The sequence below is a fragment of the Akebia trifoliata genome, chromosome 4 (assembly GCF_017979445.1).
Source record: "Akebia trifoliata isolate Shusen 1 chromosome 4, ASM1797944v1, whole genome shotgun sequence".
Classification (NCBI taxonomy): Eukaryota; Viridiplantae; Streptophyta; class Magnoliopsida; order Ranunculales; family Lardizabalaceae; genus Akebia; species Akebia trifoliata.
The window spans coordinates 9,573,401-9,716,595 of NC_141378.1; the positions used below are offsets into that span (position 1 = coordinate 9,573,401).

The 143,195-nt window shown below is 34.2% G+C and overlaps 12 protein-coding genes and 1 non-coding gene across 26 annotated transcripts; 6 read left to right on the top strand and 7 right to left on the bottom strand.

Annotated features, from left to right (window-relative positions):
• The first annotated feature begins 1,153 nt into the window (after positions 1-1,153).
• LOC147403632 (peroxidase 49-like) lies at positions 1,154-4,917 on the top strand. The gene is made up of 4 exons (XM_086439278.1): positions 1,154-1,498; positions 1,802-1,993; positions 3,006-3,171; positions 4,301-4,917. The coding sequence occupies exons 1-4, from the start codon at positions 1,265-1,267 to the stop codon at positions 4,714-4,716; spliced, it is 1,008 nt and encodes a 335-aa protein (XP_086295404.1). The 5' UTR covers positions 1,154-1,264; the 3' UTR covers positions 4,717-4,917.
• A 5,384-nt stretch (positions 4,918-10,301) lies between these two features.
• SAE2 (SUMO-activating enzyme 2) lies at positions 10,302-22,802 on the bottom strand. The gene is made up of 11 exons (XM_086439279.1): positions 22,560-22,802; positions 22,383-22,472; positions 19,665-19,748; positions 19,362-19,580; positions 16,332-16,433; positions 14,277-14,732; positions 13,844-14,073; positions 12,649-12,742; positions 12,354-12,536; positions 12,122-12,219; positions 10,302-11,084 (listed from the first exon to the last, which is right to left on the bottom strand). Exons 1-11 carry the CDS (start codon positions 22,590-22,592, stop codon positions 10,715-10,717), a joined length of 1,959 nt encoding a protein of 652 aa, XP_086295405.1. The 5' UTR covers positions 22,593-22,802; the 3' UTR covers positions 10,302-10,714.
• Positions 22,803-25,480: 2,678 nt separating this feature from the next.
• Positions 25,481-39,769, bottom strand: LOC147403634 (GTP-binding protein, HflX). Its single transcript, XM_086439280.1, has 13 exons — positions 39,361-39,769; positions 35,672-35,814; positions 34,324-34,440; positions 31,447-31,561; positions 31,229-31,366; positions 29,842-29,937; positions 29,033-29,146; positions 28,675-28,743; positions 28,447-28,517; positions 28,234-28,327; positions 27,007-27,135; positions 26,815-26,904; positions 25,481-25,757 (listed from the first exon to the last, which is right to left on the bottom strand). The coding sequence occupies exons 1-13, from the start codon at positions 39,742-39,744 to the stop codon at positions 25,665-25,667; spliced, it is 1,653 nt and encodes a 550-aa protein (XP_086295406.1). The 5' UTR covers positions 39,745-39,769; the 3' UTR covers positions 25,481-25,664.
• A 1,564-nt stretch (positions 39,770-41,333) lies between these two features.
• Positions 41,334-53,819, top strand: CHR34 (chromatin remodeling 34). Of its 7 annotated transcripts, none has more exons than XR_015177543.1 (9): positions 41,334-41,448; positions 41,602-41,705; positions 43,294-44,189; positions 44,934-45,152; positions 45,458-45,622; positions 47,458-49,238; positions 49,331-49,380; positions 50,356-50,426; positions 50,630-53,819. XR_015177543.1 is itself a non-coding variant. In XM_086439285.1 (8 exons), the coding sequence occupies exons 2-7, from the start codon at positions 41,678-41,680 to the stop codon at positions 49,332-49,334; spliced, it is 3,093 nt and encodes a 1,030-aa protein (XP_086295411.1). In that variant the 5' UTR covers positions 41,334-41,448; positions 41,602-41,677; the 3' UTR covers positions 49,335-49,380; positions 50,733-53,819. The 7 variants fall into 7 exon arrangements, 4 of the variants coding, with proteins under 4 accessions (XP_086295411.1, XP_086295410.1, XP_086295407.1 ...); XR_015177541.1 differs by having other exon boundaries at positions 50,638-53,819; XR_015177542.1 differs by having other exon boundaries at positions 50,733-53,819.
• LOC147403636 (BEL1-like homeodomain protein 11) lies at positions 51,998-53,722 on the bottom strand. The gene is made up of 4 exons (XM_086439286.1): positions 52,994-53,722; positions 52,540-52,919; positions 52,403-52,463; positions 51,998-52,322 (listed from the first exon to the last, which is right to left on the bottom strand). The coding sequence occupies exons 1-4, from the start codon at positions 53,720-53,722 to the stop codon at positions 52,167-52,169; spliced, it is 1,326 nt and encodes a 441-aa protein (XP_086295412.1). The 3' UTR covers positions 51,998-52,166.
• An 8,273-nt stretch (positions 53,820-62,092) lies between the features above and the next one.
• On the bottom strand, positions 62,093-66,612 carry LOC147403637 (putative ubiquitin-conjugating enzyme E2 18). The gene is made up of 6 exons (XM_086439287.1): positions 66,495-66,612; positions 66,254-66,357; positions 66,035-66,137; positions 65,874-65,937; positions 62,892-62,980; positions 62,093-62,464 (listed from the first exon to the last, which is right to left on the bottom strand). Exons 1-6 carry the CDS (start codon positions 66,522-66,524, stop codon positions 62,369-62,371), a joined length of 486 nt encoding a protein of 161 aa, XP_086295413.1. The 5' UTR covers positions 66,525-66,612; the 3' UTR covers positions 62,093-62,368.
• Positions 66,613-72,263: 5,651 nt separating this feature from the next.
• LOC147403638 (Methylthiotransferase) lies at positions 72,264-76,852 on the top strand. Its single transcript, XM_086439288.1, has 3 exons — positions 72,264-72,568; positions 73,827-74,884; positions 75,992-76,852. Exons 1-3 carry the CDS (start codon positions 72,312-72,314, stop codon positions 76,498-76,500), a joined length of 1,824 nt encoding a protein of 607 aa, XP_086295414.1. The 5' UTR covers positions 72,264-72,311; the 3' UTR covers positions 76,501-76,852.
• A 1,574-nt stretch (positions 76,853-78,426) lies between these two features.
• Positions 78,427-78,730, bottom strand: LOC147403639 (signal recognition particle RNA). Its single transcript, XR_015178167.1, has one exon.
• A 1,998-nt stretch (positions 78,731-80,728) lies between these two features.
• On the top strand, positions 80,729-84,917 carry LOC147403640 (chromatin remodeling protein EBS-like). Of its 2 annotated transcripts, none has more exons than XM_086439292.1 (5): positions 80,729-80,874; positions 80,963-81,305; positions 82,033-82,101; positions 83,151-83,283; positions 84,594-84,917. In XM_086439292.1, exons 1-5 carry the CDS (start codon positions 80,802-80,804, stop codon positions 84,618-84,620), a joined length of 645 nt encoding a protein of 214 aa, XP_086295418.1. In that variant the 5' UTR covers positions 80,729-80,801; the 3' UTR covers positions 84,621-84,917. The 2 variants fall into 2 exon arrangements, with proteins under 2 accessions (XP_086295418.1, XP_086295417.1); XM_086439291.1 differs by lacking the exon at positions 84,594-84,917 and adding an exon at positions 84,398-84,587.
• Positions 84,918-86,136: 1,219 nt separating this feature from the next.
• Positions 86,137-92,868, bottom strand: XBCP3 (xylem bark cysteine peptidase 3). Its single transcript, XM_086439289.1, has 5 exons — positions 92,232-92,868; positions 90,341-90,576; positions 89,967-90,104; positions 88,485-88,910; positions 86,137-86,409 (listed from the first exon to the last, which is right to left on the bottom strand). Exons 1-5 carry the CDS (start codon positions 92,644-92,646, stop codon positions 86,308-86,310), a joined length of 1,317 nt encoding a protein of 438 aa, XP_086295415.1. The 5' UTR covers positions 92,647-92,868; the 3' UTR covers positions 86,137-86,307.
• An 11,235-nt stretch (positions 92,869-104,103) lies between these two features.
• LOC147403642 (LisH and RanBPM domains containing protein) lies at positions 104,104-116,395 on the top strand. Of its 6 annotated transcripts, XR_015177544.1 has the most exons (10): positions 104,106-104,273; positions 106,662-106,803; positions 108,570-108,717; positions 108,801-108,876; positions 109,003-109,165; positions 109,267-109,358; positions 111,276-111,330; positions 111,979-112,046; positions 115,443-115,517; positions 116,264-116,395. XR_015177544.1 is itself a non-coding variant. In XM_086439299.1 (8 exons), the coding sequence occupies exons 1-7, from the start codon at positions 104,238-104,240 to the stop codon at positions 111,318-111,320; spliced, it is 702 nt and encodes a 233-aa protein (XP_086295425.1). In that variant the 5' UTR covers positions 104,106-104,237; the 3' UTR covers positions 111,321-111,330; positions 111,979-112,223. The 6 variants fall into 6 exon arrangements, 5 of the variants coding, with proteins under 5 accessions (XP_086295422.1, XP_086295425.1, XP_086295424.1 ...); XM_086439299.1 differs by lacking the exons at positions 115,443-115,517; positions 116,264-116,395 and having other exon boundaries at positions 111,979-112,223; XM_086439298.1 differs by lacking the exons at positions 111,979-112,046; positions 115,443-115,517; positions 116,264-116,395 and adding an exon at positions 111,703-111,833.
• A 60-nt stretch (positions 116,396-116,455) lies between these two features.
• On the top strand, positions 116,456-119,126 carry LOC147403643 (Papain family cysteine protease). Its single transcript, XM_086439295.1, has 4 exons — positions 116,456-116,981; positions 117,108-117,227; positions 118,196-118,442; positions 118,704-119,126. The coding sequence occupies exons 1-4, from the start codon at positions 116,523-116,525 to the stop codon at positions 118,970-118,972; spliced, it is 1,095 nt and encodes a 364-aa protein (XP_086295421.1). The 5' UTR covers positions 116,456-116,522; the 3' UTR covers positions 118,973-119,126.
• Positions 119,127-119,790: 664 nt separating this feature from the next.
• Positions 119,791-124,303, bottom strand: LOC147403644 (GPI mannosyltransferase 1-like). Of its 2 annotated transcripts, XM_086439293.1 has the most exons (4): positions 123,951-124,302; positions 122,209-122,391; positions 120,997-121,544; positions 119,791-120,218 (listed from the first exon to the last, which is right to left on the bottom strand). In XM_086439293.1, exons 1-4 carry the CDS (start codon positions 124,219-124,221, stop codon positions 119,898-119,900), a joined length of 1,323 nt encoding a protein of 440 aa, XP_086295419.1. In that variant the 5' UTR covers positions 124,222-124,302; the 3' UTR covers positions 119,791-119,897. The 2 variants fall into 2 exon arrangements, with proteins under 2 accessions (XP_086295419.1, XP_086295420.1); XM_086439294.1 differs by lacking the exon at positions 122,209-122,391 and having other exon boundaries at positions 123,951-124,303.
• Positions 124,304-143,195: the final 18,892 nt, after the last annotated feature.

Sequence of the window (143,195 nt, forward strand, 5' to 3'; positions counted from 1 at the left end):
CATAAATCTCTCAATTATTTTTTAATGAAATTATTATTATCATTATTTTATTTTGGGGTATCTTCTCCATATGCATTTTGTCAATGGAGCAGGTGCCTCTCTCTCTCTCTCTCTCTTTCTAATATAACTACTAAAACTAGGACTGTCAAATTGAATCAGATCTACATTGGGTTGAGTCAATCTGAGAAGGATTGGATTGGACTCCAAATCAATCAGGTAGGAATCAGAGAGGACCCTTATTGGATCATGTTTAATATTTGATATTTGGATTCAAATCTCATTTCGGACCCTTGTTGTATCGGATTTAATATGATCCCAATGTTAGGATTCAAATCTAATTTGATATCTAAAATATAGATAATCTTTTATATATAATAAAATTTACTTTCTCACATTTATTTGGATCTAACCCAATGGATCGAGACATGATTGATCAATTTAATCAAATTGAATCTTTATCAGAACCCAAATCCTCAACTTAGATCTAAATTATTGAATCGGAACGGAACGATTTTTGGGTCAGTCACATCTGATTATTCGACAGCCTTATTTGAGATGTACCCCTGACCTTCTCAAACTGACGATCATTTTCTTCGATGAGAGATTAAAAAGATAGAAATGCCCTCATCTTCGATTTCGTACCAAACTCTCTTGATTCCTCCCCAAATGACCCTTTTTAATCTTGGGGGTTACGCGACTTGTTCTCGATAATATTTAGTTAATTACTCGATTTTCTTTATTATTATTATTATCTTCCACATCAATGAAAAATAAATAATTAAACCCAAGATGACGTTACCAAATAAATCCAGGATTGAAGAAAATGTGCATTTGAGAAAAATGTCTACGATAAAAATGAATAATTAACAAGGATCACACAAATACATGGAAGTTTTCAGCCTAAAGATTGAAGATATGAGGGAGTTCACCATGAGAGATTGAATATGAAGATATTTTGATCATTTTATGTTGGTCTCTCATAGGAGAGCATGGTAAAGGGAAATGTCATTAGTTTGAAAACACACATGGGTATGTTAATTTTCACCAAAATGTGAGGGGGTGTGTCTAAATTCTAAATTCTAAATTCTAAAATCTCTTCTCTTTCTCGAGTCTAGACTTAAAGCTGAAGTTTCCTCTATAAATACTCAAAAACCCATGTATCATCTCTCATCAGAAACAACCTTATACAAAGTTTCTGAATCTCTTTCAGGTCTACTGTTTTTTTCCTTCTTCTTGTAGAATCCAAAACAGAGAGAAAAAAGAAATGGGTATCTCTATGATGAGGTTTCTCATGGTTCTTTCACTTCTTTGTTTTGGTCAATTATGCTTCTGTCACAAGAAGAGCAATTGTGGTGGTCAACTTGACCCACACTTTTACGTCCACACGTGTCCAAAAGCTCTCGACATAGTTAAGTCTGTTGTCTCAAAAGCTGTTGCTAAAGAAGCTCGAATGGCTGCTTCTTTGCTCAGGCTCCATTTCCATGACTGTTTTGTTCAGGTTCTTTCCTCCTTAATTCTCTCAAGGGTATTTTAGTCAATTACAATATATGATTGATATAGAGAGCCTTTATTGCCACACAAAATTTTACTCAGAGCACCCCATAATGTGTCATGTGAATTGGGGTGCTTTAAGCAAAATTTGACGATATCAAATAGTGATGCTATTAGCACACCAAATTTTACTTATAACACACCAATCCATATTCATTATTGGTGTAATAATAAAATATCTCTATTAAAATTTAAAACCATGGGCATGTATGTTCTTACTGAACTGATGAACTTATATATTGGATTGAAGGGATGTGATGGATCCATACTGTTAGACACCAGTGGAAGTATAATCAGCGAAAAGGGTTCGAACCCAAACAGGAATTCGGCTCGAGGGTTCGAAGTCGTCGACCAGATAAAATCCGAGTTGGATAAGGAATGCCCGCATACTGTCTCTTGTGCCGATGCACTGGCTCTTGCTGCGAGAGATTCTACTGTTTTGGTAAAAATCCATCCGAGTTTTTTTTTTTTTTTTTGTTGGAAGGGATATTTTACCAAAAAAGCTCTAGTATTTTTCCACAATTATGGTCTAGCCATGTTTTTGAAATATTTATCGAAAGTGTCATATATCTGTTTTGGTATTTATTTACTTAATTTACAAAAATGGATACAGCTGTGCAGTCCCTTTGGTATTTTTGAGTTATTTGATTGAATTTGCCTTTATAAACTTATGTGCAAACGCACGTGCATCATAAGGGCATACTTATAATTTAGAAAATATTATTGAAGTGGATTTTGTAATCTTGGCACTATAATTGACCAAAATGACTCTGATAAAATTAAATATAAATATAAAGATGAGGGCATTTTTGGCCTTCCAAATTTTAGTGTCAGAAAAATACCTATTCGATTTTCACTCATTATAATAGTAGAGATTTTGAAGTGAAGTTCATAGAAATGATCTTTCATTTGACGTTCATAATAAGCTCACTTTGGTATTTACAGTTATTTATTAAATTTACCTTTATAACCTTATTTTGAATTTTATAAAAATGATCTCTCTACTTGATGTTCACTAAAAGGGTATAAAAGTAACATTACAAAAGTGATGGTACATTGGTGTGCCCATTCTTTAGATAAGAGTCATGATCATATGACTTGCCATGTGGCATACTCAATTGACTCCCTATGTGACAAGTTTGAGATCATAGATCTGTACGTCTCAAGAAACACTATTGCACTTCCCCATAAAAAGTGTATCCCGAAGGAATTGATATCTTGAGGCGTATAAAGCGATTCTCGAACTTGTACACATCAGGAAGTCAATTGGGTATGCCACCTGGCAAGTCATATTATCAGGGCTCTTTGGATAAAGGGTTTAAAATATGTTTAGACTAATAGTTTCAACAAAATAATTGCCCATTTTGATAATTTAAACACCTTTTTTTTTCCTTAAAATACTTCTATAAATACATATGAATTGAACTGATTTAGTAAAAATGCTGTGTGTTTAGGCTGGTGGACCGAGTTGGGTAGTCCCACTGGGAAGAAGAGACTCCAGGGGTGCAAGCTTAAGTGGTTCTAATAACGACATTCCTGCACCAAATAACACATTCCAGACCATTCTCACTAAGTTCAAGAGACAAAAGCTAGATGTTGTTGATCTCGTTGCCCTCTCTGGTAAATTTATCTAAGTTTCTAAGCCATCTTGTGTTATTTGGATTTTTTTATTTTTTACCAGTATTCTTTAGTTTAGTTTAAGTGATCTAAAATGTTTTAAAATACAAACATTATATGAATTCTAATATTACCCTTAAATGACTAAAATGAACTTATTTACTTTGTATTGTTATCTAAATTTCTTGTAAGGACTAAGTTGTCATTTTATCTTTTTAACGGCTTGTGATTTTCTTCCATCACTAATCATTTTTTTTACTTCTCCTCCCTCCCTTTTTAAAAAATAAAGACTTGACCTTTGATCATTGACTTTGACAAAGTCTATCTTGAAATAATAAAATTACTCCCTTATTTTGTCCTCTTTTGATTTCCAACCTAACATCATCAATAGTCAGGGAGTTAGTCAAGTTTTCTTTTCAATCCAACCACTTTCACATGAAGGGTAGTTTTGTTGTCATTATATACTACTTGAATGAAATCAGAGAGTCAAGGGGTAAGTAAATTTTTTTCTCAATTTAGTGGGACAATTCAAATTTTCCTAGAGATGGAGGAGGTAAGTCAAAATAATCCTATAATCTAAGGGACAAATGGTGTAATAGGGAAAATATGAAAACGATCATGTATGAGGCCAAAATTACTGGCCCAGCCATGATTTTAAAATATTTATTCAAATATGGTATTTATTTATTTTTACCAAAATGGGTACTGCTATACTGTCACATTTGCGATTTTACATATTTTTAGCCTTCTTATGAACCCCAAGTAGAAGATCATATTTTTCTACAAAAAATTATGAAAAAGTCGGCACTATATTTTTATTATTTAGGCTTTAGAGATGGTTTCACCATGAAAATTAGGGTATAGAAGTAAATTCAGTTAAATAGGAATCTTTGTGGAAAAAATCAGTTAATTTGTATGAAAATTTTGAAAATAAAAATGAATAAAGGTAAACAATATATACCCGTTTTGGTAAAATGGATAAATACCAAAACAGGTATATAACCTTTTTGATAAATATTTCAAAAGCGTGGCTGGGACACTAATTTTGGTAAAATACTCTGGCCGTTTTGGTAAATGACCCTATTATAATTGTAATAGAACTTGAAATTTCAACTCTGATTTGGTCATCCAGGAAGCCATACAATTGGAAATGCTAGATGTACAAGCTTCAGACAAAGACTATACAATCAATCAGGAAACGGTCAACCCGATTACACACTTCAGAAAGCGTATGCCAACCAATTGCGGTCCCGATGCCCACGATCGGGTGGTGATCAAAACTTATTTTTCTTGGACTTCGTTAGCCCTACGAAATTTGATAACTCCTATTTCAAAAATATTTTAGCTTATAAGGGGCTCCTAAGTTCTGATCAAATTTTATTAACAAAGAGCGAAGCATCGATGGATTTAGTGAAAAAATATGCATCGAACAGTGAGCTTTTCTTTGAGCAATTCGCTAAATCAATGGTTAAGATGGGAAATATCTCTCCATTGACAGGTTCGAGGGGTGAGATTAGGAAGAACTGCAGGAAGATCAATACTAATTAAGCAAGATATCGGCTCATAAATCCTTTTTTTCCCCAAATTTTTCTTGTTTTTTTTTTTTTAGTCCAAGTGTTTGTTATGTTGAAGATGGTGTGCTGTAGTTGTTGTTTGTAGCTTTTGTTACATGTTTCCTATTAAATTTGTGAGAATTTTAGTATTTCAATTTATAATAATAAGATTTTAATGTTGAAATAAATTATCATTCATTTTGGGTGATTTAGATAAACCCCTTTTATATTTTTTTGCTAAATAAATATATGAGATATCCCATAATTCCATTTGATTTATACTCGCATGATGATCATGTATCCCAATAAGGACCATCAAAATATCAAACATATCAGGTCCCACCACTAATCTTGCATGTGAAGTTGGTTTGTCAATGGATCGGGTTTGGATTGGATCGTGTCGATTTTGTATCAATCAGATAAGGATCGGATCGGATTTAGAACTAATCCAATGAGTATCAAATCGGGTTCTTAATGGGATCTCAATATTAAAACCCGAACCTACGCCATTAACAACTGGATAGGATTTGACGTATAAAATCTAAATAAACTTCATACCCATTTGACCGTTTTGCCCCCCTCACTCTCTATTTAATTTGTTTTTGCCCCCTACCCCAAGTTATTGGATAATTTAAAAACTTCTCCACCTTTTAGTAAATATTTCAGATATGCCACTTATGTTTTTATATTGACGACATGTCCACTTTAACCTTATTGTCGACACGGCCACACACACAATTTTTTTTTTTTTTTTGACTGATTTGAGATTCTTTATCAAATTGGTAAATATTTAAGATACAACTATGCTTATGGCATGCCCCTATGACCTTGCTCTTCTTTGTTAGAGTAACATAAAATGGCATAAATACCATCATTTTTAACCATAGAAAAATAGTTAAATTTTTATTAAATTTTTTCGTAAAATCAGTCATTTCCAAGTTCTTCAACCTCTATAAAAAAATTAATTTTAATTTTAATTTCATCTTGAATCCATCATTTTACACATCAATTTAATCCCCTATTAAAAAATTCTCATAATCTTCTAATTCAAAAAATCCTATTTTTTAAGATTTGAAAAATAAAGTAGATTAATATGAAAGTTGGAAATTAGAGAAAGTTTTTTATCCGAGAGGTTTAAGATGACTTGTTTTGGAAGAGAAATCGAAGGCTTTTTTATTTTAAATTGAAGTCGAGGGTAATGAAGTTATTTTACATTAGTCAATTGGAGAAGGCTTGTTTTGATGAATATTTGAGATACCTTATATTTTTAAATCGTTGACGTTACCCTTTGATTTGGGTCACTAATGAGAAATTACCCAAAGTCAATCATCTTCGATTGATGATTATATATATATATGTAAGGAACGTTCAGAAGCTCTAAAGAGAATCAAACATTGTGCCAAACATTTTTCAAATCATGGGGTAGAAGTTTCAGAATTTGCCGATTTTTTGTGAGGATGATCTCTATGATGAAACGATCATCCTCACCAAAAATCAACCCATTCCAAAACTTCTAATCCTAGTTTACAAGTTGAAAAATTGTGGACTGTCCGATTTTTGTAAATCACCTTTGATAGTGTTAGAAGTTTAAAAACTGGCTGGTTTTTGACGACGATAATCTCCTCATCATAGAGATCATCCTCACAAAAAATCAGCCTATCCCGAAACTTCTGACCCATACATTGAAAAAATGTTTGGCATAATGTTTGGCTCTCTCTAAGACCTCTGAACACCACCCATATATATATATATGTGAACACCACCCATATATATATATATATATGTATGATATAATTTATATACTTTCCATTGGGTCCTTACCAGACGAGGATATGATTGATCCATATTCGATCCAGACTTGAAGCTATTGGATTGGATTTCGGATCATATGATATGATCCATTGACAGCCCTAATGTGGAAGAAGGTATGAGTCATTAGAGATCTTACACATCCACCACAAATGAGAGAGAGACCCAAACTCAGTCACCAAAAATATAAACTTTAAGTTGAATGAACAAGAGAAAATATAGGTAAGGTTGTGGATATATCTATTTGGCCGTTAAATTCTTAATAACTGTCTCCCTTAATAAACTTATATATACGAATTAATTCTCATATTTCACTAATTTAACACCCTCTCCCTCTCTCATAGTAACACAACTGATACGGAAATCGTGTCCGATACGTACCTGAAAAAAGAAATGGATGAAGCCAAGAAATTTGATATGGGGCAACTAAGGGCCAATCTTCCTCGAAGGTAATTAAGTTCTATCATTTCTATTAATAAATTTTAAATTATGATGAAATCCAACAATTCCAGTGTCATCTCGGTAATAGATATACCCGAGCAAAATGATGCATTCATCACATCGACTTGGATGACCTTTGAGCCATTCGAAAAAAGAAATTTAAAAAAAGATTTTTTTTTTTTTTTTTTTTGAGATGCCGTTGCGAAGATTTTCTTGTTCTTCTCTTCCCTTTGATTCCCAACTTTGTGGAAAAAAAAATGATCATCTCATCCAAGATCTTAAGTCATCTTGGTATCATTTGTGAAGGAGATCGCCATAACAACATTGAAAACCATGCTATTAGTATAGTTTATAACATAAAAATAACTATTAATAAAATTTATTTAAATTGAAAGATTTTATTTCTTTCAAACCTAAACAATAAGATTGGATTTTTGAGGAGGTTCAAGACAATGGGTATTTATTAGCCGTAGGTACGAGCTAGTTTAGTTGGTAAAGTCTATAGGTGATGATATCGTAAACCATAGACCTGAGTTTGATTCCTATTAACATGGAATTACTAATTGTTGGAAAAAATCTGCATTTTTTTTTCAAATTTTTGTGACCAAGTAGGAATATTTGAGCTACAATTCAAGTGGATCCCATTAATTTTTTGAGGATGGACCACTTGGAAACTTATTCATCTCATTGAAGAGAATAGTTTCATGTTTTAAGTTGTCAAAAATTCATTATGGGTGAATGACAAATCGACTCTTAAGAACCCCTATTAGCCATGGTTTGTTGTATGTGGTTTATAAGATTATTGAGTTTATAAGAGAAACTCTTTAGTCCCACAACGAATAGAAAGAAGAAAATTGTCTAGTTCTTATATAAAACTTCTTATATCACTTAAGTGTATATGAGAGAGAGACTTGGATAAGCCCACGCACGCCCACAAGGGGCCCATGGGCTCAAGAAGGATTTGATCCATTGGTCCAAAATATCCTTAATGCGTGTGCGGGTGCAAATTTCGTCAATTTGACTTCACTTGGGTGCGCACGATGGGTCCTTTTTGAAGGGGTACACCCCTCACCATCCATTAGGACACCTCCCTTGATTTCTTTGGGTGTCTCTTAAGAGGCACACATACACATTCCTTTTCCTAAGAGACACTTTGTCTCTTAATTTTCTATAAATAGGTCATCTCGACCTCAGTTTTATTAACTACAAAAAATTTTCTCTTCTTCTTCTTTGCTGTTTAAACGTGCAAGCATTCTGTTTTTCATTTTCATTCTTTGAGAGTACAAACAGTAGCGTTCGGTTCGCTAGACGTGTAGATTGTAGTGCTGCCTCTACACGTGTGATCGTTGTATCCTGTGAGACAATTGTTCATTGATCTGTGTACACCAAGTTGCGGGAACAAAATTGTCTTAAGGACATTGTGTTCAACACAAGCCTCGGTCAAACTTCAAATTGTTCATTCTCGGATATCTACCGAATTTACACTAATTTCATTAAAAATAGACGTACTAATAAATAAATAAACAATGAGCATTTGTTCTAGATAGGGCGACAACTTGGGTGGGCTGGCCTGAGCTCAACCCGATTGATGGATGGGTGAGTCCAGGCTGAGTTATGTAGAGTCGGAATTGAATCTAGGTTAGAATAACTCAACTTAACCTTAGTTTGGGCTCAAGGTTGGGGCTGAGACTTATAATAATATATAAAATATTTAAAATTATTTATTTATTTTTATTTATTTTAAAAATACTTTAAGTTATTTATTGTTAAAGATATAAAATTTCTTTGTTAATTAAAACAAAATTAGAATCCACCAAAAACTACCCAACTCAGGCTATAACCTGAGCTTAACCTGAATTCAGAACTTCTAAACTCCGGTTGAACTTTGGTCAATGAGCTTAGGCGAATCAAGTTGAGCTCTACCACTTGAGTTGAGCCTGGGTCTACCCTCCAACTTGCCCAAGTTGCAACCCTAGCTCTACAGCATTTTTTTTTAAGAAAAAAATTAAAAATTTTAATTCCCATATTTCTCTACCTTAGCCCTCTTTCTTATGCCACGGTTAGAAGACTATGTCATCAGTTTGAAAATATAATGTGTAAAATTCAACAAAACCCAAAGGAATGTCTAAATTGGCCCCTTTTTATTTTAAAATAAATTTTAACCAATGCATATAAGTTGCGAATATTTCCATTAATGGAATTTCATTCTTACAGAAAAAGAGGGTTGTCGAGGTATTACTCGGGGAAATCACAATCTTTTACATGCATGGCCAATGTCCATAGTGTCGAAGATCTGAAGAAGCCAGATGTTCCAGATGCCAAGAAGAGGAAGTATTCAGATAAGCGTGAATCTCTTGTTCCTCTCCCATGTCGAGGAGCTTCAAGCAGCACCCATTGCTCAATGCCTTACGTAGTATAGAAGAAGAGAGACAGATGATTTGTATAGATCATTTTAATTTCATTGGAAATACTTTCCAACACTAAAAGAAAATTAAAAATAAAAAGGATTGAAATATCTGGGGTGTACCACATCATCCATGTTGAAGGCATCTGAATACCAGCTTTTTTGTTTATAAATAAGATACATTTTGGATTGGAACTCTCGATTGAGTAAATTGAATTGACAACAAATTTTTCTTGATTGGAATTTTGTTCAATCCGTTCTTTTAAGGTGCCAGCCAAATCGTCCCTAATATAGGGCAATCCATGGGTGTTGATACCACAACCTGAGTTAAATAAAAAAACATTTTTTGGAGTCAAGTTTGCCTTCGAGATTCTCGCAAAAATGAGAAACAAAGAGGGGATGAGCAGCAAAAAAATCAGACTCCAGACCCGCACTTTTGCAACAATTCGAATGAGTTTAAAAAATTAAAAATAAAAAAAGCATTGGATTTTAGAATAAAAAAATGCTTCTATTTAGTTAATGAAAAAATGTATATTTTTCCTTGGATTATCGTCTCTTCACTCTTTACAATCAAGAATAGACTGCTTTAAGCTGCTTTCACCAAAAAACCCCCACGGCTTGACACAAAAATGCATTTTACGTACATAAACACCAACCAATTGACATCGAAGCCACAATTTCTCATAGAAGTGATTCAAAGAGTGGTGATCTCTAAGAAACACTTTTGCTGCAAACAAAGTGGCATCAAATGGACTCACATTCCACAAATTTGTATGGGGTTTCAAAAAAACATATACCTGCAGCAAGGAGGTTTGAAGTGTCACTACAGAAAACCTGCACCCCTGCAAGAAATGCAGCAAAACTTTGATGGAGGAAAGAAATCCAACTATAAACAGTCCTATGTTTTAACAAGAAAGACAGTGCAGTAAGCAATAATAGAACATAAACATAAAAATAAAAACAGGAGCCAGTAAGAAGTTACAAAAATATGTTCATGTTAGTCCAAAGTTACAATAGGGATCAGAATTGAGCTTAATGGCTTATAAGGTGTGATCCACCATTACCGTTGTCTCGCTTATCCACCCTTGTCTTTAACAAAAAGTCAACTTCGACGACACCATCATTTTCGCTGATTAAAACAAAAAGGGAAAAGAAAAGGTACAAATTTTTCTTCTCTACATCTTGAGTTCCTGAAAACAATAATTAGATCTAGCTACACCATAAAATTATAAGTTAATAATCTAAGTTCACAAAGAGTTCTGAGGATTAGAGGAATCACCAAATCTCTCTATTGGTACAAAACTAAAATGGAATAACCCGCTTTGTATAAACCTTGCAGCTACTGCAACCTCGTTTTCTTCTTGTTGGTGTCCACATTCCCATCATCAAGCATAACAACCACGTCACCGTCATCATCGACTTCTTGTTTCTTGTTATTACTAGGACCAGCTGCAACACTTGAAGGCGCTGAGGTAGTCACGTTAGAAATGTCGGACAATTTTCTTTTAGACCCTCCTGGAATAATCCCGACTCCTGTTGTTACTATCTCTATCTCATCATCATCTTCGGTTTCTAGCACAGCCGATTTAGATACATTTGATGTGCTCTCTCCATTCCTAATAGCCAGATTTTTATCGTCCTCTGCTGGAGGAGGTTGTGTCCATCCAGAAAGAAGCATCTCATCAGGTTCCTTCTCATCAAATTCTTCTCTGCAAGATGGACATTTAAAGTACTCTCTGATCAAAATGAAAGGCAGAAGGAATGACAAAACAAAGGTGGCACCTCAAGGCATATTATGTATCAAACTATCTACTGCAACGAAACTTGACACAATCTCAATTACAGTTTGTACCCAAAAGCTTGCAGACCATAGATTATATGAGCAAACTCACATATACTCTCAATCAGATATCACATTTTTTTTACACATACCAGTCAGATATCACTAGAATTGAATTGATCCTTCAACAAATAATCTAAGCAGAAAGCGGAATAACCATTTTTAACTGCAGACCTATGTTAAATTCGAATTCACCACTCTAGAAGAAACCCAGTTCGTTGGGGTATGAAGAAATAATAAGTTTCTAGGTTTGCATCTAATATATATATATAGGGTCACTTTCGGGGGACATCTACAAGCGACAACTATTTTTTTACATCTCTCGGAATGACATACATTTTACAAGATCCAAAGGCATCTGGCGGTGTTGTAGAAAACATTGAAAAAATAGATCGCATCCGAATGGTTGTGTAAAAATAGTGATATAAGCTGAAAATAGAAATATAATATTATCATACATTGAAATAAGTAAATGAAACTAAATCAGACATATAGCCAAAAAGGTTTTACATCTAAAAATCATTGTCATATAAAGATTAAATGTCATATTAATCAAACTCTTACCTATCAAGTATTCACATCCCCACCCAAAAAAAAAAAAAAAGTAAATGTCCATTTGGTGATGGCTAGAAGGTAATGAAAAAGCATGAGGGACATGGTCGGCATTTGCAATGAACCCAGTCAAAATTGTGTGCACATATCTCTCTCTTTTCTCTCTCTAAATCATTGTGTGGATTGTTGGGATTGATTCATGGTTTGCAATTTGTTGTTCAATTGTGATTGTCGGGGTAAAACTTGAGGCATCGACAACACACCAGATTTTGACCCTGACAATAATGATGATGGAAACATCCGTAAATATAGATCAGGCAATCTCAGAATCTGGTAATGAACAAGGAAGAAAACCTGTGCTTGATATTAATATTGCATGTGAATTCTTGTTGAAGATCCTCAACTGTAAGCATTGTCCCACCAGTAACTGGGGAAGGAAGCTCAGCTAGCACCTGTAAACAATGTAAATGCATGTTTAGGAGTCAATCTTTAGATAACCCCCCCCCCCCCCCCCAAAAAAAAAAAAAAAATATATATATATATATATATCAAAACAACTGATACAACACAAAACCAAATATTATACCTTTTCAAGGTTTGCTGCATAATTGGCTACCATATCTTCCTCAAGATCATCACCAACCTCATAAAGAAGGGCTGGCCCATGCATAATCAATGGAAAAATCATGCCAAGCTTATTTTTAACAATTTTCTCAACAAAGTCCCTCAGCTTTGAACGGTGAGTGTTAACCTCGAGCGATAGGGGAGTCTATTTTCAATCAAATTGCGAGTGATCAGAATGCGGCATGTCATGAATCAAAACTATATGCAAAAGGAATTCCAAAAGTTCAGCATTCAGCAAGGTATATGATATTAAGTACCTCAGAACAGACATAACAAGACTTGTTAGGCTCAAACGGCTCCACTGGCATAAGAAGCATCTTTCTAGATGGGTGTTCAAGACAATATGTCATCCTATATAGGCAACCAGATCAGGTTAGTGTTCATTAAGCTGCATAAGCACAAGTGATCTATATGTCACACCAATGCAATAAGCAAAACATGTGTTCTCTAAAAGGTGGACAAACCAAACTCATTTTTAAACCAACTTGAAATAAAAAAGGGATATATATATATATAATATAGAGAGAGAGAGAGAGAGAAGTTGTTAAACGTGTCCATTCTTTGTGAATTGGAGGAACAACTTTCATTACCACACTTAGGAATACAAAATATTGTGTGATATAGTTTGGTAAAATATGGGATGTGCTTATCTCGCTCAGTTATAAAGCTTTAGCTGGTGTTTCTTAAGTTATATTTCAAACTGAGCATAGAATTTTGCACTAATAGGTGTCAACTATGGATGCACCCTATGCAACAAAGCCATGGAAGTTCTAGGAACATACCCTGACATACACAGAAACATCCCCGACAAACATCCTAAGTAGGTTATCTCAAACTTTATTTTAATGATTTCTATAAAAATAAACAAAAGGTTTGGACACTGACACTTGCTATAGGCTTGACACTAAAATTAAAAAACTCACAGCCATGCCACACTATGCATTTACAAGAACAGACATTATCTGTTAAACACAACCTCCCCATGGTCTGATACTAGACTTTAAAATAATAATAAAAAGCATAGCCACTTAAGAAAAAGACATACTATACACATGTCGGACACAAATAAATGTGTCAGTTGCCCTAATTACATGTATTTTGTCGATAGAAGGGGTCCAGTTGATATCCATGTATGCCAACCTATCTAACTCATCTAAAGAATTACTGCACCGCAAATTAGCCGTTCTCACCTAACGGCCATAGATGCCTACAATCAATCCCTCTGGTCTCAAATGCAAGAACGTTACTACAGACTGGATGACCATGCAGCCAACCGGATACTAGTGAAGGATAGTATAACCTTAGATGCCATAAATATTGGAAACAGCAGCCTCACATGATTTTTCACCTTCTCTCTGAGCATATAATATAGGCAACAGAAATAAACCACAACTACCAAAAGTAACTTGGCACAGAAACCATACATCAAGGATTAAAGGTTTTGGGACACACCTATATCGGTCTGTATCACTTTGGAGCACCTTGATTGCTTCAATAACAATCAACCCAGCAATAATAGCATTTGTAGTTGCAACAGCATGCACAATATTACCAGCAATACCTTTAGCTTCAAAGAGGCTGTGCATAGGAATGCCAAAAGAAGTTGCACGAATATTTGCAGCAGCGGTAACAAATTCTACAGCTAACTGATCATCTTTATCAAAAATCAGGTTTCCAATGTCCTGTAAACAAAATGATAAAAGAAACTTAGTGCTGATTAGGAATGCATCCTGTAATCAAAATGATAAAAGAAACTTAGTGCTGATTAGGAATGCATCCTGTAAACAAAATGATAAAAGAAACTTAGTGCTGATTGGGAATGCAAATAGTAATGAAAAGAAAGAGAACTGTATCAACTTCAGAAAAACTAAGGATCAAGCCAAACCTTCTCCCGTTTCTCGAAAAACAGTTTCAAAGCCTCCAAGAAGATTCTTGTATTTTCCACAAGGTTCCAAATATCTTGCGGATTCTTCAGACCCAGAGAAGCCATTGCAGACACTGATGATGGGTCACCAAATGCACAGTCCTCCAAATTTCCATTCTGCTGACCATGTTTGTCAGGCAGAACATCTCTGCAATATATAGGCTTTGGCTTATTTCTGTTTTTCCATGTCTCTTCATTACCTAAAGCCACTTCAATGTTATACCCAAATACATGATCAAATATTCTTTGCCTGTAGTGCTCAGGATCTTCATCCGCTCCCCGTACAAACGCATCCTCTGCATTTTCTGATGAGCTAGCAGCATCACTAGAACGTACATTTAGATCGTTTTCCTGATTCTTGTCTCCAAACAACTTTGCGAAGAGTAGGTCCTTTGACCAAACAACGCAATGAACAAACTACATAATTCAATCAATGGCGTCAATGGTAAGGACTAACGAAAGAAAAGATCTTCTATATAATTAACCATACAAAAAAGAACTAATTTGACAGACAGCACCTGACCATATACAAAAAATGAATGTTCAGTGTATGCGGTGAACATTCTCCTCTGATAGTGAAATAAGAATAAAATGTAATATCACACAGGCGTGCACAAAAACACATTAAAATAGAAAAATAGAAACAGACTAAGCTATGAGAAATTATTTAAAAAAGCAAAAAAATATATGTTTGGCTACCCAGAAACAAAATACACCCAATATTATCTCAACAATACTATGGACCCAGAGCAAATAATTGCATGCGATTGAAAAGAAAAAGCGAGCAGGGTAAATGAATGGAAAGATTTGGATAATCTGCAGATTTGAAGGAATAAGCATCATGTGAGAGAAGATAAAGAAAAATCCATGGGAAGCCCTAACTACTAAAAACATACAAATTAAGCATGTTAATGGATTGAGTCCACCATACAGTACATCTGGAACTTTATCAAACACCCATCAAGTCAGCAATGGTTCCTTGGAAGGACATAAGAAGAAATAAAGGGCAGGTAAGATACATCAGTCTGATCTGGAAATAGAGAGTTTTGAAAATGAGGTGGAAACCAATGGTGGAGAATATAAGGTTTCTAAGGAAGTTTAGGGGTAAGCTTAGCTGTTCATTTAAGGCTTTGATAGATTAGAAATCTAGGGGTAAGCTTAGCAGTTGACACTCAACACACCAGTATTCATCAAGGAGTGATTATCTTAGCGGTGGGATGGTGGTGACAAAGAGTTGATCTTTTCTTCCCCGAAAGTTTTGTTTTAGCATGGTTTCTGCAATATATATCATAAAGATGAGAAATCGTATTGAGCTTTTTAGGTGCCAACCTGCCAATTTGATAAAGTCTGTGAGAGGTAATACCCAGACCTGGGATTAAAACCCCCAACGCTTCAATTGTGTGTTGTGTGTGTATTGGTTGGGCTACCTTAGTAAAGATTATTCCATGGGAGAAGTGGTTCCACAGTACCAGTTTGGATCAAAATGCCAATGTGTTCCTAGCATTTCAGAATTTTGAAATTCATAATCTGCTTCCGACTCAGGCCTCATAATGATATGGGAAACACCCAAAGGTTCATGTATAGAAGAACATAGCCTCCAAAACACATTCCACCGACAGCACTTTGAAAGTTTGATGAAAACGGCAATTTCACCTGCTTGTGCATGAGAAAAATAAACCCAGCTTCCCTCCAATCACTCTTAACTAAATCTCGTTACGTTTCTTTCCTTTTGAACTACTTTTTTCCAAAGCCTACACTTGCGTCTATTCCAATTTTTAGTGATTTCGCATCCAAATAAGTGGCACCCGTGATCAACTAAATGTCCATAAGAACATGGAAAGATTAAAATAAAATAATATGTAAATAACATGCATGTATCCATTGGAAGGTGAAACTGTACAATCACAATCACATGCTGCCTAGTCAGAGTTACAAAGAACACAAATCCAGATGCCTCTTGGCAGAGGGAAGAACACAAGCCTGTGAATATTGTTGCTGTACTTTAACTGCAAATACCTTTGAAGGAGTACTGGTAATAGTGCAAACGGGATAACTTTTTGGAGTGGGTTTGGGCTGGCACTCATAGCATTCTGTTCTACCCTTCACATGTACAGTGACCTGCTCACCGAAAATTGGAAAAAAAAATTACCATCTGAACCAATCAGACAAATTAGCATAGCATTGATCAACGAAGAATATCATCAAGGAAATTGAAATAAAGTCATCTGATAAAGATTTTTATATTTAAGTAACAAGTATATAAAGTATGGTAGTTGGGAATCAAGAAAACCAGTGAAGAGGATACTCCCCTCTGTTCCCAGGGATTACGCATACTTGAAATTACTGGGAAGAGAAAATGGGTGGTTTGGGAGAGGGGGGGTGCAAATGAAGCAGACACAGAATTTTACTGTGGTTTGCAAGGACTTCTTATTTTATTTCCATTCTACTGTGCTAAAAGAAACTTTCCCAGGAAAATATATAGAACTAAGAATCTAATCTATTTAAACCTGGCCAAAGCCAATTGCTGGGATGCTAGACAACCATTGGAGAAATGGGTTGAGGCTGACACCTTGCCTCAAGAACCCAAAACGCCTCAAGCGCACCTTGGGAACTTTTAAACACTGCTACCACCACCTCGGCTTGTTCAAATAGTCTCATCAATAATCCATGGTAATGAAATCAGACTTAAGTGCGCACCTAGAAGCAAGATAGCTTAGATTTGGATGACACCCATGCGTGATGTAGCTCAGATCTGAGGTTAATTTTAGTGCAAAGAGTGATGCCTCAATATTTGCACCTTCCCATCCATCCTACCACGTGGCATGGCATTTGGGTAGTGACCAATTTTGAGGTGAGGAGCATGATAAGAGGGCAGTTATGAATAGTGGTGTCCCCCATCATGGCTAAGAGATCCTCACAGTAAAAAAGGGGTCAACCCCGCTTATAATGTGAATCGAATCCAAGGAATTCCGTATCTCCCATTCCAAAAAACTCTATGCAACTTGCCTCATTTGCTTACCATCTGACTTGATAGTCAGAGTCTCTTTGGTAAGTACCACACTGGTATCGAAACATCAGCATTCTACCGGAGGAGAAGCAACCAATCGATCTCATCAGAATAGACCTAACCTAAAGATCTTGTTGGCAATATGTATCTCGAGTGTAATACTAGAAAGTCACCACACTAGGTATAGAAGAAACTCTCTAACATAAACTTTATTTAAAGACCACTATTTGAAAATCTTATAGGAAAATTGGAAAATTGAAGGCTAAAATTTAACTAAAGTTGATAAAAGGACCCCCATAAAAATTAACAAGGATTATCGTCATCCATAAATCTTCAAGTTTCTCCCTTAACCCATTAATTGGTGAGTAAGCTTGGGGTTATGTGGATCCCTTCATGAAATTAAAAGATAATTACATTCTATGGCATATATAACCACTACCATAATCCTAAATTTTGCTAATGAGCTCGTCTGGATGACTAGAAGAAGAAAGAATTGAAATGGTTAATTATTACATTAAAGCGTTAAAAAGTCTGTTGTTCTATTTGTCTCGTTTGAGACGTATGTGAAAGAGCATCTTTGAGTTTGGAATCTTGATTTGGATAAAGACATTGATTTCATGATCAAACTTCTAACCAAGGGGCACCTTGAGGCTAGTTTGTATTGCAAAATCACATCGATCAACACCAATAATGATCGAAGGAAGATCAAATTCCAACACCCATTTCAGACCTTCTCCAATGACTTGAAGCTTAGGTATTATGCCTGTTTTTGGTTGACCGTAGGCAGTCCCATTGTACATCCAGTAAGACATTGCGTTTACACATATTGTTTGTTCATACCCCTTTGGGTCTTCCACTAATGCGACCAATATCTTGGGTTTATGAAGGATTTTCAATCCAACAAGTGCCTTCTATAAAAATCCTTACCATTTCATGAAAAGCCCTATTTCTATTTTCTGCAGTACATTAGCAATCCAAATCAAAAAGGTGAATATAGAAAAGGAAAAAAGAAAAAAAAAATTTGATAAGAATAAAGAACGTGCTTCAAATAAAATTACATTCCCACCTTTGAAAGATAGTCCCTCAACCAAAACACTAGTTTTCTTTCAAAGCCCTCTAATGTCAGATCCCAAATAGCATTCTAGGGTGTGCGTTTAGATGATATCATATTTGGTTGGGATTAGATGGTTTATGGGTCTTGTTAGGTCAAGCCTTTTTACTTATTTTGTATATTTTATAGGTAGCAAGGCCCTTCCTTACAAGACCTGCATTTTACCAAATTATTATCACTAATAATCTTATTTATGACGTGAACTCCAAGTCTGATCAATTGTGCTTGTTGGTATTCATCATTGTTGCTTTGGCTACCCAAGTGAATGAATAAAGTAAGTCAAAGTATGCGGAGAGGGGCTTTCCACAGTGGAACCTATCAAATAGAAGCTAATCACAGCCTTTCCAATCTTTTCCTCCTTTTTTAGAGAATGTCAATAATGAGATGATAGATATTGTCACATCTCCACTTATCAATATCAACAATAAATGTACCACCATAAATAACAAGAAGATTTCTTACACTAATTGACCACCACAGACCAGTCAATTGTACATATTCTAGTCCAATTCAAATCCCGTGACTTCTCTAAACAACGTAATAAACATCACTCAACATATAGTAATATTATTGTAATTTTGACCAAGACCCTCATAAACAAGGAGTATTTTAGGATGTTGTAGTTTATTTGACATGACTTCACTTTTTCTTTTCCTTGATAAAAAATATATCCTTTCTCATATAATAAAATAGAGGACTTGGGGCGTTCTGGGACTGGAAGAAATAAAAGACACAATCTCTAGATGGTCTGAAAGTGGGTTTTGCAAATGAAGATAATGAGGACAAGGCACATTTTCTCAAACCTTCAATTCTATGACAATAAAGGTACTGATCAAAGTAGACAAAACCTCATAACCAATAACCAACTAAGATAAATTGACAAAAACACAAGGAGTTAGATGCATAGAAACATGAAACAAAATATCACCTGCCCCAAGAAACCTGTAGTTCCACTTTCAACCAAAGGGACATCAGCTGCCAAGCAAAGGCGGTTCACATGTCGCCTCGCATCTAAATTGTCAAGGCCATTTAAAACAACATTGAATAGCTTAAAGAAGTCCACATTGAACTCAGGGTCCTTAACATTTGCATGATAAGATGTGATATTTATGTCAGGCCTAAATCTTAAGACAGCATCTCGAGCAACCTGGTCAAAATAAATAATTGAATTCAACCAAAACTTTCTTAATTCAAAGCACATAAAATAAATGGACAAGTACAACCTACTTACTTTGGCCTTAGATTCACCCACATGTGTTTGTCGGAACAAAAATTGCCTATTTAAGTTGCTCACTTCAATTGTGTCCATGTCAATCTGCAAGTGAGAGCAGGCAGATGGAAATAGACTTCAGTAAAAAAAAGGAAGAAATATAACCTCATGGTAGCATATCTAAGGTAAGCAACCACAAAACTTCTCATAACCTCAACAGAATACTGTATTCCTGTGTGATAAAAAAAGGAAGTTGCTCCAATGCATAAAGAATGGACACATCAGGTTTAACAACTATATATATCCTGTAAATGCCTTAGTTTAAAATAATTATACTAGCCCCAATGTTGGATGGAAGCTCTATGCAAAAAGACTATCCAGCTAAACTTTGATGGGTGTTTCTTGAAAACCCGAGACCAATGATTTTACAGGTGATATCATGAAGAATTTTCAAAAAATTAGAACATAAAATCATAAATTAATGCACAAAAAAGGGTATGATTTGATCTAAGGACGATTGAAAGTCGAAACAAAAACAAAGTTATCTCTTCTCTTGATTGAGCTAGGCACAAGATCTAATCTGGTCCAGCCTTCAAAGAAAACACAGTGACTTGGGGATTCCTCCTTTCTCAAAGTCTAGAGTAAACTATTGATCCTCTCTGCGGACCCTATCATTATTTATATATATAAAAAAAAAAAAAGAGAGAGTAGGTTGAAAGGTGCACTCAAGGATTTATAACCCTTTGGATTCCAACCTCTTATGCAATAGAGTTTGGTTTAATTTCTCTCCTTTCACATAGAGAAAAACCCTAAATATTGAATTCAAAAACTAATCTAATTAATTTAGACTAAAATCTATTATTTGCAGTTAAATTATTAGCAATTGAACCCCAAGATATTGAAATATATTAGAGAGTCCCATTCCATGTATCATTTTCAATTTAGTCCATCCACCATAGAATATCCTCAAAACCCCTTGGGAAATAAATATATTGTTGTCTAAACCTTCCTACGACAATTTCTTGCTAAGATTTTCGCATAAAATTATTTTGAAATATTATTATATCATATACTTATTTTTGAAGAATTTGATAAAACTCTTTCAACAAATACCATCAAACTCAAAAATTTTATCCAATTGAAACAAGAAAAAAAAATGAATTAGATATAACCTCCTTAGTAAGGTGGTGGATACCTTGTTGGACAGTTGGTCCTACTCAAGTACAATGTTTATTACCCAAAATACCTATGGTATATCCGCACTAGTGTGTCATCACTTGTTAGAGAATCAAAGTAGTTAATACATGTACATGCTAAGAACCAAACTCTTGAGGTCTAGGGTAATTTATACATGAGAGAATACATCTTCTTCCACTGAGAGTAAAGTTTTATAACTTTATTCTTTATGGATTATGATGGATGTATAATAATATATCCATATATAAGTCTAAATTTGTTTGAGACAAGGTCATCCTATCTTCTAAAGACTCAACATGTGCCAACTATTTAAATAAGATGCCTTCTCTTATTCCCAACTGTGAGTTGTGACCACACAAGGAACTGGAAAAATATTATGTACCTATTGTCCAACAATGTCACCCCAAAACCTTACTTCATCTCATAAAAACAACAAAAATACCCCACAATAATATATAATTAGGCATGAACAATGAATATTGAATATTAATTAGGATAGTTCATTAACATCGATGTAGCTTCTCGATTCATTCTCTCACGTGAGCATTTTTCCGACAAAAAAATACATAATCAATGCCATTACTTGAGCATTAGAAGCATCACATCAACACATCCCCCCTTGCTTTTCTATAATGAATCTTTGTTGTCACCACTTGCACGAGGTTCTTCTTTTGAGAAGATTATTTAAGGAGTTCAAAGGCTTTTTTTTAAGGATTTTTAGGTTTAAGGAGGATTTGATTTGTTAGGCATGAGTTTAGCTATGTATGATGTTGCTTGTGTTTTTTCTTATTTTTTTGGTAGGTTGTATTGGTTAGGTGGCTTTGTTGGCCTCCTCCATTTCCTTTTTTTTTCCTAATAAAAATAAAGCTTTACATATAAAAAAATATATATATATATATATCACAAAATTTTAGCTTTAATAATACTCCTCTTAAGTCCTGAATTGTTTTTGCATAAATTAAATTCCAAATTAAAAAAAACTTACTTCAACATCTCATAATTAGGTTAAAAGATTATAATAGGATTGCATTAATGAAAATGTTATTAGGAACCCGTTGCGGGAATCTAACACCCATGAGATTAGGTTAAGTTGATCAATTATGCAGCCGATATCAATTATTGGTCTTATAATTGATTATTGGTACCATCACCATCTTAGTATGATTTGCATTTATTGATGCATGTGACACTATCGGTACAAAAAACAAAATTTACTAAATCTATGGCAAAAATCTCTTTTAAACTAGACGGGGGTGGCAAAAATTATTGTACAGGTTTTTTCAAATTAAGCATTTTTAACACAAACATGATTCAAACTGATGTCATAACCTGATCAATTTTTGCTTAAAAAAAATTTAAAAAATATGAATTTCCCCAACCCATTGAACTCCATAAACAATAGCTCGTTCAACGGAACAACTGTAACGAGGAAATGCATAATTTCACTAATTAAACCCTAGAAAACGAGAAACAAAAAATAGCAACAAAAAAAACACCTAAAAATACAGAAAAAACGAATAAAACCCTACGAAATTAACTCACAATATGAATATCTTGGAAATCCGAGAGAGCCAAAGTCTTGAGAAGCTCGCACCCGATTCCTCCTGCTCCAACCATCAGAACTTTCGCTCTCTGCATAGTTTAAAAGAAAATTTACTGTATATTTCAATCGAACTATAAATAGAGAAGAAAGAGAGGTTGAGAAGGAGAGAGAAGTACCTTAATTGCCTGTAATTGCTGCTCGGACGCCATTAAAGCTCACAGAGAGAGATAGATGAAAACGATTGAGAATAAAACAGATAGACAAGAGAGAAAAAGGAGACTAAAATGAGGGTTTTTGTGGTTGAGAGAATCAAAAAACGAGAGGGAATCTTAAGGGTCGTAAGTGGCCGTATGCTTCGTAGAAAGGGCGCCAAAAAGGAAGAGTCGTCTCTCTTCTTCCATCTTATAGCATTTGAGAGAGAGATTGAGAGAGTTTCTGACTAGTTTATAGACTCTTTTTGCTGCACTGACGAGTTAGCGAGTCAAGAATCGGTGAGTCGTGGATAGAAGAACAAAAAACAGTGCTTGAGTAAAGTCTACGAGTTTTTTGTCAGGAGTACCGAGTTGAACCGTTCGAGTCATTGATGTGAGACTTTGACAAAGCAACATTTCCAAAGTCTAAACCATTTAAATGAATTTTAAAAATACATTTAGATATAGTAAAATATCAAACATTTTAATTTTAAATACGGTTATATTTAAATATCAATAGTTTTATACTAACTTCAATCTAGTTTTGACTACTATTAAAGCTGATTTACACATAACCCCCTTCGTTTTGGTAAATATTTGAGATACCCCTTCCATTATAGTCTCATGAGAAAATGAACTAAATGCCTCCACATGAAGTAAGACCGGATTCACTTGGTGAGGGAAGGGGGAGCGAGAATGAGGACTTAGACCGATGGTGGATGATCAATGCTATTTGTTTACGGATTACCACAACCAATATGGATTGATGAGAATCAAATGTAGAAGTCAGCTTCGGGGTGAGGATCTGAAAGAGATTCAATCCCTTCTCGATCCGACAAGAAAGACAAGAGTGAAACAAGGTTCATTGTATGCTCACTAGGCTTTATTTGTTTGATAGCGATCCGACTTGGATATTTGTCCAAACCTTTTAGGGTATATTTTGATTGAGAGTATTGGAGAGAAGAGAAGAGAAGATAAACTCAATTTCTCTTCACCTTGTTTGGATTGATTGGATAGAACTTAGGATAATTTTAAAATATCATAAAAGATATTTAGGGGTAGAGTTGGAATTATAAAATATTTTAAAAGAGTTTCTCTTCTCTTCTCTCCACTTTTGGAGAAAAAGAAAAGTCGCATTTTTTTTTTCTCTCCAATTCTTTTCTCTTCTCTCCCCCACCTAACAATCCAAACAAGAGAAATAGAGAGAAACTAATTTATTTTCTCTTCTCTCCATTTCTCTTAATCCAAATACAACGTTAGTCAAATATCCTTGTATTTTCTCTCAAAAATTATGGTAAATTGAAGGTATCAACTTAAAGTAACTTTAACGCAAATAGTCATATTGGTAAGGTATAATTGGTAGGCGTTTTATTATGCGGAGGCATTTTACTTATTCAAGGGGTTTGCACTCCAACTGTAATAATCAAAATAGCTCTCCATAAATATTTAAATATTTTTTTAATTCCACACAAAATTCATTTACAGTAAAATGGTTGTCATCATTTCTTATCGTCAAGTCAACAGGTAGAGAAAGAGAATATATCTCTCTTCTTTTACCTCTCGCTCTTTTTCTCGCCCAAAATTTTACAAGTAAAGAACCTGATAAAGAATGTGTTGTAATGGCTTCAAGAGCATTTGACTCTCCGAAGTGACAATTGGGAAAGGATGCAAAGCTCGAGTGCATTGGAATCCCGCCATAACAGCATTTTTATAGATAAAGAAATCAACTCTATGATAAATCATTTTTAGCCAATTCAACCTCATCTTCCATCAGTTGTTTTTAACCTCACCTTCCAGAAAACCCTTGATTTTTCTATTTAAAATTCAATCGTTGTACACTTTGAACATTATATCGTGTTCCTGAGGCTAGAAGAAGGTAGAAATAGATGAAATGTTTAAGGTTGAAGGTAAGGGATAAACAAAAAGGTTGAATATAAGGGCATTTGAAACAATTTTTTTTTTTTTGTCAGTCTACAATAGAAGATCCACACCAAAGGATGTGTCAACAGTTGGAAAAGTTAAAAGAGTATCTCAAATATTAATTAAAAAAATTGGGGTATGTCTAAATCACCCAAAACTGAATTAAAAGATTTTGGATCACAAATATCTAATCTGACATTAAAAATAATATTCAAATTCTTAAGAAATAGCTTATTTGTATGAAAAAATACCATAATTACGGTGCGCGCACACACACACACAAAAAGACCAAGATTTTAAAGACCACCGCAAGTCACTGTAATCAATGGATATTACTCGAACAAAAATTGATCTTAAAATCAAATGATTCATAACTTCACTTAACTCAAACTTAATTGATGATTTGATCCTAGAATCATAATGGATTCAATTGGGATTACAGATAGATTATCATAGTTAACAATTTGACAAAATCTTACTACATAAAAAATAAATATGAATATTCATGATTTTATTTTCATTTCTTCAGAAAATTTATATCGACATCCCAACTTTGTCTTCGAGAGTCTGAATTCCTTAAAATGAATTCCACCGTTTAATTGCTTGAGAATATCAAAAAGATATTTGGTTTTGATTTTCGAATGGGTGTAATCGTGAGGGAATAACAACATGTGGTGGAAAATCATTTCCCAAGGAATATGATGGGAAAATATTTTCTTTCCCAAGGTGGAAAATAGCTTTGACTAGAAAATTAAATTCCAAGGCAAATGCACAATCATACACCTGAAAATGACATTTTCCAGGGAAATCATTTACCGACCCATTTCCCATGCACAATCATACATACCCTTAATATTTTCCCATGCACAATCAAACACCTGCGCGTGTGGTCCACAGAGCACTTGACCATTTTTTTCACTAAGAGTGCATCACAGCAACTACACAAAGCTCGCAAAAAAATATATATATATATTATACGAAAAACATTTAAGGGAATTCAATATATTTTTCTTTCTTTCTTTCCTTTTTTTATTATATTATCAATATTGCTGTATGATACATTTGATACTAGAAGATTACACATACATTACTAGGTAAATACAGAGGAGTATTCAGGGAAGGACTCACAATACTTGCCACGTCAGATTCACAATCAAGGCAACTTGATGGTTATGATACACGGAGTTGCCTCATCGGTGTGAGTTGTCTTGCAAGCGGAAGTGGGACGTGTGCTCTGACCAGTGTCCCGTTCTCCACGTATTCCTACATATAACAGACATTTATTGGAAACGTTACAAGAAGTCAATTTTTAAATTCAATCAACGTAATAATTGTAGAAGTGGCTAGATGCTCTCGCAACACAGACTGAAGAAGGCAAAGCTAATATTCAGAACAATGATCAATAGATTAGAACTTCTGAAATCAAATCAGACCCTTTACATGAATTTCAATCCATTTACTGTAATAATGACATTTGTGAAATGCATTCAAGATTTTAGGAAATTTTAAACGAAGGAGATGACATGCACAAACCGGCTGGATGTCACACGGGTAATGTGATCTTCATAGAGTACATCATTGCCAGGAAGCGAGTTCTGTTTCTTTTACAATAAAATAACCTATTAAGTATTATAATATGCTAAACCTATTAAGCATAGGCATCCTTTTTGGGGTTGAGAGGGTAAAAGTGGAAAGAAAAAAAAGTTGGAAGCGTATTATTGAAAAATGGAGAAGGAGAAGAAAGACAATAAAGTTGGAGGGGTATTATTGGAAAAAGGGAGAAGTGGAAAGGTAATATATAAAGTTGAAGGGATATTCTTGAAAAAGGAAAGAAGAGGAAAGGCAATAATTTTTTCCTCAAGATATGATCTTTATAGGAGAGAAAGATAGGGGAGAGAGGGGGGACCATCTTAATGTATAGATTTGAAGAAGTTACATCATGGGAGTTCATGCTTCCAAAGCTACTCTCGATTGTTTGCTTGCTTGCATACGTGTGTGCGTGTGTCTTTTCACTTATCACAACCATGGTTTTTAAACTTGGTATTTCGTCTCGTCTCATTCAGTTCCGATACCGAGTCGTCTTGGACGAGTTTTCCGATACGTTTGAGACGTCTCGTGAGACAAATCAATAAATTGCACTGTGACTCACAAATCTCGGTCAAAAAATGACTTTGTGAGTTGGTCTCGTTCAGCTCTGATACCGAGTTAACTCAAGCAATGCGTCTCAGTCTCGGACGAGTTTAAAAACCATGTCCACAACAAATAGACAAGTGATTCATATGGATAAAAATTTTTAAGGGCCATGAATAGTAATACTCACAGTTCCCTCAACCATTCCAACCCGATGTATAGTATTTAGGAGTTCTCCTTTGTCAAATGGGATGAGCGCTTCCACCCACACCATAGAATCCTGTTTAAACAAATGCATTGAAATTTACAGGCAAGCATCCAGTCAGACTAATATAAATTAACCATTCTCGAGGAACTTACAAAATTAAAATCAACCCCATACCTTCAACTTTGCTTGAACTGCATCACAAAAATCCTGTAAACCATCACCATTCAAAGCAGATACACAAACAACATCTTCTCTTGTATTTGCTTCTGTCTTGATTTTATGAGGATCACTAGCTTTATCAACCTGCAATAAGAAGTTGCAAAAATCGTGTTTTGACCTCGGATTGATGTTGCCGGGTATTAAATTCGAGGTTAGTTTTGAAAATGGTTAACCTTATGGATCAAATTGATAATACTCAAAAGCAGAAAACAAATGCACTCAACTTGTACACTATCAAATGATGTAACAGAAACCCAGAGCACATATATGACACACAAACATGATGTTTGGATCCATATCAAAGATCAACATGGTTGGATCAGCAAAACCATCTTTCTCATCACTTTCATTTGGTCAATCATTAAATAGTATGACTGGATGGTGTTGAAAAGAAGTCTTCAGATTAGGTTACAAAATGTACAATAATGTAACTAGGTCGTTTCCTGTAGGGCTGTCAATGGATCGGATCAGGGTCGATTTGGGACTTATCCAATAAGGATTGGATTGGATCTGGGACTGATCCAATCAGGTATCAGATCAGACCTTTATTAGATCTCAGTATTAAGATCCAGATCTGATCCATTAACAATCGGATCAGGTCTAGATTGGGCCAAACCAGATTTTAGATATAAAATCTAAGTAAACTTTATATATCTCAACAAATATTTAATATAATTCATATACTTTCTAACATATGATCGGATTGGGACATGGTTGATCCAGATCTGATCCAATAAGATATCGAATCGGATCCTTATCGGAATTCAAAACATCGATCCAGACCTGAAGTTATTGGAATGGATTTCGGGCCTGATCCAATCCATTGACAGCCTAGTTTTCTGCACCACGGATCACCTAGGCTGGCTACATTGAATGGTAGGTCCCACCCACATAGAGGGGAGGGAAGACTTGTGTACCAACCGGGCATTTGGAAGAGTTTCATTATGGTCTATCGTCTACCAGACTCGTAGATTAGGTGTTCACCAGTAAAAATTGCAGAGCTGAATGACTACATAAAAAATCGCTAATGCTCATGGCAATTTTCAATGGGAAAAAGAATCGTATAGCTTTCCATGACTTTTATCCTATTAACCGATGGTGTATCACCATAAGTGCAATTTTTGGACTTGGCAAAACAAAAACAAAAACAAAACCAAACCTGTATGACCAATATAGCTGTACCTTGTTCCAGACCATCAACTTTGGAATTGATGCCACGTCCAGCTCTGAGAGAACCTTGTCAACAGCATCTATCTGTTGCTGTGCCAGTGGATGGCTGAACTTGATTATATATGTAAAACAAGATAAAAATTTATTTATAAGTGACGATAAGCTAAATAACTAATAATATTGATCAAAAGTAAATGATCCCATCATAGGTTTTTCAAATTATACCTAATGTCCACCACATGCACCAAAAGTGATGACTCGGATATTTCCTCCAGTGTTGCTCTGAAAGCAGCAACCTGTAGCAAAAACATAGCTACAAGATAGAAACACAAGATTCCAGTGGCTTCAAATGTTTTAATAGAACCTCTTGTTCGACAATGTTTGTCCTCAAAACAAGTTAGCCAATTTTTTGGAAAAGATTACGACTACTTAAGAAGTTGTGAATGAGCACACCAGTGTAGTTGGTAGCTTTTGGATGAATCCAACAGTATCTGTTAGAAGAAATTCCTTCGCATTCTTCATCTGTGGGCAAACCAGAGAATCAAACATTTCAAGACAGTGCTAACGGAATGAGAATTTACTCGTACAAATTCATTTCAATTAGTATCTGGAATTTCTGTCTATTCTAAAATTAGGTCTCCAAAAAATCATAATGATATTTAGAAAAAATCAAAATTAATTAAAAGTTTTGCATCCACACATAAGACACCCATTTCCAGTGAATCTCCTTTTTCCAATATTAATTTATGATCAAGAGAGAACTTAATAAAGCTTTAGGCAGTAAGAGATAGTATAAATATATTAAACTAACCTGTACCCTTCTAGTAGTTGGATCAAGTGTTGCAAATAATTTATCCTCAGCAAGAACATTGGCTCCAGTCAACCTATTTAGGAGTGTACTCTTTCCAGCATTTGTGTATCCAACCTGCAACATTCATAATGCGTTGAATGTTTACTAAGTAGGGCTTTACAATTTTATAAGACAGCAATAAGACCACTATGCTTTATGGAGATGAATGTTGCACAATCAAGAAATATGTCTGATTGAGCATAGCAAAGATGAGGATGGTGAGATAGGCGAATCGAAAGACTAAGAAAGGTAAAATTATAAATTTGAGCGTCCATGAAATTGGAAAGATTTAGGAGGATGTTGTCCATATAATTTGAGCTATGTGGTTAAAGTGGACGTGTTCTGGATAAGTTACTGACGTGTCCCAATCAAATTAAAAGAAAAAAAGTTTGAAGACAGAAATAGACTAAGAAACATGTTCATAGATTGCGTGTAAAGGGGATGAAGATGCTGAGATGCATGGCTAAAAAGACTAAGAAAGATAAAACTAGTAAAAGGGCCTCAGTTAGAAGGAATGTATAAGTTGAGGGTTCTAAAAGAGTGAGGAAAAATGGAAGTGGATTGAGGTAGTGAGAACAAACAAGAACACCCTGAATTAGTTGGAGACATGGCTTTGGACATAATTGAATGGAGGACCAAGTTTCGCTCAGCTGACAGCAATTTTTTGGGATAGGGCTTCAATGATGAATGTTTATTAAACTCAGATATAGTACGAATAATCATGATCTCAACATTGTTTAATGTCAAATGTCAACCATGTGCCTACTTACCAAAGAGACTACAGGGACTGGAACCGAAAAACGACAGTTGCGGTACTGTCTTCGATGCTTTCGAACTGATTCTAACTCTTTTTTCAGAACACCAATCTGTCAGGAGGGTAGTGTCGATAATTCCATGGGTAGGATCAATTCAAATTCCATATAAAGCAACAAAAGTTTGCATGCACATATATTTGACCACAATATGCAAAAATAAAAGAAAAACAATGTAATAAAACAAATCAGTATTAACGAAGTCAAGATATGTATCAGAATAGCATGCAAGAGATAATGCATGTACCCCAGTTTAAATTGGTGGAAGTTCCATAAGTGTCCACAGTTTTGACAGTTGAAAACATGATATTTCGAGAGCATTCTTTTTTTTTATAAGTAAAAGTATTTTTATTAAAGAATGGAAAGAGTCACACCAAAAAAATAGAACTACCTAGAAGATAGAGGAGTTCCTCAAAGTATAAATGACAAATGATACAGAACAACGAGCCCAAAGTTATAGTAACTTTTCATTTGAACACAAATTTTTAAATAAAAGAACTTTACTATCTTTATTAATTGTAGACCTGTCGTACAGGAAGCTTTAAACTTCAACATAATCAATTGGAACTCCTTTCATTTTAAATGTGTCTATTCCTTCTTTTCCAAAGAGCCCAACCAATAACAACAGGAAGGAGCCATCAAATCCTACTACCTCTTGAGGAGAATGTACTCATAGGCCGCCCAAGAAAACTCTGTGACCGTACTGGGCATGTTCCGTCATACAACAAAGAATGAATGAAGAAGATAAATCATGGGACAACATAACAAAGGAGATGGTGATCCACAAAGGCTCAACATAACAAAGGAGAAGCTAATATACTGTCTAGGAATGTATATGCTGGATGGAGTGAATGCTGTCTGGAGTTGACATATAGCAACTTCGCGCTTATAAAGCATAAGCTAGTGCTTATCTTAGTGATCAACATAGATTTTAAGTTTTCTTCAGTTGCAATAATATAATAGATTACGATTATATGTGATACTATTACCTTAATCATGGGCCAAGTTACATTATTGAAAATAGACAAAAGTAATTGATGTGATGAAGAGGTAGCAGAACAAAATATGATTATTTGCGTCCCATATACAAGGTCTACAAGCTATTGAGTTTTAAAATGACATATTTATGATAGGGAACTATCGACAATATCTGAGCCATCAAAAAATAAATACCATAAAAAATTTATAGTCTACAAAATGAGGAATCAACAGACCACGTGACGATGTATCTGGATCTTTTCTCACGCAATTGATGTGGAATTTCCATAGCCAAATGATCTAAACAGGGTTTCAAACTATACAAACGTTGCAGATAATTTTTTATAATCCCAAAAGTACCACTTACTTGAGTTCTCAAGATACGCTTGTCCACTTCGATTTGTTTCTCACCCATACCCTTCACCTGGCCTCCGGCTTGACGCTCTAGGTGAGTCCACATTTTTGTCAGTCGTGGCAGCTGGTATTCCATTTGTGCCAGTGCAACCTAAAAAAGATTTCATTCTAGTCAATATAAATATTACTGATAGGTAGCGTTAATATAATTCAAAAACATGATATACTCGCCTGTAAAGCTGCTTCATGTGTTGCAGCGCGTTGGTTGAAGATATCCAGAATGAGAGCGGTGCGATCACAAACTCGAATGTCGCCACCAAAAGCCTTTTCCAAATTACGTAGTTGCCTAGAAATTGATATTTATAATAATATGAAATAAAATCTAAGCTTTGAAATGTATTTTTGCATACCCTCAGCATGAGTGTCTTTTAATACGAAAAATAGAATAATAAAATGTTAAAACTTCGTATAGAATAATAAAATGATAAACTATAATAAATGAAGTTACAGAAGCCTGTTTCTGACCCCCCCCCCCCCCCCCCCAAAAAAAAAAAAAACTGTTACTGGCATAAATTTGTCTATGAAATTTTATTTTTTAATTTGTTAAATTTTTTTTACTAGTAACAAAGAACTCAAAAAAATAAAAATAAAAAATAAAGGCAATCCTATAGGAGCTATAAAACACACACCCTAACGGGATACATGGCTGTGGATAGAATTAATTGTAGGAAAAGAATACAAGCTGCCAGCCCCAAACAGTTGGGAGAAGGCAACCTTGATGACGATGACACAAAATCCAATTAGGTCTAAACCCACATATTGGGGGTGCTTAGACCTCTACTTGGTAGCATTTATGAATGTGCTGTGAATAGAAAGCATAAGAAACTCCATGAATTTGACATGATATAACCTTGAGGAACCAGAATACTTACCCAAATATGCGAATCATCATCCTCCTCATCTCAAGGTAGTGTTTGGGTCGGGAGAAAATTCAAGATGGTCTTGACCATAACATTTCGGGGTCAATTTTTTGTTCTGATATTTGCTGAAAATAGAATGTTCCACTGAAGTATTCCGGAACGGAATGAAACTTAAAACCCTGCCATGCTTGTATTAAACATGAACAATATGACAGGTTGCTAACTAGGGTCTTAACAGATGCACTTGCATGTATTTTCCCCTTGATGGAAAAGCTTTGGGATCATGGAGAGTCATGAATTTCTCGCGGAAGGAAAAGCAACTATGAATCAGCTTATCGAGAGGGGATTCTCAATGTCAAACTTTTGTTGCATATGAAGACATGATGGAGAATCAGCTGAACAATTGTTATTGCATTGTCCTTTGGCTCGTTCGGTTTGGACCCATTTACTCTCCTTGTACAGGATGGAAGGGTGCTTCCCTGCTTCAGTCCGATCGCTGTTCCAATCTTGATTATTCTGGGGAAGTGCCTTTCGAAGATCGAAGCATATTCTATGGTGTTTCCTCCCTTTGCAGTTTGTTGATGTCTTTGGAAAGAAACGAATAGTCGGATATTTGAGGATAAAGAAGGTTCTCTCCAGGAGTAAATTTTTTCTGTCCAGTCTTTGTGGGGGAAATCGTATAAGGATTCTAAGAACCCTCATAGGGTGTTGTTTTTTCTCTTTCTTGTTTCCTTTGGGTTGGTCTCCTCGACCTCTCTTTCTATTAATAAAATATTTTCTTTATCTATTTTCTTAAAAAAATGATTTTAAATCTTGACCACGGGTATATGAACATATTTTCAATTCAGAGCAAACCTGTGATCCTCACCAACCCAGAGTGAGGATTTTTTTTTTTTTTCATTTTTCCTATAAAAAAGTATAATTTTATATCCACTTACCAGAAATCCTTGATTTTTTTGTAATAGGTAAAGTGCTAGTGGTTGGCAAGGTGATGTTGGGATCAAGGAGTTTGAACCTAGGACAAGGGAACAACACTCTGCACATCCTACCAACTTAGCTAAGTTAGCACTTCCTTGAATATTAGGCACGTATTGTTCACATTTTATTCATGTATAAAAATAATTTGTTTTTTTTATAGGTATAGGATTAGTGGTTAGCAAATGAAGATGGATTCAAGGGGATTTGAACCTAGGACGTGGGAACAACACTCCACACGTCTTACCACTTAGCTAAGTTGGCACTTCAAAGTAATAATAATTTTAATGTAAAATAATTAAGTTATTCTATTAACCAAACTTTTAAACGAAGCTTAGAATAACAAATCCAAATTATATTCAAACTTTTCCTGTAGCATGCTTTTGTCATTGACCGAATTGCTAACTAGGGTTAAGACTAAAAAAGATAGAAATTTCAGTACCATATAGGGAAATGGGGAAATCAAATTTTCCATGGAGGGTTTTTTCTTTTCGCGGTACTTGGAAGGAAAGGAGCATGAAAGGTTACTTGGCCTTCAAGATACCATTATCTTAAAGGATGATTTTGTAATTTTATCAGATATATTGATAGGGTGAGGATCATTTCCGTTGATTTACTCTATATCCTTCCTTGGAATGCCATATCCATGATTTAAAATATTCTTTGTATCCTTCCTTGGAATGTCATATCTATGGTTTAAAATATTATCTCGATGTCTTGTCTTGGTCAAGAGAAAAACAAGTTTGTCTTGACCAACATATTACAAGACATACCAAGAAACCAGCCCGAGAAATTCCTCCAATATCATGTTCTGGTCACCACTGAGAGCAAGATGTCTCAGTCAAGACATTCCTTGACCATAGGAAATTTTGAACCATGGTCATATTGACCTCCAAGGTGGGCTTCTTTTATGGTCGATTTCACTGTCTTTTTAAATTCTCTATATTTTTCAAAGGAAATCTTTTAAGCAAAAGAGTAGACACGAGCATATTTGTTAAAAAAAGTTGAAAGTTTGACACCAGATAAGGAAACTAGGGAAATCAAAATTTGCAAATTTAATTTGCTTAGAGATTAGGCTTTAGATTTGGAAGTAGTACACATTAAAATGTGTTAAAGATTGTCAAGATGATGTACATTAATCTTTAAAGAACAATTGAATTCAATCCAAGGCATATTCAAGGCAAAAATAATATATAGTAATTCAGAATCTTACCCTGCTGACAGCTCATCATCAAATATCACGGTCTCAACATCAAGGGCATGAATAGCATTCTTAATTTCTGCAACCTTGCCAGATCCAATGTAGGTCCTTGGGTTTGGAGTAGCAAGCCTACACCATAAGTAATAAGTATAACTAAAAATTAATGAAGTGCCTTCACTATCGTCTAGCAGCATTTAGCTTTGAAGCTAGATGAAGAATATGTTAAAAATATTAAAAAGCACAATAATAAAAGAATTTCATGCATATGGCCCACGAAGATGTTTGAAATTCTAATATTATATGCTCATTATTGTTATTTTTTAACAAGTGATGAATTCAAAAACTCATTAGAATATATGAATATAAAGAAGTCCCACATGGATTAAAAAGAAAATGATATAATAAGTTTGCATATGTTGCCGGTTTAGGTTAAACTGTTGGGACATGTCCATGTAGCAGGAAAAGGTAAAAGCGTTAGGAACCAACACAGATGGTATTGCATTCCAGTACCCCCTGAAAAATGGGTGCAACGGATTTGGCATTTTATTTTAAATCATAAAATACAAACTCTTTGTATAATAACTAGGGTTTAAAATAACATCTTGAGCATGTCGCAATCAAGATAAAATAGAAATTGTCTTCACAAAGACAATCCTGAAACATTCAACATTTCACTCGGGCCTCAGCCGAGACTATGACATTCCCAGATAGTATGAAGCTTTCAGTCATGATGATAATAAATTAATAATTACCTAGTGTTAGACTGGAAGATATGACATATCTAGTGGTAGTATTAAAAAATATAGCCATCAATGTCACACTTCGACATTCAGATAGAAATATTCAATTGAAAATGGTAACCCCATAAAAGAAGAAAAACCATTGGGCAGGGCATGCATGCTTATGTGTGTAATGTCATAATAAAAAATTCCTGGAAATAATACATGGATGTCAGACATTATCCCCTTAACAAAAAAAATGACATTTTAAAATTTGGTCCATGTATTTCTAACAAAAGTTTAAAATTTGGTCTCAAGGCAATGTTTCAGTCAGGATAAAAATCGAGGCAATCTTGACCAAAACATTCATTCTTGTCTCAGCAGAACGCTGAGACATTCCAAAAAGGAACAAAACTTTGAAACATGCTGCTTAGTTATGACTCATAACGATGCAGAACTAAAACAAATTTTAGTTTATATAATGTTAACATCTTCTAACACCCTTCCCAAAGAAAGCTAGAACGAGAGCAAAATGTTATACAGAACCAAACTCCATTTCTCAAGTTAAGTTGCATGTCCATGTATCTGACTCAGATAGAACACCAAAACTTTTTCTTGCATAAAGTTACAAGGCCACTCACTTTTGAGACGTAGAACCGATAACCATAAGGCCAGCAGTGTCAGCTAGCTGAGCTAGCTCTTTGAGTGATTCTTCTGTACCAAAAGAATTATCTTGATCACTTTTGGAGTCAACGCCAACAAGGTATGTTCGTTCTGCAAATATCTGAGGAAAAAAGTCAAGCCCAATAATTCTTTGCCAAATAGCATGCTATCAAAACAAAACAAAACAAAAATGCGTATCGAATAAGAGCGTAAAACACATTTCTAATTTTGGGTTTGTGAGATTAACTGTGATCTTAAAGATCGGTAAAAAATTCTAGACTAGCCAATCCTAGACCCATTAGCTATGTGATGGGCATCCAATGCTATAACTTGTCAACCACATACTGAAGAAGTTAAAATTAAATTGAACTCCCTTTTTTTCCCCTTTTTGGTGAGTTGTGATGGAACTTGTGACTGCATGGTTATAGTACAAAATACCAACCGATTAAGCTACGACATTCATAGCCTCATTCGTCAGGGATTCATTTCTACTAATTGTTATCCTCAATATGTAAAATTGATGTGGAGATCATAAACCTCTCCTCTGCCATTATGCGTCCTCCCGATTGATATGTATAGACACCCCATTTTTGCCTAAGTCGAGCCCGAGAGCATTAAAACTTTCCGAGAATGGACTCAACACAGAGAATTTCATACACAACTTTAGTCAAAGGATCAAAGCGGGAATTCATCAATTGGAAGAGGCCCAACCTGGTTAAATTTAAGCCTGGCTGAACCTCAAGTTCGGCTAGGGTTAAATTTAGCTTGGCCGAACCTTAAGTTCAGTCCAGACAGTTAGAACAGTTGTTAAGTCTATGTGCATTCAAATTTTCTTAAGAAAAATGACCGCTTAACCCTCCCTCTTAGTGGCTTATTCTTCAAGAAATCCTTCCTTAATCCCCCTTCTACCCTTCCAATCTTTTGCAAAGATCATATAGCTCCCATGGCATTCAATGAAATTTGACCAATTTCCAAAGCCTATGACACTTTTGTCCACCCTAGAGAATTCTCTAGAACTTCTACCCAATGACCAACTTATCCCTAGTTGGTTAGAGATTCTCTCAAGGGAAGACCAAAGAGGCCAAAAACCTAACGTCTAATTACATGCCACTTGGTTTGGTTCCTTCACATTGACTCAAGGTCAAGGTCTTATGACCATTCTAACCTTCATCAAGAATTCTCTAGAACTTTTGGATTTTTACCATCATACCCATTAATGATCAAGATTGGTGAGACCCAACAAGAGGATAAAGACCATTAAGGTCAAGGTTAGAAGAAGTAATTGTGATCTTTCATGAATGTTTTTCCTAAAATATTTGGGTAATTAAGGTTTTGGGACAAGTTTACCCCCAAGGATCTCCCAAAATCCTATAAATGGGAGACCCTTCAAAGGCAAAAAGAGGGGCTCATTTGGTGATTAAAAATTCTGCCCAAATCTCTACCAAACCTCTCTAAGCCTTCCAATTCTCTCAAAACCTCTCTATAAATCTCTAGAAGCTCAACCCAAAAACAAGAAGAAGATAAAGGAAGAGACCCAGTTTGCCCTTGAAAAACAAGGTTGAAAAGTCTCACAAAGGGCTGCTTTCTTTTTTTTACCATATTCTTGGTTGTTGGAAACTAGATACATATTCGAATTAATGTTCCCCAGATAAGTTAAAAGAGGGGTCTTTAATTAATTTGTTAGGTTTTGTGTTTGGGTCGGATTTCGATCTTTTTTTTATTAGTCTACAATTTTGGTTGAAATCGTGAACAAATTTTATGGTCTAGGATCCCCCTTCTTATTACCCCCCTCTTTATTTTAAGCATTTTTCCTATTTGCAAGTTTAATTTCATGCTTTCTAATGTAGTTTCCTAAATCTTTAGTCTAGAGGTTTGGGGAGAGAGAGTAATCCCTCTTTGAGGTAATCTCCCCCAATAAGTCCTCAATAAGCTCCTTGAGAGCATTAGATTAGGTTGCTTTACTTTTATTTACTCTTATGCAATTTAATTTCTATAGCATAGATGATTTCAATCCCTTACAATTTCAATTCTAGAATAATTGTCTTTTATCTTGCTTTCTTTGATGGAGGTAATTTTCTCTTGATAAGTCCATCACACGCATACACTTTGCACCACCTACCTATAAATGGCTTCAAGCAAGAGTATAGGCCCCTATAAACCTATATTCAACAACCTTTAGAGCAAAAAAAAAAAAAAAACAGTTCAAAAAATGAATAAAAATTTCATGCATAAAGTTTGATTCCAACATGGTTTTGTTCAGTCCATAAACATCACCTAAGAATCAAACTAACAAATAAAGTCTCCCTGGAAAGCACATAAACTTGTTATGAAGCTTTGGGACCTTAAATGATAAAATCCACATGGATTTCATCAAAGTCCCAAGCTCACAAAAAATTCCAGCAAGCGCCTACTTCGAGTAGGGACTTGCTCATCACCTTGGTTTGTTTATTTTCCAAAACAAAAATATAGTCAATTTTCATAAAATTTTCTATCTTTAAAATACACAAAAAATGAGTTTCAGATCTCACTTTTGGTCAACTATGGTAACTGTCTTAAGATGGGAGGGGCAAGGTGCCTAACACCTTCTTTGTCCCTCAATCGAGCCTACCTTAGATTCTCTAGGTAGACCTCTCCCCCTTTACTTTTGGATATGTGAGTCACTATAAGCCAAGAAAAACAAATTGTAAAAAACTTTTTATGGTGCTCATTCATACCTTAATTGAATGGTGGCGACTCCTAAACTCGTATAAATGAGCTCAAAACCCCAAAGGTTTCGAAGCCCACGTATCTACAGCTTAACGACTCCATTGGAGATGCCGAGGGTTCAAACCAGATTTTTAGTTGATCTTTGGTGAATTTTGAAATATTTAACTTGTTGGTTTTTAGACTAACTTTGTCTTTGTTTTTATTTTGTTTTCCTTTTATTTCTTGGTGAATGATGTAATAACATTGGACTGTTTTGTTTATGTTGGGACTGATTTTTCTTTGTAAAGTTGGCACACGTTGATTTTTAAAATTGCACTTGTGCACTCTCGATCATAACCAATGCACAAATCACCCGTTCTATAAAAACTATCCAGCCCAGATGCAAATAGAGACAAAAACATCCAACTCAATCATCAACCAATGACACGCTTGCTTTGGCTTGTGTATAGGTTTGAAGATCTAAGAAACTTCAACCCATGAGATTTTTAAGGGGAGTGGTCATTTACCTCTCTCATGGGCTTCCTCTATTTCTGGAGCAAAATATACAAGGAGTTTCAAGAGATTTTTTTTTTAAGATATTCTTTTTAGATGGGATTATGTTTGTAATATTAGAGATACTTAATCATCTATGGATTAACCTCTTTCTTCATTTCTCTTTGCAAGTATTTTTCGGGTTTTATTATATGTTTGTCTTTATTTCGGTTTGATCATTTTGACCCCCTCAAGCTCTAAATATAATATTTCCACTTATCACGAAAAAAACTGGTGGATGGGAAGCACATGATGCATAAAAGCAATAATTTTCACTAAATCTTATACACATTTCTCCTATCGTTTCTATTAATCCGATGTGCAGATTCACCAACAAAGCAACCATTTTTAACACCAAGTAAGTTGTTCGTTCTAACTTAAAAAATGATTAAAAACGTGAAAGAAAATAAGTAAGAATCAAGTAACAAACCTCTCTCCCGTTACGCAATTTGAATCCACCATCGTTGCTGCTCTCATCTTCTTCTCCCTTCTTCGACTCTCTTTTCGAATAACTTTTTGGCGGAGCTGAAGTTTCTTCTTGTTCTCTGAGGTCCGAAACTCCATTACTAATTACTTGAATCTCTTCTTCTTTGGAAATTAGGTTTTGGTTTGGCTGCAACAGAACAGAATCAGGATATATTGCATCGACAACTTCGAGATCTTCTCTAAGAACTCTGATGGATTTCAGAGTTATTGTTCTTCGAGAGATCGAGATTGGTTGAATTGGGTTAGGGTTGCACGGTTGAAGTGTTCTTGGCGTTACAGTTGGATGAAGGATGAGTGAACGAAAGCTGCAGCAGCAGCTCGTCGTCATCTTGGAGAAGGATTGAAATTATTGGATAATGGAGGAAAACTGAAATGGTTTTGAAACTCGTCCGATACCGATATGACTCGGATGAGTCACTGAGGCATCTCGATCTCGAATGTCAACCGAGCGAGATGGTAAATTAATGTAGTACCTGTACATCACATAACTCGGTCCGCCACCCGAATTTATAAGAACTCGGCCGAGTGAATTGACTTTTTTGCTTTGAATGTAGCGGAAACACTTTCGTGACAATGGGAAATGTATTTTTGTAAAAAAACAAAGGGTTTGGCACATTGACACAAAGGTCATTTCAGGCATTTTGTTGGTCTCTCATGAAAGATAGAAGTCAAGGAATTGAAAACTCGGAAGGGAAATCTCAAATTCTCACCAAAACATAAAAAGAGATACCTCAAAATTACCCATGAGTCTTTCAGATTTGCAAATCTTTTAGAAAATACTTAAAGGACCCTAGTGAAACGCTTTCTTTTTAAATAGTCTATTTAATAAATTTTTCTTTTCTTAATAGTCCCCAAATCTTATCTCACATTATAATGTTTTTGAAATACTCAAACTACTATTTTCTCATATTCTTCATGTACTTTGATTTTTCAATGGGGATTGAGATCAATTTTGATGATTTTTACCCCCAAAAGACAAATGGAGAATGAATATTTTTAATTCTGAACATTGAATTTTTTATTTTTTTATTTCAAAGATATTATAACAAAAAAATGAATAATGAAGTTGAAATTCTAAATTTTTTGGAAATTTCATTATAACTTGTAATCCGAGTGTCCATTTCACAACTCTAATATATATTTTAGGTCTTTCGAGAAGATCTATTTAATATAGTAACCGAAAAAATGATCACATTTACAGTGTCGAGTTCACCACTAAGTGGTAAGCTATAATATATATATATATATATTTCAATGTTGAATTTCATTTGTAAGTTTGAGAGTTGTGTGGAAATTCTATAGTCGTTCATTTTCAAAATCTTAGATCCAGTTCAAAAGAAATTATTTTTTTTTATATTTTTTATCTGAGTTTTTTGTTAAAACTTAGAGGGCTATGGTATTGGATTTTGAGCAAAATGACCCTTAAGCTATATTTGGATTGAGAGAAATGAAAATAAAAGAAACTCACAAAGAGAATAGAAGAGAAATGTAATTTCTCTCCACCATGTTTGAACTGACAAGAGAGAATTTGGGACTACTTTAAAATTTTAAAATACCTTAGAAAGAGATCTATGGGGGTAAAGTTGGAATTATAAAATATTTTAAAAAGGTTTCTCTCATCTTCTATAAACTTTTAGAGAGAAAGAAAACTCACTTTTTTTTCTCTTTTATTCTCTCAAATTTTTTTTTTTATCTCTCAACTTAACAATCCAAACAAGAGAAATGGAGAGAAACTCATTTATTTTCTCTTCCCTTCTCTTCTCTCAAACATAGTCCTGTAAGAAAAGGTTTCACTTTATTAAATGGACCATTAAGACATCGTAAAAAACTGAAGGACTATTTAAAAAAAAAAAAACCTACATCAGAGTCCTTTTAAGTAATTTTCCAAATTTTAATTTGGGACCACCGCATAGAGATCCCACAGCTGTAAATGTGCCAAATATACATGTCACTCACCAGACACCAAGTAAAGCTCTTACCCCAAAACTTCTCTCAAACGCCGGAGTCTGAAACAACAGTTCTCAAAATTAAGGTTTTTCTTTCATTTACGTTAATTTCCAAAGTTTCTAGGGTTTAATCTTAAGTTATTTTCCATTTATTTTCGCGATTTTTTCTCAGCAATGCATGTTACGAAGATTGATTATGTTCCGGAGCTTTAATTTATCAGTTTTTCTATAATGGGCAGAATTATCAACTAGGGTTCGTTTTGGTTCCAGTGATCTCGGAAGTTCAATCAAACTTCGAAGACAAGACCTTTCGTCATGAAGTTAGAGCATTTCCGCCCCACTGGTACAAATGCATGAATTTATTTCAAAATGCTTTAGTTCTTGATTTTCTTTTGGTATATTTTCTTCTTGTTAGCAAACTTTAATTTTAAGCAATTTCCGATTAAATTTGATCTCGAGTTGTTTTACTTTGGTTTGTTTATAAGTTACGTTTTCTACAAAACCCATCTATGGATTTTTTTGATTGAAAAACGTCTAAAGTTACTTGAAATAACACTCAAAATAGCACTCGTTTGTGTGAAAATCACAGTTTATTTTCCTCGTGATGCAAGTGTCGAACACTCTAGGACAATCGATGGTTCTCTGCAAACTCGAGTGCTACTTCGAGTCACTGTAGCAAGATTCTTTTTGATTCCCAATATGGGTATACTCTTCTATGTTGATTTGGGTTCGAGTCAAGGGTACATTGATCGCCTATTGTTTGGATCTCTTAGAGTTCCTGATTCACAAAGGTGGCAATTATTCAATTTTTTGACTAATCATCTGTAGGTCTTGTAAGCAAGCTTGGTTTAAAGTTTTGTACCGTTTCAGCATGTTTTATCCTTAAACATTCTGGTTTCAGCTGAGACCAGAATGAAACATTGAATGTTTCGGTCAAGACATTTTTTTTCTTCTCTTGACCAGAAATACTGCATCAAGACGAGATTTTAAACCTTGCATGCAAGCATGGTTTGAAATCTTGTTTGATGTAATGTTTCGATCAGGAGAGAAATAAACTGTCTCAATGAGGCATTCCACAAGCATTTTGAAAACTTTCAATGTTTCGTTCTAGTCTTGGGCTCTTGGCTGACATCAAAATGTCTTGACCTAATGAGATGGTTCCGAACATTAAACCGTGCTTATAATTGGTTTCCATTGCTGGCTCCCTAGTTGTATGGGTCATATCTAGAAATGGTGAGGTGGGTTTTGATTCTATGTTGGTGACAACATCAGTTGAAGAAGTCTTAATGGCAGGAAATGCATAAAATCGTTAAAGTTAGGTAGAAAATTCGATTGTCTCATGAGCGCCACAAAATTGGGGGAATTTAGGAAGAATATAGAAATTGCATATTGTATAAGTAATATGTTTGAAGAAAGAATTGAAAACATTCACCTGAGTGACCAAATGCCTTTACAAACTGAAGGAGGTTCCTATTTTGAGTGGACATGCCCGGGCTAGTAAATTCTTTTGTTGACAAAGTTAACCATTTTAATAAAATATCCAAAGTAATTCCTCAAATGAACAAAGGAAGAACAATGGTTGAAATGAACAAAGTAAAAAAAATGACCAATACCTGCCCATAGATTTTAGTAGAAGGCATCGTTATGAAATGAAAGAACTATGGTTGGTATAGACATTCTTTTTTCTTGTAAATGAATCATCCTTCTTACGTTACTGTAATGCATATATGCTCCTTTTTTTTTTGCTTTGCTTTTTTGTTAAGCTTGAATGTTGTTTTGGGTTCATGGATCTTTTTTTCTGAAAGCAAGGATTACTTTAACTCTGCATTTTTTAATTTTCGGGGATGTGTTTTTAGTTTTCTAAGCACAAGTTTGGCGTTGCTCTTGCTGATATGGTGTGTACATGATTTTTTTGTTTGTTTGACAAACAGAGTTGTATTCCAAACGGCATAAAAGGATGAAAATATCGAATGGAGGAAAAGATATTGGTAGCATCCCTAGTAGTGTTACGAGATCACACGCTGAATCCAAATACAAGAGGGGAAAAGCTCCTCAACATATCATAGATTATTCTGATCCATTTTCTATACCCAATCTGAAGGAAGAACTTGATCGCGGTATATATGGGAGTGTAACCAAAGATATTGAAGAACTACGTGCTCGGAAGTTACAAATGCTGAATCCTTTATTTGCAATGTATCCATCACTTTCTAGTTCCCCCCTAATCTTTTCACCTCAGTCTTCTAGAGGTGGGTTAGACGCTCGTGATTTGGCGTCTCAAGGTATTGTAGATTTGGATGATGATTGTGTAGTAATCGATGCTCCTGCGGTAGGAACCTCAAATCCACTTTGCAAATTATCTCCCGAAGACATGCATGATCGTGGTGGTCAAAATATTCGACGTGTACCTGATAGTTATGTCTCCATAAGTCTTGAGAAAAAGCCTAATGCACATAGTGATCTTCAGAAGCATAACAACTTGTCAGTTGTTATTCTTGATTCAGACGAAGAAGACGGTGGAGATCAAATTGGGACCGGGCATGCTTCCAATTATAACCTTGAGGTTTCTAAATTAGAAACCTCGCCAAGACCTCAGATACAAAGCCTTTATAACCCAGGGTCGGATAGAGGAAAAGCTCTTATTACTGATACCACCACATATTTTCCTGGAGTTCCTTATAACAACCATCGAAATAATAAGCAAAGGAATGCTAATATGGTCCAGAGTACTGTTTTTGAACCAAATCAGAAGGCATCATATAAGTATCAGGAGGTTGTCTTGAAGAAAGCAGTTGTTGAAAACCCAAACCCAATTAGGGATCTCAAAGTAAGTTTTTTGTGCATTAGTAATTCATAAGTTGCATATCTAAGAATAAACACGCTTGGCTCTGTCACATTTCAAAAAGTGCAAGATTAGTTGGGGAGTATCGAAATTGTTTTTGGGAGAAAAAAACCCTTTTGATTAAGCATGCTCAGCTGTGTGGGCATTGGGTCTTGTATGTAGATTCCCCTTATTGAGTGTATTACATGTTAATTTGATTCAAAATATCATTTCTCATCTTGGAAAGATTTATCACCGAGAAAGTGCTATGATATACATATTATCCATGTTAACCTCAACACATGCTTGCCTAGTGCAGATGGCAAGACACATCCCTCCCTTTGTGGTAGGTTAAGGGTTGATATCCATTTTAGTTCTCTTTTTTCTTTTGGTGCAAGCTTTATGAAGAATTCAGGGAGATTATCTTTGAAGATTTTATATTTAGATGGGAGTATTTTTTTATTTTTTTTTCAAGTTATTTTGCATGCATTTATTTGAAAGGGTGATATGATGAATTGGTTATTCAACCTTTTGAACTTCTAGGATTTTCTATTGTAATTCATTGAGGATTCTGTTTGCCTCCCATATCCAAAAATTGATCACAATGATTTTTTATTTATCTCTATTTTTGAGATAAAAGAGTTTGCACCTGTTTCTCGTTTACCAAACAAAAATGTTATTCTATTCTTTTTTGAATATGCCTGACTTAAAAAAGCCCTGTTACAATTTGATCTTATTGTGAAAATGAAGGATGCAATCCAGGGCAGAAATGGTAGGGAGGGGAAAGTGTCAAAAGAAGAACAGAAAAGTCCCGATGCTGAAAAAACACCAATAATAAAAGAAAAAGGTGTATACGTTGGTGTGCAAGAGGACCTAATGAACGAGAAAAGCAGTCACGAAAGAGAAAGAGATGATGATGGTCTCGATGACATTTGGCGGGAAATGTCATTTGCATTAGAATGTTCGAAGGTATTTTCATTCAGTTATCATTGCAGTTGTAGACAACTCTATCGGGTCTTTCTTTTTTCATTTATTCATCAAAGTTCTCTTTTCTTTCTCAATAGAGAACCATATATTGTATCTGTAAGGTGTCATTCAAAAAAGTAGTTCTTCTTACCCAAGAATGCTCCCATGGTATTGTTGTATGTAGTAATATTTCTCTAGGTAGTAGAGTTATATTGTATGGCAGTATCTTTTAAATGAATCTTATATTAAAGCATTCTAAGTCTTGTCATGAGATGATCAGTTTGCCAATGTTATTCTGCTTCCTTCAGGATGCTGGTGCAGAGAATTCAGCTGTTGGACACAATGGAGGAGTACAAGAAGGAGAAGAATGCGATCATTCTTTTGTTCTCAAGGATGATCTGGGATATGTTTGTAGGGTCTGTGGAGTTATTGAAAGGAGCATCGAAAATATATTTGACTTCCAGTGGGTAAAGGTATGGATCTGCATTGATGTAATGAAATATCTGTTGCAATATGTGGCTGGAAGCTACATATTATTTTTTGTTTTTTATGATTGGTTTTGATCTTAGTACACTTGTTTCAAAATGTCTTGTTTATGTCTTATATAGCATTTGTATCCCAAATAATCTGACTGTCGGATCTATTTGGTACTACGTAGAACCCTAAAATATTTTACTTTTAAAAATAATATTTAAAAGATTGCAAATATAAACAAATGGGAAAGATGTTTTAACAGTAAAGTTGTCATTGATAAAGTAGTTACATAGCTGTCTGATTATCTCCTCTTTACCCCGAGATTCAGGGGTCAAGAAATTTAATACCTTGGAATACCCATAATTCTGTTATGACATCCAGGTAACAGAGGGTGTATGCAAATTTTTTATTTATTTTTTATTTTTTATATTTGTGATCAGTGCCAACCCCAAATCTATTTGTTAAGGCTTTGTTGTTTATATTTGTGATAAGTAAGGGGTATGTGCAATATGGTGCTTCTGTTGAAAATTTTATTAAAGGGGGGTATGTTATTCACTTAGCCATTTGTTAGGGTAGTTGGAAGAAAAGAAACTCCTGTATCTTCGAGAATCAGGAACAATCAATCCAGAATATCATCATTTCAATTTTGGGTCTTCTCTTTTACTGGTGTAAAATCATTAAGGAGTTTAAGGGTGTCTTTTATGAGGATGTTCCAGGTCGTTGGGTTTATAATATTGCTAAGTAATTTTATCTCGTTTGGTCTTTTGTTGTATTTTTGGTTGGTCTTCTTATCCTCCATTTCGATGAAATTTTATTATCAAACCCTTCTTTATTAAAGAGAGAAAAGATGCACTTTCATCTGTATCCTGCATCAATGGATCTAACTAAGTATATCTAGTGACCTATTTATCTTTTAAAAAGGCCTCAGTTTACTTCAATAAGTTAGTTAAGTATACAAGTATTTATTTGTTTGAATAATCTTAACAGTAGAAACCTTAATCCCACATATTCATAATAAGATAATGCCATTACATCCTAGGCGTCTCTTATGGTCGGTCAAACACCAAGAAGTCATGTGGTGAGAACAAGGCCATGGCATCCATTTTTTTTCTGATGGAGATTTGTCTGATTCATGATGTTCCTCTCGAAGCTTTGCAGATATCTTCCAACTTCTGGAAAAATAACAATCTTACAAATAGACCCCAGTTTTTAGATATCAGAATCTTGCTTTTTTTTCATGATATACAATGATTGGCCAATAACTTGGCTAATATGTCTGAATAGTGATTTTTGTGTGTGCAAAGGTATAAATATACTTATTAGTTTCATTCTGGTCCTCCATGTAAATTGGACTTCAGTTTTCTGTGTTTTAAGAATTTGTTACTAAATGATCACATTGTAATACAATCTGTTTACCTGATCCACTACCCAATATCATGTTTTGAACAACCTATTAGTTCAGAGTTGACTCAAACAATCAACTAATGCATTGTAAGATTTTGGTAACATCTTTATTATTATTATGAGAGAAGGGAGAGTAGAAGTTGTTCGACACCAAAATTAGGATTCCAAAAATGTCCCCACCTTAACATTTTAACTTAATATAATCAGGGTCATTTTAGTAAAAAACCAAGAAAATTGCAACTTGGGTTGATGAGTTTTCAAAATTACAAAAATCCCTTTAATCAATAATTTTAATTACAAATAAGCCCGTTTGATATATGTGTGTCTGCACATGCCACCTTATAGTGTCTTTTACCACCTTATAGTGTCTTTCAATAAGCTTCAGAATGGGCATTCTAATACCTTGAGGCTTATTTCTCCTTCAATCCAGGGATCGAAGACCACAAGAACTTACATGTCTGAATCTCGGAGTGCCAATGATAGATACCAAACTGAAGCAGATCAGTTTTCTGGACTTAATGTCTCCGAACATGATATAGCTGTGGCTGAAATAGCCTTGCATCCAAGGCATATGAAGCAAATGAAGCCCCATCAACTCGAGGGCTTCAATTTCTTGCTAAGAAACTTAATATCTGATAAACCGGGTGGTTGCATCCTTGCCCATGCTCCAGGATCCGGAAAGACATTCATGATTATAAGTTTTATGCAAAGTTTTCTCGCTAAATATCCCAATGCAAGACCACTAGTTGTTCTGCCAAAAGGAATCCTAAACACGTGGAAGAAAGAGTTTGAAAGATGGCAAGTTGAAGACATTCCTTTGTACGACTTCTATACTTCAAAGGCAGAAAAAAGGTCTCTACAATTGGAGGTTTTGAAACAATGGGTGGAACACAAAGGCATCCTATTTTTGGGGTATAAGCAGTTTTCTAGCATTGTTTGTAATAGTGCAAGTAACAAGATTGCGGCTGCTTGTCATGACTTACTACTGAAGGTTCCCACCATTCTTATTCTGGATGAAGGCCACACTCCTCGGAATGAGAATACAGACGTACTAGTCTCCCTTGCCAAGGTCCAGACACCTCGCAAAGTAGTACTGTCGGGAACCCTATTTCAGAATCACGTTAAAGAAGTCTTCAATATTTTGAATCTTGTGCGTCCGAAGTTTCTGAAGTTGGAGACTTCCCGAGGTGTTGTCAAGCGTGTCATGAGCAGAGTACAGATTTCAGGTGTGAGGAAACAACTAAAAACTAATGCGGATTCAATATTCTATGATTTAGTTGAAGAGACGTTACAGAATGATGAAGATTTCAAAAGGAAGGTTACGGTCATAAAAGACCTCCGTGAGATGACAAGCAAGGTTCTTCACTATTATAAAGGAGATTTCTTGGATGAACTTCCCGGACTTGTTGACTGCACGGTTCTTCTCAATCTTAGTGCCAAGCAGAAACAATTGATGGAAAAGTTAAAGAAATTGGAGAAGTTCAAGAGAAGTTCTGTTGGTAGTGCCATTTATGTGCATCCTCAGTTGAGGGAATTCTCGGAAAATGCATCTAAAAAAGATAAAGGTTGTAATGTTGAAGAAGATAAAATAGACGACTTGTTAAGCAAAATGGATGTCAAAGATGGGGTGAAGGCCAAGTTTTTTCTCAATATGTTGGGTCTGTGTGAATCTTCTGGTGAGAAGCTATTGGTTTTCAGTCATTATCTCCTCCCATTGAAATTTATGGAAAAGTTGGTAGTTAAAACCAAGGGTTGGACTCCTAATAGGGAATTTTTTGTCATTTCTGGCGATTCGAGTGCTGAGCACAGGGAATGGTCTATGGACCGTTTCAACAACTCATCTGATGCTAAGGTCTTCTTTGGTTCAATCAAGGCATGTGGCGAGGGAATCTCTCTTGTGGGAGCATCTCGTGTCTTGATTTTGGATGTTCATCTGAACCCGTCTGTCACTCGCCAAGCTATTGGTCGTGCATTCCGACCGGGACAAGTGAGAAAAGTCTACACTTACAGGTTGGTTGCTGCTGATTCCCCTGAGGAGGAAGACCACAATACTTGCTTCAGAAAGGAGTTAATTTCGAAGATGTGGTTCGAGTGGAGTGAGTTCTGTGGTCACCAACCTTTTGAAATGGAGACAGTCGAAATGAAGGACTGCGACGATGTATTCTGGGAAAGCCCTTTATTAGGCGAAGATGTGAAGGTTTTGTATAAAAGGTTAGTGGAATTCAACGTTATCCAACATGAACATACGTAAATAAAATCCTCAATCTTCTTGGACTAATCAGTGGGATCTTTCTTCTGTTCAGGTGAACTCTCTCTTTTGCACAGGATTGCTATTTTTCAAACACTTGTTGTGGTAAGTCAATCGAACTCTTTGTTTGGAGTTCATTTGGACAAAATATACTGTTGTCTATCTTGCTTTTCACCGCTATGTGATGATTCCTAGTTAGGGCTGCAACTCGTGCGGGTTGGGGATCAACCTGTACCCAACCCACACTTGACAAACACCAACCTGTGCCCATACCCAACCGATCTCGGGCATATTTATTCTCTACCCAAGCCAAACCCAAGTCGTGGGTTGGTTTGGTTGACTCATTCCTCATTAATACTAGATAATTTAGTAATAATAATAGCTTATAATAAGATAAGTGTTATGTAAAAAAATATAAAATTTACAATTATTTGTCCTAAAGAAGAAGATGATTTACTGAAGTTCGAAATGTGTATTGTGAATGAGAAAGAAACAAAGATATTTAAAATTATTTTTAAATTATAACCATATTAAGCTGAGGTTCGGGCAATCCGATGTCTATGATGCCCGAATCCAACCTGATTTCATTTGGTCAGACTTTTTTTCCGAAACCCAAGCCCGAACCCTACCTAATTGTGCCCAAACCAGACCCAAGATCAGGTTCGGGTTTGGCCCATCCAAGTTGCAGTCCTATTCCTAGTTCTATTTTATCCAGAAATTTAATTTAATATTTCCTCCTCAGGCACTTCCAGGGGTTTTGTCGGCAGGTCACTGTAGAGCACTGTATTATATGATGTATCTGTACAGCTAAATAGAACCTTTGGAAAAAAAAAAATTCTGATGTTGCGACTCCTTTTCACTTACCCCTAGTGCTTCCTTTGTGATCAAAGCTTTGTAGTGTAACTAGATGAGTTGTATTGGTGTCACCCATGCCATAAAATTCAGCAATTGCAAATACTCGCTGAGAATTAATGGCACAGTTACATATTATTTTTCGGTTAAAAAATTAGAAGTATGGCTTGTACTCAGATTCTTGTTTCTGTATATTATCTTCACTTGGAAATTGTTGGGGATGAACAGTACTCTTGAAGTTGGTCTAAGGCTGTTTGATCAGTGCCTTGGCTTCGAGTCTCAAGAATGTATAACCACAGGTACTCTTCTTCATTCACTCGTTTTGCCTCAATCATGGCTTGCTGCCTTGATTTGTCCTGTTTTCAGATCCAAATTCTGCCTAGACAACTGGAAAAGTAGTACATATTGAATTTGCGGGGTTTAAAAAAAAAAAATAAATAAATAAAAAATCTGTTGATTCACCATGCTTGTTTTAATAAATTACTGATTCTGTTTGAATTAGTTCCACAGAGGTTGCGTAATTCTAGTACTGCCTGAATCCGAACCGTTGTTAGAAGCCTTGATATGTTTTAAATCTGTGTGCCAAACCTTACCGTGATTCTCAGGAGCCATATCGCTCTTTCGCTGTATCCCCAATATGGCTGTAGTCTGTCATGGAGCAAGGGAAGTTTACACGCTACAGGCTTGGGTGATTCCAAACGTCCATGATAGGTTCCTGCGAAACAAATTTGACTGTGTAATCACAACCGTTCTATGAATCTATATCATCGTTGGTGATGATGAGAAAATATGAATTATGCTATTGTCCAGGATATGGTTCTGGTGTGGGTGCAAGAGCATCAAGTGCCTTCAAAGCATTATATATTTTGAATGCTAAGTCCATCAAATTTCGTTAGTGTTCTAATCTGATCCATGTATCAATTTAGTCCTCGTTTGAATCTGTTTTGTTAACCTACCCAGTCAACAGTTACTCTCTTGGTGCTAAACCAACAAATTATCAGGATTGAGGGACTCGTAAACAAATAAATGATCAAAATCCAATGTTTGGGATTTATGTATTCCCATGATACACATCCTTGATACTTGTCCCGAGGATAAATGGTGACCATTGGGTTTTATGTTTGTACGGTCCGGATCATTTATTTTTTCACAAGTCACTGTGTCCAGACCCAACAACAAAGCATTTCTTTTAGAATTTAAAATTTAAATTAGAAAGTAAATTCGTTTTATTTAATTAAATTGAAAAAAAAAAAAATGTTCATAGTTTAGTAATATTTTCCATTAATCCCACGTTCATTACTTGGTTGCGACTTCCAGAGGGAAGACTTGACTACTATTCAATCTATCAACCTAGGCTCGTACACCATTGTTGCCCTTGATTAGTAGTAAAAAGATTCTTACTTTTAATGGAGAACAACAACGCTTTGATTTCTAAAGAAAATTAATTACTTGTACATAAAACCTAATTGACTCGTCTGACCTTTCATTTACTTGATCAGTATTTTCAAAAATATTGCACGAGTAAATATGATGGATGATTCATATTGACTATCTTGCCTGGTAGGCTTGAGATGACTCAGCTGGGTCCTGGCAGTCTCAGATGAGATTTAAAACCAAGGGTTGCAACTTACTCGACAATCAGATGAGCGGGTTACTATTCATAGTATGTTAGCACCTTCGACACCCAGACATACCTTGCTTACGTATATTATTATTATGGGGAAATGCATTAATAGATATACGACACTAACAAGGAGTGATATAAAAGTTACTACAGGGATAACTAACTGTTTTTTTCCCAAGTGTCCTGATTGAGAGGAAAAACCAATCAGATCTTGCACATCGAGACCAGTCCCATAGAGATGATAAATCTGATGATTAAGGGATTGACTTGCTTGGATTAATTACTTGAAAGAAAAAATAAATTATGTCATACATTCTTCATGAAAAGTGGTATCCTTTTGCATTTACATTAAGAAACATGGCATCTAAGTTCTCGATAAGACTTATTGCTCTCATTTTCAATTCTCCGCTCTTTGTTACTTTCCTGCAAGATCTGAGACACTCTTACTTGTCATAGAAATGCTTTCGGATGGACTTGAATCCATACAAGACTCTTCGAACTCATCTTTATACATCTCTTCAATCATAGGCTTCCAAAGTCGTACTCGAGCATTTATGAACCAATTTGAAACCTGAAACAATCATCAAGAGTCACCATAGTTACCAAAATCAACCAAATTTCCAAGAAAAAGAGAAGGTGTTCAAAAATTACTTGGTTCTTGGTCAGGCCTGTCTGTGATGCTAATGTTAGCTTCTCAGAGTCATTGGGATATCTGAAAGAAACTCATCACAAAGAAAGATTAAAAAGTACAAAAACATGAAGTCAAATTGCAATGTAAAAGCGCTTACGGATGAAGGAAGTGTTCGAAGAGCCAAGCACGAAGAATCTCCACCGAATTCTCCGGTAGCCCTCGTGTTGGTCTCCATGTTTGACGTTGGTTTTGGATCATCCCGAGTTGTTGAAGATTCACTCGAGAATGTCTCGACTCTTGATCAAAGAGACTAAGTTGGGAAAGACCACTACGGATCCTTGGTAAATCTTTAGAAAATTGTCTCTTAGCTATATATATTTGAGTGATTATGGCGTCTCTTAAGTTGCAAAAATGTCTTGACATGGCCTGGAGTGCCAGAGCAGTATAAGACTTGGCTGCCCCCAAGCCCGCTATCACCTCAAATGACGATACCACGTCTTCCATTTGATGGTAGTATTGTTCATATCTGCTCTCAACCTAAACATTGAGAGGAATTTAATTGAATTTCATTGAGTTCGAAACAAAAAATTTGAATAGTTTGTTACACCAACCTCATCTAGTAACACAATGAGCTCTGTCATTCTAACATGAAGTTCGTCTTTCACCCCAGATGAGAACTTGTTACCGTACAACTCCGCTTGAAGTTCTGGGGAAAGTCCAAGAGCTCCACCACGTCTTCCATTACGAGTTAACCGTCCAAAAAATTTATCAGAACCCAAATCAATAGCCTTGCCGCCAACACTAACAACTTCATCAAGAAGAGATTGAGCTGGCTTTAGATATCTAGAATTCCCGACAACAGAAGCAAAAGATTCGGGTTCATATGAAGTGGAACAAGTTTGGTTCTGTGAAGTTGAAGACGAGGCATTGGTGCCTAGAAGATCCGGTTGAAAGGATCTTTGCCTGTATTGGAGTGTCGGGACTAGTACGTGAGATGGAAGGTGAGAACCGAGAGTTAGGGATAGTCTTTGGCCTTGTTGATCTGCTTCTTTTGCCGCTTCAAGAAGATTCATTAAATGTCTGCCACTACAGGTTTGGGTATCCTCGGATTCGGCTAGAACTTGATGGTGTTCTATTGATCTAGATATTTGATGCCCGAGTGATTGAATATTAGGCGGTACACTTAGTGATTGAGTGAACGGGTTCCTATGTCTTCCATCAGATTGGAAACCAGTGTAGTCATGATCTTCGAAATTGGTTTGGTTCGTAACCGTGTTTGACATAACAAATTGACGTACAACATTTTGGTTGGGGTCCATGGACAAGTCTTCAGAAACCATTGGAATCAGATGTGCTCTTCAATGTGTAATTGTATTGAGATCTTGGTGGGAAGAGTGGTAGTTTGATCAAGAGAACTAGGAAAGAAGTTGTAAGTGTCGACGAGTTCTCGTCGTTTCTACAAGTGGTACCAGAGCCAGCCTTGTGAAAAGCTTTTTGTGCTTCACGAGCACGGAGAAGTAGCTAATTGGTTTTCTATGGGAGCAATTCGGGCGTCATTAGAGTTCGTGGAGGGGCGCCGTTAGTTTCTAGAGAAATTACTATTACTTGTTTGTAGGGGGAAGGAAAAAAAAAACCCTCTAATTTCAAAGAAACAAAAGGTTTCCTATTAAGGTGAGATTTAATAGAGAGACCTATAACTTATTCTTTTTTAAGGTTTTTATTTTTTGGAAGAATAGATCTATAACTTGTTCAAACCTGCAAGAAATCAAATTTCAAATGAATATAATTGGGAATGATCAATGTTAAGATCAAGTTATGAAATAAGATAAGAGTTGAAATTACTAAAATTACAAGCATGGGCTATTGGGTGATCAGGATTAGAATCATCTAAGAAATCTAAGCTAATTTACTCCCAAAACAACTGAAATCAAGAAAAAGGTTAGCATCTGAGATGCATAGCACAAGGAATAATTACCATTAAAGCTAGATGATCTGCTTAAGCAAAGAAAGAGAAAATAGTTTAGAGGAAGACCATTTGTAAAACTTAGAATAACACTCACCCACTCAAAAAACCCACCAGAAGAACTGAAAAAAAGAGAGACCCATCTGTTAAAAACCCATTAGGAATCAAATCAAACGCACCATATACACACTTGAAAGAAAGCTACCCATGTTCAACAAACCCACCAAATTTTTTCCCACTTTTTTAGCAAATCAAATACCAGTATATGATGAGTGACATAAATTATAAGAAGTAATGTAAAACAACTACACCCAGACATCCATACACACTATTTCCTCAAACTAGTTTCACTAAGAAGTTCTAAACACTCAAACAAACATAGAAATTAAATAAAACTCAAGATATGAATTCTTGAAACAAAGCTAAACATGTTAAAAAAACCCACATATTTCCTTCGTTTGAAGCAAATAAAATAGCAATATGACTACTGACTTACCGTAGTTGATAAAAACTATCAAACAAACATAGAAATTAATTCAAACCCAAGACATGAATTTTTGAAACAAAGCTACCCATGTTTAAAAACCCACATATTTCCTTTGTTTATAGCAAATAAAATAGCAATTTGTGACTATTGACATACCTTAGTTGATATAAACCATCATACTAACATAGAAATTAAATCAAACCCAAGACATGGATTCTTGAAACAAAGCTACCCATGTTAAAAAAAAAAACCCCACAAATTTGGTTTCTTTGTAGCAAATAAAATAGCAATTTATAACTACTGACACACCTCAGTTGATAAAAACCATCAAGGCAATGCACAACTACATCAAGTTATTCACACACTATCTCTTCTCTTAAACTTGTTTCACTTTTAAGAAGTTTTAAACTCTCAAACACACATAGAAACAGATCTCTGCATAGCCCTCCAAAGAAGCAAAGCTAAGTAAAACCAAAAATGGCAGAAAAAAGATGGTCCCCTCACCTTTCCTGACAGAGAGAGAGAAGGAGAGATGAAACACAAGAAGCAATCAAACCCTTCATTTTTTAAAGTTCTTGGCAACCCAACTCAATGAGTTCTGGAATCTTTGCCTTCCTGTTGCATCATAGAGAAATGGGTTTCATCAGTATGTTAAATAGGTTTCATCTGTAAAAAGTAGAGAAAAGTGCGCTATCTTTTTCACACACTCAGTTTTAAGATTGTCTCCTTGTGGTGTCTGTACAAGAACCTAAATTGGAATATCTACCTTTTCCCACTTTTGTTTCGTAATGATACATGGATCAGTGGTGAAGACAATAAGATTACAATCTATCAAAAGAGCAAAGAGAGATTGAGAGGGGTGGTGGCCTAGTAGAGAAGATATAATAAAGACATCTTTCTCAAAAATATTGATATAGAATTTTTTTTTTGAGCTGCTATTGGCACCCAACTTTTACTTATTACATCCCAATTCAAAATAAAGAAACTAATTGAATAAATGAGAATAAGTAAAGGTTGGGGTACCAATAGAATCTCTCTCTCTCTCTCTCTCTCTCTCTCTTATACTAGATTTCTATTCTTGGAGTTTAGGATTTTACATGAGCTTATCATAATTCTAAAACAACTATTGAAATTGTTTCAACTATAATATTTTGTAATGTTAAGAATATAATTTGAATTAAAATTGGGGTATGATAAATAATTTAAGAAATTAGGGTGTAATAAGTAAAATTTGGGGTGCCAATAGCAGTTCCCCAATTCCCCCCCCCCCCCCTCTGACCACACTTACCTTGATGGAATTTAGACCACCTTATGAAACAGTTGCACAATATTGAATACTTCAACCCATTGGATTTGGGATTTTAGTTGCACAATATTGAATACTTCAACCCATTGGATTTGGGATTTTTGTTGGTGGGATAAACAGAGATTTCAGATCTCTTAGAGACCAATATATTTTTCTTAATTCCTATCATTTATATATTTTTTAATTGGTAGGCATGTTTTTAATGGGTTCTGTAACTCGATGTTGGCAGGATTTGAACTCAGATATCTAGTATCATCACCTAAATGACTTTACCAACTGAACTACATGGCATTTATTACAATTTATATTCTTGGTAATTCCTAAATATATCATTTAATCTCAGTAGTATGTTTGAATGATGTGGTTAAAAATATGAAATTTTCTTAGATATAAAATAATTTTAATAGTTAAAACAATGTTTTTATGGTAAATTGACAACATTGCAGTTGGCCTATTCCTTAATTTTACTTTGTCCAAAGTCAAGTTTTTGTTATGAGAGATTCTATTGCCACATCAACTTTTGCTAATGTAACCTCAATTTATATGTAAATCGCCAAAAAATTAGCACATATCTTAGAGTGGCGTTAGCAAAAGTTAATCTGACAATAGAAGCTCTCTTTAGTTATTAAGGGTAAAGTTACATTTACTTGTAGTGTTTTCATCCAAGGTCTGTTTTTCTACGATATCTTTATGATAAAGACATTCATAAAAAATCAAGTGAGATTTGTTTAACCTAGACCTATATAACCAAGTTTGGATTCAACAATTATTTACTTAGAGTCAATTTAATTAAATTCGAAAACAAAATGGGAAGACAATGAGCCTAAAAAAATTGACGGAGAGAAAGATAGAAAAAAAAAGTTGATTTGTTGAAAATAATTTTTGATAATTAAAATATATATATATATATATAAGAAAAATTCTTAACTCATCATCAATTATTTTTGAACAATTGATTAATCATCGATTTTTTTAAAGACCTTATTCTGAATGATTTTTTTTTTCTTTTATTTGAATTCGTATTAAAAATTGGCAAATTTTGTGACTATACCTAGACCTAAAAAATTAAAAGGATTGACAATTTCTAACCATAAAATTTAAATATTTTCACTATTTAAATTAAGGGTCCTGTTTGCACCCTACACTTTACCTTACGCTTTACCCTACGTGTTTTGTCCTACATGGGTTAGAAGTTTTGGAATAGGCTGATTTTTGGTGAGGATGATCTTTATGGTGAGGAGATCATCCTCACCAAAAATTAACTCATTCCAAAACTAACCCCATAAAAAATAGTTAACAAAAAATGGACGGTCCACGAATTTTCAACTAGTAAAAATGGGATTAGAAATTTTGGAATAGAGTCATTTTTTGGTGAAAAGAATCTTCTAACCGTAGAAATCATCCTCATCAAAAATCAGTCTATTTCAAAAATTTTAATCCATGTAGGATAAAACATGTTGGATAAAATATAAGGTAAAGCGTAGGGTGTTGAACATTTCCCTTAAATTAATTTCTAGAAATCATTATTAAATATGATGGCCCCTCAAATCCACAAGGTTACTTTAGCTTGAGCTAGGGTTAGACCCTTAAGACTTTTCATTTTAGAATGCTTTATCACTTTTTTTTGATAAAGAATATCTTTATCATAGTACACCTAAGCGTTTTGATTGGGATAATTTGATCTGATTGGTTGGATGCTTTAGTAATGATTGCCATCTTTGTTCCTTCCTGCCTGTCCAGTTGTCCCTCTCTTGTTGCAGTATTTCTGTTCTTTAATTAGGATCTTGTGGGGCCTACCTTTAGATTAAAGTGTTTCTGTGTTCTGTGAACAATCTGAGAGTACTGAGGTAACCTGAAGATTTCATCACAGATACTTGTATGAGTTGTTGATCATGTTAATTAGAACTGGGCCCACTGAATGAACCATTCCAATGTTTTTCCCCAGGCCCACACAAAAAATCAACCTGATTGGTGATTGATCATCTCCCATTTGACTTGATTGTTTTCATGTAAACTTCATGAACAGGCCCATAAGTGAATATTAAGAGGGGATCAAATATTCCAGTGGGTCCACACACCCAAAAAAAAAAAAAAAGTATTCCACGTGTCAGTACGTGGAAGTGCTAACATCATAAACTTTTCTTCAATTTGAAATAGAATTCTCCAGATGTTATCTGGGCAGGAGAGTGATCGTCTTAATTTTAAGTGGAATAATTGTTTAAGGGAAATGATAGTACAAGTACAGTTAATTTTATTTCCAGGACATTTAGGGTATAACAGGGAAATATAGTGGTTTTGTTGACTAAAGTAATGTTGTAAATTGGAAATATAAAATATATATCTGACAATATCATTGATTCTTTCTCCCTTTTTTATTTATTATTTTAAAGGACAGGTGCTCGCTTTAGTGGCGTAGGTTTAATGATAAAGGTGTGGAGATAGAGACACCTAGGTTGCCTAGGCTTTCTTTTTTCTCAGAATTGGGAGTGCTTACTTAGGTCATTCTGTACATCCTAGGGTGTATTCTTACGATGAGGGTATTTACGTCACTTTTATTAGTCTTTTAGAGAAGACCAAGTTCAAGGATTATTCTTTTATTGGATAATATCTGCTTGACGAACTCATCCTACCCGACTTATTCTTGTATCCACTTGAAATTCGGGTATAAATCGGATACAGATATCTTTAACTTAAATGGATAAAAAAATAAATATGGATAATTAGATATAGAGTTGGATACGGATATGAAAATAATTTCATCTGACCCATACTTGACCCATTGTCGACCCTAGGAAGCCTAGGAGTTTATTTCTTAACCATCCTTAAAATTAAGGCGTACACTTGCTGCCTCCACATTTCTCAAAGCGCACCCAACTAAAACAATTTAAATTAGGGTTAAGGCCCACACTTGTTACCTACCTCCACATGTTCTCAAAACAAAACACACCCCACTTTAAAAAAAAAAATTGACTAATGATAAATTGATGTGTTGAAACATATGCGGTGATGATATAGTTGATGTGGCAAGCGTACAGAATCGTAGATCTTTTTCCTCGTGTATTCTGAATAAAAAGATCTATGACTCTATGCACTTGTCACATCAACCCTGTACAGACTACATATGTGTTAGTGTGTCAATTTATCACGACTCAAAAAAATTTTGAAGTGTGAGTCGAAATAACATCGTGAGTAGAGAACTATCAATTTTTCTCAAGTCACTTAAGCATTTTTTCCAAATTAAAAGATTCATATCTTTTTTTCTTTTACCAATTGGGGTACATTTTGAGAAACTTTGAGAAAAACCATCTAGTGTAATTCTTAAGTTAATCCAAGGTTTGTGATTGTTCCAATTGGAAAATCTCGATGAGTAAGATCGAGCGGTGTTGGCCTATGATCTTCTATGGACCAGGGCCTTTTTTAATATTATCCTCTGAAAATAGATTTTACCACTCCCATATATTATAAATATAAACCACTTAATTAAGTTCTGCTTTTTAAGATTAAGATTTCAAGGGGAGAACTCTTGGGACAATTTTTAGTAAATTCTAGACCTGAGATTGGTGGTTAAAGAATCTTGTACTTTTTTTTATTTTTGTGGTCAACATATTTTAGAGCAATTAAAAATCTAAACATCTGCATGATTCGTAAATGAGTAGAATTAAACCTTTTAATTGTTTTAAAGTTTTGATTTTTTTTACGGACCTAGAAGGATGATTCATGAAGAAACACCGAGTCAGCCGATCCTGATCCTTTAGTATATTACATGTAATCACTTTCTTTTACCGTTAAATTACGAGAAAGTCAATTGAAATGATTTGGACATATACAACGAAGGCCGATAACAATCCAATTTTAAAAATATTCAAGGTGAAAATCCTAAGAAAATTCCATTAAAACCTAAATTATACATCTTTCACACCTTATTCCAAGCCAATATAACACTACTTGTCTGTCCTGGAAGAGAATTACTCCGCAATAGAGAATGTAAGCTGAGAAGGATAAATAAAGCATCCATACGACAAGCAAACACCTTATAAAGATCAATCTAGTTAAAGCTACTTCAAATTACTGGGGAATACAAACTCAAAGGTTTAAAAAGAGAGTTACTATTGCCGCATCAATTTTTACTAACGCCACATCAAATGTGTGCAAATCTTTAGTGATTTACATAGGAATTGGTGAGGCATTAGTAAAAGTTGGTGCATCAATAGCAGCTCTCTTAAAAAAAAGATCATAGAAGGTTCCGACTGTAGAATAACTCAACTCCTAAGACTTAATTCAGGATTAGAATTTACCAATTACAACAAGAGTATTGTATTCTTTGAAGCACACGGTATCCTCAAAAAGGAGTTCATAATGTTATGTTCTCTCTTCTGTGAAAAACAAGTACTATCCTGACATCTAATCTCTAATACACAACTTTAGTGATAATGCCAAATATGAGAATCAACCAAAAAAATATAAACAACTTGCACCACACACACACACAATGGCATCAGTACTTTGCATAGTCACTAAGTTGGAATTTGGGTTTACAACGGCAAGGAAAAACTTCGGAAAAAATGGTTAGAAAAAAAAAATAAATAAATAATATATATATATATATATATATAATATATATATATATATAGGGTAGCGATCAAGGGCCAACTTTTTGGCAAATTTTTTGGCAAAACATTTTTCAAAACATGAGTTAGAGATTTTGGAATGGGCTGATTTTTGGTGAGGATGATCTCTACAGTGAGTAGATCATCCTCACAAAAAATCAGACCATTCCAAAACTTCTAACCCATGTTTACAAGCTGAAAAATTGTGGACCGTCCATTTTTTGTAAACTGTTTTTGATGGGGTTAGAAGTTTTGGAATGAGCTGATTTTTGGTGATGATGATCTCCTCACCGTAGAGATCATCCTCACCAAAAATCGGCCCATTCCAAAACCTCTAACTCATGTTTTGAAAAATGTTTTGCCAAAAAGTTGGCCCTTGAACGCCCCGCATATATATATGTATATATATATATATATATATATATATATGGACAGTGTTCTGTACATTAAAAAAAAATTGTAGGCAATGTTCTAGACAAAATTTTGTTTTATATGGTTAAATTTTTTTGGAATAGGTTGATTTTTTGTGAGGATGATCTCTACACCATAAAAAGTGGTTACAAACTAATGGATAAAAAATTCACGGTCTAAGACTCTTCAAGTTAAAAACTAGGGTTAGAAATTTCAGAATGAGCTGATTTTTTGTGAGGATGATTTCCTCACTATAAAGATCATCCTCACAAAATCAGGTCATTGAGAAACTTTTAGCCCATATAGGATAAAACACTTCGTCTGGAAGTTTGTCTACAGAATCCGACCCTAGACGTTATAATTACACATTTATTCTAAGTTTTCAATATATTTTTTTAACAAAAAAAAAAAAAAGAATTAATTCAATATATATGCATGATAACATATTTTTACACATCAATATGAAAACAAGTATAACCATCAATATATCTTTTTGAGCAGAATAACTCACAATTGAAAAAATTTAAAAACCATAATATCAAGGCATTATCATAAAATCTCACACTAAACAACATTTATGAACTAAATAACAAACAACGTTGTAGAAATCAACCATAGGCCTACAAAAAAAAAATGTGGTGGTTATTTTTTTTATTTATTTGAAAAAACGTCTTTAAAACATTAAAAAAAAAAAAAAATGTTTAAGACATAAAAAATGCATTTTTTTTAAGTTAAGTTTTTTCATTGTTTTAATCATTAAAGGTACAAAACATGTTTTGCAGGAGACTTAAAAAAAAAAAAAAATGGAGGTTTTTGTTACTATGGTACTGTGAAGAACAATTTATATTCCCAAGTGTGTGTGAGAGAGAGAGAGAAAAGTGATCTTAATCAGCTAGCATTAGAAACAAGAATAAATAAGAGGAGCTCTACTTTGAGTGAGGTGCATAAAGTAATTTATTACCATAAACAACTAACCTGTTTGGTCCATTGTATATTTGCTAAAACACAAATTAATCCTTACTTTACAAATAACACTGTCCAGGAATGCAAATTTACAGAAGCCCGTCAACACTTGCTCCGAACTAAACTTCGCAGTGTGCATTGGAATGCCTTCTTTTTATCCCCTCACAAAAGGGCCAGAAATCTTTCTTTCACAGACCAATTCAAAGAAAGTTGTTTTGGCTTTTTTTTTATTTTTTTTAATAAAAAAAATTACACTTTGTCATCATGGAACCACCATCTTGTCTCTTTGGGAGATTTACCATTCTTACAGTTCTTCACGTAGCGATCGTTATCTGGAGGGCGTTGCTGCACATACAAAGTTATACAATTTAAAACCCATCTTTAAAATAAAATAAAATAAACTAAACTGCTATTGGCACCCTAACTTTTACTTGTTACATCCCAATTAAATATTATGGAAGTTTGGTTCAAGTTATTACCTCAGCATTATAACCCTTCCAAACAACTTCAGCAGTTGTTTACAACTAGGATTAGGCTCATATAAAATCCTAAATCTAACAAATAGAAGACTAAACCCAAAATAAAAACAGAGTTTCTATTGGCACCCCAACTTTTACTTATTCTTAGTCATTGACTTTTTTTAAAAATTAGGGTGTAATAAATAAAAGTTGGGGTGCCAATAGCAGCTCTCGAAACAAATTGATTTGTAAGTTTGATTTGAGAAAACAGAGCAAAGAAAAAACCCGAGAAGTTACTGGGAATGGATTTATACCTTCACAGTTGAGCTTGAAAGCATGGAGAGAATGCTGATACAGACAGAACTAACAGTCATGGCTGGGGACCACGAATCATACAAAATATCTGGTAGATCAGAAGAAACGAGCAAATGAAGCATCAGTTTGTGGAGAGAGATTATCTGGAAGCTTGAATAAATGTTTTTAAATGTCGTTGGCTAAGTTTAACTGCTTTAATATTAGAAAGAACAATATACATGGTTTCTTTGAGTGGAAAATAAGTCTCAAGTTGATGATTTGAGTTTCAAATAATCAAGCAAAGCAACTAGTAACAACCAATACTAATTGGGTAGCTGAAGCAAGAGCAGTACAGAATTTAATATATGAAACTATTGTAATATTTAATAGTAATAATTGAATAGGTTTTTCTAAAATCTCAAGTGATCTCTATACTAATAATCAAATAGGGCACCTTAGTAGAGATCTCGACTCCAACTTCGCTGTGATCAGTCCCACATGGGTAGAGTCTAGTAACTTTGCAAGTTTGGAACTGTACATATGGTGGGTTACTTTTACAATATCTTGGATTCTTGTACAACCTCAAAAATGACATGTATATGCAAGGATTGTTATTAACGTGGACCAACATACCTCAAAACTTAACTTTTACCGTGATTTTCTAGATTGCGTTAAATTGTATAGGGCAAACACTTAGCCATAGAAATGCGCACAGAATACTGGACTCATAGAACAATACCTTCCAAATAGCTATAAGTCCAAAATTATTAACTTTTTATTTTTTATAGGTAAATGCTTTGTTAGTACAAGAATATTTTTAATTGTTAATAGTTAATAGTTAGGATAAGAAGTATGGTTTCAAGGGGTCTGAACCTAGGACCTAGGAACAACCTCCAAAAGTCTTACCACTTAGCTAAGTAGCACTTCTTAAGTCCAAAATTATTCATTAACCATTCCATGAGAATGGGCCTTTAGGGGTTCAGCTTTTTCTTTTCCCCTTTTATTTGATTGGTCTTCCCATCATCAATTAAAAAAGAAACAAAACCTGCTCTCTGATTGACATGGCAGATTTTTTCCTTGGTAAAATTCATGTGTGTCACACTAATTGTATATCAAGACAGCTGGGGGAGTTACTTCATGATTGTTGAAATAACATGGTAATTATAGACGTAAGAGTGTATGCAGAATAAAAATGTATCAAATCAACCAACATCACGAGGAACAAGATGCAACATTGATTACCTTCAGTTCAGGCCTAAACAAGCTTAATTTTACCTGAACTATTTGCACCGAAACAAACGCCGCCCTAAAATGTATAGAAACCATCTGACAACCTCTTTGAATGATTTCAAGCAAACTCTATCATTGTCAAACTGGATGAGTTCCAGAAAGATTAGCCACATGGATCCAACAATTATCAACATGTATTATGAGGTTTTGGCACATTCACAAAATTTCTGCAGTCAAATACACTAAACTCTATCCTTTTGAACCAACAGGGATGAACAGTTGGATAATTTATTACAACTAAATCAGCCGCAAAACTGTCCTTAGATCTTTTATTAACATGATTGAAATATTAAAAAAATCTCCCATCTTCCCAGGGAAGAATGCCACAGTTCATCTGTAACAAGAGAACCAAGAAAGGAGAGCTTTCTCCCTTTTTCCACCCAACTCATTGGTCTTTTCAGATATCAAACTTATTTTCTCTACCAATGAAGGTATCCTCATATACATTTCAGTGTGGAATAACTGAGAAAGAACACAATATATAGATATTGATTGCATGAACCTCTCATCTTGACCCATGTTCCAAAAATGTTTCAGGTTAAGGTCTAACTTAATTCCTTCCACCTCAAAATAGTCCTTACCACGATATCAAACAGTTTTCACGCTGATAAATTTGTCACCTTTTTCACTTGTCAAATACTTTTTGATCAGTTCTTGATCATTAGATAGTGCATATATTTATAAATGGAGGGAGAGGGCCAAGAGTTTCCTTCCTATTATATTTCCCTACCCATCAAGGAAGTTTCTTCAATTAAAACTCTTAAGTTATCCTATATTACTTGGTGTAGGATTCATTAGGATTGACTTTAACTAGATATTAGCCAAGAGTTGTTTCAAAACCCAAATACCAAAAATGTGGAGGGTGTGTGAGCAACACCAAGAACAAAAAATATACTTACAGTTCTTCCATTCCACTCTATTATTGAGAATGAGTTCATATATGCTCTTCATTGTCTCCATCCATGTTCGTTCGGTCTTCCTCCTGCTCTTTTAGGACCTTCAACTTGAATAAGTCTTCTAACAAGAGCTATATTCAGCCTTCATTGAATATGTCCAAACCATCACACAAGACTTTTTCTCAGTTTATCACCTATTGGAGCTACTCCCACGTTTTCACAGATGTGTTCATTTCTAATTTTATATTTCCTAGTCTTTTCACACATCCATTTTCATCTACGCTATGCTCAATTTATTAACATGATTCTTGATTGCCTAACATTTCAACTCCATAAAGCATAGCTAGTCTTACTACCATCTTAAAATTTTCCCTTTTGCTTCAATTAGTATGTGTCTGTCACATAGCACTCTAAAAGCACAGCTCCAATTTAACTATCGATCTCTAATCCCATGGGCAACACCATCTTCCTCGATCTCTCCATCCTTATGTATACCCAATTTACACCATATACAACTTTAAATCCAAAATGAAGATACCCAAACCTCAAGACACTTCCTACCCAAAGCCATTTTGAAGAAACATATAAACAAATTGAAATCAAAACTAAGGCAGCAATGAACAGGGCAGGCTAGAAAAAAGAGTAAAATTGAGGATAACCACTTTTAAAGGAGCAAATTCATTTTATCATCACTAGAAGCACAGCCACAAAAAACTAATTAAACAAATCTGACAAGGCAGATATCTCTGTAACACGCATTATAAGAACTAAAAATAGATCATACTTAAATGGGGAAAAAAAGATTTTCCTTTTTACCTAAACATATATGGCCGTTGCTATAAATATGAGGATGAAGAGGTGCTGGAGGTACAAAAATAACCTGTCCAACAAGCACAAATTCAAATTTGGAAAACCTAATTTACCCAAAAAAAAAAAAAAATCGAGCTTTAAAAGAACGTTATAGTTTGATTGAAAACCTGTGGTGCTTCCATGGGGTAATGTTCTGGGAAATCGACTTGAAGCTGATAAGATTCGTTGGCGTAAAGAGTTCCCGAAGCTCCATTGACTTCAATAATCCACCTTTTAAAACAAAAATAAAATAAAATAAATCGAGAACATCAGCAGCTTTGAATCCTAAATAGAAAAATCGAAGAAAACGAAGTCGACTCCTTTAAAGAAAGAAAAAAAAATCTAACCTTTGAAGATTATCTGTGACTTTGAGTTTGAATCCGAATGGAGGATTAACTTGCCATTCTACTAGCTCTTTCTGTAGTCGATTGCAAGCGATCTTGCTCAGAGCCTAAACAAGAACAGATTCGACAAGAAATAAAGAAAAATTATATATAAAAACAATTGAGCAACAGATGTAAATTGTGAATTAGAGAATCAGAAAATTAGTGCAGAAGAGATAGAGATCTGAAGAGTTAGAGAGAGAACCTTGCGAGTGGAGGCGGAGGAGCTAGTCATGCTTTCTCAACGAAGCAGAAAGACCCGGAACAAAGAGGGGTTGACTGACGAGAAAACAGAGCAACCGTGCCCGATATGTGGATTTTGTCCTAATGTTTTAAAAACCGAACCATGATCCAACCAAAATTTTGCTTAATTTATCGGACCGGATCCGACCGGGGTTCCATTCAGTTGGACCGATTTCTATTTATTAAATTATATATATTTATATAATCTTAAAAAACAATGCAATTATGGAGAATTCAAAAAATTAAAATATGACATACTAATAAAGAATTTTACTTAGATTAAAAAAATAACAAACATCTACTAAACATTTGGAAATTTAATGATTAATTTTCTCTTCACTAAAATGCCCATAAAAAATATTCATAATTGTTCTTTAATTAAAATTCCTAAAACATTTCATGTAATTTACTTTAATTAAAAATCTTAATAAATATATGACTAACTTGATGCTGAAGAAAATGAATTTTGAGTTTTTAAAAAATCCAAGAAAGAGGGATTGATTTAAAAATGAAAATGGATAGATATTGAACTTCAAAAACTTAAAATTAAAAATAGGTGAAAATTAATTAATGTTTTTCTGAATTATTTTTTCAAAAAAACTTAGAATTTCTTTTTCTACAAACTCGTGGTATCGGATCGTGTTTGTGGATGCCAATATGGAGCTCTAGACCCTTAGTAAGATTTGAAATCTAACTCTTTAAAAATTTGTAGCTTAGTCCTGATCGGAAATCATGTTTGACTTGTATTTAAAGAGTCACACTCAGATTAAAGAAGTGATGCTTCGTTAAAAATGCCGGTCTCACTGATTAAACCATTATTTGATAAAGATCGATGGTTTCTACTTTCGGTTCTAGGTGGACTGGACCAAAGATTCTGATAAATCCGAACAGTCTTGGTTGGACCGTCGCTCCGGTCTAATTTTTAAACTACTCTTTTGTCCTTATTTATTTCTGGGAAATTATGTAAATGTATTCTAATATGGAGTTTTCTTTCTAAATACCCCCAATTTTTGGATGGTTACTTTTCTGTGAAAATTACTTAATTGATCCTAAAGTGTGATTTGCTTTCTAAATGCCCCAACTTTGGGGGGGGGGGGGGTGAGGGGGAATTAGCACCACTTAATAGACTTTTTCATTCTAAATTTTCCTTTAGAAATGTTTGGAAGTACTAAAATACCTTTTTTTTTCTTTTCTTTTCTTTCTTTCTTTTTAATTAGAGTGTTGATAATCTGACTTAGGCATGTGGCAACTCAATCGACTTGGGCAGTGCTTGGTAGCGATTTTCAACCTGTTTTTTTTAACTTTTGCGGCTTTAAAATGCTTTTTAAAAGGTGATTGATGTTTGATAACAAAAAGCACATCACAAATATGAGTTTTTAAATGCATATATGAAAACGGCTAAAGGGGGCTTTTCCACATTGTGTTTGCGGGAGAAGCTAACACCTTAAAATGGTTGACTTGAAATGATCGAAATGACCCTCAATGTTTTTTATAATTACACCTTATATCTTGGTTTTATTTAACCCACTTCTTCGTCAACAGAGCCCTACACAACCCTTTCCCTTACATATCCCTAATCTTCAACCCAACAGTCATTGTCGCCATTTTCATTGTCGTTGGATGCTCCAATCGACGAAAAACACTAGTACGAACTCAGATCTGCGTCGTACACTAACCTAAACTCAGATATGCTCCATAATTAAGTAAAATTCATTTTTTTTGTTTAATTTCGATGTGAATCATCTGTGCGTCATGATTAAACCACTCTATGAGCTTCAATCTGACCATCCCAAATTGTAATCTCCATTTCAACGTGAGTTTTGATAAATTTATTGTTTTAGATTTTGTACTCAATGTATTTGGGAGATAGATTAGCAATTTTTTTCAAATGATTTGAGCAAACCATAATTGTTAGTAGTTTTTAATTTGGATTTTGTGGGTTTACAATATTTTATTATTATTATTATTATTTTTATATGAAATCTAAAATTTGTTAGTAGTTGTATTTAGTTTTGTGGATGAATAAATCAAAATTTTCTAAAATTTGGTGGTTGATTATAATTGTTTGATGGAAATATGAAATTTTAATGGATTTTTGGTTGCTTGAACCTTGTGATTGTTTGTTTGATGAAAAAAAAAATGAAATCTTGTGATTTTGGCAGATTTCGAATTTAGTATAATTTTATATTTATTAGGGTATTCTGGTTATTTTTGTGTATTATTAACTTTAAGGGTATTCTGATCATTTTATCAAAATACAGTAAAATCCAACAATTGTATCAAACTATAATTATCAAATTCTAGTAAACAACACAATACTTTTACAAGAGTCTATAAAACAAACTTTTCAATATTCCAACTTTTTACAACTATTTCTGACAACTGTTTTTAGTCGTAGAATTTGAAAGCAAAAGTTGACAGCATTATCAAACGGGGCCTTACCTGACGTGACAGACTTGAGAACCATATGTGTGCTCTCTTCGGGATACAAAATCATGTATTTTCATAAAAGGTGCAATGTTGTATCCCGAGGAAAGCGTATCTATGATTTTCGAGCTTGTCACGTTAGGTAAGTCGATTGAGTATGTCATAGGCCTAAGTTAGATTATCACGACTCTTTTAATTAACATCCACTAAATCTAATTTTTATTTTTTGAGATATTTATCAAATGGAAATTACTTAATCAAGTTTGTTACCCAGCAAACCTAAAAAGGGGAGCCACATTCTTTTAAAATATTAAATGCCTATAATACCATGGATTCTTTAAAATTTAAAATTAAATATCCTATTATATCCTCTTTCCTTTTAACATCGATTATCTCTCCCAAAATCCTCATGGGCCCGCATGACCATAGTTATGATCCAACACCACAAACCTTCTAGATTTTCTGAAAATGCTCAAATTAAAATAAAACATAAAAAATAAAATAAAATTTAGGTTGATTCATGGATTTTGAAGGAAAAGATATAATAGGTATTTGATTTAAAGAACTCAAAGTATTGAAAGTATTCAATCTTTCAATGATCCCACACCAGGGTTTGTTGGGTAACAAACTAGATAACTTTGGAGTTGTAAGAATTCCAAGGGTTTTTAAAAAAATAAAATAAAAATGCAACAGGTCTGCTGTAAATCTCTCTTCTTTTTTCAAACTTCAATGAGGGCTATAGCCCCTTCTCGACCCTATTTAGCTATGCCCCTAATGGTTAATGATGAAGGGAGAGGACATACATATATATTCATATATTTAGACGTAACTTTTTATTTATTTTGATGGTATGTGACACCGAATTACAAATGGAGAATGTCATACTCATTTTTTTTATAAAGGAATTTAATTATAACTTTGGTCTAAGCATTCATTTCATTGTTAATATATATATATATATATATATATATATATATATATAGGGTAGTATTCTTTTGACAAAATCCTACACAACATTCTAGACAAAATTTTGTCTTATATGACTAAAAAGTTTAGAAATGGATTGATTTTTTGTGAGGATGATCTCTATAGTCAGTAAATCATCCTCACAAAAAATCAGCCAATTCTAAAACTTCTAACCCCATGAAAAGTGGTTACAATCTAATGGTAAAATTTGACGGTTCACAATTCTTCATCTTATAAACTAGGGTTAGAAATTTAAGAAATGACTGATTTTTTGCAAGGATGGTTTTCTCACCATAGAGATCATCCTCATAAAAAAATCGGTCCATTCCGAAATTTTTAGCCCATATAAGAGAAATACTTTGTCTAGGATATTGACAAAAGAACCGCACCCATATATGTATATAATTCTAATATTTCGTGAAGATCAATCTAGTGACGAGTCCAACTCTTGAAAAATATAGAAGAGTTGAGCTGGATGCTTGAAAATCAAACAAAATTTAGCTTAACACTTGAAAACATCAATCTCATCTCTTGGTGAAGCATCGAGCTTCCCATTGAATAGATATGCACAAAATACCTATATATATAATAATAACAAAATGGGTACTCAAATCAAAAGGTATATTCTTTCTTTTTATTCAAGTGTTTGTCTCGCTATCATCATTTGCATTACAATTATTTTATGAAGGCCTATTATTATTAGAAGCATCGATCTCCACACTTGAAAAAATAACAAAACTCGATATCAATCCTTTAAAGTAATAAGCTCGTCTTTTGGTGAAGTGCCAACCAATATGTTATGCTTGTCTCTGTTGCTATGGATAAGTAATTATTGTTTTAAAATGCATTTCTTTCAATCATGATATTTGTAGAACCCAAATTATGCTCCAAGCTTTATTAGAATACCATGGAATTGAATGAACTATTCTCCAATCTCAAGTGAAGCCGCTCAACAATCTCTCCAACGATCAAGTTAAAAAAAGAACGATAATCACATGATTAAAAGTATCTGCTAGTTTTTTTTTCCCCTCATAGCTTCATTAAATTAGTGAATCTTTATTAATAGAGTTTTCCTGATAGGATCTATCTTCCCCATCCTAGATTAATTTTCTAGAAATCCAATCTTTCTGTTTGAGTACTTATCGTGTAATCGTTTCAATTAGACATTTGATCCCTAATCACAGGTTGGTGAGGGGGGGGGGGGGATTTTTGCTCACATAAATCTAGGATCCGCAATTACATATATCCACATGTATTGAATGACATTTTTAATTTACAAATATACCCTTATTAATTACAAAACTACCCTTGTATACTTGATATGGCAAGCACTGAGGAGTCTATGAGCAAAATGACTCATCTCTAGGTGACTCGAATTGACCTCGTGCAGTTTGTGGAGTCGGATGCTTATTACTCATTATGGAAACTTACACATGGCTATACCCTATTGGTTGGGTATTTTTATCCTCCACAATATTCTCGGTAGGTTTTGTACTAAATTTACCCTCCAAATTGTTCTCAATCACTATGTTGGTTGGGACATAAAAATGGATCGTCTGAATAAGGAGTTGTGTTGTGGTTTGTTAAATCTCAGTTTGACTTCTCGTCCTATTCATAGACGGGACCTAATCTTCTCGGATGAATCATAAATTCTTACACAAGATAAATTACTTAGCTCAGTCTACAAATATTTATATATAAATAATTATAATTTTTTTAATAAACGGGGTAGATCAGAAGATGTTTAAATAGACAATAAGTATTTAAATTATATATATATTTAATTATTTTAATATAACTACAAAATCCCGATATACCTTGACTGAGATTTTCAAAAAATCGCCCCCAACCGAGTCATCTCATTTCTTAAACGAGATAGTCTGAGCCTCTAAGACACATTGATACTCGTTAATCCATATCGTTATTGAGCGACACTGAGATGACTCGGGTCTCGGACGAGATTTGAAGCCATGGATTCCTAGCTATAGTTATCAATGGATCGCATTTGAATTGGATCAGGGTCTTGGACCAATCTTAAAAGAATCAGATTGGATAATTGGCAAATCGGATTTTTTATTGGATCCCAATATTAGGATTAGTAACAATCAGATCAGGTCCAAATCGAATTTATTCCATTAGATTGATATCCGAAATATAAATAAACTTCATTTTCATTTAAACAAAATATGATATAACATACATAATTTCTCACCTTTTTATCAAATCGGTTCCTTATTGAAACCCAAATTTTCGATCCAAACCGATCAAATTTTGGATCTGATCCGACTCATTTTCAGCCCTACCATTGTCGCCCTATCCAACATTCGTAAAATACTAAAACGCTCTGTTTCGACGCTTCAACTCTCATCTCTCTCAGTCCTCTCTAATGGCTTGTTCACTTTCTTCCATTTCGTCTCTCTTCGTGAACCAACCCACATCATCCTCTCTCCTCGTCAAAATCCACAAAATCCGATTTTTAAACCCTAGTTTTCTCTCGAACAAACCCTATTTTTTCTCTTCTCCATCGCCGCCACGCAGATGGATTGCTTCTCTCAATCTGCCCAGAAACTTCTCTCAATCTCCTATCTCCAACACGATCGATGCTCCAAGTTTCCATAATTTCATCGAAACGAAAACAACAGAGTGAGTTTCTGTGTTTTTAAGATCGAAAGATTCAATGTGATATATTCTGTGATTGTGTAGTAATTTTGATTTATTAATTGTGAAATTTGACTTCTAAAATTTGTAATTTGTTAGTCGCATTATTGCATTGCGTTTGGAGTTGCAAAGTAAGATTTTTGTTTGTAGTAATTTTGTTTTAAGTAGAGGATTGTATTAAAAGACGAAAAAAAAGGAGGTCGCTAACTCCATCTATTTCACTAAATTCTTCTTCGAAAGTCGACTTCCTCTTTAGATCCACCCCACCAAATTCTTCCCTATTTTAGGTTTCAATTTTCTCCTTAAGAGCTTTTAATTCGCGTCGAAACACGAAACCAACTCTACATGATGGTGGATCACATGAGATTGAGAAGAAGGAACTTATCCATTCCGAATAGCTGTTAATTGTGCAAAGACAGCAAGGATTCTATTAACCATCTCCTCATCTACTATCTAATCATCAAAACAGTTTGGAGATTCATTTGTGTCTCTTCCATGATGTGATGATCTACCTATAAGTGTGTTTTGGATTATTAGAAGTCTGGCATTCAGATTCTTCCTCGACATGCTTTTATTGTGCAACTTGTTGGAACTTATGAAAGGAGAGTAACCTTGAGGCCATACTCCTGAAGGTTATAGCATATCTATGTGTAGTTGTGAGGGAAATCCGTTTTGATGACCTGTCTTAAATGGGAGGGCATTCTTCATCATATGCAACTTTTTTTAACCTTTGGTTTGCTTAACGAGATTTTTTTCCTGGTTAGTAGGCTTAGTGAGATGCTCAATCATTGTGGCTCTTATTCCTGTACTTGGGGTCATAAAAAATTCTATTGCCTCACCAACTTTTGCTAATGACACCCCAATTCATATGTAAATCACCAAAGAATAAGCACACCTCCTGGGGTGGCATTAGCAAAAGTTGGGGTGGCAATAGAATCTTTCTAAAAGAAGTGTTGCTTCCTATGGAGTTTGATGGGACACAAAATCAAGAGGCATCATTCACTAGATTTTTTTAAAAGTTTTCATGAATTTATCCAAGCCAAACACTTCAGAAATTGTTTTCTTTCTGCCAGTTTTATTGACTTATAAATGATCCATACTGGTGAATTCTTATTAATAATTCTTTGGAACTCGTGCTTGCAACGTTCCGGAAAAATCATTCAACTTACATTCACAGATCCTAATTTACTACGTGGTTAAGTTTATATGGATTAAAACTCTTGCCTGCAATTTTTTTTTCTAGTCCTGTATCAACTTCAGAAATTCTTCCAAGGAGTCGTATTTACCATGAGACTTATGGATGCCAAATGAATGTTAATGACATGGAGATTGTCCTATCTATCATGAAGAAAGCTGGATACAATGAACTTGTTGAGGATCCAGAGAGTGCAGAGATCATTTTTATCAACACTTGTGCCATCAGAGACAACGCAGAGCAAAGAGTGTGGCAGAGACTTAACTATTTCTGGTTTCTTAAGAGACATTGGAAGAGTAACGTTGCTATTGGAAGGTCACAGTCTTTACGTCCTCCAAAAGTAGTTGTTTTGGGTTGCATGGCCGAGAGGTTAAAAGATAAGATACTTGATGCTGATAAGATGGTTGATGTAGTATGTGGGCCTGATGCATATAGAGACTTACCACGTTTATTAGAAGAGGTTGACTATGGTCAAAAAGGGATCAACACTCTTCTTTCTCTTGAAGAAACTTATGCCGACATCAGTCCAGTTCGGATCTCGAAGAATTCAGTTACTGCATTTGTCTCCGTGATGAGGGGTTGCAATAATATGTGCTCGTTTTGTATCGTACCCTTCACTAGAGGCAGAGAACGATCACGTCCTGTGGAATCAATCGTGAGAGAGGTTGGTGAGCTTTGGAACGAGGGTGTGAAAGAAATAATGCTTCTCGGTCAGAATGTGAATAGCTATAATGATGCTTCTTCGATTGACAAAGATGTTCAACCGGGAACTGATTGGAGATTAAGTGATGGATTTTCTAGTATAAGCAAAGTGAAGAATATGGGTTTGCGCTTTTCTGATCTTTTGGATAGACTGTCCATAGAATTTCCAGAGATGCGGTTCAGATATACGTCACCACACCCTAAAGATTTCCCAGATGAGTTATTATATCTAATGCGAGATAGATACAATATCTGCAAGAGTATACATTTACCTGCACAAACAGGGAGTACAACGGTTCTTGAAAGGATGCGTCGGGGGTATACCCGTGAGGCATACTTGGATCTTGTGCAAAAGATACGAAGCATCGTTCCCGATGTTGGCATAAGCAGCGATTTTATATGTGGTAAGTGTTTGTAAAAGATCTATTTTTTCTTGATGCTCAAGTTATATTTTGCATTTTAAATGGCTTTTGTTAAAATGGGTCCAGTAGCAACCGAGAATTGCTGGGAGGTTTGTTACAATAGCCCCTTCTTTGGACCCTTTAAAAAGGTACAATTGATCATTTGGCTACAATTGTCAAATGAAATTAATTTTTGATGCAGAACATCTCCTATGTAGATGCATTGATTGGTGATGCTAAAACATACACAACTTAGAGTAGAATTTTCTAATCCTAAGGAACTTACACCCAGATTTACCAAAATGCACATCAAGATCCATTGCCTTAAAATAATCTTATGTTCTCTTGCTTATGATTGGATTGTTGGTTTGTTATTATTATTTTTTCTTCAATTGTCTAGTATTTGGGTATTTTGCAATATTATTTTGTGACTTTAATAAAACTTTGTGTGCTTCAAAAGTATTCCTAAGTGATTATCTTCAGATTGTGTTGCTTATAAGAGGAAACCCTACTGCTTTTCCCTGAAGATTCCTCTCCCATATTTTGGAATGTGTCATACGTGCTCGTCAATCCAGATTGTTCAGGTTGGATTTTAAATGGGAAAAAATTAGTCACTAACGACGTTAATGGCTGACACGGGATGATATTCCTAGGGAATCCCAAGGAAATGGATCCCTAGGAAACGGTATTGATCCCAAGGGAATCTGTATTGTTAGAAAGAACCACCAAATGACTGGAAATAAGTTTTCATCACTGGGGGCAATTATTCTCTTTAAGCAATACTTTCAAAGGCCAAGGACTTGTATCTCTTGTCAACATTAGATAGTGTGTCACATTTGTGAGTTTCTTGGCTTTATGCTATATTTAGTAGTATGATATTGATTTGTTTGAAATATGAAGCCACATTGCTTCACATCTTTACTAATATTTACAATCTTGTGGTAGATGCAACAATGGGAACACACCCTTGAGGACCACAAAGGCTTAACTTTTTACCTTAGCGATTGATTAAGTTGACTATGGATTCCGAGTCTCTCTCATTCTTGGTGAGGCTAGAACCTTAGATCCCACAATTCTTGTTCTAACATGATCTCAAATAACTTTTTACAGGTTTTTGTGGAGAAACAGAGGAGGAACATTCCGACACATTAACCCTCATAAGGGCCGTTGGTTATGACATGGCATACATGTTTGCATACAGCATGAGAGAGAAAACCCATGCCCATAGAAATTACACAGACGACGTTCCCAACGATGTCAAGCAGAGGAGGTTAACCGAGCTCATTGAGGCCTTCCGTGAGACAACAGGTCAGTGTTTCGACTCCCAAATTGGAACTATTCAACTTGTATTAGTAGAAGGACCCAACAAGAGAGCTCCCGAGACAGAGCTCATCGGAAAGAGCGATAGAGGGCATAGAGTTTCATTTGTAAAAATCCCTGTCCCACATTCGGATAATGACGAGGATGGAAAGAGGAATCCCGAGGTTGGTGATTTTGTGGAAGTTCGCATATTGAAATCGACAAGAGCATCGCTTTTTGGAGAAGCACTTTGTGTAACAAACTTGGGCTCATTTTACAACAAATTTGATGTAGCTCTTGCTTGTGGAAACAGAGCTTGAGAACTAGTTTTCATCACTTGTGAACTAGTTTTAATTGCCTGCCCTAAAATTGCCAAGTGGCGTTTTTCCGGGTCCACTGAACCGAACCCATGAATGTTTGGTCCACCTCTTGAGGAATCTACATACCTATTGAATCTCATGGGTGATTTATAGGCATGGCAATAACCTAAGAAGAGATCTTTGAAAATCCAAAAAAGTCTGTGAACTTCCAAACATGGTCTTCAAGTAAATTATGGTTGGGTTGCATTCCATCTGTTGGTCTGAGATTTTGAAGAACTAGGTCAGTTTTGTAAAATTTCGGTACATCTACTATTTTGAATATATATTTTTTACTCCTTTTTTTTATTAGTAATGGTGAAAGGCAAGGTTCTAGACAACTCAGAAGAAGGTTCCAGTCATAGCTTGCCGACAATGCATAATTGGTATTTATTACTTATTCAAACGCATAGTCGAGTAAGTTTAATGACTTTGTATTACTGATTTTCTACCATAAGGGTGAGTGATTCAAGTCTTCACCCAAGGTTTGTGTATTATTTATATCGAATAGTTTCGATCTTTTCACGTGTAGTGGGCCAAACCTTCATGATCCCTCTTGCCAGAAGATCATCGTAACTATCCAATCTGTTGCATTAGAAAACATTGTGTACATGTAGGATGTTGAGAAAGTCACCCAATGACGAGTCTACTCATGAGAGAGCCCAATGATCAGTATATGGTATGTTTTATTCTTTCATTCTTGAATACTGCCTGTTGAGAGTATTATTTGTTCTTTTATTTAAATTAGCATTTTGAATTTTATCTGTGGCTTCTCTTTCCATCCAACCAACCAACCAACCAATCAGTTGGCTCAAAACTACTTCAGCTTTTTTAGAAGAGAGCTTCTATTGCCGCACCAACTTTTACCCAATATATGTGCAAATACTATGGTGATTTACATATGAATGGGGGTGGTGTTAGCAAAAGTTGGTGTGACAATGGAATCTCTCTCTTCAAATAAGCAGTCTGTTTAGTGTTTAGTGGTTAGTAGTTAGTAGGTGAAGATAGGAACCTGGTCGTGGTATCAACACTCACGAGCTTTAATCAACTTAGCAAGCTAGCACTTTTCGAAGGGCATCTGGTTTGGCTTTAGCCCGACAAATGGAGACTGAAAAGCCATGGTGCATTAGTAGTAATTTCGTGGGGTTAGTTAGTAACTAATTAATAGGTAAAGGTGAATCCAGATTGTGGTATCAAAACTCGTCTCGACCCCTTTGGAGCGTGTTAGGTTGTTCGACTTTGGCCCCTCCTTCCCCAAACTGAATTGTTGGGGTTTGAGAAAGTCAAAGAAATAATGAACAATTGATAGATTTAAAATTTAAAATGACCCCCCACCCACTTGGTTGACCTTCACAGCCTCAATCACCCAACAAATAGTGAAATTGCCAAAATTAAACTAATGATTACTATATTGATGGGTGCGGAAATAAGGTTAATTTTGGAAAAATTCTGTAAAATAACGCTTACATTGACGATTTTGCACAATGTAACAGTATATCTCCTTTGAGCCCTGAGAGAGCAAAGGTAAACACACTAAAATGAAGACCATCTAAACCAGTCATTCCCAAGCCGCACATGCCATCATAAGGGTGATTGATGCCTATTCCATGTTGGGTATCTTATGATCCAAATCCCATTGATTAACCAACTTATAGAGTTCATATTCGGAATTGTTGCCAGCTTTTAATACTAAAAACTCTTGCAACTCCCATCTTCTAAAATAGTCTCTTAATTTCTTCTAAACGACTGAATAAACAGAAAAGAAATTCAGCCCATCTCAAATTCAATGACTTGAAATCACCGATCCGAATGATATTTTATATTACATCGAAGGACCGATGTAGATCCAATGGTGGTGATTTCATTAAAAAATAAAAAATAAATAAATAAAAAGGTGGTTGTTCAAGTGCTAGACTCTTCAGGCGTTGGTGGACCGCAGAGGTGCCATCTCGTTATCCTTTCACCGTCATGAGCGGGAAGTTTTCGCTGCTCTGTGAAACCAGCCTGACGCGATGTCCTCCGCTCTAAGAACTGTTTGACTCAAGCCTTCGCTCAAGTCAACCAGCTCAACTCACAACTTGAAACGGGCGAGTTAGAATTTACCCAAACCGGTCCTTGACAGTCAGAATCAAACCAACGTCCAACCACCTTAATGCCCCCACTCAGGTTACAAGTGAACGTAACTCCACTCGGCGATCAATAATATCCAAAATGCATTATATAAAGAACTAATAAGTTTTGCTTTTGGCCGATGTGGGACTAAATGTAGTGCTTTAAAGAGAAAAAATAATAAACCTTGATGGACAACAGAAGTTTCGCTGTGTTGATAGACTTTATTTATTTATACCTTTATGGTCTGATAGGTACGTGTAGGTAATGTAAAGCCAACTGAGTGGACCACGGACCTAATAAATATGGATTGAAAATTTTAGAGAGTTATTATTGCCACACCAATTGTGTGTAATTCTTTGGTAAATTTCATTAAGGGTGCACATTGGATCGGGTAAATTAGATAATCGAATCAATCCGAAACTTTTTGGATTAGATTGACTCAGATTTAACATGATTTGGTTCGGGAACGGGTACGGATTATAAAAAAAATCAATTGATTTAGTTTGATTCTGGATTAGGAGTATAATAGAACCGAACCAATTTTTATAATTATTATAATATATTAACTTTCTTATTTTATTTTCTAATTTTTTCATGATTTATATTTTTAATGTGTTATGCGTGATGATTTGTTTATGTTGAAATAATAAATATGTTGATGTTTTATTTATGCATGTTATGTGTTATGCGTGATAATTTATTTAATTTTAAAGTTTTAATTATTTTAATTTTACTATTGAAAATAATAAGTAAGAGAATCGAGAATCCATCCAAACCGATCATCTTTGATTTGATTTCAATTTTGTCAAAAATTCAAACCATGTGCACTTTTAATTTGCATAAGAATTGGTGTGGCAATAGCAAATTTCAAATTTTATTTTTGGTGGATTTAATGTTGAAGGAGAAGCCAAGAGTTTTTGAATGATTGTATGATCAAGGGTGAGAACTTTTGTATACATCACATTTCATTGATTAACTATACATCTAATATGGTCTGAATAGCCCGATTGGTACAATTTTGTGATATCGTACGTACCATTTGAACGGTCAAGATTCATTATTTTCCAATGTATGATTCATTAAATGGTGAGATCAAAATATGGTTGATCAAAAAATGATTCTATAGATTACCAAATGAGAGCCTTGTCACCATAGTAACAAAATTTGGATCCGGAATAAAAATTATTCCGTGAGGGCTCAATTCAATTAATTTGATAAATTTAAGAATATTTCGAAAATCGATAAATTTTAGGAAAATATACCAATGATGTTTTTAGTTTTCTTACCAACCTCCTAAAAAAAATTCCAATCTTTTTCTTGAGATTTAAACATTGAAGAAAAAGAAATTTTGAGAGTGAAAGATAAATAATCGATGTTAATATTTTGAGCTCAACGATAATTATTGATGAACTCGACACTTTTAAATCATGATTAATTATTATTGAACTCGACAATAAAAAGTGATGAGTTAGACAATAAAATTTTGAACTTAGTAATAAAAAGTGGTGAACTCCACAATAAACAGTGGTGATTTCAAAAGAAAAAAAAAATGGTGAGCTCAACGTTGTAAATATGATCCATATTTTTAATTTTTTTTATTCATATTTTTAACTTCGATACTAAAAAAATATCTCAAAATACGCAAAATGCTTGAATCATAATTTCAAAATGAACACTCAAATATAAAATTTTAGAATTTTAACTTTTTTGATTTTTTTAATTATTAAAATAACTAAGAAAAATATATCTAAATATTCAAAATTAAGAATATATCATTCTTCATTCACAATAATAATTAAAAAAAAATTTAATATGATCGTAATTGTCGTTGAAAAATCTAATTATACGAAAAAGATGAGAAAAATGGTATTTCAAGTATTTCAAAGACATTACAATGTGAGAAGAGGTCCAAGGCAGGGAATCTCACGAAAGATAAATTTAATAAATGGATTATTAAGAGACCGCCCAAAAATTTGAGATTATTTAGAAAGAAGTCCCTCTTCTAGGGTCCTTTAAGTAATTTTCTCAATAAATAATCCCAAAGAAATGATATTAAAAGAAGAAAAAAAAAATCATTTAATTTCATAACCCGCGCAACAGCGAACGAGATTACCAGAAGTCGCTCTCCATGAATTTACTTCGTTGTTAAGGTCATGGCGAAAGCTCGAAAAACAACAGAAACCCTAGACTCGTACGCCATCAAAGGGACTAACAAAACCATTAAAGGTAAGAAATCTAACCAATTTAACTACGAAAATTTCTAACTTGCGCCAGCTTTGTATCCCCTTAACCTACGCAACATCCTTCATCACAGCCTATGACTGCGTTCTCATGAGATCTCCAGACCCATCGAAACAATCATACGTAGCTAAAGTGGAGAAAATCGAATCCGACTATAGAAAAAACGTGTGGATTCGTGTACGATGGTATTATCGTCCGGAGGAATCGATTGAAGGGCGGAGATCGTTTCATGGGTCCAAAGAGGTGTTTTTGTCTGACCATTACGATTTACAGAGCGCAGATACGATCGAAGGGAAGTGTTTCGTTCACAATTTGAAGGATTATAGCAAGCTTGATCCAGTCGGTAACGATGATTACTTCTGTCGATTTGAGTATAATTCATCTACGGGAGAAGTGTTTCCTGGAAAAATTACTGTGTATGTAGAAAATTTTATCTTTTTTTGACTTTTTATCCAATTTGATGAGAATTGAAAGAATTTCTATTTAGTTTAGAGAATTAAAAGGTTTAATTGTGTTATTTTTAAAATTTTACAATTTGAGAATCAATTTGATAAATTAAGTGGAAAATGGGATTTGGGAATGAATTTGGAAGGCTGGGTGGTTAGTTGCTCTCTTAATTTATTCAAAATAAGGGGAAATGTGAATGACATTGATTGAGGGCATCAAATTGAGGATCACTTTCGATTTCTTTATCTGGGGGTTGGGTGTCAGAATGTGGGTTACTCTTTATTTTGGATGGGTGTCCAAATTCATGCCTTCTTTCTAATTTATTTATCTTTTAATTAATTTTAATGCATTCTTTATTCAAGTATGTGAGGAAATGAGGTTGAATAAGGCAATGAGTATGGGTTTTTTATTTCTTTCAATTTGATGAATTGGAAATGTTCTTTTGACTACAGGAATTTCATTCTTGAAGTGTGGTTCGTTCCTATTATAATTGTTCAGTTTTTGGTGCTTTTAGCTATTTGGATTCGAGTGTTATGTGTTATGGTTCTTGTTGTTGATTGTTCATCACTTCATAGTTCATACAGCAATATGGGTCTCTTTTTCGCTTTTGGGTGATGGGTTCTAGTGGTTTTGAACTATTTATTTCTATTTGATTTGTATGAGCCTTCTCATTTATTGGTTAGTTTCTCATGGCAGCTACTGCAAATGTGAGATGCCTTACAACCCTGACTTCTTAATGGTTCAGTGTGAGAGCTGCCGAGACTGGTAAGTTTATATGTTATTGAAAATTGCTGTTTTCCTTCCCTTTCCATTTTCACGGGTGATAGTCTTGGACTTGGTTCAGATTTATGGAGAGAAAAATCCATTCAGAACATGTTGAAGATTATAGGAGTTTTAGCCAGGATATTTTTATGGGAATAAGATGTTTAGTTCATTATTTTTAATTTAATAAATTAAAAAAATCTTTGTTTATTATTGTTTTATTACAAAATTATTTGAGATTAATAAAAGAAACCCCGAGGAGTTCCTGCCATATTAATATTTCTATATGCAAATCTTTTGAAGATTATCTTTTTTGAAAAGGTGAACCCACCTACTTCATGGGCTACTAAAGAACATGTTTTTTATGTGATCGCCATTAAAAATAAACTTTATGGGTGATTATGAAATCATTTGTCATCAAGAGGTTCCAGTTAGTCAACCATCAGAAATAGCTAAGATTCAATCTGCTTATTTTCCCTAACCCGGGACAAAAGAAATCCAATTTAGGTTGAGGGTCAAGTATTGAGCAAACTTTATTAGTGTAATTTTGTTCAGTTCACCGTATTTGACCTGAGGATACATTTTATTTGCTTGCAGACTAAAAGAATCGAAAGTAGAAGGGCAGCGTGGTTATTTGTTATAGAAGTGAAATTATTTTATTTCTACCAGACAATGTTTCACAAGTAAAACTGTTATTATTGATTCAGATTTCCAGCTTTTTTATCGTGTTTGGTTGCCTATTTCTTTGTTTCACTAATAGGAGTTATAGGTGTGTGAATGACAAAGCCTTGTCTAAAAGTTGATTTTGCCATTTTCGAATGGATAAGTGTGTTCTCTGAAAAAGTGCTCTGTGATTATGGTTCCATAACTCTATTTTAATAGAATTTTCTCTTGCACTAGGCACCCATAATGTTGTAACATTCTGAATGATACTATATTGTCATTTTTTTTTCTTTTTCTCACTGGAGTAGGCATCCAGTTTATGGATAGAGGGCTATAAATAATAGATCTTTTATACCATTATAGTAATCAGATCACTACTTCTGCTCCAGGTTTCATCCTCCTTGTATAGATATGACCATAGAGGACGCCGAAAGACTAGATCACTTCTTCTGTCACAATTGTTCCTCCCAAGATGAAATGAAGTCGCATAAAAGCACTATTTCCAGAAACTCAGAGACAAAGGTATGCCCATTCCTTTAAATGATGAAGAAATTGTACGGTTCTATTTTTCTCCTGATACTATCTTTATCTTCATTATTAATTTACTTGCATATCAAGATGTTTGGTTTGGCCTTCTTTCAAATTTAAGACATCTTGTGCATTGATTCATCAATCCGTTAATGGAATCGTTGAATAATTGAGTGGGCCTGTCTGTCACATGTTCTTTGTAACTCTTTCGAACAAAACCGGATTGGCAATCATCTTGTGAGATCACTGAACACTGTATAAGTACCTTTCCTTCTAGTTTAAATGATAAAATTTTAGTCCCCCATTGCTGTTTGTACTGATGTTCGTGTTCATGCACACATTGCCTCTTTAAAACAATTATTTTGACTTTATTTCATCCAATGATCCTTAATTTCATGCTACTTGGAATATTCGAATGAGTTCTGAGACTGAAATGTTGCATCTTTCAAATATTCCAAACAAAAGTTAAGGCCATAGCTTTATGTTAAATTAAATCCTTAGATTGGGCAATGGTGGGAATAGGTCATTCATGATACCTTTAGTATTGTCATTATCGTCCTATGGTTCTAGATCAGTTATTCCTCGAAAACCTCTGTATCTATGAACTGACATCTTTATACCCTTAATGATTTGTGAAAACGTCTTCTTTGATTTATCATCACAATTGTTGTTACCAAGGTGTTTTTAAAGGCATCGAGGGTTTATGCCTCAATGTGTGCTTCCGGGCGAGGTGCACTCAGTACACCCTGAAATGTGAGGAAACATCAGAAGCATACCCCATGGGCCAAAAGTCGTATGGCGTACACCTATTTTCAGGCTTCCACTGTTTAAATAATGTTTTCTTAAATATCTATTTATACATATTTAACTGAATTCTTAGTTTTTTTTTCTCTTTAAAATCCACATCATTTAAAATGAGGAAAACCTGTTGTGCTCTGGGCTCTTATCTCTGGGCTCCAAAGACGAACCAATGAGATGATGTAGGCAAGAAGAGCAAAATTTGGATTTTGTCTTCTTTTTTTTCCTTATATATATATTATTTGTATTTTTTTTATAGTACTTATTTTTTAATAAAAACGTGCATAACATAGAACGTGGCTCTGGACAGAGTGGAATGGTGAAACAGAATCGGTTTAGCTGAGGAGAATGATGATTTCAGAAAAATATGCATGCCAGCACTAAATTCCATGCCTTAAAGCATGGCGAGTCAGGCATCTCGCCTCATGGCTTGACGTTTGAAAACACTGGTTGTTAATATCATATATTTCTTTCTAATAAAGTGCATGTTTGATGGTGGTTTTCAGGTTGATACTAAACGCCGAAGGAGGTGATGTAAAGTAGTAGACACACACATGGACTCATTAAAATTAGTGAGGTGAATTACATGTAGAATTGTGGGCTCTCTCCAATTTATGAGGGGATCGAAACCAGTTTGCACACTTATTTATTTGGTTTGTGGGTATGCAAAGTTCCTTTTACATGACAGTTTTTTATCTGTTCCAGGTGAAAAATGTACTCTTTTGGTTTGTACATAGGTTTGGCTTCAATATGATATAGATAGTCTTTTGGCCTATCATTTAATCATCCCAACCCCTTACTTGCAATTATTGGAGTAAATTTATTTTGTATTTGCTTGCCTCTCATCTTATTTATCTCCCACTGAACTTCTGTGATGAAGTAGATCGTGGGATCGACTCAATGCTGGGTTGCGTTGGGGGTGGACTGGGCATGTCCATGCAGGTGACAGTGGAGAGCCCGATTTAGGGATGTTGTAGGTGGTTCTGTTGTATGGAGTCACTAGGAGGTTCATTCACTTAATACTTCCAATCTCGTCAGAAATGTAGTGATGCACTCAGATTTATATGAAATAAAAGCCCTAAATCCAAATTTGTGTGTAAAAGAATATCAACAACTCACCGTAATGCTTTCACCTTGCAAGATTTGAAAGAGTTTACGAGCCTGTCGGACACATTAACGCTAAAAGTTGAAAAGCTAAAAAGTTTGTTTGGATTAATTAATTTTTTTTTAAATATAAATTCTTAATTAAAAAAAAATAGTTTCTAAATGTTATTTTCTCCTTGTATCCTTTTAACTTTTTTACTTTGTATCCAAACGGAGCCTAAGTCAAATTTAAAACGAGTCTAAATTAAAATAACATCTCCAATGATGAAACAGTGGAGGTTGTTAATGGAGGAAGAATGAAAGGTGACAAGAGAATCAGGATGAAGCAAGGAGAGGAGAATCCAATCAAATGAGGAACAAAATTGGGCTCAAATGAAGAAGATGATCTTGATTATGCGGTGTAGAAGCGTTTAGTGTTAACCATTTCTTTATTTATTTTTATTTTTTGTAAAAAAATAAATATATATCATAATGTCATTTGGTAATTTAACTAAGGAAATATTTTTTTGATCCTTTTGAAAAAGTTAAAAAAAAAAAAAAAAAATTTAAAGCATCTTAGTTCAGTGCCAGTCAACCATGGCCCTTAAATATATCGATTTGTGGGTCACACATAAAATAACCTTTGATTGTTGCATTTTGGAATATGTGATTAACCTTAGCTGAGCTTATTTGAGATTAATCTTAGTTCAGTTTTTTTCATAATTAAAAAAAAAAAAAATTGTCTTTATTCTTTTATTTGAGGTTCACAATTAGGCTAGTAAAATTGCAAATGTGACTGTAAAATGGTTACCCATTTCGGTAAAAATAAATAAATATCAAAATGCATACATGGCTCTTTTGAAAAATATTTTTAAAACATGGCTGGGCCAGTAATTTTGACCTCATACATGACTGTTTTGGTAGTTTCCCCAAAAAGAAAATAAAGGAGTTATATAAGTTAGGCCATGCATGAAGGTCCCCCATTATCAAATTTGTGTAATTAAATGTCTCACAATATTTCAAACCTGATTATACAATAATCGCACGTAGAACTACAAACAGTTTTTCAATGTATAACATAGACTTATGTAATAAGAGTAAAATAAGAAAAATAAATTGCGTTACAAAACCTAGATTCTACAGATTCCAAGCCTCAAAAAGAGAATTCCAACCTCCAAGCTTCCCAAAAGAACCTCTCTTCCTTTCAAGTCCTTTCACCATTGTTGAATTCCCGGTACCCTGCAGACATGATAAACCTTGAAGTGAGGCAGGAACTATACTAAAAGGAAGCTCTAATACATTTTAGTAGAACCCATCACCAATCACATATAACCATTCGTTGCCATGCTAAGTTCAATGTAGAACCCATCACCAATCATATATAACCATTCGTTGCCATGCTAAGTTCAATGAAGACCGATTATATAGCTTTAATTTGAAAGAAATATTCAAGTTGAAGGTTGTAAAAGAGAGAGAGGAAGACCAAGATGAATATGGATGGAGACAGTGAAAGTAGTTATGAACACTCTCTTAATAATAGAAGACTTGGCTTTTGACAGAGTGAAATGGATGAATAGTATTTGGTTATCCGATCCCATATCTTTGGGATAAGGCTTTGTTGTCGTTGTTATAACAACACGCCTAGTTCAACTTATTATGAAACCCATGCACTTTCTTTCCTACCTCTTTTTTCTAAAAATAAAAATGAAAAAAATAAAAGAAATAAAAAATAAAAAATAGTGACAACTACCATTAATACCAACAATGTAAGAAGGATACGAGCATGTGTTGGTATTTGAGACATTGTGCCACGCGAGTGATCCCCAAAATATGACATGTCTTCGCAGTTTATTCCATTTCTTGAGAAATATATATTTTTAGTGTTCATATGACTGCGTGAGAAAATGAATTTCCCAAAAGAAAATGTGATTTTGTAGGACAATCATTTTTTTATGAGAATAAACAAAATTTCTATCCTCGTGAGAGGATACCCCGATCCAATCCCCTATGAAAATGATTTTCTCATCAGAGAGGGAAAAACCTTAATTCTAATGTTGTCGTGCCAATACCCCCTCCACAAAACTAAAAACAAAGTCTCTCACTAACATTTTTCTAGGTGAAATCTCTGGCAAACATTTCCAAAGGAAATCCAGTTTCTCATGATTTCCCTAAGACATTTTTTTTCTACAATCACACAAAATAAAATAGTTTAGTTCATATTAAATACACATGTAGAAAAAAAATGTATTTAGATAAGTTGATACATACTCTAAGATATACTCGAAAAAAATTTATATATGAGTGATAATTGAAACAGAAGTATCTGAATAAATTAAGAACTCCTTGGTGAAGTATGTTGTATGTCGGCATATAGAAGGTGTTCTGTACTGTAAATTCTTAGAAAGAGGAGTTCATTGTTATATGCGAAATAAAGCACGAATGATCTTCAAGAAAAAAAAGGGTAATATTTTGGGAAAAAAGGGAAATTGAAAATAGAAATATTAGCCTACATGAATAGAAAATCAAAAGGAAAGCAAACTATGTAACAAAGACATGGGCATGTGTAGCTGTACGATGTTGGTATGCAATGCAAAAAGCTCTAACACCCAGAAATTGATATGCTGACATTTCTGTGCAGTTTATTCCGTATGTTAAGAAATAAACTTCAAAAAAAATAAAAAATGGTACAGGTTAAACATACAATATATAAAAAATATATTTAGATAAGTTGATATATACCTAAATAATCTGGTTGTGAACCATCACATAAAAGGTATCCAACGCTAAAAGTCTTAGAAAATGGAGTTCGTTGTTGTATAGGACGTTTGAGTTGGATGAGTGAAAAGACTGGGAAAGATAAATTAGAAAAGAATGCATCGGAAAAAAGTGTAGGAGTATCTCCAAGGCAATAAACCAATAGATAGTCGGTTGAGAAGGTTTGGGCATGCTAAACAACAGCTGATTGCAGCACCAGCCAGAATAAATATTCAGTGGAAGGTCTTAAAAGAGCGAGAGGATGACCCAAAAGAACGTGGATGGAGACGGTGAAAGCAGATATGAACTCACACTCAATAACAAAAGATTTGGCTTTGGCCAAGAGTGGAATGGGCTCATTTAGCAAACCCCGGATCTTTGGGAGAGGCTTTGTTGTTGTTGATCATCAAGTAAAAGAGTGAGATTTAGAAAAATGAGAAATTGGAATTACCAAAGATTAGCCTACATTAGAAAATCAAGCTAATGAAGAGAAGAAAATGATGAAAAAATGATCACTAAAATAATCAGACAAAAGCTATTTAAGAGAATACAATACAGACCTTGAAGCATAGCTTATTTTTGGTATCACAAACTGGATAATCGTGTGGGCAGCAGAAACGATGGTCCTTGCAACACACAGCAGAATTGACCTCGCAACATTTCCAATGAAAACAGATTCCCAAAAGGCGCCAAGTGCAACAACAGGTTTCCCCTGCTCCGCAGTACGTAAGAAGACTGCATTTTGTGGGACTTGGTGCCGGAGGGGGGTTTGGACTAGTTTTAATTGGGTATGAAGCTAGCGTGTTTATACCACAGATCCCTAGTTGATCACCAGTGTTACGTGCCATGTGCATGTACCCATCCATTCCCCAACTCTTTCCCCATGAATTCTTCAAAATCCAGTAATCAACCCCATTTTCTGACCCATACCCAACAATCAATACTGCATGATCCAAAGATGTTGAGCATGGCCCATTGAAGATCCCCTGTCATGGAGAAACATTAAGAGAATCACTTCTAAAAGAATTGTGATTGCGATATCGATAACTTGGTGATAGTTTTCCAAGAAGTGCTTTTTGGGGTTTTGAAGTGCTTCCAGAAGCTATGGAGTATCTCGTGAAAGACAACATCAACATGGACCCTTTGGTTATTAATGTGAAAATTTTGGACATTTTGATCTTTAACTTTAAACTGTAACAACATTTCGGGGGTGTTTTGATTATTAACTCAAAAATTATGAATATTTTCGTACAAAGGAAGACTTTTTTTTCCCACAGCAGCTAGAATCCAAGGGATGGTCCACTCAACTTTCGTTTCTAACTCACCTTTGTGTTCTGGCTCCTGCAGGAATTTGAAAGCCGATTGCATATCCAATGATAATTTGATTTCTGAAAAGTACTTTTTGTTCGCGCAGGGGAGCTAAAAGTTGCTTCCCAGAAGCATTGTCAAGTGGCACCAAAGAACATCTCTAACCAGGCCCTTCAAAAAAGCTTCTTTCTTCAAATTTGAAGGGGACCCACCCACCTTTAAATCACGATTCACCCTTTTGAACAACTAATTCATTCATATAAAACAAAATGAAAAAATAAGAAGAAAAAAATTTCACATTTCCCACTTGACATTTGAGAATCCAATGGTAGGAGATGGGTTGATTTAAAAGATTTTTTTTTTCAAAAGCACACAAAAGGTATTTAAAATTTGTTGGTGGGTTGATTTACAAGTATTACCTTTATCGAAAGCATTTAAAATAAGTTGGGGAAAATTTTCAAGGACAAAAAATGGAAATGCAGAGAGAAATTAGTATACTTAGGGGAGTCTTTTAAAATCACCCCCCCCCCCCCCACCAACCCCCATATTTGATGACAAAAATAGAGATATAGAGGGGGCCTTTAAAGTTTGAAGACCAGTTGGATTTTGCAAAAGCCCCTCTAAATTTAAAGATGTGGAGACCAGTTAGAGATGCTCTAAGACCTTCATAATCACAGATTTTGGTTTACTACATGAAATTTAGTTTGTTAACGCAGTTGGTTATGAAGAATCACCTTTGAGTAAGACTGGAATGCTCTCTCACTGCCACATATGCCTACACTCACAGGTTGAGAAGCAACGGCCTGCATTATTTCTTCCTCCTTTGATGGCAAGTCAGTGTAGCCATCGATTGTTACAACGTGCCTTTTTAACTGTAAGAATACACAGAACAGAAACTTAGAAAAGCAGAACAAAAATACTAATAATAATAATAAAATGCTGATCTACTTCTATGCCAACACTGGGTGAGAAGTGATTCAAACCCCCACACTTACAAGAATCGCAGGAATAGATCTATGACTAGCAACTCATGTATTCTTAAATGGGGGAAACAAATCATAATTGTAAGACAAAGATAGCATATATGGAAAAATATTGAAGCGGGTACCTTGTTTTTGTTGCAGCTTGTTCCTTTAGCTTGATAAGGGTAATCCTTCTCAGTGTCAATTCCTTTATTGTCTACAACAAATTGAAATGCATAGTCCATGAGTCCACCTCCACACCCACTATTGTAAGTTTTGTCGCAATCTACTAACTCTTGTTCAGAGAGGCTAACGAGAGACCCTGAAACAATCTGATTTATGCCTTCAATTGCCCCCGTGGCTGAGAAAGCCCAACAAGCACCTAGAAAAGAAAAACTGGTAAAAAAAAAATTCTTCGTGAATTGCAAGGAAATGAAGTAAACAAGTAGGTATTCTATGATGTATAGGTAAAACTGAAATTTAAACATTCCTAGATGATGAAATTGTTATGAAAAACAAAGATAACAGTTTTAACTCCAACAATGTTGAGCATTTAGCATTGATAACACTTTGTTCAAATTCTTTTATGAATACTGATTTGTTACAGTTTAATGGACAAACATGGTTCATATTCCTAATTGCAAATAGTACGGGTAAGGCAACGATGATGGTGATGCTTCAGATGATGGTGATGTCCATAATGATGAAAAGAAAAGCTACCAAATGGGGTAATAATCAAAGCCCGGTCATGGAAGTAAATCGCATTAACCACGGAGTAGCTAGAGCAAACCATTTGAGTACACATGGCCCTGAAATGTCGACACTTTTGGCTGTACCGATGAAGACCCAATATCCAACCATGAAATACTTGCAGCTAAGATCAAAAGGGAAGATAGGTTGGGTCACTCAATCCCGTCTACCTTCTTTGGGAGCATCATCATCATCATCAAAACCTTTTTCTAAATAGCGGTTGAATGTTGTTCCTCCATTCAATTCTATCTGAAGTCATGTCTTTTGTTGATTATAGTTTGTTCAAATCTGTTCTCATTACATCAATACACGTTATTTTTTATTTTTCCTTTCTCTTTCGGAACCTTTAACTTGCACATTCCTTCTAACTAGGGTTATAAATGGCCTCGGTAGAAATAGTAGACACGTGGATGTCGTGAAGTCCTTCAATTGGGATCATGAATTGTTGGTTTGATAGGGTTGTCCATTTGGCCTCCATCCTTTTAGCACACATCCAATTATGAATTCTCCAATTGGGAGGAGTCAAGAGTCGTAGCGACATTGAGAGTTGTTGTGGTACTAGGAGTATGCAACAACCAACTAAACCTCTATAAAAAAAAGCTGATAACGCATGAGAAAGATATAGAACTTCTCTCTCCTCTCCTGCATCTTCTCTCTAAGCTTACTGGTATGCAATAGGATTCTATCTAGTACCCTAGGGGCAACGTCAACAAAAACAGGTTTGAGGTATTTCCAAACTCTGGCAACTAGGGACAACATGAATTGACTCTTAGTTGACTATTCCACAACAAGTACGCATCCTAACACAACATGAATGGCCATCAAAAAACACATTTTTGGATTGAAAAATAATAATAATAATAAATTACAAGGGAGAAAAGTTAGCATGTTAGAATTTTCGAGTTAAAATACCTAAAAATTCTGAAATTTGGTCTCATATAGATACTATATTAATGCCTTAATTTCGAAAGAGCTACATATTGAAAGCTTTTTGAAAACTGGTATTATCCGAATCAAACAATAACAAGCATGATTTTCCAATTTTCTAATTCAACCATTAAAAAACAAAATCTTGTTAAGAAAATAGAAAATTCTCGTATGGGTATTCAAACTTAACATCAGAGATTGTCAAGCAGGAGGAATTCAACCCATCAAACTTAAATTTAATCAAATAATTTACATATTAGGATGCATAAAAGAGAAAATTCTCATTTGGTTATTTAATTCCGATAGCAATTTGCTAAAAAAAAACAATGAAATTTAAAGAACTTAAATTCACACAGATACCACAGCTAGCTTGATCTTTCACAGGTGTGACTGCTCCTTTCTTCCTCCAATCGATCGAAGACGGAACGTCACGCAAGACACTAAACCCAGTTAGCTGCGAGTTCGATCGATCGAGGTTGGACGCAGCTAAGCTGAGACCAAATCTAGAAGACTTGAATTCATGGTGGGTAAGATCAGCAAAGGCATTGAGAGCAAGGGTATAAGTGGAATTTTCCATATTGTTGTGGTTGGTAATAAAGGCGAGGTTGTCTTCAAAGACTGAGAATCTGTAGAGCTTCTCTTCTTCTGAAGAGTAGTTCTTCCCATGTTGTTCACACCAAGAGTTGAAGAGATCAGAAGTGAAGGAAGAGAGGCAGATATGAAGATGGAGACTAAGAAGAAGAAGAAGAGTAAGAGTTGACCAAAAGAAACCCATTAGAGAGAGAGAGAGAGAGAGAGAGAGAGAGAGAGAGAGATGATTTGAGTCTGTTTTTAGTGTTGTTTGGGAAGAATTCCAGGAGTGTGGGCAAGAAAGATCCACAGATGTCGAGGCACCTAGTTTTGTTTTCGATGATTGAACGTGCGAGTCCCACGTGTTCGTTTCTTGATCGTGTACTTCTCTCTGTTTCTGAAATTTTAGACAGACCGAAGAAGAAGAAGTAGTCAAATTGGATTCGTCTGTCCATGGTTTTAAAACTCGTTTTGGCATCTCGTCTCGTCCGTGAACGAGACCGAGTCGTCTCAGACGAGTTTTCCGATAGGTTTGAGATGTCTCGTTCAACAATGAGAAAAATGAACGTTGGATTTTAAATCTCGCCCAATACATTGACTCATCCATTCATTTCATTTCGTTGTTGGGCGATACTGAGACGACTTGAGCAATAAATCTCAATCTTCGACAAGTTTTAAAAATCATTTGAGACTTGACTCAAATGATTTTAAGATGATCATAAGATATTGACTACAATTAAAGAGATCTTATCAATAAAATTTTCATTTATCTACGATCTAGTTATAGTTAACAATCCATTCTATAATTCTTCTTATTACCTCCTGTGGGAAAATAATATCACAAACAAAAGAATTGTAAAGTACGAAATAATATAAGAACAAAAAAATAAGGCTCGTTCTAAAACAAATGCAGACTTTCCACTCAAATTGGTCATTTTTGACAGTGATCGATAGAAAATATTGGAAAATACTATGATTGAGATTTGTTTGTTTTTTTCTTCTTTTTTATTCAAAGATCTAAATAATTACTCGTCCTAATTTCAATATCATTTACAAATGAGGTGAGATGAGGATCAAAGTCTATCATCATCAAATGGTAGTTGTAAATGTGAGCAATACAATATGAAGAAAAGATCTTTAATTTGAATGCTTTCAGCTAGTTTTTTTCTTTTTTTTATATTTTTATTTTAGCGGACCATACGTACCAACCATCTTAACAAATATTCGACAATTAAATCTAATTACTTTTATGTGGAAGTGTATATAAAAATTTGAAGGTGTGACCTGGAGAGCAAATCTAATCATCATTACCATCTTATTTAATTAAATCCTTGATGGTATGCTTTCAGCTAATTATTCTTAGAATAATTTATGAATTAGATACGAATTTCTTAGGTGCTAATTTTTTTCACCTTAAGACTATGAAATATGTTTTCCTAGGATTATTAGAACACATTGCAATAGAATTAAAAATGTAATTTTTCTTTTTTTTTTTTAAAGTTGAAAAGTTAAAAAATTTGTTTGACTTTATTTTAAAAAGTAAAAATATTAAATTTTTGAAAATCAAAAGGAAACAACTTTATACTTTTAAAAGTTATTTTCTTCCACTATTATTTTCTACGTTTTATATCCTAACAAGGTTTTAATATAAGATTTATCTAAAAATATACTTATTAAACATAGATACAATAACACAATAAAAAACTAAAATGAATGCTATAAATTAATTCACTTGATTGATTTTATACTCTACCATATAATACTATTTTCAATTGCACAATAAACTTTTATCATAATAAATAAATGAGAATATTTCTTTTATGAAAATACATGATTTATACATGGACATTTAGCATAAAAATTCCATAGGTTTATAGAAATGGCAAAAAAGGGTCACTTTTTTTTTATACTCAAAATAGTGTGATTTGCTATAATAATTCATGTTTTTTTTTTATAGAAATAGCATCATCTACAATTTCTTTAATAAACCTTTAAAAATAATCTTCTAAATTGTAATTTCCCCCATCTTAAAGAGAGAGAGAGGAATGCTAACGTCAAAATACTTAATAAGGATGTTAGCATTGTCTAGCATTTTTTTCCCAATAATACCCCTCTTTATTTTATCTTTTACTGAAGAGACAAGGGTGTATTGGTCTTTTACATAATAAATGCTTGTTTACATAATAAATATTAGGGAGAACGACTCTGAAGGACTCTTTTATAGAAAATATGTATTAAACAGTCCACTAATAAATAATACAAATCATTTAAGTCCTACTTAATCAAATATTAGTTTCTTAAAGATCGTTGGAAGATTTTTTTAAAGAAAAATACCTGAAATACTCTTTTAACAATTTTACAAAGTGTTTGATCTAAAAATATTGGGAGTCAAATAAAAAACTTGACCAATTTACTTAGTTATTAATATTTTTGTGAAAAATAAAAAAAATTAATATTTTATTTATTAAAACTATTCATAAATTTAATATAATTTTATTTGACTCATTTGTGTCGAGTTGCTAATTTTGAGTTGAATCAATTTGATGAACATTCAAGTCGAGTTTTAAAATTTAAAATTATTTATATATTTTAATAAATCTAATATACATAAACAATTTTATTTAGTTAATAATAAATCTATGTGATTTAAAGATAATTAGTTTTAGTAAGAGAAACAAGTTTTTTTTTTTTTGTTTTTTTAGTTGATCAATGAAAGATGACCATTGTTAAGAGGCAAGTCATTGATTATAAAACATAGGAGTAGTTCAAAACTTCTCAAATTAACATGTTTTTTCAAAAAAAAAAAAAACTTCAAAAATCATTGAAAGGGCAATTATGGTGTTTTTACTCCAAAAATCATTTTTAGACTAATATTTGATAAAATTAGGTATTAAAGAGCCCATAATTTTTTAGAGGGGGATTTTTTGGTATATATTTTAAAAAATAGGTCTTTCTAGTCGTTGTCCCTAAATATTATACGCATTTAAGTATTTTGAATCAAATATCTTTTTTTTTTTTTTTTTGTAATAAATGATTTGGCAATCAATGTCAACATAATAAACGCATTTATTAATGGCATAATAAATGTATTATTGCTTAAAAGACTAACATGAGCTTGTCCAATGCTTATTTTTTCAACAATACCCCTCCTTATTTTGTATTTTAGTGAAAAGACAAGGATATGTTAATTTTTTATACGATAAATACATTTATTATGCTATTAATAAATGCATTTATTATGTTGGCATTGATTGCCAAAGCGTTCATCGCAATAAAGACTTTTAATTAAAAATACTTAAATGCACATAACATTTATTATGTAAAAGACTAACATAACCTCGTCCTTTTCATTCAAAGACAAAACGATGAGAGGTATTATTAGAAAAAAAAAAATGTTGGACAATGGGGATGTATTGGATGTTAGCATTCCCCCATATATATATATATATGGTAAAATATGTTAAGAAGGAAGAAATTACAATTTAAAAGATTATTTTTCATAGTTTTATTAGAGAAATTATAGGTGAGGGTATTTATGTCTAAAAACATGAGTTTTTGTAGCAACTAGCTATATTTTTGGTATAAAAAAAATATGGCATAACCTATGAATTTTTCATGTTAAATGTCTTTTATGTATTGTTAGGTTAAAACAAAAATGGATTTTGTTAATAGGTGCCCTTAGGGCTAGGGTGCAACTTAGTCCGGTTCAAACCGAGAATCAAACCAATAGCTTTGGGGTGGTTTGGTTCGATCTGGAATAAGTTGCGATTTGAATCCATGGTTTTTAAACTCGGTATTTGGTCTCGTCTCGTTCACCTCTGATACCGAGTTGACTCGGACGATACGTCTCGTCTCGTCGAGTCGTCTCGTTCAACATTGAAACAATGGTTTTTAACCATTTAAAAAATCTAAAAAAATCTGAAAAATTCAGGAAAAATTCAAAATTGATTCCTATTAAAAAATGAACCTCACAAAAAAATATAAAATTAAAAAAAACTTCATAATATACCTATCAATCAAATTCTAGGTAATTAAATAAGGGTCCCGTTCAATGACTAACTTTTTGGCAAAACATTTTTCAAAACATGACCTTGAAGTTTTGGAATGGGCTAATTTTGGTGAGGATGATCTCTACGGTGGGAGATCATCATCACCCAAAATCAGCCCATTCCAAAACTTCTAACCCCATAAAAAATAATTTACAAAAAATGAACGTCCCACCACGATTTTTCAACTTGTAAACATGGGTTAGAAGTTTTGGAATGGGCTGATTTTTTGTGAGGATGATCTCCTCACTGTAAGATCATCCTCACCAAAAATCAGCCCATTCCAAAACTTCTAACTCATGTTTTGAAAAATGTTTTGCCAAAAAGTTAGTCATTGAACGCTACCCATTAAATAAAACAACATGTTTCCTAAAGATTAGTATAAATTTCTAATGAAATTTTCATCAAAAAACTTCTAAAGAAAAAATAAAAAAAATTATCAAAAATACATTTAAGTATTTATCACAACAAATTACAAATTCATTTGTAATTTTTTTTTTCGCAAAACTCGGTTGACTCGGTTAACTCGGACGAGATTTTGAAAATCTCGTTCGATACAACTCGTTTTTCTCGCGAGTTAATGTAAAATTTATAATGTCTCGGATATCTCGTTTGTCTCGGACGAGTTTTGCGAAAATATCGTCCGAAACGACTCGCATATCTCACGATACGCGGTTGTCTCATGACTCATTGTGAGTTTGTATCGTTAGGCTGCGATACCGAGTTAACTCGGGCGATACGTCTCGGTCTCGGACGAGTTTAAAAACCATGTTTGAATCCGGATTACAAAAATGGAGAACCGATCAAATTTGGTTCAACTCTCAGATCAAGCTTGTATAGAATCGAACCAAATCGAGAACTGAACTTTTGTGCAATATATATAATATATATATATATATAATTATTATGAATTATTTTACGAGGTAAGATGTAGATTAGTGATCTTTTATGGACAAACTAATGATTTTTTATAGATAGATTAGTGATTTAGTGTATAAAATTTTATGTTTTATTTTTCCATTAAACAATGTTACTTACAATTTATAGAATATTGACAACCCATAAAACTGAACCAAATCAAACTAATTTAGTTTGGTTCCAATGGAATTTGGTTTGGTTATGGTTCTTATTTAGTGGAACCAACTTATTTCGGTTCGATTCCTATTTGACCTCAACCTAAACCAAATTGAACCAAGTTGCACCCCTACTTAGGGCACATTTTAAGGTGCCGTTAAAACACCTTGGAAATAAGCATGTGAGGGTATTTTTAGTAGGGAATTTTTTTGGTTCGTTTTAATTTTTAAGTAGTAAAATAAATTTTGGACATATATTTAATGCATCTTAATGTGTGCCCATAGGATACAAGTTAACAGATAAACATACACCTGTTATTTTGACAGGTTTTGTTAACATGTGCCTAAAGGATACATGTTAAGGTGCATTAAATACAGCTTGAAAATAAGTATTTAAAGGTGTGGACACGGGATTTTCGACATTTTCGAAAACATCCCTCCACTTTGAGGTGTTTTGGAGTCGCCACCATTCATTTTCGGAAATGGGTGTGAATGGTCACCCGAAGTTGTATTTTTGAAAAACATGTCATTTTGACATTTTTTGATGACTCTCGTATGGATAGAGCATGTTTGGTCCAACCTTGATTCAAGGTAAGGGGGTCCATTTATGGAGTAGGGAAGGTGTTAGGCACCCTACTCCATCCACCATAGGTGGTAACCTCGGATTCGGTTTTTTTGAAATAAAATGAAGATGAAAATGAAAATAAAAGAAAATCGGTGTGTGCCCTCAAGTGTGAGGGGCTTCGATGTTGGTTCAAATCATTAAGGGCACCCTTATGAAGAAGGGGCCCTTTGGTGATTTAAACCATAGTGGTGTGTGTGCCAATGTGTAGGAAAGGGGTGAGTAGAGGAGGGGAGTTGAGGGGGGTATTCCTTTTGTTGAACCCACCTTGACCCTTCCTTGACTTCCTTTGACCTTCATTTGAGTTGGCTCGGACTTGCTTAAGTTGTAGGAGGGTGAGTTGAGTTGAGGGTGAGGTGTTGAGAGTAGAGTAGAGAGTTTTGATTGTGGAGGATTTTTTTATCAAATTTTCATTAGTTGTAGTGAGGGGAGAATGGAGGGGTTTTTATAGAGGTTGGAGAGGTATTTTGAGGGTATAATGGGGTGATGAAGAGAATAGTGGTTAATGGCATGGGTTTGAGAGGAAAAGGGTATGAAATTTGAGATGAAAATGAGGGTGTTTTTGTAATGATGGAAATGGGTTGTGTTTTAACCCAAATGGTTTGGATCTTACCAAATCCTTTGGGTAGAGTTTTGGTGGGGTGAGATGAGTGATGGTTGATGGGTGTAAGAGAGTTGTTTGGAGAATGAGTGTAGAGATGGTTGAAGAGGTAAGGTGTTAGATTTGAGATGATGTGTAGTGTAAGAGGTTGATTGGTTGGATTTTGGGAGAGGTGAAGGGATGAAGACTGTGGCAAATGGGGAGATGATGAGATTGATTGATTGGTGATGGTGGTTAGATGATTAGAGAGAAGAGTATGGAGGTATATGGGTTGAGGTGTGGGTGGTTGATAGTGTTAGAGAATGGGGAATAGGTTAGGTTAGGGTAGGGTTATGGGTAATGAATGTTGGTGGTTGATGATGAGGAGGATGGGAATAGGTTAGGTTAGGGTAGGGTTAAAGGGGTTGAGTTGATTTTTGAGAGGGAGTGATGGAGTTGGTTAATGATGGTGAGAGGATGGGTAATAGGTTAGGTTAGGGTAAGATTCTGGTTGCGTTTGATTTTTGGAGGGAAGTGATGGAGTTGGTTAATGATGATGAGAGGATGGGTAATTATGTTAGGTTAGGGTAGGATTATGGGTTGAGTTGATTTTTGGAGGGAAGTGCTGGAGTTGTGTTAATGATGATGAGAGGATGGGTAATAGGTTAGTTAGTAGGGTAGGCTTATGGGTTGAGTTGATTTTTTGAGGGAAGTGATGGAGTTGGTTAATGATGATGAGAGGATGGGTAATAAATACAGGTTAGGTTAGGGTAGGGTTATGGGTTATGATGTTGGTGGTTGATGATGAGAGGATGGGGAATAGGTTAGGTTAGGGTAGGGTTATGGTTGAGTTGATTTTTGGAGGGAAGTAGATGGAGTTGGTTAATGCTGAGGGGGAGTGAGCGAAAATAGGTTAGGTTAGGGGGAGGGTTATGGGTTGAGTTGATTTTGGATGAGGGAGGTGGAAGGAGATGATGACATGTGTCATTTTGTGTATTTAGTTGGTGATTGGTTTGATGAGATTGATAGGTTGGATTGGGTTTGGGATTAGTGAATTGGGCTTAGGTGTTTAGTTGAGTTGGGTTTAGATTGGGTTGGGTTTAATGTTGGATAAGTAGTTTGGGTTTGGGTGTGGGCTTGGATAGGGAATTGAATGATAATGAGGATGGACTTGGATTTAATAAGAATGATTGGGCTTGGATGGAATAGATGGTTTTGGGATTCATGGGCCACGTGAATAGGACTGGCCCATTTATTTTGAGGAAAACAAGACTTTTGAAGGTATGGGCTTTGAGGGCCCAATACGGTTTTTATTTTTGTTTTTGGGTATTTTGGCGTCGAGGGCCCCGCTAAATTCGGGTGTCTACAAAAGGTATTTTAGGTAAGAAAAATACTTTTGAAGGTGTATAAAATACACCTTAGAAATAAGTATTTGATGGTATTTTGGTGAAAAAAATATTTTAAGACATTTTTGGTAAGAAATTTTTTTTCCCGAAGTGTATTTAATGCACCTTAATGTGTGCCCTTAGGACACATGTTAACAAGACCGTATTTGTACAAGACTAATGATAATCTGATGCTCCTTGTATACTCCCTGACCAACAGTTACAAAATAAAAAAAAATAAAAAATTATTGTGTATCCCGAAGTAAAGGATCTACGATTCTATGATGGGGGTGTGCAAAGAGTGTCTATTATCATGACTCTTTGTACAATATACGTGGTAAAAACAACATTTGGAGAAGCTTCGTCATCAAATCAAATCAAATCTCATAATTTTAGAAATTTCTATCATATAAAAACTAATAACATTTTGGTTTAAGTAATCAGCTCAGAATAACATACACCAATCATATAATACAAATATTAATAAAATGTTTAACATCAATATAAACTTACTACAAACAACAAAGAAGCTGTCATATCAACTCCATTAACTTTTTCATTAACAATAAATAATATACAAAAATCACTTGATATCTAAAACGAGTAAACTTGCACGATATTTTGTAAGAGTCGTGCTAAAGTGACCTCAAGATTGGACCTCATATCATACATCTTGACGTGAAAGTGGATAGGAACCATAAATGCTTTTCACATGTATCTTGAGGAAAACATTTTTGGTTCCCATACACTTTCACATCAGGGTGTGCGATGTGATGTCCAAGCTTGAGGTTACTTAAGCATTATTCATTTCATAATGAATACTTTTTGAAATACTTCTCTAAAATTTACTTCAGAAAATTGTTGGAGTTTATTTGGCAGACACCAATGTGCATCACACTCATTCTTCAACTAGAGATAGATCATAGATTGATCAAAAAAGAATTAATGATTAATAGGAGTAAGTTGATGTGATTGGAAAAACAGAGAAAAATAACATTCAAGACAAAATCTCTCCCCAATATCTATATAAGAATTAGACTTTGTGAGTTAGCACATATTAGTCTAGATTAAAATAAGAAAAATATTATAATTATTTAAATATAAAATATATTAATGAAGGATTTTATACTGATTTAAAGGGTTTAACTCGTTTGAAATGATTAAACTTGGATGATATGACTCGAGAGTTATCCCAATCCTGGAGCAACCACATAAGATAGGTGATTCATCTCACATTGAGGTGGCTTATTTTGAAAATACTGATTGAATTATGAAAACCTGATCAAGTCAATTGAGTTTTATGTTTTTTAATAGATAAAAAAAGAATAATGGTAAACCGACTAAAAAATAGATATTCAAATATATCCAACTAATGTGGAAAGTGCTAAGAACCATATATATATATATATATATATATATATATATATATATATGGGAAATGTTCAGCACCCTAAGTTTTACCACACACTTTAACAAACGTTTTTTGTCCTACATGGGTTAGAAGTTTTGGAATGAGCTGATTTTTGGTGAGGATGATCTCTATGATTAGAAGATCATCCTCCCCAAAAATCAGCTCATTCCGAAATGTTTAGCCCCATGTTTACACGTTGAAAAATCGTGGACCGTCCATTTTTTGTAAATCAATTTTGATGGGGTTAGAAGTTTTGGAATGAGCTGATTTTTGGTGAGGATGATCTCCTCACCATAGAGATCATCCTCACCAAAAATCAGCCCATTCCGAAACTTCTAACCCATGTAGGACAAAACGCGTTTGTTAAAGTGTGTGGTAAAACTTAGGGTGCCGAACGGGACCCATATATGGGAAATGTTCAGCACCCTAAGTTTTACCACACACTTTAACAAACGTTTTTTGTCCTACATGGGTTAGAAGTTTTGGAATGAGCTGATTTTTGGTGAGGATGATCTCTATGATTAGAAGATCATCCTCCCCAAAAATCAGCTCATTCCGAAATGTTTAGCCCCATGTTTACACGTTGAAAAATCGTGGACCGTCCATTTTTTGTAAATCAATTTTGATGGGGTTAGAAGTTTTGGAATGGGCTGATTTTTGGGGAGGATGATCTTCTAATCATAGAGATCATCCACACCAAAAATCAGCCCATTCCAAAACTTCTAACCCATGTAGGACAAAAAACGTTTGTTAAAGTGTGTGGTAAAACTTAGGGTGCTGAACATTTCCCTATATATATATATATATATGGAAATATTAAACACTCTAAGCTTTACCCTATACTTTAACAAACGTGTTTTGTCCTACATGGGTTAGAAGTTTTGGAATGGGTTGATTTTTGGTGATGATGATCTCTATGATTAGAAGATCATCCTCATAAAAAATCAGCGCATTCCGAAATTTTTAGCGCCATATTTACAAGTTGAAAAATCGTGGACCGTCCATTTTTTGTAAATCATTTTTGATGGGGTTAGAAGTTTTGGAATGAGCTGATTTTTGGTGAGGATGATCTCCTCACCATAGAGATCATCCTCACCAAAAATCAGTCTATTCCAAAACTTCTAACCCATGTAGGACAAAACACGTTTGTTAAAGTGTAGGGGTAAAGCTTAGGGTAGGGAACGGGACCATATATATATATTTCTTTCTAGGGTCCCGTTCAGCAACAAGCATTTTGGCAAAACATTTTTCAAAACATGGGTTAGAGGTTTTGGAATGGGTTGATTTTTGGTGAGGATGATCTCTACGGTGAGGAGATCATCCTCACCAAAAATCAGCCCATTCCAAAACTTCTAGCCCCATGTTTACAAGTTGAAAAATCGTGGACCGTCCATTTTTTGTAAACCATTTTTGACGGGGTTAGAAGTTTTGGAATGGGCTGATTTTTGGTGATGATGATCTCCTCATCGTAGAGATCATCCTCACTAAAAATCAGCCCATTCCAAAACCTCTAGCCCATGTTTTGAAAATGTTTTGCCAAAATGTTTGCCAAAATATTTGTTGTTGAACATTTCCGTTCTTTCTATATCTCAAAGAAAAAAAATCTAAAGTTCTATGCACAAGCCATGCCAGATGAGTATGTTTGAATATCTTCTTTTCGCGTGAGTTTACCACAATTCACAATTCATAATTTTTTTTGGTTAACGTGTGCCCTTAAGGTGCATTAAATACATTTGGAAATGTATTTTATAATAAAAAATACCTAAATAAATTTTATTATAAAAAATACTCTCAAATGCTTAATTTCTAGGTGTATTTTTTTTTGTTCATAATCGTGTTATTATGGCACATGTTAACAAAACTCATAAAAAAGTAATTTTCAATGGTTTTGTTAATATGTGCCCTAAGGGCAGACATTAAATAAGCATTGGGATTTGATTTTTAAACCAAAACTACCCAAAACAAAATTTTCTTTCCAAACCATTTTCAAATGCTTATTTCCAAAGTTTTTTTAGTGTAGCTTATCATGTGCCTAATGACACACGTTGAAGTGTAATAATCATGGAAATTGGATTTTGTATCGAAAATGCCCTTAACAAATTATTTTTACCTAAATACCCTCGGATGTATTTTTTCAAATTGTATTTATTGCACTTTAACGTGTGTCCTTAGAACACATGTTAACAAAACCCATAGGAATTGAGTAATACTAACGTCCAATGCTTCATGGAAACGTTAATATTGTCCAATACCTTTTTTTTTTTTTAATAATATTTCTCTCCATTTTATTTTTTTAGTAAAAAAGATAAGATTATATTAATTTTTTATACAATAAATATTTATTTACATAATAAATGTTATGGGTATTTAAGTATTTTAAAAGAAAATACGTGCCTCCATGGGGAGAAGAAATGGTGGTAAAAGCCATAAGAGCTAGAACTTCACAAGATTTCTAAACCTCTTTTCTTAACATAATAAATACATTTATCAATGACATAATAAAAATACTTATGATTAAAAAGACTTAGCATACCCTTGTTGTGTGCGGTCACGGTGTGCCTCACGCGCGGTTAAGAGACTCACAAATGAAGAAAGAATGAGAGACGAGATAGCTCTCTCTTTGGTCTCCTCTTGAGCGGAAAAAAAAACCCCTCACAATTTGAGAGATTTTAAAAGTAGATGATGGACTTAGATCCACGACAGTACGATCACATCGTAAGTTCTACCTCAAATTCTAGATAAATTTTATTTTTTACGGTTTTTTCAATGGTTCTGTGGAGATCTAGTTATGTAAAACATCTTTGATTCATTATAGTTTCTCATATACGATCCAATTGGTTTTAAAGCTCTAGGATTTTTCTAAATTAGTAATCGATACCCTAGTTTGATGTTTTGTTTTTGATTTCTGAGATTCTTAGATATCTGATAGAAGTAGAACTCTTTATATAAATCGAAAATTAAATGAATTGGAAGGGTTGTTAATCTGATGCGATCATGACGAATCCAGAAACTTAAATCCAATTAACAGAATAAAAAAGAGAAATATAGAAGAAAATCTCACTCTTTGGTGGGAGATGAAGAACTCCAAATGTTTCATTTGTTAACAAATTGGTTGTTTGGAATCAAAACTAGTAACTGATATTTTTAAAATAATGGGAGAGCTTCATTTCACCGCCCTTTGGAAACAACCTTACTTTCAAGATTGAAGCTTTCCACTACTTCGATTCCCGTGGCCAACCTACTCACTCGTCCTTTTTTAACAGCTAGAAGATATAATCATCTTTACAACATTGTCATTGAACATGCAGAGGAACCTCAATAGAAGAGTTGTAGAACCAAATCATATAATTTAGTATGTCAAATGCTTGTGGTACACCTCATCCATCAATCTCGTATTAAAGAAATAGATTTCTTTTATAGATTTGTTAGAGGTATCCTCTTCAAGATTACACATTTAGAGGCTTCATGGACCCATATTAAGAAATCATATCCTTCAATTTGGGAAATTCAATTCTGGTTGCTAGAGCTTAGAATCACTTCTTACATGACTTGAGCTTTTTAGACTTTAGTTGGATCATCACTTAACTATCCACATGAGGGTGGTAATCATCTGTATCTATTTTAGGGCATTTCCTTTAGTTGATTGATAATTTTGTTAGAATCTAGTTATGACGGTCAACCCTATCCTATATTTTCTTTAAGCTGCTTTTATGTTGTCTCATAAGAACTGAGACATCATAGGCCCCTGGGCCAATATTTATTAGGTTATATTGTGTTTTTAATCTAGTTTATTAGTGGTCCATGTTTTTTTTATGCCAAAGCCATATTTTATGTTGAGGGTGATCAAACTCCATCATAAATTTTCCATTACAATCCATAATCATAGAATCCAAAATTAATCCTAAACCAACTTACCATACCTACTATAAGAACCCATAATAAAATAGGAAACTAGAATTCAGAATGAAAAGAAATAACCAAACGTAAACCTACTAAATTTAAATTACTACTTCAGTAATGTGACTGCATCATTATCATTATGACATGCTTGATTGTGAAGATTAGTTAGGGTGAACTGAATCTAATTCTTTTTTGGACATTGACTTATTTTATGAGTGCACATTAAGGGCCCAACCATTGAAGACAAGTTTCTTGGCATATTATGCAATTGGAGGCTGTGATAAAAGAAGGGAGGGCGGTGATTAGCAAATTCTAGGAGTACTTTAATAGTCTTGAAGATGGGATAGATGTGAGGAAGAAGAAACATAAGCAAATGTATGATGCAATTCTGAATAAGGGAAAGGGGTGAAGGAGGACATCCTAATATAGTAACCAAGTTCGGATTCAGCAATTATTCGGAGAGGGGTCAGTTCGGTTAGTCCAGATAAATTTGGGGAAGTTCTAGAAAAAATCAAGAAAATTATGTGCAGAGGGATAGATGAGAAAAAAAAAAGTTTATTTTTCTGGGGAAATCATTGATTTTTTATATTAATTGTGGATTTTTTGAAAATAATCATTTTTTTCTCATTTCATTCGGTTAATTGGACATTTATTCGGCGGACCCCCTTTTCAGGGTTTTTTCCCCTGATTTTTGTGACTGATCGATGATATGTAAATGCACATCATAGATAGATGGCCCAAAGAATGGAATCAACCTTCATCAGCATCCATTATTCTTAGGTTATTGAGAACTTTGTTGACTTCATTCTGAGTACTAGAAATCTCTTGTCCAGAGCATACCCATGCTGGGAATTCACCCAGCGTGGACAGGATGAGGGGTCTGAAACCTACTTGTGTCAATGGATGGACCAAAACCTACATTCAGAAGAGAATCATGGAAGGAATTTGTTTTGCCCATTCAGTCTCATGTGGGCTGAATGTCAGTGTTAGACTTGCTCCTGCATGAAATTCATTAGGGTTTCTTTTGATTCTCTTATCGGGAAAGTAAACTTGGAGCTCCTACTTCTGTTTTGTACCTTTTTTTATATACCATAATGATGCACCAGCATACCATTTTTGTATTATGTATCATATTTATTGAACACTCTCGCATCTTCTTTTGTCATATTAACTATGGGTACTTGTCATGTGCGCTGTTGACAGACTATCAATGATAATGACGTCCGCAACATTGTCTTATCATACCTTGTACATAACTGCTTCAAAGAGACTGCAGAGTCATTTATTGCTTGTAGTGGGATAAAGCAGCCTGCTGATTACCCCGTGGACATAGACAAAAGAAAGCGTAAGTGCTTTTTCCTGTTTTTGATATGCAAAGTGGGATCCATGATTCCCAGGTTGCTAGAGGGAGAGTCATTCAATTAAGTTTACTTGGCCTAATGCATACGGAATTTGTTACTATCTCGGAAAAGAAACATATACGCATACAAGGTGCTTGAAAGTGCCACCTCGCTGAAGTCTGTGTGTGTGGTAATTAAGACAGGCCTGGGAAAACCCCGTTTTCAAACTTAAACCTATTAAAGAAAAAACCAAAGCAGAGAGGTGCTAGGCTTCAAAACAGTCAAAATCCTAAAATTACTGTATAACCATTTTGATGTATTATGTAAAAAAACATGAAAATTAGAGTATGAATGGGTACTTCTTTGGAGGATTTCTTGGTATGTGCATGTCATCCTTTTTCAGGGGGTTGTCTTTTGATAGTACCCATTTATCTCCAAGAGACATATGCTTGGATCATGTTACTAAATTTTGGCTTCAGTATCTATTTCTGTAAGTTTGGAAATGGAAATATTTTGATTACTATGGAAATTAATATAATTTTCATGGAAATGATGGAAATACTGAGAAAATTATCGTTAAAGCTGTAGAATATAATAAAATAGACTTGAAAACATACTTATAAGTCATTGAACTACTAAGCAACGATAGTATTAAGGAAATGAAGATTAATAACTTTCTATCATGTGTTGATGTAGGTTTTTGAGAAATTGACAAAAATAAAATAAAATTATATTATACATGAAAATGAGAGTAATGTCACAACAATTGCAAAACATGTGCTTAAATGAATGAGCTATTGAGTACTTCATCTACACATTATTATATATTTTTTTATATTTGAAATGTGTATAAGTAAATTATGAATATATCCAAATAATTATAATATGGATGATTATGTAGGATTAGGCAGGTTTATGTAACCCACAAGTGTTGGGCGCAATGACCAGGGCCTCGCTCCTAAAAGGGAGAGGTCTTGAGTTCAAGCCCCGTTAGGGATTTATGCCAGAAATTACCTGGTGCGTGTTGGGGAGGGGGTGGGGGGAGGGCATTGCACGTGCCTCGAGGATTAGTTGGGGGCTCTGAGAGGCCCAGACACCTCAGTTTTCCAAAACAAATGTTTATGTGAACGCACTAATTTCAATATATCAAACTGAGATGATACATAGACGCCTAACTAATCGTAATTCATGTCTACAATGGGGCCCCCAAACTAAGTTTTGGATACATTTGACTTTATCAAGTCCTATGAGTAATGAACGCTTAATCGACTCTGGCAAGTCATATCATCTATTTCAAGTATTGAATGTTGTTCTGGCAAGTTTCCTACCACACTATGACTGTGTTAACCTGCTCTATGTTTCAGTTAAAAACACTAGAAGGTGGCATGTGCAAATGCACATGTATCAAAAGGGCTTATTTGTAATTTAAAATATTGATTAAAAGGTTTTTGAAGATTACGTAGTGAAGAAGGAAACTTTTGTAATTTTGAAAACTAAGCAACATGATTATATGGTCGTGGGTTGCAATTGTCTTGGTTTTTACCAAAATGACCCTGATTATATTAAAAAGTGGGGGCATTTATGGCCACTCAAATTTTGGTGTTGAACCACTCCTACTCCACCTTCTCTCATTATATTATAATAGTAAAGATTAGCGAGACTATCATAAACTCCTGTATTATCAATACACAGAAATAACGATTCTTTTAGTGAACATGGATTGTATGACTAATGATGATGCTAATCATATACTTATTTGGTTATATCTCAGCAATTTACCATTTTGCGTTGGAGGGAAATGCTCTGAAGGCCATTGAACTGACAGAACAGCTGGCACATAACTTATTGGAGGAAAACAAGGACTTGCATTTTGATTTATTGAGCCTTCATTTTGTTGAGCTTGTTTGTTCTAGAAAATGGTGAGAGAACCTCTAACTTCCTTTTCCCAACAGTATGAGTCACAATCATCTTTTTTTAATTGAATGTAATATTCACATGGCAGCACAGAAGCCCTGGAATTTGCACAAACCAAGTTGACACCATTTGGGAATGTTCATAAATATGTCGTGAAACTGGAAGTATGTGTATTCTGAAACTATGCTCCCATAACTTCTCATCTCTATCTGTCTTAATTTCTTGAAAAAAGGGGAAAAAAAGAGAGATGGGCTTATATAAAATTGAAGCTAACTTTGCCGCTACTGCAGGATTTCATGGCATTGCTAGCTTATGAGGAGCCAGAGAAATCTCCAATGTTTCACCTGCTTAGCTTGGAGTATCGGCAACATGTTGCAGATAGTTTGAATCGAGCCATTCTTGGTGTGTCTCTTTACCATCCAACTTGCTTTGATTTAGCTCTTCTGTTTCCAGGTTGTTGTGCATGTCTTGTTTTCTTAGTATCTTTCGAAGTTTTTTATCTTATCTTCAGCACTGAGACTCACTCCTTTCTTATGGCCCATGATTAATGTCAGCACATGCTAACCTGCCTAGCTATTCAGCAATGGAAAGGCTTATACAACAGGCCACTGTAGTTAGACAATGCTTACATCAAGAGCTTGGCAAGGTAAAATCTGATTTTGATTTATTTCCTTTAAAATCCTTTGAGATTCATCATTGATGATTCGTTATCACCATCATCATTATCATCAAAGCATAGTGACTAAAAATATGACCAAAATGGGGAGATCTAATAAGTCAGGACTCGTCCAAACTACAAACCCATATCTGGTCATATTTGGCTAATTCTCCCAAAATTTTTTAAGTAAATGGTGAATTGGGGAACAATATATCCATGGAAGCAACACTAGACCATCAACCTATTGATGTGTAAGAACATAAACTGCACAAAATTACAGATAAAGACAATGAAGGTAAGCACAATTGGAAGAATTATTTTGAGGATCAGATAAAATTGCTTGGCCCTGCTATTTCAAGTTTCAACACCAAATTTCATACAAAGAAATGAAAATAGTATCATTTTTGTTCAAAATTCACACTTCTTCTCCTCTTCACCATTCATCTTTTTCCTCCATTCAATTCTATCTGTAACCATGTCTTACATTTATTCTCTTGTCCTCAAATCTGGGCTACCTACCTAAATCCACATCCTTTTTGATTTATTTCCTTTGAAATTCATTGAGGTTCATCATTATCATCAAAACCTTATCCTAGAAATCTGGGCTTGGCTTCACAAATTCTGTTTCTCCTCCATTCAGTTCTCTCTATATCTCTAATAAATGTTGCTATTGGTCTTCACAACGCATGATCATGCCAGAGCAATCAAATTTCCTTTGGGTTTACATGATTGTGCATACAAAGTGAACATTTAATGACTTTCTGGGCAAAATGTGATTTACAAATGTATGATTGTGCAATTTTGTGAGGAAAATCATTCACTTCTTGGCGAGAAAAAATATTTTTCTAACCCAACCCCTCAAAAAAAAAAAAAAAAAAAAACAAGGAAAATGTTTTGCTTATCGTGGCAGGGGGTAACCCTAATATTATTCTCTCATGATTCCCTCCACCCCCAAAACTAAAAACCAACTCTCTTTTTGATATTTTCTTAGGTGAAATCAAATACCATCAATTTTGTTTGAGGAATTCCATTTTCTCAAAACCATTTATCAAGAAATTGATTTTCCAAATTTTTCTTTGCAATCATAACAGGGACTTCCGTAATTGAAGTCCCCCTCTCCCCCTTCAAAAGAAAAAGTTTATATCCTCCGAACTCCAGAAGCAGTGTACCAGAGTTCTAGCTGTGAAAGTTACTCAAATAATGTCAAACCAGTGGACAACCTTGTTTCTTTTGTGACATTTGCAGTAGATAGCTTATCAACTAAGTCTATTTACATCTCCCTAAAATGATAGCTTCTGGGATTTTTTAGCCACCAATTTTTAGTGATGTTTCCTTCCTAAACCCCCTGAACCCAAAAGCAGTTTGCCAGAGTTCTAGTTTGGAATCAATTGAAGTTCCAGTCTGTTTATTATAGTGGTATGTCTGATCTTTATTATTGACCTGATACTGTTTCCAAAAAATTAATCGCTGTGGTTCTTACAAGCTGTTAAAATTAATGTCAAACCAGTGCATAAGTTTTTTTTTTTTTTTTCTTCTTTTCTTTTCCAAGACTCGAGTAGTAGACTTGGGATAATTCAAACCAATAAGGAAGGCTTTTATTATTTAGAAGTTCAAGAAGTGCAGTTATGGTTGGGTGCTGTCCTACTGAAAATTATTTTGGGTCATCTAAACTGATTTCCTTCGACACTGCACTGACAAGGCAGTGGGCAAAGTACCATATATTTTTTCCTCGTGCTACAAGATACAAAATCTATGGTTCTCTGCACACTGCCACGTCAGTGCAGTGTTGAGCGCAGTGTCGAATGAAGTCAGTTCAACATTTTTCCAATTATGTTATGAAATGCTAATGACCCAAGTAGAGGGTGTAGAGTGCACTTCTTATTCTATTAACTTGTGGATTGGCAGGATGGACCATCACCATTTTCTCTTAAGGCTTTTCTCAAGAGCTAAGTGAAGTAAGGTACTGGAAACTTTGCAGCCTATGGGAATTTGTGTCCATGCCTTAGTCTACTTCAGATCCTGTTGGCTATATGTTTCGGTGTGACATTCAGTCATGGGTTGAAAATAGTTGGCAGCCTGCACACATGTAAATTAGCTAAGAAAGCTGCCTATTTATCCGGTTATTGATTCCGGTTCTAGTGAGATATGGTTCCTCTTTACCATGCTAAATTTAAAAAAAAAAATGAAAAATGAGATCTTGGTAATGGCCTTTCATATTAGTTCTTTCCTGACTTGCTGATCTTGTTGATGAATGTTGTGGTACCTGCTTGTTTGAATACTGTAAGGGATTAGAAGTTTGATTTTTTTTTTTCTTCCTATTATTTAATGTCAGGTTCTCGTCTGTCATGACGTACTTGATCAAGAACTTGAAAGGAAAGTAGCAATATTACATTTTCTTTCATATGTGAAGAACCTGAAAGATGTTTACATAGCATTGGAATGAAAAATATAGCTTTAGTTCAATGATGAGGTTTGATAAGTAGTTTTTCTTGGTGATTTCAAGATCTAATGAATTTAAAGCAAGTGTTGGAGCTTGTTGACAAAGTTGTTAAATTCCATTTTCAGAGTTCTATAATTTGATAATCACTTTCCTGTTTCTTGCACTAAGGTTGTTCTTACGTCCGACTGCAAGGTTGAGGCGCAGCCAACTTAAGTCGAGCCGCTTGTTTGCAACTTGTGAGGTTCATTCTTATTCTAGTTTTCTTCTAATACATCATTCTTGGTTTGGCATGGAATGATGTGATCTTTCTTTGCCCATTAACTCCCACTCGTAATTTCTCTAAAATTTGTGTGTCCGAATGATGCATATTCCTCCATTCATTTTTGTTAATTCAAGTGTTTTTATATATAGTCTCCATATCCCAATCCATGTCCATTTTTAGTATCAATTTTCATTCTTTTAGAATTTTTAACTTATGTTTCGTCTAACTTGGACCCTTATTCAACTTTACACCATATCCCACCACAATATGTTGTGTTGTTTTATGTATTATGCTAGCTCAACCTGGAATTTTTCAGTTGCTTCAGCTTCTTATGCATTAGTTACAATCCGACATTGGTCTACCTGTGAACACTCTACCAACCACACTTTTAATTACCATTGAAAATCCAACTTGTTGGTTTCTTTTCCCATTCTTTCTCCTGAGTCTTTCTATCCGTTGTTAACCCTGCTCTTCTAACCCATCGGACACTTCTGCTTGTTTCTCTTGTATGCGATAATTGTTAGGTTAATGCTATACAAGCAAGTCACATGAAGGTTGTTTTAACCAAAATGGCTCTCTTTGGAAAATTTTATTTTTGATAGGATTATATACCTGTTCTGGTATTTAGTTATTTTTACCTTAATATATATATATATATATAAACATTTTGGAAAAACATTTTTCAAAACATGGGTTAGAGGTTTTGGAATGGGCTGATTTTTTGTGAGGATGATCTCTACGGTGAGGAGATCATCCTCACCAAAAATCAGCTCATTCCAAAACTTCTAGCCCCAGTTTACAAGTTGAAAAATTGTGGACCGTCCATTTTTTGTAAACCTTTTTTGATGGGGTTAGAAGTTTTGGAATGGGCTGATTTTTGGTGAGGATGATCTCCTCACCATAGAGATCATCCTCACCAAAAATCATCCCATTCTAAAACCTATATATATATATATATATGGGAAATGTTCAGCAACAAACATTTTGACAACATTTTGGCAAAACATTTTTCAAAACATGGATTAGAGGTTTTGGAATGGGATGATTTTTGGTGAGGATGATCTCTACGGTGAGGAGATCATCCTCACCAAAAATCAGCCCATTCCAAAACTTCTAACCCCATCAAAAATGGTTTACAAAAAATGGATGGTCCACAATTTTTCAACTTGTAAACTGGGGCTAGAAGTTTTGGAATGAGCTGATTTTTGGTGAGTATGATCTCCTCACCGTAGAGATCATCCTCACAAAAAATCAGCCCATTCCAAAACCTCTAACCCATGTTTTGCCAAATGTTTGTTGCTGAATGGGACCCATATATATATATATATATATATATATATATTTTCAATCTGAAATGTTACGGCTTTTTTCATATTTTTGTAAAGAAGAATGTTCTTTTATTTGAGGATCACGAGAAGGTTAGAAAAGTAAAATAACATTGTGACCAAACAATGGGTATCTGTTTTGAGAAAAAAAAAAAAAAACAAGTATATGGCTGTTTTGATAAATATTTTGAGAACAAGGTTGGACCAGTAATTTTGGTCTCATATATGATGATTCTGGTACTTTCTTTAATAAAAAAAAAAGAAAGAGTACAATCAATTCACTGATAGAAGAATTCATTGGCCGTTCTATGATGAAACTTAGGATCTATTGAACACACCGAACTATTTGATTGTCATCACAATCACGATTGCTCCCTTTTTCTTTTCTTGCTTTTGTTTTATAACCCATTTTCTTTGGAAACTTTTGTTAGGTATACCAAATTTTATGTATAACACGTCAACCCTTTCTAATTTTTTTTTTTGAGAAGTTTCATACATAGAGGAATTTTAAAAATAGGATATCTTATTGGGAATTTTTATTAGGGAAACATGTTTTTTTTTTTTTAATGAGATTTTGAAATTTAATTAATTCTACTTCTCTCTCTCTCCTTTTCAGGAAGGGTGTTTGAAATCTAAGATTTCTTATAGACTTGTGATTTTCTAACTCAAAATTTTTCACTTGGCCCGTATTTGGCTGATGTGGCAAGTGTGCAAAATCATAGATCTTTTTCTTCAGGATACACAAGGAAAAGATCTACAATTCTTTGCACTTGCCTTGTGGACCGAGTTCAGATTGGGTGAAAATTATCATTAGTCTTTCTTATATTTATATAACCATTTATTGGTTTTAAAAAAAGAATTTTAAAATATTGATTTTTGAAATCTAAGGATTATTATAGGATTTTGAAATCAAATTCATTTCCTTCTCCTTTTCTCCCTCCCTCTACCTCACCCCTTCATCTTGTTCCCACCATTTCTCTCTTTTTGTCTTAAATTTTCCTAAAAAAGAATCTTTCAAGATGGCTTTGATGTCTCTTTAATCTTATTTGCTGTGTATCATATAATTATTATATGCATTAGTGTATTTTAAGTAAAAGTTACTCTTCTAGCCAGTGTTTTAAAAATCGAACCAGACCCACCCGATAGCTTCTATGGGTTGAGTCAATCGAATAAACACAACTTAAAAAAAAACAATTAGTCCACAGGTTCAACTGGTTTGACCGGTGACCCAACCAGGTTTGTGAAAAGGCCTGCCAATTTTGTGGTGATTTTTAATATTACCCTGGACAATTTGGTGAATAATTTGAGATTACCTCTGTGGTTTGAAACTGATTTAAGGTTTTCCTTTGTAAACTATTGGAAAATGATCAAGCTTGATAAGATTTTAATTGTTGGGCCAGATGGATTGGCATGTTGGAAAGATAACACCACTTACCCTATAAAATTCATGCCTATGTCAAATTTAAAATAAATAAAATAATTTTTTTTAACTTGATATGGCCATTAACTGTTAAATTTTAAATTCAAATCCAACAGTGAATTTTTCTTTTTTTGTAAAAGTTCTTAAAATCTTGTAACACAAAATCCAATGGCTGTGCTTCATGCATATTCCCATAACACACATCTTAGAGATACGTATCTCAAGGATAAATCTTAACTGTTGGATTTTGTATTTAAACAATTGAGTTCATGTGTTTTTTCCAAGAGGATCTGACCCTTTTATTAATGTATCTATATTTTATTTGTTATATTCTACATAATTTTGTTTTTAATGAATTAAAAAAAAGTTGGTGTGACAATACAAGCTCTAACTTATGTCAACAACCAGAAAATGTTTATTAATCTCTTAAACTTACGTGAGCAACCTCAAGATGTTTATTGATGGGATGCTTCAGTTACTAATAATAAAAAAATAAAAAAAAACTTATTTTTTGGTTAATTCAAAAATTATAAAGTATCTGAATTTTCTTGGTAAGGAAGAGAAAAAAAAGAAATTTTTTTTGGTAGGCAGTTTCTCACACTTTCACTTTCTGTTGCTTTTCTAGTTTTTCCCAACTCCGTGTGGGACCTTGCTTTCGGGGGTGGATAGCGTAGATTCTGCATCCTGAATGGTCCATGTGGTAATTTTTGATCTCAATTGAAAGAAAACTCAAGAGTCACCCTCTCTAATACTCTCTTGAGGTGACATGTGTTAGAATTATAGATTTTTTTAATCTTAGGATACACAGCTGCACATATTTATGTTGACTGTGCATATGTGTATCTCAAGGCAAACGACCTATGATTCTAACATATGTCACTTCAAGAGAGTATTTTGAATATGCCACATGTGAGAGTCAGATTATCACGACTCTTCTCTATAAAAATTGCTCAATAGAGTGTTAATAAAATGACTCATTAGTTGGCATACTCAATCGACTCATTGACGTGAAGAAGTTCTAGAAACCTTAGATCTGTATGTCTCAGGATACGACTCTCTCGGGATACATATTTTTAATGGAAAAGTGCAATCATACATATCTACGACTCTAAACTTATCACGTTGGTGAGTCGATTGAATATGCCACCTGACAAGTCATTTTATCAGGATTCTTACTCAATAGAGTGCTGATTTACCAATTTGAAAATCTTCACTCTGTCAATATTCAGCTGATGTGGCATGATTACGGAATCATATATCATTTTTCGTAAAATACACAATTACACATTATGGGGATGTGCACTTTTGTATCTCCGGGTAAAAGATCCAGGTTGGATGTCCATGCCACATCAGCCATGTGATGACGGAGTAAAGATTTTCTAGTTGTTGTTACTCAATATCTTCCATATCATCATCCACGTGGCAAATAATCTTCTGTCTTTGCAGAATCTCAACTCTGCGGGGTTTTCCAGATTACCTCTCCGTTTTTTCCTCACCTGTATGTATCCCTCTCGTTTTTTTATTTTATATATCTCGTAGTACAACTTGCAGACAAATAAGTGAATAAAAACCCAACACGTGTCTCAATCACAGTGGATAACCCTCTCCTTCACGTTTCTTGGAACCACTATAAATCCGTAACACCTTTCTGTTAGATGGGCCAAAGTTCCAATCTCTCTCTCTCTGCTAACCCTATCCTTCATTAATGGAATCTTACCCATCTCGCTTCTTCGTCCTCCTCTTTCTGTCCTCCCTAGTTTTCGCTGCAACCGCTTCAGAAGAATCCAATGCGGACGATATCTTGATCCGTCAAGTTGTATCCAACGGTGAAGATCACATCTTGAACGCTGAGCACCATTTCACCAGCTTCATCACGAAGTTTGGCAAAACCTACGCCGATCCTGAAGAACACGCGTACAGATTCTCAGTGTTCAAGTCTAACTTGCGCCGTGCTAAACAGCACCAAAAGCTTGATCCATCTGCAACTCATGGAATCACAAAGTTCTCTGATCTAACACCGAAAGAGTTTCGAAGAACTGTTTTAGGGTTACGATCTCTGAAACTTCCGTCAGACGCTAATAAAGCTCCGATCTTACCAACTAGTGATCTTCCAACCGATTTCGATTGGAGAGATCATGGAGCCGTTACGGCCGTTAAAAATCAGGTAAATTGATGACTATTTGTTGAAAATTTCAGATTTTTGGTGGTTGATTCGAGTATTTTGACTTTTGATTTATGATTTGTTTGATAAATTGTTGCTCAATTTGTTTGATTTTTTTGGGGGAATTAGGGTTCTTGCGGATCGTGTTGGTCTTTTAGCACAACTGGAGCCTTGGAAGGAGCTCATTTTCTCTCTACGGGGAATCTCGTTAGCCTTAGCGAGCAACAACTTGTGGATTGTGATCATGAGGTTTGTTGATATGCGATCTTTGTGGTTGTACGTGTTCATCGTCATCTCCATCAAACTTATATAGAGATATATCATCATCTTCTAACGATTTTTGTGTTACTTGTGCTATATTTGTTTATAATATTTGTCTTTTGGATTAATAGCTGTATTGTTTGACTTTTAGGGCTTATTTTTTTTAAAATTTTTCCGTATTTCCTATTGTTGTTTCCGCGATAGTGATGATGATGATATGGTGCTTAAAGTTAGATTTATGTAATGAAGGGCTTTGATTTTTTTATTTTATTTCCAATTGCTTAAATCTTGCTTACATGTTTGGTAGGGAGTTGGTGAAAATGATCGGGTGAAGTGTAAGTCAAGTAATTGAAACTGATTAGGTTTTTTAACATTAAGATGTTACCCCTGTTTCTAAGATTATTTTAAATAATGGTCGGGTCACAGCTGAGAAGATTTTTCACATGAATTGTAACTCGACTCGTTATAACGTTTCACCAACAAAAACAATAACAAATGACCACGATTTGAATTTTATTAATGGATGGGAATTTCAACTCTAATGAATTTAGTAACTCTTGACATCAAATAGAGTGGCAATGTAAGCTAAAACTACTTGAAGTTCCATTGTTTCTGATGATATTGATTCCTTTGGTTATAATAAGTAACAGGATTTGATCTATATGTGTCCTTTTTCTTGGATTGTAGATGTATTTGTGATGAGTAAAGTTTGATTCTCCATCCCTCTGGAAAGTTGTGAGATTTTGGGTATATTGTTACATTGAGATTTTCTTATGTAGTTGTGCCTAGATTTCAATGGGGTTTGATTCTATAATTTCAAAGATTTACTAACCTTCCCAAAAAAAAACTTCAGTCTCTTGACACATTTGTAGCATAAAAAAGAACAGAGACAGCCCAAAGCATTTTTTCCAACTACTTGTTTTAGTACATAATTTGAGCTTTTGTTTTGTTTTCAGTGTGATCCAGAGGAAGCGGATTCATGTGATTCCGGTTGCAATGGTGGGTTGATGACCAGTGCTTTTGAATACACCCTCAAAGCTGGTGGACTTGAACGGGAGGAAGACTACCCTTACACTGGGACTGATCGTGGCAAGTGCAAATTTGACAAGAACAAGATTGTTGCCAAGGTGTCTAACTTCAGTGTCGTATCCCTCGATGAAGACCAAATTGCTGCAAATCTGGTGAAAAATGGTCCTCTTGCAGGTGTGTCTTTGTGCCTTCAAACTTTGTTCCTATTGTTTGTGATGCAGGAAGGTGAGGGAAGAAAATGAAATATGGGGGTGGGGGACTTGATTTGGGATTGGGTTATATGGATTTGGGCTACAACAGGGTTACCTTAAAAGTGTAGGGAGTCCAAAACAGAAAAATAACCAAAACTCTACTATTTAAGCTTTGATATCCCCATCAATTTACTTTTAGGTAGATTGGTGTTAACTCGGTTACTTTGTTGGCATGGATGTGCAGTGGGCATCAATGCAGCTTACATGCAGACGTACATAGGTGGAGTTTCATGCCCGTACATATGCGCAAAGCGATTGGATCATGGGGTGCTGCTGGTGGGGTATGGTGCCGCAGGTTATGCTCCAATCCGGTTGAAGGAGAAACCATACTGGATTATAAAGAATTCATGGGGAGAAAGCTGGGGAGAGAAAGGTTACTACAAGATATGCAGGGGTCGCAACGTCTGTGGGGTGGACTCCATGGTCTCAACTGTGGCTGCCATTCATCAGTAAACTATGAATGAAGTTAATTCTGCATTAAAGATTGCTAGAGACGCACTAGCTGCTGTTGTGTACATAAATATATTGCATCTCAGCTGTGTTCTCAATGCTGTCTAAAACCAATGTTACTTGAATGAATGGCTTATGATGATTGTTATTGTTGTTATTTCCACTCCGCCCAACTTTAATTATTATTATGTCCTCTTATTATCGCAAGAGGAATTCTAAGTTTGTAGCTTGTAATCAAGCTTTGTTGCATGCAACATTGGACTGTTGAATCACCGTCACCTTTTGGACAGAGTGCTGAACTCGTGCCTAAATCTTTCCATTCTAACCTTATATAAGTACCTTCAATCTCTCTCCTATTTAATTTAAAGATCCAATATCTACTGTTTTTGAACCGTTTTCTCCTACCTTATGGTCATCCATTGTTTGAATTCATTTCAAAACTAGTGTAACAAAAGAACAAAATGCAATAATATGTATATGCAATACATGCACGAGATTAGATGACTTCAATTTTGCATGCAAGGACAAGAATTGCCATTCACTTCAACAGAGGTGAAAGTTCCATGCATAAAGAATCTGAGAGAACGCCTGATTCAAACTATATACATGAATCATTTACCAGTTTTCCATCATTCAAAATGAAAAGATGAAGGATACTTTTAGTTATGCTCATTTCACCAAATAATGGATTTAACCTTGTTAGGCGGCGTAAGATTCCTCAAATAGATAAGTAGGAAACAGCTAGCTACTTAAGATTCCTCAAATGGATAAGTAAGAAACAGCTAGCTACTTAGTAAAGCAACCGAAAAACACAAACTACATGAAGAATCACAGTTTCTTCCAACTAAACCTGAATCAAAGAGAGAAACTTCAGAAACGTATCTTTGGTCTTCAACAAGGCAGACAAGAAAATGAAAAACGACTCTAATCACTTGAGTTTTTTTGCATTCTTGGAAGAAGATCTGGTGTTCTCGGACCATATGAAAATTGGAGAGAATTTGTGGTTATGGATTACCATGATGAGAACCCAAGTGCTTACGGCCAAGAACAATAGGCTTGCACACCATAGCTGTATAAATACATTCTTCCCTTCGAATTCAAGCAGATAACCCCACATCAGCCAATGGATTTGAGCTCCCATCCAGGCGAGAATGCAAGATAAACCTTCCCACCTAAGCTTCATATTGCTCCATGGCACTATTAGAGGCAACAAGCAGAAGAACCACACAAAATACTGAGCTGTGATTACCTGTCAATAGACATCCCATCACCCATTAAGCAGAAGACTACAGTGTACGAAGATTCTCTGAGCGGCTTGTCAAAAAAAAAAAAAATCTAAGAGATTTAATAGTAGTATGAGACAATGGTTCTTGCAGGGGAAAAAAAATTTGGAACTAGATGTGAGGATAGTCACCAAGTCGGGATTTTGGAATAAGTTGGCAGGGGGGAAATTTGGCAAAATCGGTAAAAAAAATCAGAAAATAAAATAAAATCAGACTAGGCTTAAATCTGTGCAATTGTTCATACATACTAGGTGGTGTTCTCATATTATATCACCAAATTTCATATTAAACCACAATAATAAATCACCAAACCCCCAATTAGATATCATCCTTGCATCAACCACAAGTCCACAACACATTCAAGGTTTACTTTATTCAATGTCATCCTCATTATCTAATGCTTCATCAATAAAATGATCATCACCATCTTCATCAAGGTCATCTTCTCTTACTAATGCTTCAAATTCATCTTTTATTTTAATTCGATTTGATCACAAAGTTTGTAGAAGTGACGATTTTTTGAAAAATTCGTGATTAAATCGGTGAAGGAAAGATTCACAATTTAATCGCGACTTTTTCATTAAGTTTGAGAATTTGAGAATTTGGTGACATGTAGCCATGAATTTCACAGAACAAAAAATTTATGCATTGTCAATTGAATTCATGACATGTTCTTGATCATCCTTTTCCAAAAAATCAGTGTGTAATATAAAAATGAAAAAAAATGGTCATGAAATCACCAACCTTGTTGAATGCTACGAAGGCCACTGTTTGCACGAAAAGGCAGAATGGGAGGTCCTGTGCAAAGCGGAAGATAAGAACAAGCTGCACCATCATCTGAGGCAAGAAGGAGACAAGTTTCTCCAACACCGAGAACTCACGCTCATGATGAAGATAGATGTGATAGAAATATACGGAGAAGTTGTGCCTAGGGTCAGTACGGGTAAGATGGTAGAACAGTGCCTCATGTAAAAACTCCCATCCATAGAGATGAAAGAAAAGGCCTGTCCAAAAGAGAAACACAGCTCCACTGAAAATACCAAATAGTATCCTCTCTCTTGTTAGAACGCTTCTCAAAAGAAGCCATGGACTAAACAGATAAACTGATCTTCTATTACTAGAACTTTGGTGTAAGTTTTGTAGAGTGGAGCTCCAATTTTGAAGGGAGGGCTTTGTACCAGATCGAAGGTTATGTGGATCAAGAACTAGGAGAATAGGGAGTGAATAGATGATCGGATAGATTCTGAAGTGGACGACAAGCCCATACCAAAATGCCGCTTGTAAGTACTTCCCTGTAAATAGAAAACGAGATGATATCAAAGATGAAAAATATTAAATATATAAACAGTTGTGTCGGAAAAATGGAAAGCGTAACATGTATGTATATCTACAATTAAAAACCTAAGGGATTTCATGTAGAGGATATAAACTTTATATTCATTATTTCTGCATTGCTACTCCTACTTATGGTATGACATAACCGATTGCGTATCTTGCTACCTTACGAATATTAATTATTAAGGAAACATCTTTCAAGCAGTAAAACAGGGGGAAAAAAATTACATCTTTTTATCAATTCTGAAAAATAATAAATAAAAAATGCCATAAGAATGAACCACCTTGAATAATACCCAACCAATAGTACTATAATTTAAGGTGGGGGACCACAGTATAGGATCTCTTCAAGGAACTTAAAAAAATAAAAAAAAAATCGAACTTTTCTAGAATAGAAGAAAGTTGGAATTTCTCTTGCAATAAAAATGGTTTTGAAAGAAAGTCGATCCCATATTCTAAAACAGAACAAGTTAAAGTAAGAGTGGTGTTTGGTGAAGTTAGTCAGTCGAAGCAGCCAGAAAATGAGGTTAGAATCTACACTAGAGATAGATGATTATCACCAAAAAAGGAAAACCGATGAGTCCCATAGTCATTGGTTAAATAGGGGAGTAGAACTTACACCATTCATGAGACAGATAATGATCCACAGAACTATGGCACATACGATGGGCTCACAGTTTCCCCGGGTTCCAATAGTGAAGGTAAATGGATTGAAGAGCCACACTCCTAAAGAAATTAAGGATAGATTCTCAGGAACACCTCGCAACTTCAAAATTTTGTGGATAAACAAGCCCACGAGCAAATCTGCAAAACAAGCATGTTGTTCAGTTTATAGGGTCTGTGTTTTAAGGATATTTGTAAAACAGTACTTACACTTATGTTGTTTGCTATAGTAAAGCATGGAAACTAATCATCCTAGGCAACTAAAACAACCTATGATTGATTGAACAGAAAAATCTGATACAAATCACACATTGATTCCTTAAATGTTATAAAATAATCATAAAGACAAAGATCCCACATAATTCATAATCAAAACCTTATCTTGACAAAATTGAGTTTAGTTGAAAGAATCTTTTTCTGCCATTCAATTCTATCTAAACCCATTTCTCTTATTAATTCAAGTGTGTTCAAATAACACATACTTACAACAAAAAAAGCCTTTTTCCAAAGATTTGGGGTCAGCTCAACGAATCATATTCCCCATTCCACTCCATCCAAAGCTAGTTCTTCTATTATTGGGAGTGAGCTCATATCTCCTTTCACCATCTCCATTCAAGTTCTTCTGGGTCTCCCACTTGCCCTTTTAGGATCTTCAACTTGAATATTTCTTCTAGCTGGGATTGTAATCAGCCTACGTTGACATTCTCAAATCATGTCAACCAACTTTCTCTTAGTTTATTCCCTACCAAAACTACTCTTAACTTTTCTCAAATTTGATCATTTCTGATTTGGCACCTTCACACTCCTCAAGCCTTCCCAACTTAGCTAAGTTGGCACCTTCACACTCAATTTATTAACACGATGCTCCTTGTCAACCCAACATTCAACTACATAAAGCATAAACTAATCTTACTACTTTCTTATAAATTTTTCCTTTAGTATGATTGGTATGTGGCTGTCACATAGTACTCCAGAAGGTATCTCCACATTAACCATTCAACTCTGAACATACCTACCCCCCACCCCCCTCCCATAGTCACAAAATTCTCCAATTTTTCCAAAAATTCGTAAAATTCTCTGAATAAGGAACTAGCCAATTAAAATAGCAAATTGATGAATTAATCAATGATTTCTTGGTTAATTGCCGGATATGATAACATTTTTACTTTTCACTCTCAAAATTTTATTTTCTTCAACATTCAAAATCCTAAGAATGAGATATGACTCTCAGGGATGTTGAATATGATGGGTTTTGGCATATAAAAAATAACATTTTGTATAATTTCCGAAATTTTCCCAATTTCTTAATTTTATAAATTGAATTGAACTCACATCCAATAATTACAGAATCCGAACTTGGTTAACTCTCTCTCTCTCTCTCTCTCTCTCTCTCCCCCCCCCCCCCCCCCCCCCAAGACAATAATAATAATAAATAAGTTAAAAAATCTACATTATAGACAAGACTTAAAAGCATAGATCTTTCAAGAAGGTTTTTAAGAACATTGGCATCTAACAAAACTCATCCACTTATGAATCAGAAAGCAATGCCCGAAGCCTGAATACTAAATTTCCACCATAACCAACTAATCAAACAACATGTACAACCTTAAAATAAAAATAATTAATTTAAAAGGAAACTGCAGATCCAAGTGTAAATCGTTTCCTTCCTTTAAAAAAAATAAAAATAAAATAAATAATACCTGAAGCAGAAAAGAGAAGTTTCCCCCATGATCGATGCACAACTGAATTGGGTATAAGTAGAAATGCGAGCAAAGGCGAGTACCGATAGGTAGATCTCTCATAAGGAGAATTTCCAGAAGCCATTAAAGTTGCAGCATCAGAGAAGACGAAGTAATCGACGTCTGTGTATCTAACCTCCATATGGGTATCTTGCCATTCTCCATAGAATATGAGAACAACGCGAAGAATTGCAGAGAATAGGAGCAGAGATCGAATATCGATCGTCACCATTGCTGCAATAACGAAATAATTGGGATTTCTTCTGTGTTACTTAGTACTTACAACTTAGAAGTGGTTTTCGTTGATTTTTAGGTGTTTATATTTTAGACCTCTTCATATTTTGATCAATATTAGAGGTAACTCCCTATATGTCCCTTGACTTATGTTTTGCCAAGAGACTAATATAAACTGACCTAAATGCCCCCCTGATGGAATTACACCTATGAAATTCTTCTGCCAAGCATTCTCATAGAAAAAAAAGAGAGGATGTGACCAGAGAAGCATAATCAAGGAGACGAAAGAGAGAGAAGAAGAAACTTAGACTATGTTTGGATTGAGAGAAGTGGAGAGAAGAGAAGTTCATTAAAAGAAAAGAGAAATTCAATTTCTCTCCACCATATTTAGATTGACAAGAGAGAATTTGGGACAACTTTGAAATTTAAAATTCCTAAAAAAGAGTTCTAGGAGCAGAGTTAGAATTATAAAATATTTTAAAGGGGTTTCTCTCCATTTCTTTCTTCTTTTCTCCATTTTTAGAGAGAAAGAAAACTCATTTTTTTTCTCTCCTCTTCTCTTCTCTCCTCACTTGACAATTCAAACAAGAGAAATAGAGAGAAACTCATTTATTTTATCTTCCCTTCTCTTCTCTTCTCTTCATTTCTCACAATCCAAACATGGTCTTACTTAAAGCCTACTAATATCTAGTGTAGTTCTGTCATGGCCTACATGCGCTAGTAGTAAACTACTGCCTTGTCTTCAATCTCTAACAAAAAGTCATAATTTTCCTATTTAAAAGTCAGAATCCCATCAATATTAAAGATGCATTCCTATGCTTTCAAACTAATGACATTCCCCTTGACTTAGGTTTTGTCTAAGAGGCTAATGAAAAATAACCTAAATGCCCTTGTTTTCAAATTTTAGCCAAAAATTCATCAATTTCCCCCTCAAAATCCCATCATCTTAGACTTCTACGGTAAATTGTTTGAATGAAATGGTTTTTACATAGAAGTTGAATGTGAGGGCATTTAAGTCTTTGTTGCATTAATTTTTAAGAGGAGATTGAGGTCAAGGAGCATTTCCTCACTGATCAGTAGGATATCAAATGGGCTATCAGTCTCAATTATTCACCAAAACTTGGAGTTAAATCCACATTACCCTTTTAATGAACTTATTATAATGTCAATTTATTTATAAAAATTAGACTTTTGGATCACAGTGTTATTTCATTAAGTAAACTAATACATAGTTTAGATTATTAAATATCTTGTCCCCCATCATGGTTTTAAAACTCAATTTGACGTCCCATCTCGTCCATGAATGAGACCAAGTTGTCTCGGACAAGATATCTGATTTATATTGAGTTGTCTCGAATGAGACTTAAAAAGATGCCTTAGAATTAGAACAAACCAAGTCTTTGAGACGACTTGTCAACTCATCTGAGTTGTCTCAGCCTTGGACAAGATTTAAAACCATGTCCCCTGTAGGCTAGCATTGTCGATCTCAGGTAAAATGGGGGTCTTATTTAGGGATAAGATTCATTTTGTGTGTGTCTCTGTGTGTGTGTTTTTTTTTTTTTTTTTTTTTGTTGAGGGGGGGGGGGGGGGGGGGGGGGGCTATCAATGTGCAGGTTTGGGCCAGGCTTGGGTGAGCCCTAACCCCTAACAAGGCGGGCTGTGGGCTGTATCATATACAAACCCTATAATCTCCGTTCTAAATAGGTTAAGTTCAAATCCAACCATAATGGGGCTCGGGTTGCATTGATTCTCAGGCTTAGAAACAAAATTATGCTAATTTCGAAATCATTGAGAACCATTTTATGGTATTTTTCATTAAAATAGGGGTCCAATCTCAATCTTAATTGAAAAAAGGTTAGAGATAAGAGTTTTATGATAAACTTCACTTATTTTTCAGTCAGATAATCCTACCTCTAACTAGGGGTGCAACTTGGTCCGGTTCAAACTGAGAACCAAACCAAACCGATAGCTTTGGGTTGGTTTGGAACAAGTTGAGGTTCGGTATTGGGTTATGAAAATGGAGAACCGATCAATTTGGTTCAGTTCTTGAATCAAGTTTGTATGTGCAATAAATAAATATATATGTATATAATAATTATTATGAATTATTTTAGGATCAAGTTAGGACATAGATTAGTGATTTATTCTATGAAAATTTATGTTTATTATATATTTAGTTTTTCATTAAAAATGTTACTTACAATTTATAGAATATTGACAACCCATAGAACTGAACTGAACCAAACTGACTTTAGTTCGGTTTGGGTTGATTCAGTTCCAATGGAATTTGGTTCAGTTCATTTGACCTCAAACCGAACCAAGTTTCACCCCTGCCTCTAACTATAAGAATATGCATGTATAAAATGTAATAGTGGGGTTACAGTTAGGCCTTAACCCAACCTGAATTTAATGGGCTGAAAATTTTAAACCCGACCCTATCTTCACAGGCTCTAGATGAACCTCCTAAACCTTATTTTTGGGGTGGCCTAGTTTGGATTATTAACAGGGCCAAATTTACAGCCCTACCATGACCTCAATGTTGTTTTACAATATGTGAACCATTTATGTTGTCCACTCCAATAATTAGAATGGAGTCGTGTTTGTTGGTCTCAGTTTTTTTCACTCGGTTTGGACTCGGCTGATGTGTCAATGGCACAGAAACATAGATCATTTTTTTTTTGGGATATACAAGGAAAAAGATCTATGGTTCTGTACTCTTGCCACATCAGCTGAGTACCAAGCGAGTGAAAAACCGAGTCCAAAAATCATTAGCCATTAGAATAAGGAGTATTGGATGGTAAATGGACCAACTCTATCTTGTATGTCAAATACCAATCAAATACTGATTTGATTGGATGGGATTTGAAGTGGGCCCAATGTTTGAAGGTTTTTCATGTGAGTGCGAACTCATTTATTTTTGTTTTCTACTTCACTTTAGAGGTTAATGGATTCTCATTCTCCGTATTTAGCATGATAATCATAAACATGTCCCATCGTCTAATGTAAGATGAGACACATTGGGAGGCAGGAGCCATTGTTTTGTAGGATTTAGGTTTCAGGGCGGTTTGCTATCAATCACACAAGGACAAGACCATCTAATGGGATATTTTGTTTTTTTTTATAAAAGGAACCTCATTTCTAAGCATGAGTGCATGTTTGCTTGTTAAGGGTCTAAGTTTTAAAACTTGAATGCTCTCATTGACGTGGAAGTCAAATAAAAAAATATTAAATTTATAAATATTTTTAAAAAATTAATTTTTTTTTAATTTTTAAATTCATTATATATAACTGAATTTATTAGATTGAATGTTTCTATTCGGTTGGATGCATATTCTACCTAACTTGATCGAGAAGGATTTGATGAATCAACTTGATTAATTTTCTAAATTGACTCAGTGAGTTGGTTCCATTGAGTTTTGGGGCCGAGTCTTTAATTGTGAAACCCAATAGAATTGGCTTGGTCTAATTAAGAGTCAACTCGATAAATCTTAAAACCATGGGTTTGAGAGATACATAACATAGAGCCCATGAGGAATTACAAGCGTTTATCACAAGAAAGGAGTTTCAGTTGGATTGTCGGATGACTAGGTAAATGCGTATGGAATCAAAATGGATGTAAGCATGTGGGTATTAACCTTTATAAGGTATTAGAGTTTGCATGTCCCTATGGGATAGGTATCGTCATTATGATTAAAAGAGTAAAAAAGAAAATAAAGTAAAATTAGAAGGATATTATTAAAAAAAGGGTGTAAAAAAGGAAATATAGTAAAATTTGAGAGATATTATTGAAAATAAGGAGAGGGGGGTAAGAGGAGGAAAACCAATAAAGTTGGATGGTGTATTGGTGTGGATTCCATTCCACCGTAGTTGAAGTGAGATCAATCGTTGTGTTTTATCATATGGATGGTTACAAATAAGAACCAACACATCAATAATAGCTAAGTGCTACAGAGAAGTTTGTAATCTATACATATAACCTTTAAAATGATTGGATTGGTAAAAAAACAATTAGTAACCCTCTATCTATGGTAACAATTAGACATTCACATAGTTCTTTTATGTCTAAAAATAGAATATACCTTTTTAATGATTTTGTTTAAAAAGAAAAAATTATTAGCTCCACAAAAACGACATTTTTTAGAGGCAGGCCTATAGTGACAATTTTAAATCTACTGTTATAGCTCATTAATAGAGGCAATTTCTATAATTCATCGCTAGAGATGTAATACTACCAGAGGCACTTATGAATAATTACCTCTAATTAATTGTTATTAGAGGTAGTTTCTCAAGAACCACCGGAACTTCCCCTTTTTTAACACCATTATTCAAAACCCAATGATATAATCACTCATAGACTTTATCAACTATGCTAATTGGCTATTTAATTTGTGAAATTTATGAATATTTCATGAGTTTAATTGCATTGGAATTCCAATTAATTATAATTGTCCATGTGAAGAAGGATTTATTGTTTAATGCAACAGCCAAAAGTCCCACGTAGTAACACGTGGGGAAGAGAGGAATTGTGTAATCATCACAATTTCAATGATAGGCGTCAAAGGAGTTGATGATCGTGGAAGAAATTGTAGGTCAGCGACCAAATGTGAAAGGGGTTACATACCCATTACAAAATGTTAATGGAAATATGAACTTGTTCGACTTTAATTCATTTCGTAAAATAATCCAAAATGACATGTTGAATTTCTAATTCTAATAGGTTTCTTGTTTTTTTTAGTTCTTTTTGAAATGGCTAAGCAAGACTTTATGGTTTTAAACCTAATAGGATTTATGTTGCCATTGTTGGAATCATATACTAGACAACTAGAGATATAATAGATATATTTTGTTTCCCTAAATGAAGAAACATGGGAAGGTGGAGAGTTTTTAAACTCTACAGCCTCAAATCTCTTCTAAGTGGTGTACATGGAGGATATATAAAATGACACAATAAAATCTTCTATGCTAAATGCCAATCAGACAGTGATTTGATTGGTGGGGATTTCAGGTGGGCCCAATGATTAAAGGACCACCTTAAAAATGTTAATTGCTACTTTAGTTTTGTTTTCTACTTCACTTTAAAGCTAATGGGTTCTGTTTCTCCATATTGATCTTCTTAGCTTGGTAATCATAGTCATGTTCCATCATCAATTGTAAGATAAGATACATATATAAGGAGCCATTATTTCTTAGGATTTAGGTTTAGGGTTTGTCAATCTCCAAGTTGACAGAGAAATCAGTTTCAAGAGGACTTAGAAGCTTTCATTATGAAATGGATGACTAGGTAGGTTCCTATGGTGCCAAAAGAGATGTAGGCATGTGAGTTATTACCTTTATAAGACATGAAGACAAATAACAACTAACACATCAATAAAAAGTACAAAGAGAATTAAACCCATAGTTTATTAATACAGTCTAGCTACAAAGTGATTGGCTCATTAGCCCATGATTTTAAAAGAGAACTTCTATTGACATCCCAACTTTTACTTATTACATTCCAATTTCTTTAATTATTCAACACAACCCTAATTAAAGGTTATAAACACACTCTTCAAACATTATAAGTTAAAGGTTTGGTCCATGTTATAATCTCAACATTACATAACACCATAAAACTCGTTCAAATAATTTCAATAGTTGTTTATAATTATAATTAGACTCATGTAAAGTCGTAAACCCAAAAAACAGAAATTTAGTATATATAAAGTAAAAATCGAATGAGCTTCTATTGGCATTCCAACTTTTTCTTATTTTCAATCATTCACTTATCTTCTTTATTTTTAATTGGAGTGTAATGAGTAAAAGTTGAGGTGCCAATAGCAACCCTCTTTAAAAAGAGAGATTATATTGGCATACCAACTTTTACTTACAATACACCAATCTTCTTGAAATCTAGTAGTTGGTGTATTGGTAGAATTTCTCGTTTAAAATTGTATAAGATGGAGGTGACTCTTCATGAATAAGATCATTCTTCTTCTTTCTGATCTACAATATATATAAACTGTCATCTCATATGATATTCTGCTATCAAAATGATTCGTCTGACTCATCTCGATATAATTTTTGAATGTGAGGATAAAGGAGATTGAAAACCTTTAATTGGCATAATCAAGTTATAATAATTATCCTGTCTATGGTTGAATAACTAATTAGCAATTTAATAATATACAACAAGAATACAAATCAAGTATAATTTAGAATTGAGATTCAACAATTAGAAAAAAAAAAAAAATAATAAATTAAATATAACAACCACTTCAAAATTAGGAGTCAGATAAACAAATCTTCTTTATCGATACAAAGGCTATCTAGAATTAAAAAAGTTGTTAATGTCTCAAATTTCTAGACCTCTGGTGTAAATTATCCATAAAGTTAGAGCAACCATAAGAGCTGTGATTACTTTAGAGAAATATAGATTAAAGTTATGGTTTATAAGATACTATTTTAATGTCACAAATTCGGGGACCCAGTTATAATTATCCATAAAGTTAGAGCAATAGTGAAAGCCGAAAGGTGTGGCATTTGAGATTCCCAGGACGTGACATACATCAGATCACAACAATAGGAACAGTACAGACTACATTATTGATGTTTGGAGGAAAAAGATCGGCAGAGCCCCTCTTTGCAATTCAAATATTTTTTAGAAGCCCCATATAACTCCTATATTAGCATAAAAGATCCCCTTTTGACACGAGATAACATGACTTGTTTATGAGATATTTTTTAACCAAGTTGGCATTGGATACCCCCATAACCACAAGTCTCATAATGCCATCTGGATCACTTTTTCAGGCCTATTGACCTCATGGATTTTAGACCCATCCAGGACGGTTATGGGCAGGTTCGGCCGGACTTGGTTGAGCATTAACCGAGTCTTAAAGATGCGTGATCTAGTTAGACTAGGGCTGCAACCTAGGCGGACTGACCCGATCTCGACCCCCCAATTAATGGGCAAGTCTGGGCTGACTTATGTAGAAAATGAATTGAGTTTGGGTTAGAATATTTCAACACGATCTCAATTTGGACTGAGCTCAGATTGAGGGTTCTACAAGCTGACTCAACCCAAACCAGATACCTATATACTAATATGCAAATATTTTTATAGTAATTATGTTTTTTTTTTTTTTTTTGAAATTTAACTTTTTTATTCCATCTTGTTATCATGGTTTGTGTTCAGTTGGATATTATTAATGTGACCTTTGATTAAGTATAATTTGTTTAAATATTCTCTTAATGATGGATTTGGTGGTTTATGTGATTTTCTTTTCTAGTGATTTCTTTTGATATTATATAAAATTTATTTAATAATTAAAATGAAATTAGGGTACTCAAAGAGCTCCCAAAATTATCTAACTTGAGTTGAGGGTTTTACTACTTGGGTTTACCCTCCAACCTACCCAGGTTGCAGCCCTATACCCTAACTTGGTCTTTATAGGTTCGGGTTTGACTAGATCTTCGTTCAGAAAAAATAAAATTATAAGAATTCAATATTTTAAATAATAAAAAAAAAAGTATACTTTTCAAATAATTTTTTATTTTTTGTGTCTAAAGATTATCTACTTGAATTTGAATTAATACCTTATTAACCTATAATGATTATATATGATAGTTAAACCGTAATTACACAATACACTTTTTTTTTTCTTTTTATTTAAGTTGAATTGGAAAAATAATAATCTATTAAATATATTATGAACATTACTATAAGATATAATAGAGGGGCGGGCCAGGCTGATTTCCAGCTTAACCCTACTTTTGCGTGTTCAATATGAAAGGTCCTAACTCTTGTTTTATTGGGCATGCTGGGCTAATGGACTCAATTGACACCCATAGGACCATCATTCTATAGATCTAAAATTCAAAATCAACCCAATCACTGATTTTTGGTCATTAATTAGATCGTAGAAGTTTTTACCAATCTTCTAAAATTGGATGACTATTGTCCAATGCTTCATGGAAAAGTTAGCAACTCCACAACTTTAGTTATTAAAAAATATTCTTGAAATTCATGACTTTTTATTTTTTTTTCAATGAGAAAATAAACGTATTTTAATGTATGTATAATGATATTTTTTGTAAATATAAAAAATTGCAATAAAATTTTTATAAAAATATTTATTGTACAAAAATATAAAATATATGCTTATTTTTTGTATTGACAAACAAAATAATAAATTTATTTCAAGGGTATTTAATAAAAAATTCAGATTTGTCGATGACGCTAACTCCCCCTCACAAGATCTTAAACGTCAGCATTTCTTATATTAAAATGTTTTAAAATCTAAAATTATATTTAAAATATTTTTTATGCTGAATTTCTAATTTAACTTGTTAATTTTTCAAATTGACTCAATTGAGTTCTCCAACTGACCTAATAAATTCAATCAAATGGAATCAATTAGAAAGGATTTGAAACATAATCTTATTCATCATGGTCTTTTGTGATATAAAAGAGGTCAACAAGATTTATTCATAATTAAATTGAAGTCTCTCTCTCACTCTCTCTCTCTTCTGTGTGGTGTGACCTCATCTCACTATTTTGGGCGGTGGATCGCTTTCATGATGGACAGAGATAGGTAGAAAATCCGGGAGAGGGTGCATTGTGGTGTTTACTTCTTTCATTGAGATAATATAGAAATGATGACAGACTCATATAACAGAGTATTAGTTTTGTTGTGTACATAATTCTATAATACATGCTGCCACAGAAAAAAGATAAAAAGAAAGTGAGTTTCGATAATCATTTTGGACACCATGTGATATGATACCTCATCTTTATGTGAGGGCCCACTTTCATGTTTATCTAATTTAGGGAAGATTACTTGAAGGACCCTCATGGTAGGAAGGGTTTCTTTCTAAATAAATAGTCCCTAAGTTTTCGCTATAACTTAATAGGTCATTTAGTAAATTTTTTCTTTCTTAATGGTCTCTTGTACTATCGAGTTCATAATTTTTACTGTCAAATTCAAAGCTTTTTTTATTATTATGTAGTGTCGAGTTTGTCACTTTTTTAATAAAAAAGTGGTGAACTTGACACTGGTAAAACCTACTCATTTTAAATTTTCAAGTTTTTTCGATTAAAATACACAAAAAGATTGACTAAAAAATGAAAAAACCCTTGAAAATAGCTGCTTCTTCTTTCTTAAATCCTTTCCGACGGAATGGAGCCTTTGATACTCGATTGACATGTCAAAAAATTCATTTTTTGGATGAAAACAATGAGTTCGAACGGTTAAGACATTCAATCATGAGAAATGTGGGAGATGAGATCCAGAGACCATTTAGAAAGAAAAAGTTTACTGAATATCCTTCCAAGCTACCATTGAAAACTTAGGGATTATTTAGAAAGAAAACCTTCCATGAAGGTCCTTCAAATAATTTTTCCTCTAATTTATCGTTCCTTAGGGTGCTATTTTGTGCCGCTTTATATGTTGAGATTATGTCAATATTATAATTGTTGATAGGTTGGAAATTTTTATTTCAAATGAATATTTTGCTTAAAACTGTGGTTAATATTTTTATATTATTTCTTTTATAATCCAATCAAATTGAATTTTCTAAAAGGATTGACAAGTCGCTTAAACAGATTGATGTGGGTCAAAGAACAATCTTTTAATTGGTTTGTTGATTCTCAAAAAAATACTAAACAATTAGGCATCATGCTGTTGATTCACAAAGAATGCCAAGCAATTAAAAAAAATGAGAAAATTCCCTAAGAAAATAAATTTTATTAATCAAAATGGGCCTTCTAAAGTATTACATTCGTTAATTTATAGACCCAAAGAACCAAATCTACTTGAAGTTGGTTACATGTTTACCCTTTCTTTGGGTCTTCTTTTGATCAATCCAATCAGTGGTCTTTGTGTACTCTTCTTCTATAATCTTTGCATCACAGATAAAGAACAAAATTAGAAAGACGATAAAACGATCAAGGGTATGTTTGGTTACACTTTTGAAGTCTAAAATTATTTTTGATTTCTGGTTCAAAACTTCTGGTCATCCAACATCCCCCATTGCTAGTTCAAAACTTCTGGATTTCGATTTTGAAATTTGAAATTTGAAACGAAACAAACAAGATTAAAGCTTCTAAAGTATGAATTTTAAAGGTGGATTACCTCCATTCAGACTTTAGAAATGTTACCAAACACACACTGAATTTTCGACTTCGTGGGATATGTGATTTAAAGAGAGTGATATACTCCCATTAGGATTCTATCTAATTTGATTATGTACAGATTTAGAAGATCAAATAATCTATTTAAGTGACGACCGTCCCATCCGTACACACTTTTTTTTTCTTCTAGTTTATGAATTTCATCGATTTTGGAACATGTGTGTATAGTGTGGGCAGAGCACCATAAGTTTCTAATCTTTGGTTGCAGGATCTAAATACATTGAGAGCTCTTGGAATCATTGAATCGAGAACATTAAGGAATAAGATTTTATATTTTCTATCCTATTCTATTCTATCTTAGACTTGGTACTCGACAAGTATGTCGTCAATCTTGAATCTTTAATATTCATTTTTTTTCTCCTAATTTAATCTTTTTAATATTCTTGTTTGTTGTGTAATTGCTTGAATGTTAGAGAGCTAAAAGATCAATAAAAGAGGGTAACAAACTCAACAGGTGGCACCAGCATCTGCACCTGATCATAAGATTTAAAAGGAGTGCTAGTTGGATTAATTCAATATTTCTTAGTTATAATTAATATTGTAGTAGAGATGTATGTGGATATATTATATTTTGTGGAGTCTGATAGTGTTGGTTTAAATATTAAGATGCACTGTTCATCAAGCTACACCTTCCTTGGGTTGAGCTGTTGGAGAAAGTTTTGTATTTCTCTTTTCGGCTTAGTAAGTGGTGCAATGAATTTTGTACATATTTTGGATTTTTGACATAAATTTTTATAGGGTCAAGATCCGTAGACACAAAGTTACTCATAAAGTTACAACGTGTTTTGCTCATAAAGCTATAACATGTTTTGTCTTTTATGGACAAAACACGTTGTAGCTTTATGAGTAGCTTTACGTGTCTTCGGATCGTGACCCATTTGTATTTATGATTGTTCTTGATTATCTCATTTTTTTGTTCTCTTCAATTTAAATTTTTTATATATCCTACAATAGGGGTTGAAGGAATTCTGATTGTTAAAAAAAAAAAACAATTATAAGGTGAGTACTAAAGTGTCTACCAATTTTGCTAGGGCAAATGCCATGGCCAAAGTTTTTTATCCTATAAGGGTTAGAAGTCTTGGAATAACTTGATTTTTTGTGAGGATGATGATCTCTATGGTGAGGAGATCATCCTCTCCAAAAATCAGGCAATTCCAAAACTTCTAACCCTATCAAAATAAGTTAAAGAATCATGGACCGTTTATTTTTTTTGTAAACAACTTTAGACAGGGTTAAAATGTCAAAATGTGCTGATTTTTAGTGAGGATGATCTCCTCACCATAGAGATCATCCTCACCAAAAATCAACTCATTTTGAAACTTCTAAGTCATATAGGACAAAAAACTTTAGCTATGGTGTGGGTGCCCCAGCTAAATTGTTAGGTGTCTTTAACACTCGCCTAATTATAAATGTGATTATTTAAAAAAAAAATTGGTAATAATCATAATACATAGTGATAATGAACACTCTTTGCAAGTCAAAGAATCTAAAATATAAGAAAAAAATGACGAAATGAATATAAATGGAGGCAGTAAGAAAAATATGAATGCAGGTAGTTTGACTGACAAGATATGATACAAGATAAGATATTCTAGCATAATGGGATTCATACTATCAACCCTAATATTTGGTATAAGCTATTAGATTTTTCTTTCAGTGACTCAGCGTGTCCCCACCCCTTATGAAGTAGGACCATTCCTTGAGCATGTGCATTGATCATGCACCCACAACCCTTGCACATTAATTTTAATCAAGGGGCATATAGAGATTCGAAGGCACAACCTATGGAGCAAACCCAATTACTCTTACCATCTCAACTAACCCTTGGTGGGTATTTAGAATTGCAACATACTTTCGATCCAAGTTAAGGCCTCATTTGAGCTCTCTTTTTTCCCCTAAGCTCATGCAGAGTCATTTAATTTGTTTGATGCTCCTCTCATTGTTGCCTTCCAACGAGCATGAGCAACGATGTACAATTGGGTGGTCATTCCTTGTTTTCATATGTATTATATTCTTGTTGTAAGGTAACCTAATCCTCGTAAATATTTTTATGTATGTTGGTGGCAGGTGATCACAAAACTTACTGAAATAGGTATTGTTAGTTGGGTTAGTTGAGCATTTTTAATTGTATTAAGCACAGATGCAAGAGAAAAGGATATTGAGATGGATAAGTGACAAGATTAGTTGTGGAGTTCAAGTCTAGTTTATATTCCTAGCGTAAGATAAAATAAAATAAAGTATTTACGAAATGGTTTAGAAATATATCAAGAAGATCAATAATAATACTAATGGTACAAGTTGAGGGATCTAAAAATTAAGATGATTGTAAAAAAAAAACATAAATGAAGATGATAAGAAAAATATGAAGATAAAGATTCTAACTGAAAATGACATAAGATAAAGTAGAATTAGTGACATAATAAGGTTCATGCTTTTAAACCTAATGTTTGGAATAAGGTGTAAAAAGATGATGATGATGATGATGAAAATTTCTCCTATAATCAATTAACAATATTGGACAAATTACTCTTTCAACAGGAATCAACTAATCGTGATGTATATGACCTTTGATATGACACATAATACATTTTTGGACGGTGGCTTGATGGGAACCCTCCCATGTGGGAAGCCATGGATTGGTTCAATACCCCTAAATATGTGGTAGTGCCTTGGGTTGAGGTCTTCTCATTGTCCCCCCATAAAAGATCTATACTTGTGTGTGTAACTTGAGCCATAACAGTTCGGGGTTTGTTTCTTGTTTACCTTAAGTAAGAGAAACCTAAATCTAGTAAATATATTTTATGTATGTGTATGAGTGGGCTTGGACCCATGGCTCAGTTGGTTTGGCACAGTACAAAGGAACTTTGAAGTTGCCGGTTCAACTACAGTTTACCCATAAAATACATGTGTCACATCATTCTTTTTTTTTTTTTCTTTTCTTCTATATATTCTCTCTTCTTGATGGGTATGCACTATTACATTAATGCATATGAATACCAAACCAAATCGAGGTTTTTTTTTTTAAGAAATAAATTCAAGCACGTTCCAAAAGGAGTTGATATTGTTTTCCATCAAAATAAAGGTTTAATCTCCATCATCCTTGAAAAAATGATTAGAGAGGAAAGTAAATTTATTATTAACTAGTAGGTGACGTGTGCTAACGCACATGTACATTAAGAGCCATTTGTAATTTGAAATATTAATTAAAGGGATTTTGAAGATAACACAAAAAGGATATTTTTGAAAATGAACTACCATGATTATAGGGATCATCGGATTATACTTTTACTTATTTTTGACTAAAAAAATCCCCATAATATTATGTTTACATTTAAATGTAAAGTTTAGGACATTTGTGGGATTCCCAATTTAGGCATCAAACCACTTCTACTCCACATTCTCTAATTATATTTGTAAAAGATATGTTTTAATTTATATATAAACTATAATTTATTCATGCTTATACATCCTTTTTGAGGTTAAGGGGGTAAAAGGGGAAAAATAATAAAATTAGAGGAGTATTATTAGATTTTGAGGTTAAAAGGGTAAAAGAAAAAAAATAATAAAGTTAGAGGAGTATTATTGAAAAAGAGAAGGGGGTGGGAGTGAGGGTCACTACGTGAAAATTGAAAAATTCTATAGAAAAAATTGACGGGTCAAGACCCACGAATTTTAGAAATCGAATTTTGACGGTCTAGGATCGTTGAAATTCTTGATATTCCTAGATTTGATGGCTTAAAGCTGTTAAATTTCTCTCATCCTTCATTAATTTGACAAATTCAGTCAGTCGAAAAAAAAAATTGATAATAAAAAATTCGACGCCAATTTGACCTCTTGGTTCGTCAAATTTTATGAAATTTGACAATCCAAGGTCGTCAAATTTGAATTTTTTTCACATTATAGGTGGGAGTTGGAGGAAGAGAAGAAAAAAAATTGAAATGGGAGGTGTAATTAGATGAGAAGTTTGTCCCACACAAAATTATAATGGATGAGGCATTTATCTCTCACACAACTGTGGCAAAGTAGGCTATGTAGTTGTGTCTTATCATATTGACTAGAGTTTGACTGTGCTTACAAAACAGGCAATATCCTCTTTCGAGTTAAGGGGTAAAAGAAGAAAAAAAAAATTGGAGGGGCATTCTTAAAAAAATTAAGATTAAAGGGGTAAAACATAAAAAATAATAAAATACATTTAAGGGATAAAAGTGAAAATATATAAAAGTTAAAGGGGATGAAGAGTAAAGAAAATAAAGTGGGCCTTACAAAATTATAGATTGATGAGAGGTTATCCCACAAAATTATAATTCATGGGAGGTTTATCTCACAAAATTGTAACTGATAAGAGATTTATCCGAACTATAGCACCTGTGAGTCATATAATTATTTTTTATATTTTATATGAATATATATGGGGGTTTGGTAACTCATGAAGAATGACTCATGAGAAAACACATGATCCCAATCGTTTAGATATAAAAGTCAATAATTGAGATTCATGTGTATCTTGATAACACATATCTCGAAGATACTTATCTCGAGGATAAATCTCAGTCACACTAAATTTTGTGTTTAAACGGTTGGAATCATGTGTTTTTTCATGAGACAAGTGGTCATGAATCATATATATATATATATATGTAGGGTAGTGTTCGACTCCCAACATTGGGAGCTAAAATGTGTCCTATATGGCTTAAAAGTTTCGAATTGAGTTGATTTATGAGGATGATCTCCTCACCATAAAGATCATCCTAAAACAAAATCAGCCCATTAAGAAACTTCTAACTCATATAGGACTAAGGTGTTGATTGTCGAATGGGACCTATATATATATATATATATACCACTAAAATACCCACGCTTTTTGTCTTATATGGGTTAGAAGTTTTGGAATTAGCCGATTTTTTGTGAGGTTATCTTTATCGTAGGATATCACCCTCAACAAAATCAGTTCATTCCGAAACTTCTAACCCATATAGGATTCCACATACACTATGTGAAAATTGAAAATTTTGACAAGAAAATTCGACAGGCCAAAGCCCACAAATTTTAGAAGGTGAATTTTGACGGTCTATGCCAGTTGAAATTTTTGATGATCCCAATTCGACGGCTTAGAGTCATCAAATTTCTCCTATCCTCCATTAATTTAATAGTTTCGGTTCGTTGAAAAAAATAAATTGACAATGAAAAATTTGACGCCTGGTCCATCAAATATAGATTTTTTTCACGTTGTGATATACGCAAAGGACCTTTAAGCTAACTTATTACTTGAAGCGTGAATTTTTGGTTCCCCTCATAATGCTTTATGTCACCATCTTCAAAAGTCATTTAGAATGGTTTTTGGACCCACTAACCCTACAAATGAATCTTTCATCTAATTTTACACAAATAATCAGCTTGATTGGTGACTTAACCTATTGGTTTGATCATTTTTTGGTACTCTCCTCTCATATATATATATATATATATTTATATTTACTAATCATGCTAACGAGTTGTTTTATTCTTACATATAGCGAGAGACGATTTCACCATTCATGTTGTTGGTGGGCCCAACGGTATGGGCTGCTTAGAAGGAAACATGACCTTGTTTTAAAGGAAGCAACATAATCGTGTTTCTAGTGATGTTAGATTTTACATCTTCTCTGGCACTAGGGTTGTCAATGGGATAGTTTCGGTTCGGTTCCAAATATACTTAAAATCAAAAGAGTTGTTCCGGGGGTGACACAGGATTTATTGTGATTCTCACAATTCTGATGTGGACATGCATATATAACCGTAGATGATTTTTACTTGTATCGTGAGAAAAAACATCTATGATTATATGCAAATTCCACGTCAGACTTGTGAGAATTGCAGTACATACTTTTTGTCATTTCAACATTTTCCAAATCAGAATCAACTAAGACATAACTTTTGGTCCTAAGTACGAGGCCTTTGGAATTAAACCGTCCCTACAAAATACAAATACATGTTGTCTAATATTAATTGTGTATACAATAAGATAGGCTATTAAAAGAAAAAGAGAGGGAAAAAAAACAAATTTCCTAACTTGATAGTTGCTACCAATATGAATACAGCTGTACAAAAAAATCAAACTTTTCAGAAAAAAATATATTATAAAATTAAGATTTGGAGGGTGAGTGGGTCTTAGTTTGTAGTCGAGATGGTACAACAAAAACTCCAATTTTTTTTTTCTAAAAAAAATAAATTATTTAAGTCTCACTTAAAACACGTTTTGTACCTCTAACGATTAAAACAATGAAAAAACACAAGTTTTTTTTTTTTTTTAATTACGTTTTAAACATGTTTTTTTTAATGTTTTAAACACATTATTTTAAATAGAAAAAAAAAATAAGAACCAATTTTTTTGTGTGCCTATGGTTAATTTCTATGGTCTTATAATTTTTTGTGATTTAATTCATAAATATTATTTAACGGGAGATTTTATGATGATGTCTTAATATTATGATTTTTAAGATTTTCAATAATATGTTATTTTTCTCAAAAGGTACATTAATGGTTGGACTTTTTTCATCATAAAATGCATAGTTATGTTTGAAATCATATTATCACGCGTGAATATTGATAGTATTTTTTTATTCAAAAATATATTGAGACCTTAGAATAAATATCTAATATTATATATATAATATTTTCATTATGTATATATTTTTTATTTTTTTATATTTATCATTTTTACCCTTTTTTTTATTCTGAAGTTTTCCCTTACTGTTTTAAACTTGTATTCCAACTTGGTGACTATGGTTGAGATTGAGATTGAATCATGGTTTTCAAATCTTATATGAGATCGAGATGACTCGGGCATGTTATCTCAATATTTTCCATGATGTGGCTTCTCAAGTGCGAAATCTCGTGAGATACATGAGATGATTGAGACAGGTAGATGTAGTTTTTCAATTATGCGAAATCTTGCAAAATAAATGAGATGACTCGGACGAGACAACTAGGATTTTGTGTTTTAATTAAAATAATTATTTTTTAGAATTTAAATACATATTATCTAAATAAAATATAATTTTACGTCAAATTTTTTTCCTTCTAATATATCTAGTTCTATACAAAAATATATAAGTATTTTTCTATAAATACATATGAATAAATAATTTTAAACAAACTTTTATTGGTTAATCTTATCCGAGAAGAGTTGACTCATCCGAGACGAACATCAAACCAAGTTTTGAAACCATGAAAGAAACAGAGAATATAGATAAATGTTTCTGTGAAGGGAAGATAAAATACAAAGCCTCTACATTCACTTTAGATTCAAAGTTTGCTATGAAATACATTAATTTCTAACTAAGGCATTGATTAATATTCATTTAACTATTTAGTATCATCCCAATACATAAGTTATAAGTAAAATAAATGGAAAAATTAGTTAATAGACTTTTGGTGAGGGGTTCTATCTAAATAGGCCGTCACTTAATTTTTCATTTAGTATTTTTTTTTTCTTTCTTAATAGTCGCTTAACCTTATCTCTTAATAATATTTATGTAGTATCTAAATTACCCTTTTCTCATATTCAAATATTCAATATTTCAACGGCAATTATAATCATTTCAAATTTTTTGTTACCATGAATGACAAATGATGTAATCCTAAATGTGAATATTTAGATGTACTTTTTGATAATTTCTAACAAAAAATGACGAACAAAGTTGGAATTTTTTAAATTTTGAAGATTCTGTTAATAATTTGTAATAAAAAATGATGAAAAGAATTTTTAAAGTTGGAATTCTTTGTTTTGCAACTATAATAAATGCATTTTATGTATTTAGAAAAGATCTATCTAGTATCAAGATAAAAAAAATGGTAAAAGAAAAAAATCTAGATCATATCTACAATGTTGAGCGCACAATTTTTATCGTCGAGTTCAATATTTTTTAGGGATTGAGTTGCACACCACTCTCTACCAATTGTGCTCTATTACTTAAAAATTTTCATTTGCACTCCATTTGAATAGTTGCCATAAAAATAAAAATATTGCAATTCCTTGATTTTGTTTTTCGAGCATATTTCTAATGCTTATGGTAAAAAAAAATACAAGCAAGTTTACAATTACACAAGTAGAGAAGAGCTAAGTCATGAGAATGAAGTGCAACCAACTACTTAGTGGTGTGCAATCAGTCGGCCGTAGTTTTTATTCTTGAGTTGGACCATTTTAAAAAAAAATTATTGATGTGTGAATAAACTCAAACAAGGTCTAACGCTGAGTCATTTTAAAATCCAAATGAAACGAGCGACGAGTCAACTCAGAGAAAGAAAGGCGTATCCTTCGATTCGTATCTCTTTTCTTTTTTTTCTTTATTTTTAAAATTTTAATTATTAGAGAATATAAAAAAAAGAAACAAATAGTCAACAGAGGAAGCAACACTGGGCTCGAGAATGACAGACAAGAGACACAAACATTGGGAGTCGCACACATCATTCTTTCTCCACACCTTAAACCCTAATTATTTTTTTACGTACCCTATTATCTTACATGCATTCTATATTATATATTCTCTACCCACATTTTCCTAGAAATACCCACCAACCCATAACAACTTCGATAGAGAAAGATCGTATCGTTTTCATCTTCTTCCCTCACACCCACACTTTTCTTTCTTTCTTTCTCACATCCCCAAATGATATCATACTCCCAAGGACCAAGGACGATATCATCTCAAATCAAGACCGTTGGATTACTAATCATATTGTAATTTGTGCTTCTTCTAAAGTAAGTCAACGGTGTAGATTAGACATGGATTATGCGTACGAAGGACTGAAGGAAATACGGG

Coding starts and splice junctions, on each gene's coding strand:
- SAE2 (XM_086439279.1), bottom strand. CDS start 22,592: ATGGCGTCCGAGCAGCAATTACAGGCAATTAAG. Junction 19,581..19,664: donor TGGGTGAATCTAAGGCCAAA/GTAAGTAGGTTG, acceptor TATTTTGACCAG/GTTGCTCGAGATGCTGTCTT. Junction 14,074..14,276: donor TTTTCGAGAAACGGGAGAAG/GTTTGGCTTGAT, acceptor TTTTGTTTACAG/GACATTGGAAACCTGATTTT.
- LOC147403634 (XM_086439280.1), bottom strand. CDS start 39,744: ATGACGACGAGCTGCTGCTGCAGCTTTCGTTCACTCATCCTTCATCCA. Junction 31,367..31,446: donor CACATGAAGCAGCTTTACAG/GCGAGTATATCA, acceptor AATCTTTTTTAG/GTTGCACTGGCACAAATGGA. Junction 29,147..29,841: donor CAGTCCCTGTAGTCTCTTTG/GTAAGTAGGCAC, acceptor TGAATGTTGCAG/GTTGGATACACAAATGCTGG.
- CHR34 (XM_086439285.1), top strand. CDS start 41,678: ATGAAGTTAGAGCATTTCCGCCCCACTG. Junction 41,706..43,293: donor AGAGCATTTCCGCCCCACTG/GTACAAATGCAT, acceptor TTTGACAAACAG/AGTTGTATTCCAAACGGCAT. Junction 45,153..45,457: donor TTGCATTAGAATGTTCGAAG/GTATTTTCATTC, acceptor TGCTTCCTTCAG/GATGCTGGTGCAGAGAATTC.
- LOC147403640 (XM_086439291.1), top strand. CDS start 80,802: ATGGCGAAAGCTCGAAAAACAACAGAAACCCTAGACTCGTACGCCATC. Junction 80,875..80,962: donor GACTAACAAAACCATTAAAG/GTAAGAAATCTA, acceptor CCTTCATCACAG/CCTATGACTGCGTTCTCATG. Junction 82,102..83,150: donor TGTGAGAGCTGCCGAGACTG/GTAAGTTTATAT, acceptor CTTCTGCTCCAG/GTTTCATCCTCCTTGTATAG.
- LOC147403636 (XM_086439286.1), bottom strand. CDS start 53,722: ATGGTTTCTGAAGACTTGTCCATGGACCCCAACCAAAATGTTGTACGT. Junction 52,920..52,993: donor TCATTGTGTTACTAGATGAG/GTTGGTGTAACA, acceptor CTCAATGTTTAG/GTTGAGAGCAGATATGAACA. Junction 52,464..52,539: donor TTCGAACACTTCCTTCATCC/GTAAGCGCTTTT, acceptor AGTTTCTTTCAG/ATATCCCAATGACTCTGAGA.
- LOC147403638 (XM_086439288.1), top strand. CDS start 72,312: ATGGCTTGTTCACTTTCTTCCATTTCGTCTCTCTTCGTGAACCAACCC. Junction 72,569..73,826: donor ATCGAAACGAAAACAACAGA/GTGAGTTTCTGT, acceptor TTTTTTTTCTAG/TCCTGTATCAACTTCAGAAA. Junction 74,885..75,991: donor AAGCAGCGATTTTATATGTG/GTAAGTGTTTGT, acceptor AACTTTTTACAG/GTTTTTGTGGAGAAACAGAG.
- LOC147403642 (XM_086439296.1), top strand. CDS start 104,238: ATGATGGACTTAGATCCACGACAGTACGATCACATC. Junction 108,877..109,002: donor AATATGTCGTGAAACTGGAA/GTATGTGTATTC, acceptor CCGCTACTGCAG/GATTTCATGGCATTGCTAGC. Junction 109,359..111,702: donor TACATCAAGAGCTTGGCAAG/GTAAAATCTGAT, acceptor ATTTAATGTCAG/GTTCTCGTCTGTCATGACGT.
- LOC147403644 (XM_086439293.1), bottom strand. CDS start 124,221: ATGGTGACGATCGATATTCGATCTCTGCTCCTATTCTCTGCAATTCTT. Junction 122,392..123,950: donor ACTTCTCTTTTCTGCTTCAG/GTATTATTTATT, acceptor CTTGTTTTGCAG/ATTTGCTCGTGGGCTTGTTT. Junction 120,219..120,996: donor CCTTCGTAGCATTCAACAAG/GTTGGTGATTTC, acceptor GTCTATTGACAG/GTAATCACAGCTCAGTATTT.
- LOC147403643 (XM_086439295.1), top strand. CDS start 116,523: ATGGAATCTTACCCATCTCGCTTCTTCGTCCTCCTCTTTCTGTCCTCC. Junction 116,982..117,107: donor TTACGGCCGTTAAAAATCAG/GTAAATTGATGA, acceptor TGGGGGAATTAG/GGTTCTTGCGGATCGTGTTG. Junction 118,443..118,703: donor GAAAAATGGTCCTCTTGCAG/GTGTGTCTTTGT, acceptor ATGGATGTGCAG/TGGGCATCAATGCAGCTTAC.
- LOC147403637 (XM_086439287.1), bottom strand. CDS start 66,524: ATGACTAGCTCCTCCGCCTCCACTCGCAAG. Junction 66,358..66,494: donor CCTCCGCCTCCACTCGCAAG/GTTCTCTCTCTA, acceptor GTTCTTGTTTAG/GCTCTGAGCAAGATCGCTTG. Junction 65,938..66,034: donor ACCCCATGGAAGCACCACAG/GTTTTCAATCAA, acceptor CTTGTTGGACAG/GTTATTTTTGTACCTCCAGC.
- XBCP3 (XM_086439289.1), bottom strand. CDS start 92,646: ATGGGTTTCTTTTGGTCAACTCTTACTCTTCTTCTTCTTCTTAGTCTC. Junction 90,577..92,231: donor GAAAGATCAAGCTAGCTGTG/GTATCTGTGTGA, acceptor TTTCTTTTCTAG/GTGCTTGTTGGGCTTTCTCA. Junction 88,911..89,966: donor CATTCCAGTCTTACTCAAAG/GTGATTCTTCAT, acceptor TCTCCATGACAG/GGGATCTTCAATGGGCCATG.
- LOC147403632 (XM_086439278.1), top strand. CDS start 1,265: ATGGGTATCTCTATGATGAGGTTTCTCATGGTTCTTTCACTTCTTTGT. Junction 1,499..1,801: donor TCCATGACTGTTTTGTTCAG/GTTCTTTCCTCC, acceptor ATTGGATTGAAG/GGATGTGATGGATCCATACT. Junction 1,994..3,005: donor CGAGAGATTCTACTGTTTTG/GTAAAAATCCAT, acceptor CTGTGTGTTTAG/GCTGGTGGACCGAGTTGGGT.